The sequence below is a fragment of the Urocampus carinirostris genome, chromosome 2, assembly GCF_059441175.1.
Source record: "Urocampus carinirostris isolate Australia breed hairy pipefish chromosome 2, RoL_Ucar_1.0, whole genome shotgun sequence".
Classification (NCBI taxonomy): domain Eukaryota; kingdom Metazoa; phylum Chordata; class Actinopteri; order Syngnathiformes; family Syngnathidae; genus Urocampus; species Urocampus carinirostris.
Window position 1 is genome coordinate 37,989,910 of NC_142350.1, and position 144,179 is coordinate 38,134,088.

The following is a 144,179-nucleotide window of genomic DNA, read 5'->3' on the forward strand; positions in this document are numbered from 1 at the left end:
AGAACCCAGTGTCAGGAAACCATGTTCCCCCTCCTTGTATTTTGAGCAGATTATGTTGTGCTGTGATTGTTGGATGATACTTTACGCTTGACTTTAACCTATAATGCAATGTTCAGAGATGAGTCTACATTGCAGTGCTGACACTGGCCAATGTGGGGTGCGTGCCAAGATTATGTTTTGGCCAGGTCCCAAATTTGTAAAACTCCATAAGCTCTCAACTACGATTGTACCCTTACATCTTTTCAAAAATATGAATTAAGATTTTCAGGATTGTAGAGTTCCCTTGAATCCTTATCTCTGCTTAAACTGCGACTATGTATCAACATTTGCAATACAGTATTCAAAGAAGTGAAGACACCTTCTAGGTACTCGTTCACAATTTGGTCATTTGGAAGCTGTGTGGTGTCATGCATCCATGGTGCACACAATTAAAATTGAAACACAAGAAAGCTGCTGTTGAATTATATACTCATTGAGAAGGATTTGCTCCGTTGGTCACTTTTCAGCAATTGTGTTTCAATATGTAATGTATAAAACAGACTAAATGCTATTATCCTGATAGCATTGACATGGGCTGCTCTGTTGACTATAAATTTTGCTACACTAACAAAGTAAGTTTTGCTTAAAAATGTTTATGTTTTTTGTTGATGTAGTTCTTCTCGTTGTGTGTTAACCTTTACTCCAACTCAGGTTTCACCAAACAGCTTCTAGAACATGCAAAATGACACACAGTGGGTAGGAAAATGATACAGTGAATAATCAACACAGCCAAGATTTGCTGCCCACCTGGAGGACCTTTGTGAGGTTTCAAGCACGAGCAGAGGGTGCCAGGAGAATAAAACATGGTTAGGCATACCTGGCACTCATTAAATAGCTGCATTTAAGAACAACACGGACAGATCCCCAGCGTCAGATGATTTGCGTTTCTAGCCGTTCCGTGCCATCTCTCCAAACCATCCATGCCTAAGCTAACAACATTATAAAGGATTCCTCTTACCCCAGCCACCATCACTTTCAGGGCTATCAAACTCTGAGACAGTTTCTTCCACGGGGCCATAACGCAACAAGCAAAAGACACAGAAGTTCCCTACTGCCTAGCACGGCAGCGCAGTGGTTAGCGCGGGTGCGGCACTGTTCGGAGGTCATGAGATCGAACCATCCTGTGTGGAGCATGCACTCTTGTTTCCTCCCACATACAAAAAACATGCATGTCAGGTGAATTGGCTGGTCGAAATTGTCCCTAGTTGTGAATGAATGAGTGAGTTGTCTGTCTCTGTGTGCCCTGCGCCTGGCTGGCAACCAGTTCAAGATGTCCCCTGCCTACTGCCCGAGGATAGCTGAGCTGGGCTCCACGACCCCTGCGACCTTATTATTAATGTTGAAAAATTGAAATTTGAAATCAACTCTTCCGAAAAAGTAGTGTTAATAATAATTAATTTTATTTTTATTTGATGTACCAATAAAGTAATGATTCATTTGATAATAATTATGAATAAAAGAGAGAAAATAAGGCCTTGATGTTGTTCCGCCTCTGGCATGCGGCACTTTAGACATTGGCCTTTGTGCTGTTCTGCATCACTCAGCAAGCCTCGATTACTCATGCAAGTCACACACGTACCCATAGAGTGCAATCACCACCTGAGTATCACCCTGACACAAGCTACTACTGCTTAAAGGACCACCTCTCTGTTTTGTCATGCGGTGAAGGAACATCCAGAAAATACAAATAAAAATTTATATTGCCTTTGTCTATTATATTCATCCCCGAGTGTTATTGAAAATAACAGAATCACACTTCATGTTTTGGAAATCCCATGTTTGATATTTTTCACACGAAGTTGTGACACTATGTTTGCAATGTAACACAACAAGAAACCTTGTGGATTGTAGTGCACATGAGTGATGGGAATTCTTGCTATTTTTGTGTAACCGGCTCTATCCACTCGGCTCACTAAAAAGAGCTGGCTTTTTCAGGTGTCAAACGGCTCTTCACATTGTTTTTTTTTCATTTGATCCATATATTACCAACTATTATGTTACACTATGCACAGAATGGCAAACAGGAAAGAGAAAGCAAAAAATACAAAAATAAGAAATAAACATAGGAAGAAAATAAGTTAAAAAGGAGGAATAAAATGCAAGGAAATAAATAAAACGCTCAGAAAAAAACGAACCAAAAATGAAAAGGAAAAAAAAACAAGAGAAAACAAAAAGAAAAAGCAAGAAACAAGCAAAGAAAAAAGCTAGGAGAAAGACAGGTTTTTGGAGGTCCCTGGAGGACTGGAGTGTTGTATTACTAATAATATTGTTGTCTATGTATATAGCGCAGCCCTTCTCTCCCTCAGTGACTCTAGTTTATGTTTTGGTAGTGACTAAAAAGGCACACTTTTAGCACCTGTCCCTACCTGGCCTAATACTGCATCCTGCCTGCCAGGCAGATAAAAAGGCCGAATCTATGCGCCAATCGATTCCAGAAGCTCAAACGTTGTCACTTTGGCCAATTTTGTTGATCATAATCATTACTATTTCAAGGAGACGGGTTCAATTATTTGATGATCATGAAAGTTCTAAGTAAAAGAGTCCGTATCTGATCGTTGTTGATCGATACTACCCGTATTTACTTGATACCAGAAATCGTCCACCCTAGTCACTACTGCATATCAGTGTGCTCACCATACAAGCGAGGAAGCCAAATCATTTTTATCACAGAGGGTATCGCTTTCTCATTGTCTTTGTATCCAAACAAAAGTCAACATTGCGGTGGATATTTAAGACCCCAGTCATCTCTCTTTGTCTTTGCTCTTTTCACCGCCTGGCTATCTCTCACTGCTTCTTTCTGTCACCAGTCCCTCTAAACTAGGGTGTCATGACCGGTCCCCGGTTACTATGGTAACAGTCTCAGCGGTATGACAAAAAAGTGTCCATGGCACTGATGGTTATGAGCTCACTTGTAATGGTTTATTTGTGTGTCTGTACTCAGGAGTGGAAGTTGCCAAGTGGTAGTGGAATGTCTATTTCTGCAAAATGGAAGTGCGCGTTCACACTTTTGTACACGGGCGTGATGCGTTGTTGCCACATGCAGATGTTTTCTGCCCTCTGTGCCGCCTGCCAGCTGCTCCGCCCCCAGAAAACATGCAAGTGAGCACAAACACAAAAAAAAAAACTGCTCGTAATTGAGAGACCTCCAACACTTTGGTATTCAACAGAGGCGTGATGATATACACAAACCCGTGAGTCTGTGTGTAAGAGTGTATGATTGACAGCTCTGGTGGTGGAGGTATCGGATACACATTCTTAGACTGTTGAAAAAAATGGAATCATTGTAAAACTGCTCAAGTCAGGCGAATGGCCCTAAAGCCGGATAAAGACCTACATGTATTTGCTTATTCAAGTAGAAACCAACCCAAATAACTTTTCTCTGCCCTGTATTGTAAATTTTGAATTTTGAGGTTTTGAATGATATTATTTTGTTGGTGGAATAGGAATCAAGCAGCAAAAATTAGCCAATTGTATCCAACATTGCCAATCTCAAGTCTCAGGTAAGTACCAGTTGTGTTTCTGGAGGACTGAAGCAATTGAGATCATGTTCCAACCCTAGCCCATACTTTAGTTTTTATTTCATGCGCCTTATAGTTTAGAGTGTCCTTTATATGATAACAATACAATAAAAATTATGTCTAAGGGGTGCAACTATTTTATAATCGAGTTTGCCTTACAGTGCCGAAAATATTATAATTTAAAAAGTAATTCAAAACAAAAGTGAGGCGAGCTGTGCAAAGCTTTCTTTTCCTTTGAAGTAGTCTGAGTATGAGAAGGTAGAAAATGAACAACGCTGTCAAAGTTGGAGGTTTGCCAGCTTTCACCACTGATGTTTGCATGCTACTCTTTTGCTAACTACATTATATGGAGTTCTGCAATTTTAATTTGTATGCGTATTCTTTAGTCTTCGAAGTCGATTGGCATGCACTACACAATGTCTAGTTTACCATTATTATAAATGAGAATTTCCCTGCGGGGATGAATAAAGTATCTATTTATCTATATATCCCATCTCATCTCATTAGCCGTACCGCTTATCCTCATTAGGGTCGCGGGGGGGCTGGAGCCCATCCCAGCCATCTTCGGGCAGTGGGCAGGGGACACCCTGAACTGGTTGCCAGCCAGTCGCAGGGCACACGGGGACAAACAACTCATTCGCTCATTCACACCTAGGGACAATTTGGACCGGCCAATTCACCTGAAATGCATGTTTTTTGGAATGTGGGAGGAAACCGGAGTGCCCGGAGGAAACCCACGCAAGCACCGGGAGAACATACAAACTCCGCACAGAAAGTCTGGAGCTGGATTTGAACCCACGACAGGTTCCCATGACATGAACTGTGCCGCACAAGCGCTAACCACTGCCCCGCCGTGCTGCCCTATCTATATATCCATCAATCTATTATTATGATTACATTATTGCAAATATGCAACTGTGACTTGATGTGTTAGACTGCACCGACTACCACATCATCATCATCAGTTACCTCCTCCTCTTTTCTTGTCATTATTTACTATTCTTTCCATTGAAAGCTACATTGAACTTATAAGGGAATTAGACTATTCAGTGTACCAACTACAAACTACAACTTTTAGCATAATCAGACACTTTACTCAAAGTCCAGAATGAACTTGTTTGCATTACAGTATTTGTAGTTTCTCAGCAGTTTTAAATGCCAATCTGTGGTAGGAATATTTTAATGTCTATACTGTATATATACTGCGTATATAACCTGTTATTCAAAAACCGTGTAAGCATGTAAGCTGTTCTGCCTCTCCTCTTACCCTGGTCTGTCAGTTACTTTCGTCTTCTCCCCGACACTCTACGACAAGACAGAACACAACGGCTAGTTAATAAGTCCCTAATTTACACTCTTCACGGAGTGTAGAAATTGTCACAGATAACCTGATTTATCAGTCGACAATTAGAATGTGGAGCAGGGGTATTACTGGCTTGGACATTAATGTGCACATTGCTTAATCCACGCCAGGGGATGAATGGATTTCCCTATGAATTTGTCAACAGTTTTTCTAATGTCAGTGTAATGAAACTATTATGAACAAAGCAGTGGGAAAGAACACCAAAGGGAGCCATTAAATATAGATTAAATTTAATATACATCATGTTTAATATATCAGAGATACTACAATACTTAGACTGTATAATTAAACTGTCCATCTATGCGCTACTCTTATCATCCTCTTTTTTTAAATACTGAAATCAATTAATTGCATTGCTCAAAATTATTTTCGTTGAAAAGTGACCCCAATATTATTACATGAAAATGATTTAAGAATTTCTTACAAAAACATGTATTAAAGTCTTTATATCAATGCAGTTCAATATTTCTCATCTCATCTCATCTCATCAGCCGTACCGCTTATCCTCATTAGGGTCGCGGGGGGGGCTGGAGCCCATCCCAGCCATCTCCGGGCAGTGGGCAGGGGACACCCTGAACTGGTTGCCAGCCAATCGCAGGGCACACAGGGACAGACAACTCATTCGCTCATTCACACCTAGGGACAATTTGGACCGGCCAATTCACCTGAAATGCATGTTTTTGGAACGTGGGAGGAAACCGGAGTGCCCGGAGGAAACCCACGCAAGCACGGGGAGAACATACAAACTCCGCACAGGAAGTCTGGAGCTGGATTTGAACCCACGACAGGTTCCCATGACATGAACTGTGCCGCACAAATTTTAAGGAACAGTATCTATATGTTTACAAAGGTGTCTATGTAAGAATTAGTGTTGGAAATAACGCAGATATAAACAATGCCGTAAACACAAGTAAACCATAGTATACAGTTGCAATCATTAGGAGACACAACACACATGCTCAGTTTCAATGTAGGATAATGGGTAATGAAGATCTTTATGTCATTAAGCCCATAGCATCATATAGAGCAGGGGTGGCGAAGTTTGACACGACATTTTTAACTGTGAGAGTCAAAGAGCCACACCACGCACTGACCTGCCATGACAGACAGACACACACAAACACATCACAATTAAAAACATTATTTCCCATAACACACTTCTCTCCTTACAATACAACAAGTATTGTTCTTGTGTTGATTTCAAGGAAAGTTTCCACCCTCAATACACAGAAAAAAAACTAAACATGAAAGGAGGCAAAAAGCCACAGTATATAGAAAATATGATGAGGCAAAGAGCCACATTGTTATTGGCCAAGATCTAGAGCCACGTGATCGCCACCCCTGATATAGAGAGAGGGATTGCATATATCACTTCATATTCTTTTACTGTTGACTTTTGTTGTGAACAAAATAGTTAAAGTGCAGTTGCCTATTTCTCCTTGACCAGAGCCTCAAGTTGTGAGTTTGATTTATTTTTAACATAAACTTAAGTCTACCTGAGTCTGATGGCACAGGGATTTGCAGCATGGCTCCTTTAAGAAGGGAACATTTCCCTGGTGCCAGAAAAAAAAGAAACACCGTCTGCTTACTTTTAGCGATAAAAACTGCACTGACTTTGTCTTTGAATGTTTTTTGATTGAAATACAGAGCTTCAAAGTCAGGCGTCACACGTGAAGCACCAAAACATGTAGTGAAATGTGGGTGGTCAATAAATCATTTTAATCAAAACTTTATTGACCAATTGCATTAAAGAGCCAAATGTATTTGTATAAAATCTCGTGTCGCATTTTGGAGGACCACAAGTTTTGGATCATTATATTGGGTAAACGGATCAAGAACCTTTTTTAGTTAGTCTGAAAGGTGGCTACACACAACTTTGAGTGAATTATTCTTACTGGGTTTTGACAGTTCGATAATATTTAATCAAGAAACACACATTCTTAGATTAATGGTGTTTTCTTTTACTAACTAGCACTGTATGAACTTTAATAGATAGATAGATAGATAGATAGATAGATAGATAGATAGATAGATAGATAGATAGATAGATAGATAGATAGATAGATAGATAGATAGATAGATAGATAGATACTTTGTTCATCCCTGAAGGGAAATTCACATACAACAAAAAGATAAAACAAAACTAATACAATTAAAAAGAATAAAGAAAGATCAAAGTTGGAATCTTAACTGGCACCATTTAGATAGAAAACATTGGCTTGATAATTACGTTATTGTAACTTGATAGAATTCCTATTTAACTTCACACTAATACCAATTCCTTGCACCATGAGATGGACGGTGTTTTTGGTTCGATGAAGGTGAAGGCCGAGTCTGGATGTCCTCGGCAGTAAAGCCCTGAGGGACCCTCAAGCCTGGAGACCTGGTCTGGAAGAGAGACCACAGAATGCATTGTGTTGAAGCCGTGGATGGCTGAAGGCTTTTTTGAGGTTGCTGACTTGATCAGGCTTTGTCGCTGGCTCAGCAAGGTTCTCTGGTTGCTTGTTAAGCGGCCCCAGAGAACTCTTTTTGCCTCTTGTCAGGTCACTGTGCATAATTAAATTAATGCATAATATTCAATACTATGTTTTGACACTGCAAATTGTAATCCTGACCCACCATTGAAAGCGGTACACACTGCAGTGTTAAACACACATTACATTGTTGAACAGTTTACTTTTGCCATGTGAAAATACTTGGAGTGCAGTATTATATGTCTACCTAAGTAGTTGTCTGACTAGAGAGTGTGATTTCGAGTGAAACTCACTTCGTATTGTTTTGCAGCTGACTTTTGTTGTGAAAAAAATACTTGTGGTACAGTATCATATGTCTACTTGAGCAGTTGTCTTTTTATAGATTGTGATTTGGAGTGAAACTCACTTTTTATCGTTTTACAGTTGACATTTGTCATGACAAAATGCCTGAGTACAGTAGGCTATGTCTTCTTGACCAGCTGTCTCCAGTAGTGAGAGATATATTCAATTTCTTAAACACTCTTTATATTGTTAACTGCTTATTGTTATTTTATCAAATTGTTTTTGGTGCATACAAGTGTAGGATTTATCTGTTGCTGGTGAGATGCAATAAATATGACAAGATTCTATAACAAAACTACCTATGTGTTCTTCTTTATTTAACTGACTCAAATACTGCTCAAAAATTCCAAATTCTTTGACATACAGCAACTTATTTTCAAAGTAACGCAAATTGTTACTTTTCCCTAGTTGCTCTCTCTAGAGTAATTCTGTTACTAACGCAGTTAATCTTTGGAAGAAGGCCTGGAGATGGAGTAATGTGCCTAACACTAGTAACAATTACCGATATTCAAACGCATGTGAAGCAAATTTATGAAATTTCCAATAGTCACCTGCTGCAGTAGTGTTTTTCAACCTTTTTTGTGCCAAGGCACACATTTTTTCATCAAAATTCTTGAGGCACACTTAATTAGAAAAATTTAGAAAGAATATATGTCACCAATTACATGGTTTTGCCAAGCTTAAATGTAAGCACATGTTGCCTGACCTGACATTAAACTCGTTTTCAAAATGAGTGGTCACTGTTTTACTGTTATTTTCAACCCGTATTTCATGTTGTACAACACTTTTATTTAGTTTTTCTCGACAATTAACACAAATAATACTTAAACGACAAAAACTTACCGCCTGGTGGACAATTCTCCCTTCTACTATCTGCCTTCAGGTTTTTTTCAGTAAAATAAGGAAATCATTTTGTTCATTTTCGTTTTATATATATATATATATATATATATATATATATATATATATATATATATATATATATATATATATATATAGGTATATATTCCTTATTTGATTTGCTTTTTTATTATCTATTTGCAATATACCATCCATCGAAAATATTTAATTAATTCTTGGCACCAGTTTGTTTTATTTAAAGCTTAGATTGCCTTCATTAACGTAACATTTTTGTCATCACTTCAGGACTGTTTATTAATTTTGCTGAGTAACTTTGCTGTATTTTGGGATTTTACTAAAATTTGTAACCTGCTTCGGGATTTATTGTATTTTCATCCAGTTTTGTCCTAAAAAAACAACAACAACAAAAAAAAACAGTTAAATTGACCCAAAAAATATCTGCTAGACGAATCAATTTTTTTTAGGATAACAAGAAAATATTCTTTTATTCATTGATCTTGTTGTGCCATCTTAAACAATTTCATCAAACAGAATAAGTTATATAATATTTTACCAGGATACTTTCTTAGATAATCATTGTATAAAAAGAAATGAGAATGTCATGAACCTTGAAAACTTGAACCTCCCCTAACTGTAGTTAGTTGATAATAACGAAATTACGATAAACGGGGCCAAATATTTTAGGCATAAAAATATTCTGTTTTTTTTAAATAACAACAATCCAACATTTTTAATTTAAAAAAAATTGATTACAAGTAATTCATACCAAAAATTTAACAAATGTAACAACAATGACAATGAGACAAATACACCTTCCTTTCCACACTATTTTGAAAATAAAGTCAGGAATATAAATGAACACAATAGCATTGAATTATAATGATATACTTTATGTATTACCTTACAACCCACTTACAAAATTACACTTAGACGGTTAATGGATCCCTTAACCGCATGTGTTTGTAAGTTAGATAATGTTCCACATGTTTTTTTTTTATCAGGCTCTATGAGTATTCACACCAATTCTGGCTTTCCTGTCGCCTTACAGGATAATTATATCTTTTTTTGGTGCTTTGTCTATGATGTCTTGAACCTGGGCATAAAAGTCCTCAGTGTCTTCGTCATTGTGTTCTAAGGTTGGTGCATAGGCTCTCTGTTGGTTGATTTGTTGGATCCCTTAACCACTAGGGTCATCGGGGCACCATTTTTTGTGGTGTGTCTTGGGCAAGTACACCCTGGTAGTGACAGTTAAAATCAAAACACACTTTTAACAGTAAATTTTATCAGATCCAAGTTATCACTCAGTGTTGATAATATCAATATTTGGTCTGATCCACCCACTATTACTAATCACTGGAAAAAAACAAAGATACAGAACCCTGGCATCCTTTTCTGATAGCACACTGGTTGAAAAACATTGTGCTATACAATATTGTTGTATTTTTAGCAGTGCAAAAAAGTGACAGGGTCAAAGTTTTACTTGGGTGTAAACCTTTAAACTTGAACTCTATATCTGAAAGATCTCTGAGTCTCTCAATCCAGAGTTAAAACATTTTTGAAGCTCTAACTCCACAGTTTAAGCTTTAAATTTGCCTACACTCATTTTCAATAATTGACTCATTTGCCTGGCTGGTGCTTTAGCATGCAGATGAACTATTATTTAATAATTAGCTTAGTTTACGGCAAGGTAATTATAATGGTACATCCAGTACTCAATATCCTTTGGCACAGTGATATTAATATTAGAAGTGCTCTGAAAAACACAGCTGTTTTCCCTACTTTTGGTTGCCTTCGCCACATGCCAATCTGAGTTTGTGTCCTCGGCAGAAGCAGAGCTGGCCAATGGGCAGACGGGGCAGCAAAGCGTACTCGGGGATGCGAACAAGTGTAGCTTGAATACTAATGTGCCAATTTGGAAGTCAAACTCGACTCCATCTCTACACCTCCTGCTTGGTCCCTTCCCTCTCCTTGCCCTCCCATTCCCTCTACTTCTCTCCGATCCTCTCCTCCTCCATCATGTTTCCTCTGCCTTCTCACTTATGTTCCCTCTCCTTTTATTCTTTTTACCAAGGCTTTCTATTCCTTCTGCCCAGGAAAAAGACAGCTAATTACAAGTTACAAGTGTCCACTCCAGCATTTTTTAAAACCGGGCTATGGAGCTGATTAGCCAGACAGAAGTGCACGGCAAATAAATCTCCAGGAAACACGCCCTTCACAGTGCTTGCACACATTTTTCATTTTATGTTCACATATTGGAGCACAAATTAACCATGTACAAATTTCGTATTGAAACAGCATATGTGTTACATGCTTTATGTGGATCCTATAGGTGGTAGATGCTGTGTCTCGCCACATACTCAAATCAACATTTGGAGTTCCAGTAGATTTTTGAACAAAGGAACAAAAACTGAAAAGAACAGTTCTGTTGAGGACTTTTATTAAAATGAAACAAAAATAAAATATGAATAGAATAGTCTGACCTTGTCAACAGGAAAAGGTATTTCCCAAACAAACATCGACAGACTGGCTCAAAATATACATCTGAATTGAACAGTAGTGGAAGTTCAGAAAATATTCTGTTCTCTTTCCGTGTCATCAGTCATTGTCAGATCGCTGGAATTTCCTTTAATCCTCAAAAACGATAACAAACGAATTATATGATCAATTACCACGCAAATCACCAATTAAAACTACACAAAAAGCACATCTGTGTTGCAATCTGGCACTATTTTCCAAATTACAGTTGCCCTGGCGCTGTTGTCCTGAAAAAATAAGGCTCACATTTTAAGCGATGCAGCCCTCATCCGTGTTTTCTTTGGTGCTCATTTTCGTAATAGCTCCAGTAATATCCTATGGAATGGTCTCATGACCTAAAAATCCTTGACGAAAACAACTTGCAGTAAAGATGAAAAAAAAATTGGTTCTTACATTGTAACTAGGTGCGCTCTGTAGTCAAGAATGTATTGTCATCAGTTTTCAGTTATTTCAAACTGGAAAATTTTACTCGGGGTACGATCATTTCTAGATAAAAGTATGATCCAGGATTTGATCTCATATTTACCTGGTTATTTTTTTTCTACTCCCGGTAGGGATAAGGCCATAGGTTTGGGTGGAGTTGGGGCCCCCTTTCTCCAAAGAGCTGCTCAATTTCTCCGACGCAGCAAAGCAATGAGTCACCACCAGCCTAGGCCGGCCTCCGACACATCTTTGTGTCTGATTCGTGTGTGCGTTTGACCCCGAGGACGAGCGCGAATGCTGCGTGAGCATGGAGACAGCGTGCAGCTGCTTCCACCGAATGTTTCCACACATGCGGAGCGCCAACACACACTCGTGAACGCAATCGAGACTGGGTCAGCGAGGTTCAAAGCATTTGTATTCACAAAAGGTTTTGCATTGGCTTCACCACCTACAGTTCTGCATTCTTTCTGTGGGATGCGGATTACTACTTTTTTTGCACTTTGAAGAACTTGTAATGATTCATGATAGAGAAATCAGCAATTCACATATTTTTGGTCCATCACTTTTTGTTCTATGGTTTTCTCCAACCAAAATCGAATAATTAAATGTAGTTAACAGTATTTTAAGACCAATCAAAATTCTGATGATATATTAGAATAGTACACATCCAAAACAAGGAGCAAAGATATCGACAAAATTTTACCTTGCATGGAAAACAGGAGAGGACTGGACAAAAAACCTCTAAGATTCCCTTTTTTTTTATGAACTGCTAAGTTACAAAAAGCAGAGCCGCCTCAAAAGGTGTGGAAATCAAAGAACAGCAATTGGCCAATAGTGACAATGAAAAGTGAAATAACATTAAGCAATAATAGTCCAGACAATGAACAACCGTGGCATCCTATGCAATCTCTATTGCAGGTGTCCAATATTAAAACAGAAGCAAGCAGAAAAAACGTATCACATTGCATCAACCCGGTATAACTGTCGATTGTTTGTCAATATAAACAGGAGCCTGTCATTGTTGATGAAAAAATACATCCATATTGAAATGTTTATTGCAAGTCTTCTCATATTATAAGTTCAAACTTGTTGCATTTTTCATTTACATTAATCCGTTTAACCTTGAACATATTTTGCCAATGTACTTGGTGAGGAAATATTCTCCTGATTTCCTTCATATTTAAAGAGTATAAATTCCTGATAAAAAGGTAACAAATAAAATATCTGGATCTTAAAAAGGACCATATGGAGTGCAACAGGAAACAAGTGCTACAAAGTACAAGGAAGAACACAAATGATGGAAACTCCAAATGACCACACAGCATGATTTTTCTTTTACATAGAGCCTTTTTACCAGAATTTTCATTTTCGGGGAACCTGAGAAGCAAAATGGTGGATGATTATGTCAGCTCCCTTTCGGTGAGCCTCTTGGTATGTAAAATACACATTTCTCAACCTGTGGGTATTTAAGAAAAATGCACATTTACAGTATATGGTAGTTCATAAATTTTTGTCTATTATTCACAACAATAGTTTTTTTCACCACAATGACGCGTTACATATTACCCATTATTCTTTTAACAGAACGTTGTTTTAGAAATCAATTTTATAGTGTGTTTTAAAAAAGCGTCATTGCTAAAATTTTTAGCAAGTTTCAATGCGAGTAAGTGCCCTGGCAAACCAGGGGAAGAGCCTATGAGTGAAAAACGGGACTTATACAGCCTGGAACCTCTCTTTATATCAAAAAGCTTTTCAGAAAAATAACAATACTGTGGTTGTAGTGCATAACTGAGTCAGGATTTTGACAGTTGGATATGATTGATCGAACCGGTAATTCGACTCTTTTTCAAAAACACATGATTCAACCATTTGAATGGGTTTGGATAAATGACTAAACAAACAAACAAAAAAATAAGTAGATAAGTCAGAGTTGTCTCATGGAGGTCTGGGATTGAATGTGAATGGAATAATGGAATACTTAGTCATAACCTTAAAAGAAATGTTCAGCCTTATAAAAAACAGCTAATGCGTTTGTACGGGGATTTGAAAAGGAATCATTTGTGCACCTATTTCACGCAGAGGCATGAACAAGCAAAAATAAAAGCAATGTCCAAGTTAGAACTTTACAGTTATGATATGTGCCTAAGCAGACGTTACATGACTCACCTATTGATGTCTACCTGGAGTTAATTTTACACTTTTTTTTTTTCCATGTTAAGGAGCCTGATTATTTGAAAAAAATAATGCTGAGAACAACAAATGTAAACCTGTTTACCTGATTGCATCACCCAGGGGTCGGGAACCCATCGCTCGCGAGCCGTATAAGGCTCTTTTTATGGGTACGTGTGACTTGGAGACAAAATTGATTGCATGCCAATTTTCTCTGCATTGTTTCAAACTTCTATGGTTGAATCCTATTAAAATGTGTGTGAAGCCAAACAAACGCTAACAAATGGAATTTTACTGTCCAAACAAAGCGGCTGCTTAGGGCCCCGTGACTACTAGGGTGCCTCAAAGGGCGGTTAACGTTGTTGGTGCCAACCATGTCCTCATTGTCAGTTTTGTGTGTCTACAACAACAACAAAAAACGTATACAGAAATACTAAAAAAGCACTAACTATCTAACAGAGACCTCAAATAATATTTTGCTTTCATTCAGAAAAAATAGAATAGAAATACCACAAAAACTATATGATACAAAACACTACAGACGTATTATCCCAGAATTACTACAAAAACACAACTTCAGTAATATTACAAAAATGACAAAAACAATACCAGGGGAATTCTACAAAAGAATACAAAAATCTTACAAAAATACTGCTTTGGAAATACATCAAAAATACGTCTACAGAAATACTATTTCAGAATACTATAATACAAAACACTACCAGAAAAATATTACTACAATTAATTAACCATGCTTGGAAAAAATAATAATGTAATGAACAGTACCAAGAAATGGTTAAAGAGATCTTCGAGTGGTTTTGACTTCAATGGACAAAATGGATATGGAGTTTTTTATTTGAAAGTTCTCAAGATTGCACAAACCGAGTAATGACGGCTTCACTGCTTCCACAGGTTGGTGTACATGTTTTCTTCTATTTCTTTTATTTTGCAGGGATTTTAAAGCAGTCTTAGGAGTTCGGCTTCTATGCGAGTATATACAGTAAATTGTAACTACACAGTTACTTACGCAGCCACGCGCTACTTTTTTTGTGTCAGTCATTTGAGCTGGTTACTGACTTTTTAAATCACCTTATTTTTCTTTGCCTTATCCCATCTTACCAGGAGTCAGGTCCCATACACAGTCGTACGACTCTGCGCGGTAAATGATGCAATAGTTCTACCCAATACCTGTCTTCGGCACTCATTGTTGGGTAAACCCCACAGGCAACGGGTATCAATGTTGTAGGTCTTAGGCTGGGGCACAAACCAGCAATCTCCCAGTCTCTGGGCGGGCGCCCTACCCCTAGGCCACTGAGCTCGTTTAATTTTTTAAATGAAGTAACTACTAACTATAAATGTTCACTATTTTTAGTGACACATCCAACACTGTTTTTGGGCAACACAAATATACTTGAACATTAACTTGAACACACAAAAAAACTGAGAAAGCAGAAACATGCGTTCTTTCAACAGTGTAGGACAGGGATGTCAAACTCAGGTTGGCTCTTAGGCCGGATCCAGACTTTTTGTTCTGAGGTGGGCGGGATCAATAAAAGCTTTGCTTTATCATTCAGCCTACATTAGTAACCTACTTCACATATTATAATCACAGATGGCAAGGGAATTTTCCAAACACAACACATTCACAAACAAAATGGAAACTAGATTTTGGTGTTTGGCACCTAATGTGTTAACGTTTTTTTTTTTAACAGTTAATGTGTTAACCGGTTTATTTTAACAGTTGAGTGAATTCAGGTTTAAACCTAAACTACCTCACCTCGCTACAAGAACTCAATACTATCCGTTAGCAGCCGCCGAGAGCTTTTTGTTTGGAATTATTTAAATAATTAATAATTTTCATAAAAATGATTTAGGTGGTGGATTGTACACACCAACCTGTGGTAACAGTCCGCTGGGCCGTATATTTGACATGCCTGGTGCAGGATAAGACGACAAAAATGGTCACTGTGTTAAAAACACGTTATTTGCAGAGGACAGTCAAGTCCAAACTGGTGTGGCACTAACAGCATGACACGGCATGGCGAACTCGGATGAGGCTTCGTGCACCTGGGGCACAATCCTGCCTAAGCACAACACAATCAGTTCTTAACAGCAAATCCGACTGCAGGTTTCCATGACAACCCAAAGATGCTTGTACGCATGATTGAGAGGGGCGAGTGAGCAATGTGCAATGCCCTCCCGGGGCTCTCATTCCCTGCTCTCTCACAGAGACTGCGGAAACCGTAGCGGGGATGGCGAAGGGGAAGAAGGAAAGCAGACAAATGAAAGATGCATGGTAGATCTGGGGAGAATGGATTTGAGGGAAACGATGCAAGAAAAAAAATAAAGATAACACATTATACCAAAGCTTTTGTTGAGTCTCATCAATCAGTGCTGGATCACAAAAACATCTGGAATAAGTGGAGTTTAGCGACTGTTCCACCTATTCGAGTTATCTGCGGTGCATTTTCAATCAACACAAAAATATACATACATCTATGACAAAAAGAATCAGACTCATGGCCGGGAGCAAAATGTGGCACGCCACATGTTGTATTGCCCATAAGACAATGCAAAGAGAATCACTAGAGAAAAATAAGCTGGATCATGTCAAACAATAACTTGCAGTTTTGAATATATCCACTGGATGTCGCCAAACCCATGGGCCACTTACAAAGCACCAACTGTTGCTGTATTTGCAGACTATGATTAATAAACCAGAGAATATTGAGGAAACCCATCCCAAGGTTTTTAAGGCAAGACGCCTGGGTGTCTTTGCAGAAGTTTTTAAAAGCTGTCGTTCCCTTCTATAATAGATAAGGAATCTAACAGTGAAGTTCTCAAATTCAGGTAAACTTGAAATACAAAACAAAAAAAACACACAAAGATTTTTAAATCATTCATTTAAATTTGTGTTTTCATGTGATTATGGTCAATTTTCTGTCAGCATGAGTGTAATAAACTGTAGTTTATTATATTTCTGTTTGCTTTTTCCCTGCAAATTAGACCTATATATGGAATCTCATTTAACTATCTACCTTCATTGCTGAGACACTCTCTAATGAAAAGCCACAAAAAAGATGAATCCTGAACAAACATTTTACCCTGAATCTCTGGCAAAGCACATAGAGCAATTTGATTGAGTGAGCAGTAGGAATGGGCGGGGCTATATGCAGTTTTGTACTGAAGGTGACCATATGGGTACAAAATAATTTTGCTTGCAACTTGTTTCGAAACCATTAGTTAAGACAACAATGACAAATGAAAATAAAGGTCAAAATGAGCCTCAAAACTTTTAAGTTACTGCGGGGGCAGAGGCATATTTTAAGTGATATGTTTACATTGATGTGGTACAAAGGCTTTGGCAGAATCATTATTTAATTGATTTCATCAAAATTATCTAATGTAGTAAAGTGAAATAAAATGCTCAGAATGATTAGCCTTTGTCTGGAAAGCAGGTTTGGCGGTTTTGTTGAATTTTGTCTAAAAATATTTGGTGTGACTATGAAAAACTGTCATGATTACAGATTTGACTCACCTGTGCCCGCTCATTTTGGCGCCAACTGCCACGGGTTCTTATTGGCTGTCAGTATTTGAACCCAGTCCTGTTTGTCCCCTTTTGTCAGTCCGTCTGAGAACCTCAGTGAACACTAGGCAAGAATTTTTCGACCTTGACTCCCACCTGTCCCGTTTTTTGCTCTCGTCTGTCTCCGGCTCTGACTCGTTTTGATCCTGACCACGTCTGCTCTCCCGTCCCGGCTTACTACCCCGACTACGTCTTCTCTCCCGTTCTGGCTTACGACTCGCTTACGACCCCAACCGCGTCTTGCTCTCCCAGTTTCGGCAACCGACCCGTTTTTTCTGTCCCTGACACCGCCATCGCTCGCTACAGAAGATCCATTTCCGAGTTCGGACCACCATCGGAGTACAAGAGCAACTTGCTTCCCACGTCCAGCGAACACCGGATCGTGGGCGCAGCCCTTTCGCTTTCCTCTAATAAGATTTGTAAGAAACATAACGCAATTGGGTCCTATTTCCGTTCTGGTCTTGACAAAACAATCAAAAAGCAAATCGCAATATTTTTGCTTTAGCTTCCCGACCCATGCACTATATGGTGTTTTGTGTAATAACGGTTTTATTATTATTATGATTAGCATTAATGTGTATTTTTATACAGTATATAATCATCTTTGTCCCTGCATCCTCTCTCAAAACCGTTGGCACAGCCCATCTGCCTCACCTGCAGTGACCAGTTGAAAGCAGCATATGTGAAGTGGGTGTATGTTTGTTGTGTCATTTCGACTGCCAAATGCAGTTTGAGGTAAACAGTCCAACTTGTTCCTTCTCATAACAGATTGTCTGGCACAAAGAAATTTGAGGCAATATAAAGAGAAAGGCAAATATATTTGCACTTGAAGCTTTTGCTGCCAACTCATCTTTTCCCAGCTGTACAATTGATTTCTGCATAAAGCGTGCAAATATGTTTTACATGAGGATATCATATACACTGCATTACTTGTGTTCACACTTCTGTGTAACTTTCTGTAAATTCCCTGAATTCATTTAATTCATGGAAATCTGTTAATTCTAGTCAGTTATATGTGACATTCTGATGTGTTTATTTTTATTGTTTCTGTTTGCAATATTGGACCACAGCAGAGATAATACATATGATGGCATTATTATTATTCAATTATACTATTTGTCCTATGTTACAGTTCTGATTCTCTTCGGGGAAGATCTGTTTTTTTACAACTTGGAATATTTATTAATAAGAAAGGGCTCAAGAGGAGGACCTTAAGAACAGATTGAAAATGTCTAATCCTGAGAATTTTTGTAAATTCCCCTCCTGTTCTCCTTGCAAGTTCAAAATGCATTGTTGTTGCTGGAATGCAGTAAAATGTCACAACACGTATAGTCATAATAATATGAGTTTTCCATTTATATCCGTTTGACTATTTTAAATCATAAACCTATTCATTTGGTTGTTGCTATAAATGCACTTCATGATTATCTATGTATTTGAGAGAACCATTTACTTATGACTGATGTCAGGACCTCAGAACCCTCTCAAATTCTTATGAGTCAGCTTATCTCTTGCGCCGATGAACTTAAGTTCATTTCGGTAAACTTCAACTATACACAGAGGCTTATTTACAAGCAAAGAGGTTCATCTTTCAAACCACAACCATGTTTTACATATACCGGGCCGTGAGTTTCCCGTTCCCGGACGCACTTCTCAACTAGCCCAGAATATATAAAAGACAATCAGGAATAAACGGCAGAAAAAATATTTACACTGAGTGCTTAAAGACTGGCCCAAGTTATAATAAAAGTGCAATATTTGTGAATGAAAAATAATAATGCATCGTAACAATAGTAGAGTAAAAAGAAGTGCAATAACATTTAGCAGCAACAAAAAAATTAAAAAACCCACAAAATAAGTATGTTTTCACAGTTTTTTCACAGTTTCTGTATTATCACACTGAAACCACACTGAAGACTTCTGTGCAGGCCACAGCCATATTGTAATTTCCTCCCAATATTTGTATTTCTAAAAGCTGTTCTGCTGTCCTCTATATCAAAATAAATATAACATAGAAATGGCAAGAGGTTTTTGTCAACGCTTCACTTTTTCCACATTTTGTTATGTTACAGCCTCATTCCAAATTGTATTAATTTAATCTCTTATCTCAAAATTCTACACAAAATACTCCATTATGACAATGTGAAAAAGTTTTTTTTTACTTTTTTTGAACTTATTAAAAATAGAAAACTAAGAAATCACATTTACATAAGTATTCACAGCCTTTGCCATGAAGCTCAAAATTGAGCTCAGGTGCATCTTTTTTCCACTGATCATCCTTGAGATCTTTCTACAGCTTAATTGGAGTCCACCTGCAGTAAATTCAGTTGATTGGACATGATTTGGAAAGGCACACACCTGTCTATATAAGGTCCCACAGTTGAGTTTGCAAGTCAGAGCACAAACACCAAGCATGAAGTCAAAAGAACTGTCTGTAGACCTGCGAGACAGGATTGTCTTGAGCCACAAACCTGGGGAAGGATACAGAAAATTTTCTGCTGCTTTGAAGGTCCCAATGAGCACAGTGGCCTCCATTATTCGTAAATGGGAGACATTTGGAACCCCCAGGACTCTTCCTAGAGCTGGCCGGCCTTCTAAACTGAGCGATCGGGGAAGAAGGGCCTTAGTCAGGGAGGTGACCAAGAACCCGATGGTCACTCTGTCAGAGCTCCACCGTTCCTCTGTGGAGAGAGGAGAGACTTCCAGAAGGACAACCATCTCTGCAGCAATCCACCAATCAGGCCTGTATGGTAGAGTGGCCAGACGAAAGCCACTCCTTAGTAAAAGGAACATGGAAGCCCGTCTGGAATTTGCCAAAAAGCACCTGAATGACTCTCAGACCATGAGAAACAAAATTCTCTGGTCTGATGAGACAAAGATTGAACTCTTTGGTTTGAATGCCAGGCACCATGTTTGGAGGAAACCAGGCACCGCTCATCACCAGGCCAATACCATCCCTACAGTGAAGCATGGTGGTGGCAGCATCATGCTGTGGGGATGTTTTTCAGCAGCAGGAACTGGCAGACTAGTCAGGATAGAAGGACAAATGAATGCAGCAATATATAGAGATAACAGATAACACTAAACTGTGGAAATTTGGAGGCCTGTCTCACTGAGATAAAAGAGTGGATGTCACTCAATTTCTTGCGTCTTAACTCTGAAAAGACCGAAATGTTAGTCATTGGTCCTTCTAAATGCCGGGACTTATTCGCAAAAACTGCTGTGAACATTGACAAATGTCACATCACACAGAGTGACTCAGTTAAAAATTTAGGTGTCATATTTGACCCTGATCTATCCTTTGAGATGCATGTAAAGCAAATTACTAGAACTGCCTTCTTCCATCTTCGCAACATTGCTAAAATCCGTTCGATACTGTCTCAGTCTGATGCGGAAACAATAATTCATGCATTTGTTACCTCCCGTCTCGATTACTGCAATGCACTACTCTCCGGTCTCCCGAAGTCCAGAATCAAGTCTCTTCAGCTAGTACAAAATGCCGCAGCGAGGCTTTTAACTAGGACAAAAAAGTACGATCACATAACACCGATTTTGGCTAACCTGCATTGGCTCCCAGTTAGCCAAAGATGTGACTTCAAAGTTCTCTTAGTATTGTACAAAATCATACATGGACTTGCTCCCTCTTATCTTTCAGATCTGATTTGCCCCTATGTCCCGGTCCGAAGCCTACGATCTGAGAGTGCTGGTCTTCTGGTGATCCCGAGAGCAAAGAAGTCTTCTGCTGGTTCGAGAGCGTTCTCCATCCGGGCACCGGTGCTGTGGAATGCTCTTCCCCCTGAGATTCGATCTGCAACCTCAGTGGAAATGTTTAAATCTAAACTTAAAACTCACTTCTACTCCATTGCATACGAATAACCTACTCCTCTTGTCGGTTGAAAATAGTTTGTGTAATATAGTGTAACAATCTGTGAAGCCCTTTGAGACTCTTCGTGATTTAGGGCTATACAAATAAAAATGACTTGACTTGACATATCCTGGATGAAAACCTGCTCCAGAGCGCTCTTGACCTCAGGCTGGGGCGAAGGTTCATTTTTTAGCAGGACAACGACCCAAAGCACACAGCCAAGATCTCAAAAGATTGGCTTCAGAACCACTCCGTGAATGTCCTGGAGTGGCCCAGCCAGAGTCCAGACTTGAATCCGATCGAACATCTCTGGAGAGATCTGAAAATGGCTGTGCACAAACGTCTCCCATCCAACCTGATTTAGCTTGAGACTTATTGCAAAGAAGAATGGGCAAAACTGCCTAAAGATAGGTGTGCTAAACTTGTGGGATCATATTCAAAAAGACTTGAGGCTGTATTTGCTGCCAAAGGTGGATCAACAAAGTATTAAGCAAAGGCTGTGAATACTTATGTAAATGTGATTTCTTAGTTTTCTATTTTAAATAAACTCAAAAAAAGTAAAAAAAAAAAAACTTTTTCACATTGTCATAATGGAGTATTTTGTGTAGAATTTTGAGATAAGAGATTAAATTAATACAATTTGGAATGAGGCTGTAACAAAACAAAATGAGGAAAAAGTGAAGCGCTGTGAATACTTTTCGGATGCACTGTATGTCTCTGTGTGCCCTGGGACTGGCTGGCACCCAGTTCAGGATGTCCCCTGCCCATTGCCTGAAGACAGCTGAGATGGGCTCCAGCACCCCCACGACTCTACTGAGAATAAGTGGTGCAGATAATTAATGAATGAATGAAACTTGGTTCACCCTAAACTACGCACCACACAGTTAGTAAAAAGAAAAGGCTCAGAAAACAGCTTTTAGAACAGATGTGTATTTTGGTACTGGAAGGTCCTCTCCTTTTCTCCTTGCAAAATTAAAATTCATTGTTGTCTTCATTTTTCATGTTGAGTGTCTACTACCATACTCATCAACAGTACCGCTGTATGGGTTAGACCACTGCTTTTCCCCCTTAGGATTGCCTACTCATTAAAAAAAATAAATCTAAAATGTTCTCAATTTCAACAACAACAAAAAAACTTGACTTGAGACTAGTATTTTAGTCTACAGTCTAACATATACTCCTTTTTAATGTCAAATATTGGTGTAACATTACATTGGCATGTACATGGGCTTAATGTTGCATTATCAAGCATTTATCAGTAGTGCACACGAGTTATCTTTTATATTTGTCTCCTATATTTGTTAACTTATCATCATATTTAGTCTATTTGTGTTTGAACACAATTTTACTCACCGGGTAAAAATAGAAAACAGCTTTTGTCATCTGAAACTAGAGTAGTGAAGGTGCTAAGGGCGGAGCCTAATTAATTACATTTTTGCAGCATTAATCCAACACTATCATCAACTCTGCAACATACTGTAACACCTACACAGGATCTCATTTAACTAAATGACACATTGGCAGTTAAAATCAACTCCCTCAGGTTTAACATTTAAATTTTAATGCTCGGCACGGAGTAATTGTTTTATATTGTCTGGCATATTTCACTCCCTGTAAGGTTATAGAAATGATAGCAAATACCATATTTTCTGGACGATAAGGCACACTCAGAAGTTTGAACGTGCCTTATATGTAAACAAAATTGTAAATGCGTGACTATATTTCTGCAATTATTGATCAGTCAAAAGTCAATATATTTTATTAATGCTCACAGTTGCATATTAATGGTAACAATCGGTTTCAAACTGGTAATGATAAGAACGCCGAATCATGGTTATTCCCAATTGCATAACATAGAATGCAACGGGAATCAAACTGAAATTAGGGCGGGTAAAGTGCCAGATCCTGCCCACCAGTCAACTAGGGAAACAAACGACACATTTCTTATCTCATTATCGGACTATTTTATGTGATACATGTAAAAGAGATTTTTTTTTCACTTTTTCTCAGCTCAAACTAAGCATTGTAAGTGACAAATGTTTTGAATATGTGGGCCATGCATGCATTGATATGTTTCAGGACGACTGAATTACGCCCTACAATGCCTTTTCCATTTAGTTGAGAAAGAATGAATGACTTATGTCAAGTCATGTTTATTTGTTTAGCCCTTAAAAGTAGTCACAAAGGGCTGCACAGATCACAGATTATTGCAAACCACAGGCTGTTATTACACCATCCACTGATCTCAAACCTACATGAGGGCAAGGAAAAACTCAAAACCTTAACATGAGGAAAATAAAGACCCCTTGAGAAGGGACCGCACATGAGGTAATCACCCCTCCGGGATGACCAGGGTGCAATGGATGGAAGAATACACAGATATTGTCAAGATAAAATATAGGTTATTTATATGCTATATAATATAAGTCTTTTGTTTAGTATTATTTTGCTTTTCATGTTCATTCATTCATTCATTCATTCATTCATTCATTCATTCATTCATTCATTCATTCATCCATTCGTTCATTCATTCATTCGTTCATTAATTCTATGTTTCTCATAGTATGAGCCTTATATAAGAGAAAAATATCACTAAAGACTATTTTTTAAGGTGCGCCCTATAATCCGATGTGCCTTATAGTGCAGAACATATGGTACATTTTGTGTCCACGTGCATGTGACTCACGCTTTGTGTACTACCCGTAAAAAAATAAAAAAACATTCAACCTTTTCTTCCTTTGTCTCCTCGGCGTCTTTCAGCAATTTTGCAAGCCCATTTTTTTGCTCACGCTTCTTAACTCGCCAGCTGTCGTGTGGCCTCGGGCACGGTGTTTTGTGGTGGTATCAGCGCCGTCCACACCTCCTTGATGTTATAGATGGTACTAGAGGGCAGCTTTAATGCTCCAGCTGTCATGCCACAACGTCTCAGTCTCGGTAGCTTGGCTGTAAAATGGAGCGCCGGTCCCCTGGGCCAAGCAACTCCCAGGACATTACTGTTAAAGGCTTTGTTGTGACCTCTGCTACTGACTTAACGATATATCACCTCACCGGTATAGATCTGCAACATTCTGCTCATGTCTTCAGGAGCCTTACTCGCTTTTTCTAGCTCGGTTTGCTCTGTCTTTATCACACTGTCTCCTACCTTGTAAACACAGACTCACTTTTATTTATTTATTTATTTATTTGTTTGGGTTATGGCATCCATAGAATTGAGGTCTTTTAAAAAATAAGCCTGGGATGGCTTATTTTTGGTGCATATTTAGATTTCAAGAATAATCACTATTACTTGTTTTTTTTTCTTCTATAATACATCATTCCTTCATATCCTTCCTTTTTTTTGGCTTGTGCAAGCTTAAGGGCTTAGCCGAGACACTCCATATTAGTTTTGTCCTTGTCTTCAAAACACTCCAAGATTCTTTCTGGATACTGTCCATGAGCATGTATTTTCCCCTCTGGCCATGGTGTCCTGCGAAAAATATTTTTTGTAAATAAAACAAACATCAAAATTCAGCACACTTTCACTGTAAATTCTGCGCTTCCTTTTTTCCTATTGATTTCCCATTTGTTGTTCCCTTTCAAGCCACACCCTCCTACTCAGACACTGCCTACCCTTCACTAGAGGTGGCACACAACCAAACATGCACATATAAACTGATCCACTGATTCAATCTACCGTATTTTGACGACCAAAATGTGCACATAAAAGTATCAGATTTTACCTAAAACTTACAACATTTTGGAGTGAAATCCGATGGTTTCACAATTCCAACTAAACGTGACTTCTACGCAATCTCCTGTGACTTTTAAGCCTCTCCTCTTTAGATGCTACAAGCTTCCCACTTGTGCAGAAGAGGATACATGACGTCACATGAAATGCATTGTTGGCGCAAGTACTCATGAATGCTAACACCGTAGCAAAATTTGTTTTCCTTTCGAGTGAACGCATGCTCTGCTTCCGACGGAACGTGTCTCGCGATTGTAGTCCGTTTGATGTGTTTGCAAAGGAATATTGATTGGCGTCATTAAAACAAATTTTACAGAAGACTTACAGCATTTTGGGGTGAAATACTTTGTAACCTGAAACTTTGTATGTAGAGACTTTCATAAGTATAGTTACCACTGTGAATTAGATCTAAAGTACGAAGTGATGACAAGAACTAACTCTATTTTTCTCACCAAAGGTTATAGAAAAAAGCTGCAGTCTCAGTGATGTTTTTTTTTCTTGCGTTCATGTGAAGTATTTGTTTGATTTACCTTGTTTCAACTCATACAGACTGTACCCAATGGCATTTTTACTGTTACTTTTGCCTGGAAGCTCATCAATGACCTATAAGCCATGTTTTTTTCTTCTTTGGGCACCTGTAGTAGCAAGATGCCAGAAAAAACATGCGAGGTCTAGGTATGGATTGTACTATGTAAAAGAAAAACACATCTCCCAATGTTTGAGTCTCAAAAAAAATGAACTTTAGTATGATAGTCAGTATGTTTGTCTAATATTTAGTCAATGTTTTTAAAGGTTTTGTTGAATCATTAGAAAGCGCTAAATATTGCAAAATGAGACGATTTTAAGGAAAGAGTTTTAGCTCAGCTCAGGAGGTAAAGCGCTCGTCTTGGGATCAAGAGGTCGCAGGTTCGATTCCTGGCTCCTCTGTGTTATATGTCAAAGTGTCTTTAGGCAAGACACTAAATCCCTAATGTCCCCAATAAGCAGGTAGGTGCCTTGCATGGCTGACTCCCTATTGGTGTGTGAGTGTGTGTGTGAATGGGTAAGTGTAAAGTCCTTTGGGAGGTCTTCATTGACTTAAAAAGCGCTGTATAAATGCAGACCAATTACCATTTTTCTTGCAATGTGCGTTTAAGGTCTGCACTTTACTCACTGATTTTAATATTTTATCATTCTAAATGAGCTACGTGTTTCTGTTAGCGAGGAATGAAATCAGTCCAAGGAATTACTAAAAAACAGAAAACTCTATCCATGCCCAAAGTCAGAATACACTTTCCAATTGGTACCACTCAACATGCACTGGGCACGAAATTAGATTGTTTGCCTCTTGAACAAAACAATCACCCGTACTAGCATGATTCAGGGATTCAATGTGCCACCGTTAAGATTGTGTGCATTGGCATTGAAATTAGACTGGTTTGAGAAAGGTGAAAAAACTTGAGAAACATGAGAAGCATTTGTTGCAAAGATGCTAATCTGCTCATTGTCTGACATAAAGGTGCCCTGGAGAAAGATGCAGAATAAGACCGAATATTTATTAGTTACTTGTAGCTTCATTTAAAATTGATCAGTTCTCTATAATGTAGCTTTCATTGTCAACATTGTAATGAAATCTATTTTTATAGGATTTTCTCTTCGTGTTATTTTTATTTATTTTCCATTCATCCATCCATTATCTGCTCCGCTTAGCCTGAGTAGGGTCACGGGGATGCTGGAGCCCATCCCAACTATCTTCGGGCAGTGGGCAGGGGACACCCTGAACTGGTTGCCAGCCAGTCGTGGGGCACACAGTGACACGAAACTCATTCCTTCACACCTAGGGACAATTTGGACCAGTCAATTAACCTGACGTGCATGTTTTTGGAATGTGGGAGGAAACCGCAGTTCCCGGAGGACACCCACGCAAGCACGGGGAGAACATGCAAACGGCCTTCAGAGGGATTGGTGCCACCTTGCTGAACTTGCCCAAGACACACCACAAGACGTGGTACCCCAATGACCCTGGCCGTTAAGGGATCTGTGAACTGTAAACCAAACAATAAACGTACCAGTTTATTTCCTACTAAACCCAGAATAGTAACTGAATTCTTATGTTTTTAGTCTACCCTTCTATTTCGTTTTCTTATTTGCAATAGAGCCATGGTACAAATTCAATTGAGAAAAAATAAAGCGCTGAGCATGTTAATCAATATTAAATGAATATCTGCTCACCTCTCTTTCCTTTTCAGACATACAGCACGCATGTTAAACGAAAATAAAGAAAGACTTGAAGACAGCAAGGACTGCCTGGTCCCTTGACTCTGGTGTGTCATGATGTGATGTTACCTCTTTCTCCATCCTCACCTCTTCTTGATTAATCTCTAGGCAGTGAGCCAAGGACATGTAAGATGCCCCACACTGCTTGTAATCTTCTCTTAATGTGCTGCCTAAGTTAATCTATTTGGAGGGGTTGTGAGCACAAGGAGATTTTTCCCGTGTTATCATTTTTTTATAAGGGGCTTGATCAATTTGTCCAAGCCAAATGATGGAACACCTTGAACTTATTTTTTAATATAAAAAAAAAAAATCAATGTGAAACAGATGTTCTGTTTCACATTGATTTTTTTTTTGTCACAAGCCGAACAGACGGTAGACCCAAAAGCGTAACGTTTTCACACCAAGCTTTATTTACGGGATGGGGGCAGTCATCTGCGCGAACACAAACGCCAGCGATTCGGAAACCGCTGGGCAGAAGAAGCTGGGCAGAGAAGTCAGGTGCAGGAAAACAGGAAGCCAGGGGCAGACGAGCAGGATACCGGAAAGGATGGGACAGACGGGATCAATATTGGATACAGGCTACACAAGCAGGATACCAGACAGGAAGGAAGGGATCGATACTGGATATAGGATGCACGAGCAAAATACAAGTGAAGACGGGACGGACGGGATCGATACCTTATACAGGATACACGGGCAGGATACCGGACAGGACGTGACAGACAGGATTGATACCGGATGCAGGATACAGGTGAGGACGGGACAGGCGGGATCGATACCAGACACAAGATACACAAGCAAGATACAGGTGAGGACAGGACAGACGGGATCGATACTCGGATACAGGATACACAGGTAGGATACCGGACAGGACGGGAAAGACGGGATAGATACTCGATGCAGGATACACGAGCAAGATACCGGACCGGACGGGACAAATCAAAATTCTCAACCAGCAAGTGCAGAGGTTTGTTGACGGACTGACCAGGAGTGAATGAGAGCACTGAGTTTAAATAGGAGGGGAGCCAATCAGGCAACGAGCAGCAGCTGGCGCCAAACGAGTGGGCACAGGTGAGGGCAATGGGTAATCGTGACAACAAAAATCAAAGAAAGAGACATTCAGTAATATTTTACTACTATGTGTCACCTTGTAGTGCAACTGAAAAAGGTGCTACACAGCACAAAGAAGAATAAGAACTACAGAGACTCAAAGTGACCAAATTAGACGATTTTTCTTCTCATTGTTTGGTACTTTGGTCCTGATTTTCTTCATAAATACCGCTCTTGATTTGAACACCTCTACCTGCAGTTCCTGCCTACTCCACGTCCATCATCACCAAAACCAAATCATAACATACTGTATTATACATTAAAACCAAAGAATAAACAAACGCTTAAGAATTAGTTTAATAAACAGAAGTACTTCATTTTATAAACTTAACATCTGTACTGTAATTTAAAAAGTAATCTTGCTCCCATATTAAAGGTGGGTTGCGTAGCTTTAGGTATAATTTAAAATTTTAAAATGAAGTAATTTCTCTATTAAGTATGTGTTAACAATGTTCAACTGAGTTTAAAGAGCCTTTATAAATATTTTTGACTCAACTCGCTTATCTCCTCTTACCTTACTTTTATCATCAGGACGAAAAGAGGTGGGGGTGATACAGTGACTTCACATGTGTGCTGCTTGTTTTCATTTATTCCAAGATGAAAATGGTGAAAGTGAGAAAAGGACTGTTGGAGTCCAAATGCCAACCTAAACCTCATTTTTTTGCCCGGCCTTTCGCAAGGTGGTTTTGGAGGTTCGATAGGAGAACTGCATGAGACCTCGACAAGCGATACTGGGTTGGCGCATTTCCCTGTGGCCAATCAGTAGAAGTCGTATTAGCAGGCAACAGAAATTCAAAGGCAGCTGCAGCATCTGCAAATTTTTCCCCCGTTGGCAGTTATCTAAAAAAGATTGAGTAAAGACGCTCCTCTACTTAGTACAGGACATTACTGTTGTGCTTTTTTTCGCCTCGTGGAGCTGTGAGAGGTCACCCAGCATCATCCCGAACAAGAAATCCGGCTTATACTTCCTATTTCGTGTGTAAACATACAGTACTACATGTACTGTATCTTTGATGTTTTTATTGTTTAATATCTCATGCATCCATTCAATATGGTTGTTGAAAAGCTTAAATAAGAGCCATTTCTTTTGAAACGAAAGTGGAATAATAAAGCTAGATGCGGTTGAGAAAATGGTCGGAACGCTTTATTTTCCACCACTTTTTTTTTTTACCTCTTGAAGTGCATTTTCCAAAAGTAGATTAAACTCACCTTTATTTATCTTTATAGTGCATATTATTTTATGATTTTTTTTTTTTGTACAAAACAACACAGGTTACTCATATAAGCCTCAAACACACTTATATAAACCTTAAACATACAAAATATTGCACTGAAGCAACCTCTCGTCTCAATAAACTGGCTAGGAAAGCGAGCTCTGTTGTGGGCAAAGAGCTGGACAGCCTAACAACAGTAGCTGAGAGACGGGCACTGGAAAAGCTGCGGTCAATCATGGACAATCCATCGCATCCACTACACAGCATTATCTCCAGACAGAAGAGCAGTTTCAGCGACAGACTGCTGTCACTGTCTTGTAATACGGACAGACTGAAGAGATCTTTTCTTCCTCATGCCATGAGGCTCTTTAACTCTACCCGGCAGAGTAAAAGCCCACATTAAACCACACCACCTACATTGCATATTACCGAATTTTATTGCAATATGTATTCTGTATAGCACTATTTAGATATTCTATATAACACGCTACAGTGGGCATTTGCACGTCACACTGGGTATTTGTATATAGTATTCTTTTTGCTTTATTATTGTATTGTTCTCAGCTCAAGGATGCTGCTGGAAATGTGAATTTCCCTCCGGGGATGAATAAAGTATCTATCTATCTATCTATCTATCTATCTATCTATCTATCTATCTATCTATCTATCTATCTATCTATCTATCTATCTATCTATCTATCTATCTATCTATCTATCTATCTATCTATCTATCTATCTATCTATCTATCTATCTATCTATCTATCTATCTATCTATCTATCTATCTATCTATCTATCTATCTATCTATCTATCTATCTATCTATCTACGAACAAATTCAACTTGCGAACGATCGTTTTCGAAACTGGACTTTAAGAGGCCTTTAAGAGCAAACTACTGATACTTTATTTGAAGGAATGTCGCATGGCCTTTTATAAGCAGTGTTAGGATTAATGCAGTTAATTTTCTCCGTAACTAGTGCTGAAACATGATTTTAGTAAACTTTTGTAACCCTACTGTTGTTACTAATATGTGTGTTACTACGTTATTCTGCTACTTTATTAATGCAGATCTTACGCTTGCTTCACTCACATTCTCACATCCATCCCTCAATGTGCTGAGGCACTGTCTGAAGGCTGTTTACGTTTAACTGCAAATTCTAGCTAAATACAGTTATGTAGATATTCTTTGTACCTTATTATACTCGCATCCAAGCCGGATTTATAATTATAAAATGAAATCGTGAAATCAGGAGGTCAGGAGTGTCATCAGTGGGTAATGGAAGACAACGTTGCTTATACAGGAACAACAAATCAATGGGAAATCATTGGGGCAAGCGTGAGCAATTCATTTTAAAGTGTGCTGGATTTTGTTCTTTCTATTTGTAAAATTGTTTTGTAATACACCATGGAGGAAAAGGGAAACGTTTCTGCAACAGTACCCTGTAGTGTAGAAGGAGATCTTCAAGTGGTTTGAAACCCGGAGACAAAGTGGATAGGGAGTGTCTCGTCTAAGTTCTGTCAAGATTGTCCACACCGAGAAGGGTTCAATGCTTCCACAAGTTAGTATACACTCTACATCCTATTTATTTTGTGCCAATTCAAGTAGTTCTAGTGGTTGGCTTCTTTGACTGTACACACGGTAATACCTAGATAGGTAATTTCAGGGTTGCGTGCTATTTTTTGGTGTCAGTAATCTAGGGTGTGACAGAATATTATTTAAAGTTGAAGCAACTAGTAAGCGTAACTATTCACTGTTTTTCAGTATTTCGCCCAACTCTCTACATAAAGATAAGACAATACCATCAGATTATGTGTATTTGTTAAAATTTGTATATTGTTTTTGAATAAAACACCTAAATTGTTGCCGATAAAATGATAATAAGCTGTACACCATGCTTATTTAGTTGACTTATTTGTAATCTGACTTTTCCTCCCCCTCCTCATTTTTTCCCCATAAAGACATTCCACTCTCCCAGACTAGAAGGACATCCAATAGCAACACAATTCTATAGGCAGTGAACAAGGTTACCCTAGAAATCTTTCATTCTTTACCGTTCTTCCCCCTTCTCCCCATTTACTCCTGGATTGGCAATGGTTTGGCAGTCCCTCCCTTGAGCTGAACACTTTGTCCTTCTACTGCATTCCTCCCTACTACACCCCCTTTCCCCCGCCTCATCTTTTTGTTTTTTTCGCCCAATCCGAGTGTGAGTGATAAATTATTCGTAGGCATGCTCAGAGGGCCCTGGGCTGCTCATTCCAACACACAGTGGACTGGCATTGATCCGGCCTGTGGTTCAACTTAATTGGAAACCTAGTTACACTGCACCATGACACACACACATAGAGGCATGTACATGCATAAGCGTACACTTGAGGACATACCTTTCGACCGTAAAGACTCACAATTAAACACATATGTAATATGCTCTATACAGTATTATGCCTGGGAATGGGTGCATTTATGATAGCCTGATTAACATAATTACTTAACAGATGCAGGGAATCCCCATGAGTAAATCTGCATTAAATTGTTATGTCATTACCCTCTCCCTATGCATCAATTTAATGTATATGTTTGATATCTTAGCATTGGAGCAGTACTCAAAACGTGCTCAGTTACTTCATGTGCAGCGTTGTAATATGCACTTATTCCTTAATAGGAACAGGGAATTATTTGACCACTAGATGATGCTGTATTGTGTAGTGCCAGCGAGTTCGAAAAAGCAGAAGGAAAGATACAAACTATGGAATCTCAAATTGACCGAAAGGCATCCATTCTCTTCTCATTTTTCCCCAGGCTATTGTGAGAGAAAGAAAATAAATAAGACAAAGATGGTAAGGAATTGAGAGGGGAAGATAAACGAGATGTGTGATTGGGTCATGGAGGTATTGAGAAAATGGGAAGCAAAAGTAAGATCATATAGAAAAAGAGAAAAGGGAAAAAATTGAGAAAAAAAACTAAGACAAAGGAAAAAAGATGACTGGAAGGAAAGGGGGATAAAAAATGTTAAAAAAAGAGAAAAAGAAAAAAGGGAAAATGAGATGAAAAATAACAACAAAAGCAAACAAAAAGAAAAGAAAAAGGAGAAAAAAAATTGAAAAACTAAAAAAAGAAGAAAAGAAAAAAGAAAAAAGGGAAAACAATTTAAAAAGTATAGGAAAAAGGGAAAAGAAAGGGAAAAATTGTGAAAAGAAAAAAATCAAAACGAAGAAAAAAACAATAGGGAAGAGAAAAAAGGAGGGGAAAGTAAAGAAAAATATAGGGTGGGAACAAGAAAAAGGAAAAAAACAAAGGAAAAAAGCGAAAAAATCCAGAGTGGGAAAAAAAGGGAAATCAGAAAAAAGCAGGTTTTTGTTATCTGAGGCTACTCTTTGCAGCTAGATGGCGCCGGTCGTGTCAGCTCTCCCTAGATAAGCTTAATGCCAGGTCAAATGAATGCAAATTTAGCTCTTTGCTTTTTTGTTTATTCATTTAAACCACTCATTTCCTTTTTACCACTATGCAGTGCTAAATTATACACACTGTCCCTTTAACAAGGACAACTTAGCACAGGACCTGGACAAACATAAACAGCATCATACATGAACACACACTTGCATGCACTTTATAGCCACAAAGCCGGCAGTCTAAGCAGTACTAAAGTGGAATAACGGTCCACAGAGGAGCAATCCAGAGGCCTCGGGTTATCGATTGGACCGAGACACTGACTATCATGCGGCTAATAGATGACATCAGACACATTGAGGCGACCCAGTCAATGAGGCCTGATCCGATTAAGTGGGATTTGTAAACAGTTGTGTTCTGACTGTGATGGCTGCTGTGCTGCTTTGTGAGCATTGGCAAATGCATGCAGGCTGCAACCGTTTGAATGGGGCCCGAGCTACGACACGCTTCGTCCCTGCAGTCTATCTCCAGTTCCTGCCCAGTCATGCTGTCAACACCTGAGGCCACCGGTAGAGTGGGCAAAAAACGGACTGCATTAAAAGTACTGTTACTTCAGATTAATATGACTCAAGTAGAAGTAAAAATTAGTCATCCAAATAGTTACTTGAGTAGAAGTAGTCAAGTCATGTTTATTTGTATAGCCCCCAATCACAAGGAGTCTCAAAGGAATGCACAGACCACTGGTTATTGCAAACTACAGACTATTTTTCCACACTCCCTGATCTAAAACCTACATGAGGGCAAGGAAAAACTCAGAGGTAATCCCCCTTCCAGGACAACCAGGCTGCAATGGATGTTGTAATAACAATTAATACACAGACATCGTCAACAGGAAATATATGTCATTCACAAGCTATAGAATAGAAGTGTGTTATAAGCCTAAATTTAAACAGTTCCACTGAGGTTGCAGATCGTATCTCAGAAGGAAGAGCATTCCGCAGCACCGGGGCACGAATGGAGAACGCTCTCACAGCTGCGGATTTCTTCTTGGTTCTTGGGATCACTAGTAGTCTAAAATTTTCAGAACGAAGGCTCCGGACAGGAAATTAAATGTGAAAGAAATGAAGGAGTAAGTCCATGCATGATTTGGTATAATACCAACCTTAAAGTCACATCTTAAGCTGACAGGGAGCCAATGCAGGTTAGCTAAAATCTAAAAAAAAAAAAAAACTACTCAAGTACTGAGGAGCTGTAGCAATATCTTATTTATTGCTTTTTTAAAAACAACCATTCAATCGGGTCATCAAATCGTCATAGTATATTCAATCAACAATAAGTCACATTTAATTTACAAATAGATTAAAATAATCAAGGTAAATTTAAATACTGACACAAACAATAAAATAATAATGGTATAAATCAAAGAAATATACGAAGGATCAGTTGCACATTCAAAGCCCCTGAACTTTTTTAAAAACACACTCTGCAGGCAGAAACACAAGCTAACACAGGGTTAGGCAACCCAAAGTGTTGAAAGAGTCATAATGGACGCCAAAAAAACCCGATATAATAATTTGTTACGAGCTGCAAAAAATTGAAAGCCTTATGCTGTTTGTATCAATCTTAGCCTACTATCAAATGACAATTTGGATATAGCGCAACCTATGGAGAATCACGTGACTACCCTGTTGATTGAAACCGCCTCAAGGTTCACTTCGTTACTCTATTAAACAATGACGGACTGTTTTTACTGTTTTGATAAAATGAAAAAAATGCAGGTAAGAAATCCAGTTTTTGATGACATTTATTTTTATGAAGATTGGAAAAAACAACAATTAAGGTGCATACTCTGCCGGGTACCTGGGCAACAAAATAGTGCAATAAAACGCAGCATGCATGTATAAAAATCAAATAGTAAACTTTTGAAAAGTACATATAATCCCATTAATACTGTTTACGTTTGATTCCTGTGGAGTCATTTTTCTCTTTTTACCTTTGGGGTCTATGGCGGATCACGCACACACACACACACACAGTTTGTTACCTGCCTGGCTTGTGACGTGGCTCCTGTAAAAGGGGTTAGTGTTAGGCCGCACAGCTAGGCTCTCAGTGACAGCCTTTTACTCATGGGAAACGGGATGGTAGGAAACAAGTCAAGTAGAAAGTATGTATCTAAGTGGAGGGGATTTAAGTAATGGGTTCAATGTAGCCTAGTGCAGTGTGTAAGAGTACAGTTGCTTCTTCACAAATCTACTCAAGTAATTGTAAAAATTAAAGTAAATTTAAAACACTGCCAGAAGTACGAAATGTCCCAAAACTTACTCAAATAAATATAACCGAATAAATGTAATTACCCACCTCTGTTCAACACAACAAGATACGGGGCAGGTATCCTCTCATTATAACAATCTTGTTTCTCTTTTTTGTGAAAATTCAAAATTTAGGGCAGGGGTTTCAAATACCAATAAAAGGGTAAAACATACAAAGAGTAAGCAACACAGCCTACAAGATATTTGGCTTCTTTCTGCCCGGTCTGGAGGTTCATTGCAGGATTTCAGCTGAGGAGCACTACCTGCAGAAAAACAGAGAGAGGAGCACAAAACACAAACAAGAAGACAAAAATTATTGATTACTGACAGACCCTAAAGTAAACATTGCTTTATGTATCTGATTTTGGGATATACAGGATAAGTTTTCAGTTGGTTCAATCAGGTTCACCAGACTATAAGAGTCATTTAAAAAAATAAAAATAAAATCAACAATAAGTCCGGCCCTCGGCTTGTAGCTTTATTTTTTATCTGGCCTTTTCATTCATTTGGCTTGGACACCACTGGTCTTTGACATATTTCATGCACAACCATCCATCCATCTTTCATCCGCACCGCTTATCCTCTGTGGTGCCACAGGGGTGCTGGAGCTCATCCCAGCTATCGTCAGGCACTGGGCAGGGGACACCCTGAACTCGTTGCCAGCCAGTCGCAGGTCACACAGAGACAGACGACTTACTTGCTCATTCACACCCAGGGACATTTGGACCGGCAAATTAACCTGACATGCATGTTTTTGGAATGTGGGAGGAAACACACACAGGCACGGGGATAGCATGCAAACTCTGCACAGTAAGGCTGGTAGCTGGATTTGAACCCATGACCTCAGAACTCTGTCAAGTCAAGTCACATGTATTTGTATAACCCTTAATCATAAAATGTCTCAAAGGACTGCACCGGTTACAATTACACCATCGGCTGATCTCAAACCAACAGGCGGGCATTGAAAAACTCAAAACCTCAGCACAAGGAAAATAAGAAACCTTGAGAAGGGGACTCAAAAGTGATAATCCACCTTCCATGATGACCAGGGTGTAATAGATTTAGCATTGAGTAAGAGTACATAAAACATAGTGAACATCAATAAACACGCTAATCACTTAGCAGCCGTGCTGCATTTTGTACACAAAATAAAACACCCTTTTAGTAATAATAAAAATTAAGTTGATGAATTTGGGTTAATATACCATTTTTCTTTCCATTTATGTCAAAAGTGCTCATCTCAAAAGAGCAGGAGGACACAGACAACAGAGACCAGATAATGAAGATGTTGTATCTGAGTCAGATCAGTAGGCTTTCCCTGCTATGGGTATCCATGGAAACCACTACTATCAGTTCAAGTCAGGGAATAAACCCCTGCCCAAAAATCCGCTATAAAAGGGATGGCCTCCAGTGGGCTGTACTTACCCAAGACACACCACAGAGTGTGGAGCCCTGGCAACCCCTACATGACATCATCTGCTTGCATCACTAGTCAAATTTAAGGCAATTTTACATTCACAAACCTTTAACTAATAATCCACAACGTCTGCTTCGACCAGTAGGCTGACATGGGAAGCTGTGTCGTTGCTGTCATGGACTTTCTGGACAAATTTCAACATGTTACCTATTGTTCTCTTTTATTGACGTTCACGATGTTTGTGTACTGTTACCCAATGCTAAATCTATTTCACCCTGGTCATCCTGGTTGGGGGATTACCACTTGTGAGGTCCCTTCTCAAGGCTTCTTTTTTCCTCACGCTGAGGTTTAGAGTTTTTCCTTGGCTGCATGTTGGTTTCAGATCAGGCGATGGTGTCTTTGTAATCCTTTGGAGTCCTTTGAGACATCTTTTGATCAAGCGCTATACCAGTGGTTCCCAAAGTGGCCGCTAACACCCCTACCCAACCCCCCCTGGACGAAGGGGGCTGTAGGGGGCGGTAGGGGTGAGGGGTGGTGTCAGCCCGAAGTTGAAGTCAGAAGAATGAATGTTTGCTTGACGATTTGTACACAACACGTTAGGGCTGCACGATTATCATGTGACATCGTGCGGTTGTGAAACCGGAAAGCACTGCGGTTTTGTAGTGAGTGATGGAGTTTTGGCCAACCACAATTGTTACTGTTCGAGTTTTGAAAGCGCCGATCAATCAGAGGCAAGTTTTAATAATAGCACAAGCCAATAAACACGATTAAAAGTTTGAAGCACCCCATTATGTTACACCCACCGCGTGAGCTTATTGAGTGTCATGGCGGACTCCGTTAACATAGTCCCAGAGTCAACAAACGAGAAGGAAACAAAGCTTGCACCGAAGATGGGCGGTAGATCACTTGTATGGACCTATGGCTGCGCTAGGAAATCACCGGGGAGCCAAGGTGGTGCCAGCCTTCAAAAATTTGGGAACCATTGGACTATACAATTATATGTGACTTGAGTTGACAACCTATAATTGACCCCCACTACCCCCAAAAAGATAAGGAAAAACAAATCTTCAATAACAGCTGTGAATTTTGTCTTTTTCCTTTATTTAATTCAAAGAAGAAACAAAACGGAATTTATTGTTTTTGCTGATACAAATAGCCAGAGAGAAAACTCACACGTTCCGAGCACGGTCCCCTAAACAAGATTATTTCTGCCTAAGCAGCACAACATATTCCAGTCATGGTCTTCAGATTAATTCTGTGACCTTAACCCATTCATATGTCCCCCTGGGCCTTTGCAGCAAAGAGGAGTGAAACATAGATAACAAGAAACTGTCTTTTCCAATTGTGTGTTTTCAAACAACAAAACGGCTTTTCCAAAATAAATAGATCTACGTCGCCGACCGCTCGGAGGGAAAAAAGAAAGCCTTGGGTTCAATAATTAATTCCCGAGTCGAGTTTCGGAGAGACGCTGATTGGGTTGATATATTTTATCCCCCCCCCCTTTATTCTGTTATGATACAAAGGAGTTCGTTTGAAGTAATTTGTCCCAGAGAGAGTGGCTCGGAATATCGTACATGCTTTGATTTAGCAAAGCAAATTTAATTTTGTTTGCTTTATGCAAACCAGACGTATCTACGGGGCTTTCGGTGATTCCACAAGAGGGGCCGTTCAGGTGCCTGTTTCGGTTACGGTGGACGCAAAAGCTTCAGGCTTCGCGAAATACAATCGCGCTCCTGATCTTAATGTATAAAGTCGTTCTTACCAGCGCGTACTTGAGAATTAACAACATTCCAAACTCCTATTATTGTGCATTGCGTTTATTAATCCCTTTGAAATTCTTTCTCAAAATAATTGCCTTTGTACTTCATTATGCATAACAAGTCAAACAATATGTACTTGCTTTTTGTTCAGTTTAATTTCCCCCATGTTGGCAATGTGTATGGGTATATAGCTATATATATATATACTGCATTTTCTCTGTGATAAGATGCAACGGGTTATAACGCGCAAGAAATTGTCATTTGCCATCTTTTTTTTAAACATATAAGGCACACTGGAGTTATAGGCCCATAGAATTACAACTACAACAAGAGCTACCAGTACAAGATCGTTCGTAAGTTGAATTTGTTCGTAAGTTGCTATTTATTGTATGTTTAAGGTTTATATAAGTATGTGTAAGGCTTGTATAAGTAACCTGTATTGTTTTGTACTATGAAATAAAAAGTTGACAAAATAACATGCTCTATAAAGATAAATAAAGTTAAGTGTCACTTACTTTTGGAAGATAAGCTTCAAGAGGTCCTACTCTGTGTTAGTGAGTGGCTGAAAAAAACGATCCAACCGTTTTCTCCACCGCATCAAGCTTTCTTATTCCACTTTCATTTTAAAAGAGAGGGCTCGCCTCTTATTTTCACTTTGACACCAACGAGATATTAGACAATAAAAACGTCAAAGTTCTTTGCGCGCTAGAGCTACAGTACACAAGAACATACAAACTAGGAAGTAGAAGACGGATTTCTTCTTCGGGGTGGATGCTGGGTGACCTCTCACAGCGCCACTAGCGGCGGAAAGAAGCACTTCAGTAATGTCTTGTACTCGGATAAAGGTTTACATAATATAAAATGTAACTTACAGCAATATCCGGATATTTTTCGGCATCCCGAAAAAAATGTTCATATCGGCTTATCGTCTGTTTTTCATAAGTGTAATGGTAGGGGAGTGTCTGTATATGTTAATGCGATAATTGACCAGCTGAGAAATCTCACTAACCAAAATCACAAAACACTGAGCAACAGGAATAGGACCTGGATCACGGTGGTGCGAGCGCCATAACCTAACCACTGGACCACTACTAATAAAGATGATATATGAAAATGCATTCGATTTTATCTCATCATAATATTTTTACTCATGGTGCAAGAAACAAATGTTAGTAACTGAAAAAAACTAAAAACTTGTCCTGAAACATATAAATAAAAGCAAAAAAGCACGCAGAGGAAAACAACTCTCTTGCGTATTTGATGATGAATCAGATATTGTGTTTATTTGTGTCCAGTGGTATGTGTCGACTCTTTAACCGCAGCAACTCGGGTTCAATTCCAGTTGCATATAATCTTTGTAAGTATTGGTATTGCATCCATATAGATCGCTAAAATCATGCTTATTGCTACCAAAGTTCCCATTATGCCCCACCCCTATTGAGCATTCTAACAGATGTATATAGAGTACATATGATTGATATGTTCAAACTGATGCTTATTTCTTCTGCAGTTGACCAAATGTTTTTTTTTATGTTCATTCATCAATCCAGTGTTTTTTTATGGAATAATAATGAGCGGATAAACCCCAAAACCCAATTTCCTTCATGCTTTTTATAGTCTGAAAAAGCTCACAATGACATCCCTTTGGTCTTTTGTCATAGAAAACCCAGCTAATATCCTCCAGCGCTCGGCACGGTTTAAAGGTCTTAATTGGATTCCATTAGTATATTGCTTGACATGACACTCGGGTCTGCTCTATTAGAATCCCCCTGTCTAGGATAAGATGACTCTACCCAGTCTCCTTCGATAAGGTCTCCAATATTCTTTGTTGAATTCCCAGTTTTATTGACACCATTATTAAAACAGCAAGCTTGACTTAAACCGCTTCTTTTATTTCCACTGGACCTGTTGTAAAAGTATGACAGTATCTCATTGCAGTATTTTATGAATCAATAAACCTCTGCATTAATGTAGTGTGTTCTCCATCCAATAGAATGCTGGGAAATTCTCATAAAATGACCTTCTGCTTTTTTTTTTTTTTCTTCAGATGACCGCAGTAAGTTTGGGGAGCTCCCTGCTGATTTCTTCACAGAATATCACAACGTGTTTTGCCAGCTCGGAACAAAGGCCGTAAGAATCCATGTGAATGACAATTTAACTTTAGTACTAAGATGACATTAAAGATGCTTCAGAATAAAACAACTACCAAAGTTTACGGACTATGGAGGGGAAAAACAAAAGAATAGAAGTGTTGAAATAGATATATTTCGAAGCAATCTGGAATGTAAATGATCCATTTGAATTGAGACAACTTATTGCAAAAAAAACAAAAAAACAAAAAAAATCTTTTTTCATTGGCAGACGATTTGGGTTATTGTTAAGTGTAACTAGAATGGCCCAATTAGACCATCACCTATGTTGAGACACAAAACAATTTTGGGGCGGCATTTCCCTTTTTTAAGGGTCATTGGCACATGAGAATGGAAACGAGTAAGACAGAGTCTGGCCTGAGTGTTAGAACCCGAACAGATGGTGGACCCAGATGCGTAACGTTTTCACACAAAACAGGAAAACAGGAAGCCAGGGGTAGACGAGATCGAAACCAGACAGGATAGACGGGATCGATACCAGATACAGGATACACGAACAGATATGGGACAGGACGAGACAGACGGGATCGATCCCTGATACAGAATGCACGAGCAAGATACCGGACAGGACGGGACAGACGGGATCGATACCAGATACTGAATACACGAGCAGGATACTGGACGGACGGAATCAATACCGGATACCTGAGCAAGATACCGGACAGGACAGGACAGACGGGATCGATACCGGATACTGGATACAACAGCAAGATAACGGACAGGACAGACGGGATCAATACCGGATACTGGTTACACAAGCAAGGGACCGGACAGGACAGACGGGATCGATACCGGATACTGGATACTGGAGCAAGATACCGGACGGGACGGAACAGACGGGATCGCTTCTGGATACTGGATACACGAGCAGAATACCGGACAAGACGGGACAAACGGGATTGCTACCGGATACTGGATACTGGAGCAATATACCGGAGAGGACAGAACAGACAGGATCGATACCAGATACACGATACACGAGCAGGATACCGGGCAGAGTCAAAATGCAAGTCTTGCATGTGAAGGGGCTCATTGACGGACTGACAAGGAGTGAATGGGAGCACTGAGTTTAAATAGGAGGGGAGCCAATGAGGCAAAGAGCAGGAGATGGCGCCAAACGAGCCGGCCCAGGTGAGGGCAATGAGCAATCGTTACACTGAGAGAGAGTAGATTGTCTTTCTCGGAACACTGTTTAGTCAGAAACACCACAAATGCCAAGTCAGATTATTTGGCAGTTTTCACATTTAGTGTAACCTACCAGACTGCCTATAAAATATGGTGTTGATATTTAATTTTGTTCTGGTCTAGAAGAGTGGCATTTCTTTCTTGGGAGGATGCTGGTCATATATAAACCCCGTTCCCATTTTTTTGGGGGTTGACAGACACACAAATAAACAAAAACGTAGACCCCAAACAAAAACATTATAACTAACTAGGGTCTTCATTCTACTTTTAAAGTATCTTATCTTTTTATATAAGTAAAACTGGACAATACATGAGTTAAACCAAAGTGCTGATAGATTTCTTTGTTAATTTTAAGTATTTCCTATTTTAATGGCGAGTTAAAATATATATTTCTTAAAATTATCTAAGCTATCAATCAATTGCTTGTAAAGACAATTTAGCAAAATTTTGGGGTATATTTATTTGAAATAACATAAGCCTTACGTAGAGGGAGCAGACATGACTGTCCACCATCTTGCTTTTACTGGTACCCATAAAAACCAAAAACCATGTAAAGGCGGTTTGGTGCAGTTTGGTCACTTTAAATCTCTAATCTTGTGCTTTGTTGCACTTGATTTTGTTTGCACTACACGATAGAGCGACATCCATTGGTCGAATCGTACACAGTTTCCTTTTAAACCACTCTGCTGTTGGAGCTTGAGCTGCGGCCACTCGTAATCGGGGGTTAAAAATCCTGATTTATTTTGTTAGTTTGAATGTTTAAAGCAGTAATGTTAAATGTCTCCACTACTACACTGAAAACTCTGCCATAGGCAAACGAAAGAGTACGCAGTAAAAAAGAACGATTTATTTTAATTTTTAAAGTGATTACTCAAGTGTTGGAATTGAAATGACTCACTGGCGATAAATACTGAAAGTGGGCACACAAATCGTTGTTATGGTCAACATAAAAAAAACAAAGAAGCAATCTAGGACAGATAGTCACATTGGTGTTTCTTTCAAGTATATTTTAGCAGCTGTAAGTGCAATGACCGACAAAATGGAAAATCAAATGAATTTAGTCACAAAACCCTTTTAATAGTGTGCTAATGGGGACCGGCTGCAAAATAAGCAAATAAGCAAAGCAAAGCATCATACTGCCAGTCTCAAAAACCTGCCAATGCAATTGTGACAATAACACTGGCTGTAACGCTTAGCCCAAGGCTTAACTGTGAGCAGCTCTCCTTGATTCAATTCAAAGAAACATATTTTAAATATCTAAGCGTCAGCGCATCACAGATACACGAGATAAACTGTACATGAAGAGAAATAAATATGTGTCCAGTGACAACGCTGAGATGAATACAGTGTTACAAATAGTGGATTACAGTTATTATTTTATATGCTTCATAGCTGCAATAGTGTAATAATGTTAAATTGTGGGCGGCACGGCAGATGAGTGGTTAGCAGTTCTCTGGCACAGTTCTGAGGTCATGGAATCAAACCTTCCTGTGTGGAGTTTGCATGTTCTACCCTTACTTGCGTGGGTTTTCTCCGGTGACTCCGGTTTCCTCCCACATTCCAAAAACATGCATGTCAGGTTAATTTGCTGGTCCAAATGGTCCCGAGGTATGAAGAGTGAGTTGTGTGTCTCTGTGTGCCCTGTGATTGGCTGGCAACCAGTTCATGGTGTCCCTTGCTCACTGCCCAAGAACAGCTGAGATGGGCTGCAGCACCCCGCAACCCTACTGAGGATAAGCGGTGCAGATAATGGATGGATGGACGGATGTTAACGTATTTTGTGTTTGTGTGTTAGTGATGTCCAGTAAGAGGGGCAGCAAAGGCTGTGCCTCCCATGTCATCATCGAAATATTAAATAAAGACTGTCGCAGAGTCACCATCACTGTCTCTGTTTGAACTATACTGGATGAGCCAACTATTTAACAATAAAGCCACAGTGCTCTTGGAAAGTTAACCGATTGGATAACGTGGGAATGAATTTGGGTTGAAATGTGCAAAACGCTTCTGTTTATTTTGCTGCTTTAGTCGTCTAGCGATGACCATTCTGGCAGCAGTGGGCAGCATGGCCTACGAGGCATTCTCTGCTGGCCTAAAAAATATCTAAATCATGTGATGTTAATTGTATTTTCCCATGAATACTTATTAAGTAATTCCAAAATAGTCTAGTCGGACTCTTTTCTTGCTTTCCTCTAATTTCGCTGTTTTCAGGTGTGTGCTTTCATATTTAAGCATTTAGTAAATCACATTTCAGCTATTACTTGTTGCCAGGGTCGGAAATGTTAGATCCATTCTGAAGGCCCTGAAGTCCCGGGATTCGCCAATCCAAAATGTGGAAAGAGCTATATTGGACCAAAAGCTTTTTCTGGGGCCAATACAAATCAAAATCTTTATAAAAGGCTTATAATAAATTCAACATGTGCTTTGTGTATGTAAATTTGCTAAATTATTCTGCTATCAAAATAACTAAGTTAAATGCAGCGCATCTGGTGGAAAACAATGCACCACGTGACGACTCTGTTGTAGGATAGTTCCTCAAGTCTAATGTCATTATAATATTAATGAATTACAGTATGTTTCATGACCTTGATAAAATTCAGGAAACTCAATAAAGAAATCAACATTTTTACATCATTTTCATTTTGAAGATTTAAAACAACAAAAAACAAAACGGAACTTGCCTAACGTGCCTTTTTTCTGGGCAACAAAAAGAGTGCAATAAAACATGCATTTATAAAAATAAAACAGCAGTCTTTCGATACAGTAAAGTAAATAAAATCAAAATAATGCAGTTTATGTTTGATTTCTGTGTAAATGTCAATCAAGTCGGTCCATGTGTAAAACACAGCAGCATCTTTTTCTCACTCTCTTTTAATACTAAAAGCAGCCTTCCTCGGACCTAAACACCAAAACATAAATATTATCCTTAAGTGTCAATCAAAATATATACTGACAATAATCAGAAATCACTTACAAAAAACAGCTATTTTGTTAAAAAAAAGTGCTTTTACCCTTTTAATGTGACTTATGTGTTGAAAGGAGTTCAGCGTTAAATTGTGACTCTGCCACTTTAAACTGGGCGCAGCTGGCGCTCTGCTCGGCTTCAACAGGGAAGACGGGAAATAGGATACAAATGAAGGAGCTCATTTTCCTCTTATCTCACCCAGAGTTGAAATGTAATATTTAGTCTGCACTTTTTAACAGCATTTAAAAACATTAGTTTGAGTCATGTTTGTCCTCCTACAGAAACGATATTAAATGGATGATATGTTTGATTATTTGAAATATTCTTGATAAAAGAAAGGGATTTTGTGCAAAAATAAAAAAGAATTTTGATGAACAAAATGTGGCTATATTTCTAAATAATATTGGGCCTTTTTGAAGTACCGTATTTTCCACACTATAAGGCGCACCTAAAAGCCTTTATTTTTTTCAAAAGCTGACCATGCGCCTTATAATACAGTGCGCCTTATTTATGGATCAATATTAAGTCGCAAAGTCTTCCAACTAACTTGCAGCCGCCGACTAGATTTTCCCCCGAACGCCAAGTAGTCCGCGGTGTATGCTGGGATTTATTTACCGGCGTTTCATTGGCTAACCAATGTGTCAATCATCATTTGAATCGATCACTATTGGCTAAAGTTATTCCCCGAGTGTCTCTGTTTAGTTGATTCAATTTCACACGTGTTGCAGCTTTAAATGCAGTAAATGTTTTATAGCCATAAAATAGTTGTTTAGGGTTGGATTATTTCACACTACTGAAGGCTTGGATGTAAAATGCACGGCCCGCCGCTGCTATCTAGTGATGCATTTATCTCCCAAAAAAACTGATTTTGAATGTTTACGAAGAGCTATTTTGAAGATAAGCATCGCGATGGATCATTAGTTAGTCTGTTCGCTTTACATCTCAGAGGTCCAGGGTTCAATTCCAGCTACTCCCCTCTCGCAGTGATATCTGGAAGTGCTGCTGTGTTTTACACATGGACCGACTTGATTGTTATCCCCGGAGCTTTCATTATCGCTGGCGACTTTAATAATGCATGTTTAAGGACTGTTCTTCCAAAATTCTATCAACATGTGAACTGTGCAACAAGGGGTGAAAAAACTTTGGACCGCGTTTACAGCAACATCAAAAACGCATACAAAGCTTCCCCCCTCCCCCACCTAGTAAATTCGGATCACATATGCCTATCCCTTACCCCCTCATACACCCCCATCCGAAGGAAAACAAAACCTGTAACGAGGACAATACAAACGTGGCCTGAGGGAGCCCTCTCCAAGCTGCAGGACTGTTTTGATCAAACTTGCTGGGAGGTATTTGAACACCATGACCTCGAGAAATTCACTGACACTGTTTTATCCTACATCCGTTACTGCACGGATGAAGTCACAGTATATAAAAAAGTCAAAAACTACCCAAATCAAAAACCCTGGATGACCAGCGAGGTGCGCACCCTCCTCAAACACCGCAACACCGCCTTCAGGTCTGGAGACAAGGCTCTTTACGGGGTGGCCAGGGCTGACCTGAAGAGAGGCATCAAGGAAGCAAAATCAGCCTACACAAGGAGGATCGAGCACCTCTTCGCTGGAAATGACACGAGGAGGATGTGGCAGGGCCTCCAACACATCACCAACTTCAGAGGCCACAACCTGGCAACTGTTGAGGCTGAGGCTTCACTAGCTGAGGACCTTAATCAGTTCTTCGCTCGCTTTGAAGCTGGTAGGCCACATACAGCCACATCACACCCATCAACAACCAGCAGCAACTCCCTCACATTTCAGGAGCACGAAGTCAGGCGTGCGCTGAATACCATAAACCCCAGGAAGGCAACTGGCCCGGATGGAGTACCAGGGAGGGTACTCAGGGACTGTTCCAATCCGCTGGCTGGGGTCTTCACCACCATCTTCAACCGGTCCCTGTCACAGGCGACCGTCCCACCTTGCCTCAAAACCTCCACCATCATTCCCGTCCCCAAAAAGTCAGCAGTGGAAAGCCTCAACGACTACAGGCCTGTAGCTCTCACGCCTGTGGTCATGAAGTGCTTCGAGAGGTTAGTGTCCCGGCACATCAAAAACTCCCTGCCACTCACACTGGACCCCCACCAGTTTGCCTACAGGGCAAACCGCTCCACTGACGACGCCATAAACACAGCACTTCACACCGTGCTGAAACACCTGGACCACCGGGGGAGCTACGTCAGAATGCTCTTCCTGGACTTCAGCTCAGCCTTCAACACCATTATCCCGGAGATCCTGGTGGAGAAACTTGCACACCTAGGACTCTCTCCCTCCATCTGCCACTGGATAATGGACTTCCTCTCCAACCGCCCACAGTCGGTGAAACTCGGTACCCACGTCTCTCCCACCCTAACACTGAACACTGGCTCCCCCCAAGGTTGTGCACTGAGCCCCCTGCTTTTCACCCTCTACAGCTCCGACTGCTCACCGACCCACCCCACAAACACTATTATTAAGTTTGCTGACGATACCACCTTGATCGGCCTCATCTCTGAAGGGGACGAGGCGGCATACAGGGATGAGGTTGAGTCACTTTCATCGTGGTGCTCGGAAAACCACCTCATATTGAACACAACAAAAACAAAAGAACTGATTCTGGATTTCAGAAGGAATGGCAGGAATCCAGCACCACTCATCATAAAAGGAGACTGCGTAGAGAGAGTCCACTCGTTCAAATTTCTGGGCGTGCACATCTCCGACGACCTCTCCTGGTCTGCAAACACCAGAGCGGTGGTAGGGAAGGCCCAGCAGCGACTGCACTTCCTGAGATTGCTCAGGAAAAATAACCTAAAACAGCAGCTGCAGGTGTCTTTCTACAAAGCCACAGTGGAGAGCATCTTAACATACTGCATCACGGTGTGGTATGCGGGGTGCACAGCAGCAGACAGGAAAAAGCTCCAGAGGATCATAAAAACAGCCCAGAGAATCGTCGGCTGCTCTCTGCCCAGTCTGGAGGACATTGCCTGCTCTCGCTACCTCAGCAGAGCAGAAAACATCGTCAAGGACTTTTCTCACCCCGGCCACCATCTCTTCGACCTGCTGCCTTCCGGCAAGCGCTACAGGTCACACAAAGCAAAAACGAACAGACTCAGAGACAGTTTCTTCCCCACAGCCATTACCACCCTAAACAGACACCGCACAAACAACTGAAAACTGTTGCAAAAAAAAAATAAAAATAAAAATAAAAATACCTCACACGTATGTAAAATGGTACTCACGTACATGCTGTCTGCACTATGTTTGTTCACTGCTCAACAGACACCGCACAAAAACTGAAAACTCGTGCCAACACTACCTCATACGAATATAATGTTACTCAAGTCTTGTTCTTGCACATGTCGACTGCACTACGTTTAATGCTCAAATTGCACAATGTCTGACCATTTCCTTTTTTTGCACTATGATGTCTATGCTTGCACCAATGTATATGCGGACTATTTTTGCACCATGATGACTTTGCACCAAATGCAATATTGCACAACCGTTACGATACAACGTTATCACGACAACCCTGTATGTAACATCCCACATGCTGACATTGTTGTGTAAATACCATGTAAATTATAACTATAGCCTTATTCCCCTTGTTTTATAACATTATCTTCTCTGTTCCTTTATCTTCTTGCTCATACCCTCACTATGTGTAAAACTGGAGTGTCATGCCCAATTTCGTTGTCACAATATGTTAGCCCATTTGTAACAATGACAATAAAGGTATATTCTATTCTATTCTATTCTATGTCTGCGTTGTTTACCGGGCACTCTTGTTTTCTCTCACATTCCAAAAACATAAATTGCAAGTCGGTTGACGGGTCCAAATTGAGATTGAACATGTCAATTCTTATGTCTCTGCGTGCCCTGCGCCTGGTTGACAACAAGTCCTGGGTGTCCCTGACTACTGCCAGCAGGGATGGGGTCGAGTATCCCTGCTATTCTACTGAGAATAGCATACAATGCCTAGCAAAAGCATTTGTCAAATTTCAGGCTTCAAACTTGAAGCTAAAAACTGAAAATATTTTCTAAAAATCAACAATACGTGAGAGACAATTGTGAAGTAAAGGCAAATATTTTCAACATTTTATAATATATAACAAAAAACAAAATGAAATGTAGTTGTTGCACAAATATTAACCCCCTGTTCTCTCAGCACTACCAAGTGACTCGAGGGGTTTCCCAATGACTTGTGAATGAGCCAATGCTGACCTAAATGACTAACAATGAGAAACAGAGTGCACCTGTGTGTCATTAAGTCTTAGTTTAAATGCACCAGCATTATGGAGCTTTATGACAGCATTATGTAAACCAAAGAACACACCAGGCAGGTCCGGGATGAAGTTATGGAAAAAATCAGAGCAGGAATGGGGTACACGAAGATTTAGCAACATTTACACATCTTCCAGAGCACTGTGCGGGAAATAACAACAAAATGGAGACAGCATAAAATTCTACCGAGACCTGGAAGAATGGGCAAATACTGAATTGCTGTTTCAAGATTTGATTTGCAAAACGTATGGAGACTGTTAGATTATTAAAATAGGTCACTGTCACCATAAAATGACTTTTCCAGCCATTTTAAGTTTATTATTCAATCATCACATCATTACTTTGATGATCACATTATTCATTTTAGTTGTTGTAAATGCACATCATATTTACTTGCTGTATCCTTTTTTAGCAGCACTTTCCCAGCAATGGTCTACCGCCCTTATCTTATCATACGACCTTGACTTCTCAGCAATGTGCAGTACTAAATCTTGTAGAAGAAGTTATCCTTTCGTATCTTGTAATGTGAGTTATCAGGAGAGCCTGTTAGTTTCATTTTCCGTTTTGTAAAATCCATGCCTTTTTCCTATAAAACAGGGGGAGACACTGTATATAAGAGCTGCTTCTTTGTTTACAATATGTAAAGTATAACGTATTGTGTGAGTGTGTGACTGGGTTTGTGGGATGGCTTACTTGCTAAAATTGCCAGAGGTTCTACAAAAGGAATTTGTCCACGGTGTAGCACAAAAGGGTCAAAATACAAAACTGTTCGCGAGACACATTCTCCTCCCATAAAAAAAGGAAGGAAGCAAGTAGACATCTACTTTATGACAGTTGAGACAGGTGATCTTGTCCAGGGAGGAGTGACATTGTAATTCTCTAATGTTATTATCACACCCACTGGGTGTCTGAGTGCCTGTGCCCGCTCTGATTTACAGAAGCAGCCTGCAGCAAATGGATCATCTTCTGAAAGAGCAAAGAGTAGTATAAACGCCTTTACAATGCTTTTATAATAAAATACTTGCGATGACTTAGTTGTAATCATTTATAGTACTTGTAAGGTTTTTCCTGTGTCCTTCATCTCACTCACCTTAATGTTGGCAAGCTTTGTGTCTTTCCCCATCTTGCTTTCTTCTCACTTCCGCCCCCAGTTTCTCAGCATGTCGTGCAATAAAATAGATTGTAATTACTGTGTTGCTGCGAGAAGAATGGATTAATTAAAATATAATGATGCCGATCACACCAGCGGGCATCTGGTGAAATCTGTCCATTTAGAGGCTCCGGCAGAGGACTTCTAATGCTCTGATCATACTACGGGTGACACGGGTGAGAATGAATGAACGAGGGCGTACAGTGAACACTAAGTAGCTAACTATCTTTTCATTTTTGGAGGAGATTGTTTAGAATTAGTCAAAGTGGGGTATATAAGATCTAGATCAGAATATTTGATGCAACAGGACAGTGATCATAAAGACAAGAATACATCTATAATTGGATTGATTGAAAACTCATTAAATACAGGTTTAACAATGTCCTTCTGAGAGCCTGAACATCAACTTGATTTAATGTTATGAAACGATGTCAAGCTAGACATCGTAACAGTACGTGTTCCAAAAAATAACAATTAAAACATTTCAGTAATGAGGAATGGGCCAAAATTCACACTAACCGTTATGCTGGCCTTAAGTACAGTACCGCAAACACTTAGGGTTCATTTAGGGGTGGGGGACTCTTGGAATTGTGATATCAATCCGATCCAAGTAAATACAGGTTGGTATTCATCAATACCAATCTGATTGCTTGAAAATGTCACCTTTAGTAAATAATAGCAGCTCGTTGCTCTCTTTTATTTTTTTTATTTACCTAAATTGGTTGGGGTTGGCACCGAAGCAGACCACCTTACCACACAAATTCACCTGGCTTTGTCCTTTTCTGTTGTTGAAAAAACAAGTCCACAACACACTGTGCTTCATGTTTGCCTCTGTTACTTTTAGTTTCTGATAGGGGTGGGCGATAGATTTGGCCCTCTCTTCTGCCTGGCAGCCAGGATGCAGCAGCAGGTCAAGTAGGGCAAGGTTCTAGAAGTGGGCATTTCAGTCAGGTCTCAGGATCAAACTTAGAGTGGCCAAGAGTGTTAGGTGAGGGAAAAGAATGATGCTCCATCTACACAAAGAAGCAGTCCTTTGAGTAAAATGTTGGATGAGTGAAGTATCGATCCAAGTACTATAGTATCGATCTGATCCAATTACTTGCTCAGTATCCATAATATCACTATTTGGATAAATCTCTAACATTTAGCATTGGTATCTAACACCCTGCTCGATTACTCTATGTTCTATAGATCACACTGTACCTGTAGGTACTTTCTAGTAAGTACCTTGACCTATAGAGTGACCTACCTGATTGCTTGTACAAGATTTTGAACTGGCCAATTTTTTCTAGCGTGGGAGAGTATAATGTCTTTCTGTGAAAGCTGCGGAGTCAGCAAAACAAAACATGCCAGGTCAGCTTTTTGGGGCAGACTCCCTGATTGCCTGTGAAAGATGGTGTTGATATTCAATGTTGTTCCAGCCTGGGAGTGTGGAATGCTGACAAAAAATGCTGGGTCAAAAAAAAAAAAAAGTGCTAAGTCTGATTTTGGGGGGCATGTTCACATATAAGTCAACCTTTCTAACTGTCTGCAACCCCTCTCCCTTGCTTTGCTCAATGGTGACATTAAAATAATAATCTGGATCATCTAGTATATACAATATGATAGTTTACCTTGTATTATCTTTCATTTTATCATATACTTCTCTAAATGTAAGATGGTTGTTTTATCATTAAATAATTCACAACGTCCCTTAGAAGAGAAACCATTATCTATCACCAGTTTCTTGGATAAATAGACGTAATTGTATATGTTAAATAGTTTCTATGTTTGTTTTGTGTGTCAGTTTCCATCTGTTTGACCGCATCACAGAGAGAGTTTCAGAAACGGCAATGTTGGGTACCAAGCACCCCACTACCGCTGCTGCTGCTCCTGCCGCCTTTGCAACAATAAACATGTCAGTCGCCACACGCCAGCACCATCTGCAATCAGATTTACTGTGCATGAAATATGGCGCTGCTTTTATTGGCCCAAAGGCTTGTCACTCATAATTTATTGGTTGTTGCCAGGAGGCCTGTGATGTCAGTGAGCTCCCGCTACCCTCAGGAGAGTCGAGAAGAGCGGATGAAAGAGACAGGGGTGTGAGGTTTGGAGGATGGGGAAGGTGAGTATAAGGAGAGTAAAAATGTACGATTTCTGCACAGGCAAGAGAGAGCGAATAGTCAATGAGGGTGAAAAAGGTGCAGAAAATAAGTGAAAAGAGCAATTAAAATAATAGGCATCTATCCTGTTTCACTCCATGGTGAATTTAGAAGGTCCAATGAAAAAAATTGTAATTCTGTTTCTTTTGCCTTTCTTTCAGTCACCATCTCTGCACTCAGCTCCTTCTTGGTATCTGATTTGTTTATGTCATTTAGTCACATAAATGATGAAACGGGATAAAAATCACACCCCTAATTGTTTCTTACCCAAAAGGATTCCTTTCTATAAACTTAAAAAAAGGTTCACAAAATAAAAACAGTGAGTATAAAAAAAGGAAAACAAGTCACCTGCATTTGTATAGCCCTTGATCACAAAATGTTTTAAAGGACTGCACTGGCCACAATTTTAATGTCCCCTGATCTGAAACCTGCATGCGGACAATTCAACTCAACAACCTCAGCATCAGGAAAATAAGAAACCTTGAGCCGGGGCCACACAAGTTATAATTCCCGTTCCAGGATAACTAGGCTGCAATAAATGTTGGATTGCGTAACAATACACAAAATGCAGTCAACATCAATAATAAACATAGGTAACAAGTAAAATTATTCAGGAAGTTCACTAAGTCCAAGACAGCAACGATGCAGCTTTCCATCTCAGCTAGCTGATCAATGCAGACGATGCCATATCTCAAGCAATGGTTCTGGTCGGCTTATTCATCCAGGTTTGTCCGTCTCCCAAACTTCGCTAACAAAATAATGTGGTCAGCATCAATCATAATCTGCATTAGAGAAGTTTGTCTTTAGTCAATATTAAAACACTTCCACTGAGGTTACAGCTCTTATGTAATGGGGGCAGACCATTCCACAGCACCAGGGCCCAAATGGAAAACACTCTCGAGCCTGCAAATTTCTTCTTGGCACTTGGAGTCACAAGTAGACCAGCATTCCCTGAGTGGAGGCTTCAAGCAGAGACATTGTGAATTTCCCTGTGGGGATGATTAAAGTATCTATCTATCTATCTATCTATCTATCTATCTATCTATCTATCTATCTATCTATCTATCTATCTATCTATCTATCTATCTATCTATCTATCTATCTATCTATCTATCTATCTATCTATCTATCTATCTATCTATCTATCTATCTATCTATCTATCTATCTATCTATCTATCTATCTATCTATCTATCTATCTATCTATCTATCTATCTATCTATCTATCTATCTATCTATCTATCTATCTATATATCTATCTATCTATCTATCTAGCTAGCTATCTAGCTAGCTATTTAGCTAGCTAGCTATCTATCTATCTAGCTTTAAGGGAAAATCAAATCAGAGAGATAAGAAGGCGAAAGTCCATGCTCACTTTTGTATGTAGTAACAGACCATTAAAGCCACATATTAAATAGGCAAGGAGCCCGTGTAAGTTGGAGTGATATGCTCAAACTATTCCCCCCGTCAAAAGTCTCGCTGCGACATTTTGAACCAGCTGCAAACATTTGACGCTGGACATCGGGAGACCAGAGAGCAATACGGAACAGTAATTAGGGTTAGACGTAACAAACGCATGAATTATAATTTCAGCACCTGGTTTCGACAATTATCTAATCATCAAGACCATGCATCTGAGTTTAAATATGTAATTATTACAATTCTGAGTTTAATGTCTTTAATTTTCTGAACATTAACTTCTTTGAATATGGCTTCTTGCAAAATAATCTATCGTAACATGTGATTTATTTGATGTATTTATTTATAGAGCCAAATTGTGTTTTATAAGCATGGTCAAATGTTTAACACAATGGTCTCAAAGACAGAAGCCCAACAAAAGTTATTTGTGAGGAGCATCGGGTGTTCTTTAAGCTCCAGGTCAACTGCAATGACGATACCCTCCTTGGAAAGACAATTCATATTGAATCTTCAGATTAAACCTATATATTAACGGCCTCACAATATAATCCGGTGGGCAGCAACTGGAACCTCATGTCGCATGTTTAATAATCCAGTCTTAGACGATGTATTTTTTTTCACCGCCTCTTTGTTTTTAATAATAGAAATTATTGTCGATTCGATTCGGCCATGCAACTTTCGTGATGGAAGCCATTCGGGTGCTTGTTTTGTACGTATTGATAATCGCAAGCTCAATGGTTAAGTTGCATTTGTCCATCAGAATATAAATACATACAATACTATACTTTTCGTAGTGTAAGTCTTTACAAAGCATGCGAGATTCTAAACTGAAAGAGGACCAAGGCAATATGGGAGGTAGTTCAACCAATAGCATATCGGGATATTCATGAGACTATGCCGCAAACCAATAGCAGACTAGCATATTATATGACTTCGACCAACAGCTATAGGCATCAAACACCACCAAGTTTAAAGAACCTTTATTTTTTCACACAAATAAAAATATTATTATCAAAATCATAAAAATCAAACATAAACTAAATGTATTAAAACATAAGTAAAGAACATAAATATAAATTAAAATGCATGAACAACGATCAAACCAATCAGCCATATAATACTTTTTTACTAGGAAAAACAAGTTAGAATTTGCAATTTAATTAATTTTTCTAAGAGAAAACAAAAATATACAAAAGCAACATAAATACATACGGAAAAAGTATTTATTGAGACAAATTGTTTTCTGTATTATGACAATGTCAAACATCCTCAGTGAAGCATCAGCTACTTGGCCCCAAAAAAACATTTTGTTATGAAATTAATTCAAAGAGGTTGAGAAACACTGCACGGGTTGAAATTTGGCAACCAACAATCGTGTTTTACTTTTTGTTTTCTCAAGTTCTTTAAAGTCAGATTCTTTTTTTCTGTTCATTCTAACACTCTGTACATTTCACCAGAGTGCTGCCGATCAAATAATAAACATAATGTAAAATTTAACATATTCAATATCAAATGCTGAAATTCCTTGGATAGCTTTTTGTGCAAGCAAAGCAATATTCACATTGCGAGTAAATGAAAAGCAGCGATGTTCTCTGCCAAGAGAAAGTAAATATCTTAGAGAACGCAGGCAGCATTGTGGCATTAAAATATGAGATGAGATTGAATCCTTCTGTTGAAAAATGATCCGGCATTCCTAGAAAAACTATTAGGATGTTTACATTTCAGGCACATTGTACCATATCAAAATAATTAATTGCCTCCGTTTTCAAATTAAAATTACATTACAAGACAATTAACAACGCAAATGAGTCTGAGGCTTTCGAGAAGAGACAGAAAGTAAAGAACCGCCCGCATTGATGTATAAAACTTTGCTGGTGTGTGGCGTGTGTTTACTGTATTTGTATTGCACTCCATCTTTGTGCATCAGTGTGCTTATGTGTATCTGAATTAAACAGGCACCAGTACCTGGAGAAAATGGGAATATAGTCTTGCAACAATTAGTTCATGTTGTTGACAAAAATCGATATTAGAATGAATTCCATTAATCCATCCATTATCCGCACTGCTTGTCCTCAGTAGGGTAGCAGGGGTGCTGGAGCCTATCCGAGCTATCTTTGGGCAGTGGGCAGGGGACACTCTTAACTGGTTGCCAGCCAGTCGCAGAGCACACGAAGACACACAACTCACTTACTTCCGATGACCAGAATCAAGAGTCTTCAGCTGGTATAAAATGCCGCAGCGAAGCTTTTAACTAGGACAAAAAAGTCCGATCACATCACCCTGATTTTGGCTAACCTGCATTGGCTCCCTGTCAGCCTAAGATGTGATTTCAAGGTTCTCTTAGTATTATACAAAATCATACATGGACGTGCCCCCTCATATCTTTCAGATCTGATTTCCCCCTATGTTCCGGTCCGAAGCCTTTGTTCTGAGAGTGCCGGTCTTCTGGTGATCCCAAGAGCCAAGAAGTGTTCCGCTGGTTCGAGAGCGTTCTCCATCCGGGCACCGGTGCTGTGGAATGCCCTCCCCCTGAGATCTGATCTGCAACCTCAGTGGAAATGTTTAAATCTAAGCTTAAAACTCACTTCAACTCTATGGCATATGAATAACTAAACTTTTCGTGGATAATATCTCTGTATTATTTGCGATTGCAACATCCTCTGCCGTCTGGTAATCCTGGAAGGGGGATACCTCATGTGCAGTCCCTTCTCAAGGTTTCTCCATTTTCCTCATGTTGAAGTTTTTTGAGTTTTTCCTTGCCCTATTGTTGGTTCCAGATCAGGGTATGTTGTAATAATAGTCTGAAAAAATAGTCTGCGTAATCCTGTGAAGCTCTTTGAGACTCGTTGTGATTAAGGGCTATACAAATAAAAATGACTTGACTTGACTAGACTTACACCAAAGGTAAATTTTGGACCGGCCGATTGACCTGACATGCAAAATTTTTGGAATGTGGGAGGAAACCAAAATGCCCGGAGCAAAACCCAAACAGGCGCGGGGAGAACACGCAAACTACACACGGGAATGCAGTGGTAGCTGGACTTTAACCCTGAACCTCTGCACCGTGAGGCTGTGCTCTAAGCACCCAGCCAGCGTGCCGCCGGCGGGGCGGCAGTGGCTCAGGAGGTAGAGCGCTCGTCTTGGGATCAAGAGATCGCAGTTCGAATCCCGGCTCCTCCGTGTTACATGTCGAAGTGTCCTTGGGTAAGACACTGAACCCCTAATACCCCCAATAAGCAGGTTAGCGCCTTACATGGCTGCACGGCCGCTATTGGGAAATGTGAAGCACAATGTAAAGCGCTTTGGGAAGTCTTGACTTGAAAAGCGCTATATAAATGCAGATCATTTCATTTCATTTTACCATTTTCCACTATTGTCGCCAGGCAGGTTTTCCCGTGCTGAGAGTCACTCATGCGCAATAGTGTTGCTGTCTCCAGCGGTCCTATACAGAGATGACGGTACGCGTCCCAAAACTTGTAAAAATTGGGGGAATTTTAGCCAGCATACGGTAGATAAAACGAGTAATTGCAAAGTATAAAGCAGACCTTGCATATAATACCAGTACCTTGTTGCCGCACGTATGTTTAAAGAGGGAGCACGAAACGCCTCGGTAAGTTTCAAGTAACAATTAAGGTAATATAATTTTCATGACATGCATTGTACATTTTATACGCATCTATTTTCCTGTAGAAGAGCGCTTGAACATTTTTCCGATGTGTGTCTGACGAACGTATTTGAAGTGAAATGCATCCAGTCCGAGAAACAAATGTCATTTTAAACGAACAACATCAGTTGTTAAAAACAGTCGATTACAAACCTTTGGGAATCTTTAAATACTTTTGTTACAGATTTCACAGAAGACCACAGGACTTCCAATAACGCATGGAGTATTTGTTTTATTTACTGTTCTACTGCTGCTAATGAGCCTGTTCTTGGTTTAATGGGATTCAAGTAGGGTACATAATTTTAATCTATTATGTATTTGCATGTCCCGAAAAGAGTTTTATTCATGGATTTATGTCTCTTCTGACCAAGCACTGTGCCTGATTGATTTTAGGATTTTAGATAAGTATATTTGTATTTATTTTGTTTTTCAAATCCAGAGTATATACGATATTGTACCATTTTGTCTAGTGTTTATTATCATTTGCCACATAATTAGATCAACTCTATGTTAAATATAAGAAACAAATAATAATTATCCAATTAGATCTTTTCAGTAGTTGGTGACGGGTCAACTATTAAAACAGTAATTAATTGCAGCCTTAGAGGAATGTAGAACATTCTGTCGTATATTCAAATCAGCATATGTGGAATAATCAATGATAATCAACAAGCATTATTGAAATATTGCTCTTCACCTGAAAAGCACCGCTAACCCATTTTATTTTACCATCCTGGCAAGTGGTGGTGAATACTACGAATTTTAGCATCGATCCAATACTTTTTGCTTTTTGATTTTTTATTAAATAAACTAAAATTTAAACTTTAGCAGTAAAAAAAAGTTGAAATATTTGTTTCAAAATAAAAGACAAAAGATTCAAATAAAGCAGCAATGCAACAAAGATACAAATATAACAATTTCAACATGTAAACTATACCATCCATTGCACAATCTTTTGAAAATAAAGCAAGGAAGAGCAAATACAGTAAACAATTAAATATAAAAACTTTTAACAGTATACAAATAAATATTTCTACTACAAAAACTGTTGCAGAGCATAAGTCAAGAGAGTCAAACCCAAGTAATCAGAAATGTAACAAACACGCCCTAGTGACAACTGATTTACAGTGTGTTTTCAGGAACAGTAACATGTTTACATTTTTTGTTGCCGCTCGTTGCTCTTTGTAGGTTTTTTTTTCCACTTGTTTATATACATTTGCCACAGTAGCAGACCACTTTACCTCCCAAATGACACCTGGTTGTCCTTTTCTGTTGTTGACACAAGAAAGTCTACACCATGTTGTTCTCCTCGATTCCCTCTGCCATATTTAGCTTCCGATTAGGGCTTGCGCCTAGGTTTGGCCCTCTCTTCTTTATAGCAGGGAAGATGCAGCAGCCTGACCCCTGATGACTGTGTTCCTTTGCGTTGAAAACCGGGAACCCTAAAACATAAATTTTTCATAACCCCCCTCTCTTTGGAGGGAAAACATATATAAAAGTATATCGCCTGTGGTTAACTGCGAGTCCCCCTCACCCAGCGCAGCAGCAGCATGCAGGGCTGATGGATGCGGGGCGTCAGCCAACTTTTAATTGCTCGTAAATTCTTTGATCCGGAGAAAACGCCACATTCTCCTTGTCCCCCGTCGACATGAGTGACAGAGTGTCTCTTGGGGAATAACACCGTCTCAGTGAGAGCTACGCACTCAACGGGAGGAAGAAAAAGTGGGTTACGGGAAGGGCTGCAACCAACAATTATTTTAATAATCGATGTATCAGCCGATTATTTTTTCAATTAAAGAAAAGAATAAACACTTTTTTAATTTCCTTGTCTTTATTCAAATATTAAGTTTTGGATGGATAGAAAAAATAGTTAAGTAAACAACAGAAAATACTTTTTTTTAAAAACCACAACAAATATGCAAACATTAAGATACTTTGAAAAAAAAAAACAGTCACGGGGCGTTTTCTGCCGGACCAAAGTGATACTGCAAGTTCGTTGCTGGATTCGCACGAGAAAATGTGGTCTCGAGTCTCCCTCTGTTGGATCAAAGTGCTACTACAAGCATGTCCCCTCAACGTCAAGACAAAATTCAATGGATTCTGTTTTGCATTGAATTAAAGTGCTAAATGGCAAATTGATCGCACTGGCAACATATTGCTGATGATATTATTTGCAACCGTTTTAATAATCAATATTATCGATTTGCTGTAATAGTTACGGGGAAATGCTAGTGCGGAAAGGGTAACACTGGCCTGGATGCAAGGTGATTTAAGTACATAGAGAATAAAGAAAAACATTCAAACCAAATTTAATGTTGGTGCAACAGGAAATTGCAATTAATTTACTCGCAAATGGTGCCACAATTACAATGCATGCAGGATTAAAACAAAATATTAGGCTGCAAAAAACAGAGTACCGGTACCTTCGAGAGTGTGCTAAGTGTGGTATTTGAAAGTAAGTGTACTTGGATTGCTCCAATTAAAATCACAAGACAGAGTGAAATAGCCAGACACAACAAGAGAGAAATAGAGAGACAAATAGATAAAGACAGAGAGAGAAAAACGGACAGAAGGAAACAGAGAAAGACAGAAAGAGAAAGACAAATGAAAAAAGATAGAGGTAGACACACAGAGAGAAAGATAGATAGACAGAGAGAGATACATGTTTTCCATTCACTTCACACTGTATTTGGTTTTCTCAAGTCGTTCGTATGTTCCCTCTTATTATAGATGTCATTATTATTATTGTCTTATTACTCATTTATTTGTTTTCTCTTTAATTCTTAATACTTATTTTTATCTTAAGAACTCATTTTGTGTGAACATTCTTTTTAGAGAACAGTGAAATGTTTTTATCTTGTAGAAAACCTTATGTAGCCCCACTTCACCTGGAGCCTAACTGTGGCAGCCCGAAAGCCATGGCAAGTCATTTTTATTTGTACAGCCATTAATCACAAGGAGTCTCAAAGGGCTACACCGACCACAGAATATTGCAAACCACAGACTATTATTAGACCATCCCATTATCTAAAACCTACACGAGAGCAAGGAAAAACTCAAAAACCTTAACATGAGGAAAATGAAGAAACCTTGAGAAGTGGACAGCACATGAGGTAATCCCCCTTCCAGGATGACCAGGCTGCAATGGATGTTGCCATAACAAATAATACAAAGCTATTGTCAACATAAAATATAGGTTATTCGTATGGTATAGAGAAGAAGTGTGTTTTAAGCTTAGATTTAAACATTTCCACTGAGGTTGCAGATCGAATTTCAGGTGTAAGAGCATTCCACAGCACCGGGGCCCGAATGGAGAACGCTCTTGTACCTGCGGATCTCTTCTTGGCTCTTGGGGTCACTCGTAGACCAGCATTTTCAGAGCGAAGGCTCTGTACTGGAAAATGAGGGGAAATTAAATCTGAAAGATATGAGGGAGCAAGTTCATGCATGATTTTGTATAATACCAACAGAACCTTAAAATTACATCTTAAGCTAAGACAACTGGTTTAGTGCATATACCCCCCCAAAAAAACAACATTCTCAAATGAGCATGTCCACTTTCACATGTTTTAATATGGATCTTGAGCCATTGAGCAAATATAAGAAAACAAGAAAGTATTACTTTTACTCATAATAGTTTTAATAATAGTTTACTGTTTAACAATAATAGTTTTACTCTTATTAGCTACTGTAATTTGGAAGATTATACATATTTTATGTTACCATATTTTTTTCATAATTCTTATTTAGTATTTTGCTACATGTACTTGATAATTTAGTCTCTTATTGATATTGGACACCTGTAAAGGAGATTGCATAGATTCCCAGTTTGCTATACAGTATTGACTATTATTGTACACTGTTAGTTGCTTTAACTACTGTGAATTGTTAATATAATTTTCACTATCAAGCAATTATGTTGCTGTTCTTTAAACCACCGCCCCCGCCCCTCTTACCATATATCTGCTTTTGTGACCTATGAAATCTAATAACATAAAATGGCTCAGGGGAGGCCCCGCGGCCCTACTTAGGATAAGCGGTGCAGATGATGGATGGATGGATGGATGGATGGCTCAAAAGAGTGCCCTAAGAACAGGTCGAAATATTTAATCTGTGGGTTGGCTTTTTTCCTTGGTTTGCTTGCAAGTCCAAAATCAATGTGTGTCTTCTCTCCTTATTTTGAGTGTCTACAATACTTTAAACTTAAAAACCAGTAGTCAATATAATATATTGTACACAAGATCTCAGATTGATTAATTCATAATAGATCGATTGTCGTTTTCATATTGACTACTGGACTGTGGCAATGATTTCCAACGCATTTTCAAGTACTGACGTTGTCGTAAAAAGGGAATGTTTGTATCATTTGCATATCTTTCACCATGCTTACAGTGGAACCGTTTTTAAGTGCCTGTGTGCCATCGACACTAAAGTAGATAAGATTGAAAAAGGGGCTTTCAAAATGTCTGCACAGGCATGTCTGCATTGCCAAGCCCAACAGATGCACATCTGATCATTACTTTCCTCATTTGTCTTCTTTCAAAAGCTCACGTGGAATGATGTCTAATGAGTAAGCCAACTGTTTCTTATTTGATGCAAAAAAATATGTTGTTTTTCTTTCAACCCGTTTTTTTTTTTCCTCTACCTTAGGATTCACCAATGTCAGAATCCCCTTTTTACTGTGCTTTGTTATATGACAAGGTAACGTGCACACGCCAACACAAAGTATTCTCTATAAAAACGGTATGCAAAAAAAAAAAAAAACATTAAATAACATTAGTAATATATTTGGTTCATAATACCTATGCAAACTGCAACCCCTGTTAAAAGTGAGTTACAATTTATTAAGATTATTTATTGATATTTAGATAAAATATTAAAATTTGATCGGAAAAACTTTGTAGTAAATATTTCTCCATCTAAATCAAATATCAAATGAAATAAATTATCTTAAATAGCGAGCAATGATTTGTTATCTTCTGTTTCTGTAAAATTTTGTAAAAAAAAAAAAAGACATCAAAGACATCATCCACATCTTTCGTCATTGCTTGCTGCGGGCAGATGACGTAGGCCAGCGTAAACAACAGCCAGGACCTGAGATTAGCAATAGCAATCGTCAGCAAGACATTGCTTGAAAAAACAAATCTTTCCCTTTCTCCCTTTTGACTCCGCCCGATGTTAGTAGGATTCACAATGACATTTGTTATTTTTTACTCCAGAGAAAATTCCTTGATATCTTAGACTATTGGAAACATCCGTGACTAAGAATCCAACAAGGATCTGATTCATCATAGAGCTTGACATCAAGGTCACGGTAGGATTTGGAATATTATTTTGATCTGGACTGTGGACTGCTGTATTTGGAGAACTATTTTTTTACTCATGGATTTGTGACTCCCTGAACTAGAGAACATTGCAATTGTTTTTTGTTGCTTGTTTGATGAATATTTTTGTCATTGATTCGAATTGTCATTACATTTGTAGTGTATTCGTGTGTGATTTTAAAGTAAGACACAAAAACGGATTACAGTTGAATCCATAACCCTATAAATGCACATAAAAATACAAAATGTGCAACTGATAATAGGTGTACCAAGCAAAACTAAAGTAGATGACAGGTAATTGAACTGAAAGAGAAATAAAACAGGGTTAGTAAACCGAGATGAACCAAATCTCGGATTTCTCAACTAACACTCCAAACGAAATAACCAAATGAGTGTTGTTTTACTGTAATTTATGTTTAATTTTTTCAGTTGTATTGTCCATTTTTCATCAAGTCGATCACTTTTGTTGAAACTAATTTTGATTATGGTGGACCCTCCAAGAATTTTACCACTTTGTCCAGTAGCCTTTCTTTGCTCTGCGTAACAGCATTGGTGCCAAATTTTTATTCACAAGTCTAATCAATAGCTAAATAGCTGTCTGTAGTTTGGTTTAGAGCCATACCCCAACATTTTTTTAAATGTTAGTCAAAATTATGAATAGTTGCATAATTAACTAGCATCTTTGGATACTTAATTAATTGGCTGCTGTTGATGGCTATGGACGTGGGAGACACGTTTTTCCTGGTCTGACAGTTAATGAGTTAAAATGATCTACAGTGTAGAGAACATATTTTTACAACAAGAATTCTTGCATCTACTGCGGGTTAATGAAGAATGGTCGAAGGACTGTTAATGGCTCCTGGGCCGTAGTTTGGACACGCCCGGTCTATTTGTCAGTCTACTAGTGCAGTCTTAAGTTCATTTCCAGTGGGCATACATAAAGATTGGCAAGCATGCCAAGCTAGTCATTTATTCTCTTTACGAGCTATTAATAAAGCAGGGTTTGCCTGTAATTTACATTTCAGTTAACATGATGTGAAGATCATGTATCTATCTCTCTCTCTCTTTCTCTCTCTCTCTCTCTCTCTCCCATTTTTGCTCACTTTCATTCTTTCTGTCTTTCTTTCATGCGCTCTCTTTCTTTCTTTTTTTCTTTCTTTCTTTCTTTCTTTTGTTAGGAATTAAACTATAAAATGTAGCGTTTACCAAAATGTTCGGAATAGTTATCTGACTCCATTAACCAAACACAAACTTTATTCTCCTAACAAATGCATGCTCTTTTCTTAATTTAGGGAAACATATTGACAAGAGACAGGCATTTTCACACAGGGGCAGATTTATTTTCTTAAATTTTTTCTTAAGTGAATTCCATCGAGTTTTGCCGAATTATTTTTGAATTTGTCTAATTAGTCGTGTCGAGCCACCCATCTTTTTGTCTCTGCTCATGTCTGTGTGTCTTGTCTCTCTCTTCCGTGTTTCGTCCTTTTGATACGTCAGGGCATCAGCCCCTCCCTCTTGGGCGGGCTGACTCCTCCCCTGGGCGTGCCTCACGTGGATTCCACCCAGTCGCCGCCTTCTCGCCAAAAGACGCTGCCATGTCTGAACCACGCACAACAAGAAAGCTTATCAGAAACCTCGTCTCCTTTTCCCGCGTCACCCCTTGTCCTCGTTTTCGTTTTTATGTAAACATAATTCTTGTCCAGGCCACACTGACCCCAAGCCCTGAATCCCTGTGAAAAATCCCCACTGCATTCAGCAAAATTTAATTTGTATTATATTAAATCCCTTATAGTCAATTAAATAAAATAAAAAATCCTTAAAAAATTGGGGCCAGAATATCAATTTAGAAATCAAATTTGGGTCTAGGATTTTTTTATTACATTTCAAATGCAAGAAGACTTCTCAACAAGTGGCCTTGCCGTCATAAATTTGTCAGCTGCAATGTTGAGGCTGTATCATTTCTGACAAAATACAGTCACCGGAATCATTTGATTTTTCATATTATTTTTTTATTTGATAGACTCTAGTACAATTGTTCTTCCCATACAATTTTAACAAGGTGACAAGCAAACCAGCATGGGCTCTGGCCAGGTAAAATGTTTTTTCATTTGCATGGTCTTCCTTTTTGACCAATCCATCCAAATTATCTCAATTTTCCCTTATCAATGAGGTCCATGACCTGCATAAGCATATGTACCATTCATTCTTACCAAGCAAATTTGTGGCCCTTCTGTCTTCATCGTAGTCAGCACTGATGGTTAGGGTTAGGGTTAGGGTTAGGGTTAGGGTTAGGGTTAGGTTTTTGAAACAATATTACTTTCTCAAGGTCCCCCAAAAAAAATTTTTCTGGGGGTCCTTGGGAAACCAATTTTTTAGCACTCGCCATACAGGAAAATATAGCGTTTTTTTGTGTGTCTTACCTGCGTTCGTTTAGTCCATTAGGAAAGAGAGTGTTTAGTTTTTTTATCCAGTCTTTTTCTGCTAAGCGTCTTTCTTTTTGTGTCCAATTGCTATTTGTTTGAAGGCCCGATATTTCTAAAGCTTGTATCCCATGATGAATGAAGTGTGCAACAAGATGTGTATTAATTTGTCTAAGGTTCCTAATGTTGTAAATGTGTTGTGCTAGTCTACATCTGATAGAATTTCCTGTCTCTCCTATATATTTAATGTCACAGTGTTTACATTTTATGACATAAATACAGTTTTCTGTGGTAGGAGTGATTCTTTGTTTAATCAGGTAGTTTGTTTTTGTAATGGTGTTCCTAACTGTGGTGGCTTGTTTGTAAAATGTGGGCGCCTGTGTTTGTATTGTGTTAATTTCAGGTAGTTTGCATTTTACTAAGTAATCTTTGAGGTTTTTGTTCCTTTTAAAGGCTGAGATGATTTTGTAATCTTGAATTATGCCTGTGTTCTGTAGTGTCTGATTGATATTTTGTCTAATTTTTCTATTAGCAATTTGGCTAAATTCTGAGTACGGGTTAGGGTTAGGGTTAGGTTAGGAAGCAATCTTACTTTCTCAAGGTCCCCCCCAAAAAATTTTTGGGAGGTCCTTGGGAAACTAAGTTTCTGCACTCGCCATCCAGGAAGCTGGAGCGTTTCTCACCTGCGTTCGTTTAGTCCATCTGGGAAAAGATTTTCAGTTGTATTGTCCAGTGTCTTTCTGCCCTGCGTCTTTCCCTTTGATTCCAATTGCTATTTGTTTGCAGGCCCCATATTTCTAAAGCCTGTAGTCCATGTTGAATGAAGTGGGCGACAAGATGTGTATTATTTTGTCTAATATTCCTAATGTTGTAAATGTGTTGTGCTAATCTACATCTGATAGAATTTCCTGTCTCTCCTATATATTTAATGTCACAGTGTTTACACTTTATGACATATATACAGTTTTCCGTAGTAGGTGTGATTGTTTGTTTAATTAGGTAGTTTGTGTTGGTGACGGTGTTCCTAACTGTGGTGGCTTGTTTGTAGAATGTGGGGCCCTGCGTTTGTGTTATGTTGATTTCTGGTAATTTACTTTAGGGTTAGGGTTAGGGTTAGGGTTAGGGTTATGGCAAGTGTTGTTGGCTGCTGTAGTTGTATCTCTGTCTGTATCTTATAAAAGTTGTGTTATTGAAGTAGTAATTTTGTAGCATTACCGTAGTTTTATCTTTTCAATATTTTTTGTTTTAGTTTTTCTGTAGGATTCCTTTAGTCGTACTTTTGTATTGCAGTATAACTGTACCGGTATTTCTATAGCATTTTTTAAGAATTTAGATAGTAGTAGTTTTTATTATTGTATTTCTGCATTATTTTCAACTGCGGGGCACAGCATAAGTACATAATGATGTCTTTATTTCAATGGTCTTGTGAACTCTTAGCAATTTCAATACGTTATCCATAAATCAAAAGTCAATATAAGAAGTGTTGGTGAAGTAGTGTTACTTTAGTTTACCTTTACAGAATAGTCTTAGTACTTTTATGTTTTAGTTTTACTGTGCTAGTATTTTTGTAGTATTTTAAAGTATTTATGTAGTAGAATATTTATTACAATAATACTTAGCCATTGCATTTCTTCTTCCTTTGTGAGTAACTGTAAGTGAATGGCTGAATTAAGAGAAATTAAACCCGAGAGGCTTAACTTGGACCCAAGTGTGGAACAACTTATTTGATTATTTTGCTTACCTCTGTGCCCAGCATCTTCTCCCTGTAATATTATTTGTGTATGAATTCTGTCTTTTTTTCTTCTTTTTCTAAAGCAAAACAATATATTATGTCCATGTTTATTAGCATTCAATTAGATATTCATCCTTGCAATAATTTTATTTTATTTTTGTAGCATTTCTATGGTCTGCATTTATACAGCGCTTTTCAAGTCAATGAAGACCTCCAAAAGCACTCCATAATGTGCTTCACACTTACCCATTCACAGACACACACTCACGCACCAATAGAGGCCATGCAAGGCGCCGAACCTATTGGGGGCATTAGGGATTCAGTGTCTTGCCCAAGGACACCTCGACACACAACATGGAGGAGCGGGAATCAAGCCTGCGATCTTTTGATCCCAAGACCATTGCTCTACCTCCTGAGACAATGCCACCTGTTCGAAACCTTTTCCCCCCTTTTGGACAGAGGATTACCCAGTCCATCAAAATGAATCATGATGGAAATGTCAAAATTTGAAAATACATAAAAAATATCATTGTGGGTTGGGCACCCTCTGCCCCACGTCCCCTGCATTCTATCCTGGAAGTGGGCAATCAAAAAAAAAAACACATATTTATACAACAAGGTTATCACAACATTTTATCAAATACATATTTTCTAATCAATTCCCTCTTCAGAATTGTTAATCTATTTTGATTTCTAAATCTCAAATTTGGCTGATTTGCACGGTTCCCGTAACTGAATGGATCCACATTCTAAATAATCCCCTAGCCAAATCAAACATATGATTCACTCTTTGTTTTTTGTTTTTATTTCTTTTTTTTTAAGTCATAGCGATGCATTATCATTTTGGGCCAATCTTTAAGCACCACTTTTCTAAACCTTTCTTCTTGCTTGTTTATTTTTTATTCCCTTTTTAATCCTAATATCATTTTTACTCTAAAGTATTGTGTCTAATCTTGTTGCATGCAATGTTTCATTAAACATTTCAATGTAGACGTTTATTCAGTATTCTAAATTTCTTGATGCTAGGTTTTAATTGCACAATTTTACCAATGTAAATGCTTAGTGCTTTCGTCAACCTAAATGAAATCAAAGGTATTTTCCTGTTACCTGTTTTTCTTAAAAATCCCCCTGATGCTCCTGCAATGTCAACGTTTCATTGAGAGCATATTTAAAATACAATTTTAGCAGTATTCCAGTGTTGAAAATATAATCATTTACAATCCAAATTTATCAATCTTCCTCAGATTTGCAAACATTTTGTCAATTAAACAAGACCCTAATGAGACTTTAGGCAGACATGCCCCCGGCACCGCCACAAATTGTTGTTTGTTTTCAGGTTCCGTTGCCGGCCTTAGATGTCTGGCTCAGCTTTTCATTGTGACTTTGTCGTAATCCACCGCCTGAATGTTCCAAAATATTTTCCTTCACTGACCTTGTTGTTGTCAGTCCAGAATGCTCCCTGTTCACTGATCGAGGGCAGCCTGGATGTGCTCCAATGTCCCCACGACCCTGCTGTTGACAAGCGGCGCAGACAATAGATGAGTGAACGTCTTTGTTAGTTTGTTTTTTCCAGTTGCTCAGCTGTGTCCCCTTCACAGCAATCAGTATATTGTCCATTTTCAGTTCTTTTCAACAGTCCATTTGGCTTTCAAAGCATGTCTTTTCTTTTTAGTACGAATTAAAATCCTGTTAAATCAATCATGTTTACAAAATGGGATGCTGCTCTAGGTTCAATGACCATGCAGACATTATCTTAGGAATAATATTCTTAAATTTCATGATCTTTCTCAAGATCGATTCGACTGCTATTCTTAAGTTTTCTATGATCCCTCTCAGGATCGATTAATCTGCTCTTCATTGTCTTTTGAAAATGCTCTCTCCATAGACAAATTGTTTCTTTAATTTAACCACAACATTTAACACGCTCAAATTCAAATATTAAACTATCACACTGCTTGAACATAAAAAAAAAATCTAAAAAAAAATGCCTAATAGTACTCTTGTGTGTTTTTTTCTCGTTTCTTTTTTTTTGACAAAGAAAGCACATCTCATTCAGTGATTGGAACAGAACAGCTATGTCAATTATCAATCTCACTTGAAAGTTTTGGGTTATTTGAAATTATTCTGAACACTTACTCTTTTGCGTGCAAATTATTTTTGTTTTCCACATATTAACATTTTAATAACAATTTAATATCATTCCTCTTCTCCTTAATATCACTTACTAAATCCTGCTTTTTCACTTGCCGGTTCTCTCTTCTACCTCCTTTCTTAATTTTTTTTGTTTTCCTTGGATTTTAAACTGTCTCTCCTCTTCTCTTTTGCTCTCTCTTTTTATCTACTTTCGTCATTTTTCTTTACCCTTTTTTGCTTTTTTATACTCCTTGCCTCTCTGCTCAACATTCCGTTCTCAAAACAACATTCCTTCCTTATGCGTGCTCTCACACTGGCTCTTTATTCTCCTCCTATTGACCGCTAGCCTTCTGAGATTCTCATCAAACTCACCCTTCATTTTATTCATCTAGATATAACACAGTTCAATGTTTAACAATGCAATTATTTATCCGAGTTGACGCTATTAAAGTGGAACTCACCTAATTTTATTTTTTCCTTCAAACCAATTAATTCTACTATTTTAGCTTCACCTATTTAAAGTGAAAATGACGTACAGTGCATCCGGAAAGTATTCACAGCGCTTCACTTTTTCCACATTGTGTTATGTTACAGCCTCATTCCAAATTGTATTAATTTAATCTCTTATCTCAAAATTCTACACAAAATACTCCATTCTGACAATGTGAAAAAGTTTTTTTTATTACTTTTTTTAAATTTATTAAAAATAGAAAACTAAGAAATCACATTTACATAAGTATTCACAGCCTTTGCCATGAATCTCAAAATTGAGCTTAGGTGCATCTTTTTTCCACTGATCATCCTTGAGATCTTTCAACAGCTTAATTGGAGTCCACCTGCAGTAAATTTAGTTGATTGTACATGATTTGGAAAGGCACACACCTGTCTATATAAGGTCCCACAGTTGAGTGTGCATGTCAGAGCACAAACACCAAGCATGTAGTCAAAAGAACTGTCTGTAGACCTGCGAGACAGGATTGTCTTGAGGCACAAATCTGGGGAAGGATACAGAAAAATTTCTGCTGCTTTGAAGGTCCCAATGAGCACAGTGGCCTCCATTATTCGTAAATGAAAGACATTTCAGATTCAGATTCAGATTCAGATCTACTTTATTGTCATTCTAGTACACGTGTATACAGAACGAAATGTCGATGCATCTGGCCCCCACAGTTTCCTTGAATGTACAGGTATAAATAATGTTGTATTGTATTTTGGCTACGTATAGTATTTTACCATAGTGCCGATAGTGCAAGAAGAGTAGCTAACCAGTTGTGCAAAATGGGCAGTCAGGTTAACAAGTCAGGTACACAGTAACATTAACACTGTAACAATAACGCTGTAATTACAATAGTGCAGAGAGCAATGTGCAAGGAGTGGCAAGCTATAAAAAAAACTGCCAGTAGTGCAAAAAGTCAGATTAGCAGCCGTTTAGATTTAAGTTAACTATATGTTAGATTGACCATTTAACAGTCTAATGGCCAGGGGGACTAGACTATTGCGGAGCCTGGTGGTCCTGCACCGCACACTGCAGTACCTCTTCCCAGAGGCTAGCAGAGTGAACAGTCCATGATGGGGGTGAGAGGGGTCCCCGGTAATGTTTTTAGCATGGGATAGGCAGTGCTTCTGGCCAATGTCCTGAATGGAGGGAAGTGTAGTCCCGATTATTTTCTCTGCTGTCCTCGTTACCCTCCTCACACTACCCCAGTCGGTAGCGCTGCAGCCTCCACACCACACAGAGATACAGCTGGTCAGGATACTCTCTATGGTGCCCCTGTAGAATGTAATGAGGGAGGGTGGGGGCAGGTGGGCTCTCCTCATCCTCCACAGGAAGTACAGGCGCTGCTGTGCCCTCTTAACCAGTGATGCAGTGTTCACGGACCAGGTGAGTTTGTTTGTAATGTGCACCCCTAGGAACTTGATACTGCTGACAACCTCCACAGCCTTGTTGTTGATGCAAAGTGGGGCATGGTTGGGCTGGTTTTTCCTAAAGTCGACAATGATCTCTTTAGTTTTGTCGACATTCAGGACCAGGCTGTTGTCCCTGCACCAGCCCACCAACTGCTCCACCTCCTCTCTGTAGGCCAGGTCGTTGTCATCCCTGATGAGGCCCACCACTGTTGTGTCGTCAGCATACTTCACGATGTGGTTTGAGGCGGACCTAGGGACGCAGTCGTGTGTCATCAAGGTGAACAGCAAGGGGCTTAGGACGCAGCCTTGGGGGGAGCCCGTGCTGAGGTAGATGACATCTGAACTGTTCTGACCTATCCGCACTGATTGGGGTCTGTCACAGAGGAAGTCCAGCAGCCAGTTCCGCAGGGGGGTGTTGAAACCCAGGAGTCTCATTTTGTCTACCAGATGTTGTGGGATGATGGTGTTGAATGCTGAACTGAAGTCCAGGAACAGCATCCGCACATGGGTGTTCTTCTCCTCTAGATGTGTCAGGCTCAGGTGAAGCGCAGAGGAGATGGCATCCCTGGTGGAGCGGTTTGTCCTGTAGGCAAACTGAAAGGGGTCGAATGAGGAGGGGAGACTGGTGGTGATGTGCTCTTTAACCAGTCTCTCAAAGCACTTCATTATGATAGGAGTCAGTGCAACGGGCCGGTAATCGTTGAGTGATAAGATCTGGGGTTTCTTTGGCACTGGGATGATGTTGGCAAATTTGAAGCATGATGGTACTTTGGCTTGGTCTAGCGAGGTGTTGAAAATGTCTGTTAGTACACAAGCCAGCTGATCGGCGCACTCCCTAAGTACCCGCCCCGGAATGTTGTCCGGGCCTGGAGCCTTCCTTGTGTTGACCCTTCTCAGGGTCTTCCTCACGTCAGATGAGTCCAGGTGGAGTGCTCTTTCGTCCTGATTTGGAACCGCTTTCGCTGCAGGGGTGCCGTTTTGTGCCTCGAACCTTCCAAAGAATTTGTTGAGGTCATTCAGAAAGTCCATGCTAGTGTTCTGCACTGGGGCGGTGGTTGGCTTGTAACTGGTGATGGCCTGAATGCCTTTCCACATATCCCTGGTGTTGGTTGTGCTGAGGAAACGTTCCTGGATTTTTTGACTGTGCGTTCGCTTTGCTAGTCTGATAGCCCGGTTCAGGTTAGCCCTCGCTGATAACAGCGCCTCCTTGTCACCAGATCTAAAGGCAAGGTTCCGTACTTTTAGTTGTTTTCGTATTTCAGCAGTCATCCAGGGCTTCTGATTGGCACGGGTGCATATAGTTTTGTTATTGCTGACGTCTTCTGCGCATTTACTGATGTAGGCTGACACAGAAATGGCGTACTCATCTATATTTATTTTGTTGTTGTAAGTGGCAGCCGATTTAAACATGTCCCAATCAGTGCAATCAAAGCAGCCCTGTAGTGCCTCCGCTTCTATCAGCGCGGAAAGCAGTTAGCCCCACAATGCTAACAGCGTCATTCGGGATAGATGAGTTTAGCCATGTCTCCGTCAGAATTAAAGCACAACAGTTCGTCAATTCGCGGTTCGATGTAAATTCCACTTGTAAATGGTCCAGTTTGTTGTCCAGGGAGCGGACGTTGGATAGGAAAATGGATGGTAGAGGCGTTTTGAAGGGTTTAGCCTTCATCCGAGCCGTTAGCCCGGCCCGACAACCTCGTTTCCTTCCCCGGTCACAGCGCTTCCTCTTGCCACTTTTACTCGCTGCTTTGTAGGCCGCTGCGTTCTGTTGACGTAGCACTCCGAGGCTAAGTAAACACTCCAGAGTGATCGTCGAAATTTGCGCTGGATTTCTGGATGTTCGCATATCCAGCAAAAAACTGCGATCGTATATTAATCTACAGTTAGAGTTGTCTTTGTTCGCCCTCATAAACTGAGTCGAAGATTGGGGTTTTTGACTAGAATGTGAGAAACTGTCGGGAGCAGATCCAGCCGCCGCCATAGAGGGCGCCGCCATTTTATCCATTTGGAACCACCACGACTCTTCCTAGAGCTGGCCGGCCTTCTAAACTGAGCGATCGGGGAAGAAAGGCCTTAGTCAGGGAGGTGACCAAGAACCCGATGGTCACTCTGTAAGAGCTCCAGCGTTCCTCTGTGAAGAGAGGAGAGCCTTCCAGAAGGACAACCATCTCTGCAGCAATCCACCAATCAGGCCTGTATGGTAGAGTGGCCAGACGAAAGCCACTCCTTAGTAAAAGGAACATGGAAGCCCGTCTGGAAGTTGCCAAAAAGCACCTGAATGACTCTCAGACCATGAGAAACAAAATTCTCTGGTCTGATGAGACAAAGATTGAACTCTTTGGTGTGAATGTCAGGCGCCATGTTTGGAGGAAACCAGGCACCGCTCATTACCAGGCCAATACCATCCCTACAGTGAAGCATGGTGGTGGCAGAATCATGCTGTGGGGATGTTTTTCAGGAGCAGGAACTGGCAGACTAGTCAGGATAGAAGGAAAAATGAATGCAGCAATATATAGAGATATCCTAGATGAGAACCTGCTCCAGAGCGCTCTTGACCTCAGGCTGGAGCGATGGTTCATTTTTCAGCAGGACAACGACCCAAAGCACACAGCCAAGATCTCAAAAGATTGGCTTCAGAACCACTCCGTGAATGTCCTGGAGTGGCCCAGCCAGAGTCCAGACATGAATCCGATCGAACATCTCTGGAGAGATCTGAAAATGGCTGTGCACAAACTTCTCCCATCCAACCTGATTGAGCTTGAGACTTATTGCAAAGAAGAATGGGCAAAGCTGCCTAAAGATAGGTGTGCTAAACTTGTGGGATCATATTCAAAAAGACTTGAGGCTGTATTTGCTGCCAAAGGTGGATCAACTAAGTATTAAGCAAAGGCTGTGAATACTTATGTAAATGTGATTTCTTAGTTTTCTATTTTTAATAAATTCAAAAAAAGTAAAAAAAAACAAAACTTTTTCACATTGTCATAATGGAGTATTATGTGTAGGATTTTGAGATAAGAGATTAAATTAATACAATTTGGAATGAGGCTGTAACATAACAAAATGTGGACAAAGTGAAGCGCTGTGAATACTTTCCGGATGCACTGTATCTTGATCCACAACGAGTTATCTTACTCATTTGTATTCTAATCAATACATTTTTCCTCCATATTCATTGAAAAGTAACTATTTATCAACAATTTTTCAATATTTTTGTATAAAAATGCCTTTATCTCAAATTAATGTATTCCAATTCACTCAATTCGATTTTTCCTACTCTTTCTATTCCATAATTTGCCAATTCTGAAGTAAAAACAGGAATATTTGATCTTTTTTGGTATTAATCTGGCATTATCTTGAATTACCGCATCCAAAATCACTCACTCATATGTTCAAACTTCTCACTCCTTAATTTATCGATTTTCAACAAAAAAACCTAAAAAAAAATTCAGACCGCAAAAAAAAAAATAATCTCCGGAACCATCTGTGCCCGGTGCCCATTTTGAACACCCCTATGGTGAAAGCCAATCCTCAAAAAATCCACTATTTTCCGACTCCTTTTCATCTGTTCTATCAATTCTTCTTAAATATCACTTTTTCAACAATCTCAGCTCTTTTGAAAGCGTGCTTTTTGGCGTTTAAGAACACAATATTCTGAGCCATTTTTTTTTCCTTCCGAAGATGTATGTTATGGCAATCTGGGAGGAAACCGGAGCGCCCGGAGGAAACCCACGCAAGCATGAGAACATGCAAACTCCGCACATGAAGGCTTGTAGCTCGTTTCAAACCCATGACTTCAGAACTGTGCCACGGACTCGCTAACTGCCGATGTGCCATGCCGCTGTCGAGAAACAAAAGACAAAAAAATGGATAAAAAATAATTCGGTAGAAAAAAGAACCTTCAACAAAACTTTCCAATGGATCAAAACAGGATGATACAAACTAGAGTTACAAAGTGCACATTTGGTAAACTAGAACTCAACTACAGTGCAGTAAACCATGGTTTACTATGAACATTCCTTCACTGGAAATCAGAAAGAATGAACATTAATATTTACATAAAAGGTCCTACTTATTTTTTTTTAGCCGTACACTCACTTTGCCAATACGCTGTCAAACGGGCTGTTGTGTAAAGAAACTGTGACTTCTCGGTGCACATTCTGTGCAATGCAACACGCGTGTTCCCAAGGGAGCTGTCTGGCCGCATCGATCATGTTTTGTGCCCTGTACGTGTTCAGTGAAACCACTTTTTGTTCAATGTTCCACTCTCTGGCAACTTGCAAGAAATGCGCTGCAAAGGCGTCACTGAAGTGCCTCACACATTGTTACAAGCGGATCCTGAAGTTTCCCTAACGTTGCTGCTGGTGGCCACAGTTTATCGGCCTTTTTACGCGCCTAACTGTGGGCGGCACCATTGTACACAGCACCACCGGAAGGGATGTTCTTCACTTCCGGTTTCTTGGAAAGAAAACAGATCGTTTGGATAGCACATCGGCAATCTATATGCAAGTAAAATGGGACAGTTGTTTTAAATTGACTGGAAGTGGCGTGACAGTGTCGCACCCGTATACATTGTATGCATGGGAGGACAATATGTCGATCTGGCTGAGCGTAACGTACGGTAAGATTTGCGCTTCCTTTGTGGAGTCCATGGCGATATATGTAAAGTAGCCAGAGGTGTGTAGTACTGGAGTACATTTACTCCGTTACATGTACTTGAGTAAGTTTTGGGAAATGTTGTACTTCTAGGAGTATTTTGAAATCCCCATACTTTTACTTGGGTAAATTTACGAAGAAAAAATGTACTCTTATTTCGCTACATTAGACAACAGTGAAGTCGTTCCTGCGTTACTTAATAAATTCCTTTTACGTAAGTACGCGTCCGTCTTTATTATGACGGAGACTCTACCATGTTTCACCAGTCAAATGAAGCAGCCTAGTCAAGTAACCCATATTTGACTTTAGTAGGGAAAAAGTGATTTACGGATGAAACAGATTGAAATTGTCGCTTATCAATACTGACTATGAAAACACAGAAGAGGATGACCACCCCAAAAGCATGTTCTCCTTAAAAAGGGTGCAAAACAACAGCTACAATATGCAGTGTCTCCTTTGTTCGAGTTTATGGGCTAGCTTGTTGCTCTGCTTGCAGAGCCTGTTAAGATAAGTATTAGGGCTTTAAGTGTGCTGCTTGGTGTAATACACACTAAATGTATTTACACTATTTTTACTTGATTGTTTAGTAAGGCTTGCAGTCATTAGGTAGATTAGTTTAATCTACTTTGAAATTAAATGTATTTTTTTGTTTATTGGATGGACTTTGATAATTTGATGATCTGATTGGTTGTTTTGAAAAAGAAATCAATACATACAACGACAGTTACTCAGTACTTGAGAAATGAAATGAAATGATCTGCATTTATATAGCGCTTTTCAAGTCAATGACTTCCCAAAGCGCTTTACAGTGTGCTTCACATTTCCCAATAGTGGCCGTGTATTGTAGCCATGTAAGACGCTAACCTGCTTATTGGGGGTATTAGGGGTTCAGTGTCTTACCCAAGGACACTTCGACTTGTAACACGGACAAGCCGGGATTCGAACTGGGATCCCTTGATCCCAAGACCTCCTGAGCTACGGCTGCCCAAATCTTTTTACCAAGTACTTTTTTACTTTACTGTAGTAAGTATGTGGATGACTACATGTACTTTTACTTTAGGAATATTATTCTGAAGTAACAGTACTTTTACTTGAGTAAAATTGTTGGCTACTCTACCAACCTCTGACAGTAGCTAACAATTTGCACTCTGGTTTGTTGTATTGGGGACACTTTCTGGTCTAATATCATCTGATCACGACTATTTATGTGTTTCCAATATGTAGCGTACCAAATCATATTTTACTGTTTGGCAAACTGCTGCAACACTAAAACACAGATAGCATATTGCTAAACTTGCAAGGCTACGATGTTTATTGGAACAATATACTGGGCAACTACAGGTAGGTACAAAAATCTACCGACAGCTGCTATTTCTATACAGAGAGGAAGGGGGTTGCCTCTCGAGACAGCGTCTCGTTCTCGGGGAGAGCGATTTTATACCAGCCAGAGCTCTGGGGGGAAAAAATATTTTGTCGTGTTTTTCTCCACATAGAAGAACAAACATAAACATTTTGGGGTGGTTTCTTCAGGTTCAATACCCTCAGCCACATGATGAATGAAAACACATGATCACATGTACAACTCGGCTTCATGGCGAGCCGGTGGTCAGAACATCCCCGATCAACCCACTTGTTCAGATGCCTTTGTGAATTTTGGCATTCAATTGTGGCGCACGTCCTCCCCGAACTATATTTCTTTGGAGGTAAATCCATGATTGACTTTCTTCTATCCGGTTGTGTTTATCGAGACTGGCTATATAAAAACATATTTTATTTATATTTTCTTATTTTGCGCAATGTACATACAGTTTGAGCAAACCTACGTCCTCTGTCCTGTACATATTACCGATTGTTATTTTTCTTAATCTTCTTTTTTATCCTAGAGTGCCAACATCTAATCTCGATGTTAACAATGTGAACTACGTTGGAAAAAAGGATAATAAAGACTATTCTATCCTATTAAAAGAGATTGAACCTACACTTTTTGCAACTTATTGTGCATTACTTCCCTACAAATAAATCATTTGGTGTGGAAAAATGGTAAAAAAATAATGCAATGAGTGTGGCACAGTCTTGTTCAAGTGGCTTGGGTAGCTAGTGGAGATTTCAGATTCAGATTCAGATATACTTTATTGTCATTCTTGTACACGTGTATACAGAACGAAATGTCGATACATCAGACCCGCACAGTTTTCTTGAATGTACAGATATAACAAAATGTTGTACTGAGTTAGAGTATTGAAGTACTGATAAAATGCTAAATAATTTATAGCTATGTATAGTATTATACAGTAGTGCAAAGAGTGCAAGAGGAGCAGCTAACCAGATGTGCAAAATGGGCAGTCAGGTAAACAAGTCATTATACAATAACAATAAAACTGGAGTACGATAGTGTTGGTCAATTTCTATAATAAAACGTGATTTGTTGTTATACGCTATTTCTCTATTAAAACAAATTTAATGTCTTGGGTTCTTTGTCCGGCACTAACTCGGGTGTGTGAAAGATTGTTTAAAGAAGAGTAAAGTTTCTTTTTCAAATGTGTTTTCCTCGCAAAAGGAAACAGTCAAATTGCTTGAATGTTTATTTTAACAGTATACAAATTAATGCTCCCCTGGAGTTTTATCACCTCATCTTTCCATGTTTATGCATTAGGTTTTTCATCAAAAGTGCTGCTTTATGCACCGGTGTGCATTTTCAGTAAGGACAAAATAAGAAAGCGACATTTCGCCGCTCTTTATATGTCCACAGTCAGTGTTTACCTCATCCCCGGGCATCCACGAGTGTGCAGTGTGGACAAATTAAGTGTCTCATCATTCAGTCGGGACACGCAATTAGAGCTGTAGTCGTAACTTGCAGTAGACATGGCATGACTCATGTTATGTTGCTATATTTCTCAGCCAAACTGATGCCTGTCTTTTAAATGCTCTCAAGAGGGAGGTGTAAACACATCAAAGGACATGCATAGATAGTCCCTCAATGTCTATGTTGGTCAACTTAGAGGCAAAAAAGACACATCAGAAGTCATGTTGATTCATATGGCCATGTTTTATTGCTTGCTTTGCATAAAAGCATTGACCGAACGGCAGAATAAGATATCATGAATGGGTATTTACTTACCGTTTGCATAGTCTTAGAGGGAATAGGTGGCTATTCGAGGGTACTTTTAGATTTTTACGGGCACAGGTTCAACCCTAAATCTCTTAGTTGCCTAACAATCGCTTGGGTAAACTATACCACTCCCAATTTAATGAAATTAGTTCCTTGTTGAAGCAACTTTTAAATTAGTGGTCGTCAACTGGTCTGATTCGAGGAACCACCATCCCACCACTAACCGCGCGACAAATCAAGAAAAATATTTTCGGTTTGCAACATTTTTGAATGCAGTTTGAACCACAGATCGGAGAATATATTCAGCTTTTTTAAAGAACAAAATGACCAGAAAAAAATTAATTAATAATATTCCCCTAAAAGCTCAATTCGCTGCATTTTTAATGAAATCCAAAATGCTTCACTTCAGTGGGTTGTCTTCAAGATAATAACATCCATTTATCAAATATCATTTGCTGTATCTGTGTTTGGTTTTGCTCGACAAGCGTAAATAAACTACCATTTTGTTTTATTTTGGTGCAGAACGACAAATGTTTGTCAACAACTCACATTTGCAGGACATCATTGCCATCGACAGTTAAGAAGTATAATTTACCTTCAGTTATTTTCCCCTAGCATTTTGCCAAGTCTCGCAACCCACTGGTAATGGGTCTGGAACCCGCTTTAAGGTCGCGACCCACTCGTTTGAATGGAACTCAAGAGTAAAACTTGATGTTTCCTGACATCCTAACTTTTTCATTCCTGTTGTTGGTCAAATTGGATGTCAATAAAGCCCAAATGTGTAATATTTGAACACTTGACGGCACGGTGTTGTCTGGTACAAGCGAGGGTCATTGATACGCAGCAGAACGTGGGGGAAAATTCCGGAAAAGCATGGCACCGATCCAAGAAGAGATCTCACGGTGAAAAAGGAATAAAAATTTCTCGACCTATGATGTTTTTTTAAATAACATTGTTATGAGAGTTCATGTAGTTTTGCTCAATATTAAACCCTTGTTTATGCTGTTGTTACTTAGCCAGTGTCTGATAGACCTGTTGCATTTTAAGGCTTTTAATGATTCACAATTAAACACTTTATGTCAAAAGACTAAACTAAACTGTGGAAATTTGGAGGCCTGGCTCACTGAGATAAAAGAGTGGATGTCACTTAATTTCTTGTGACTTAACTCTGAAAAGACAGAAATGTTAATTATTGGTCCATCTAAATGACATGACTTGCTCTCAAAAACTGCTCTGAACATTGACAAATGTAATATCACCTAGAGTGACTCAGTTAAAAATTTAGGTGTCATATTTGACCCCGATCTGTCTTTTCAAACACACATGAAGAATATTAAATGCCATGACTTATTCTCAAAAACTGCTGTGAACATTGACAAATGTCACATCACACAGAGTGACTCAGTTAAAAATTTAGGTGTCATATTTGACCCTGATCTATCCTTTGAAACGCATGTAAAGAAAATTACTAGAACCGCTTTCTTTCATCTCCGTAACATTGCTAAAATTCGTCCTATACTTTCTCAGTCGGATGCGGAAATCATAATTCATGCGTTTGTTACCTCCCGTCTCGACTACTGTAATGCACTACTCTCTGGACTCCCGAAGTCTACAATCAAGTCTCTTCAGCTGGTACAAAATGCCGCAGCGAGGCTTTTAACTAGGACAAAAAAGTACGATCACATAACACCGATTTTGGCTAACCTGCATTGGCTCCCAGTTGGCCTTAGATGTGATTTCAAGGTTCTCTTAGTATTATACAAAATCATACATGGACTTGCTCCTTCTTATCTTTCAGATCTGATTTCCCCCTATGTCCCGGTCCGAAGCCTACGATCTGAGAGTGCCGGTCTTCTGGTGATCCCAAGAGCAAAGAAGTGTTCTGCTGGTTCGAGAGCGTTCTCCATCCGGGCACTGGTGCTGTGAAATGCTCTTCCCCCTGAGATCAGATCTGCAACCTCAGTGGAAATGTTTAAATCTAAGCTTAAAACTCACTTCTACTCCATAGCATATGAAGAAAAATAGTCTGTGTAATATAGTGTAATAATCTGTGAAGCCCTTTGAGACTCTTCGTGATTTAGGGCTATACAAATAAAAATGACTTGACTTGACTTAACTATTACTAGAACACCTTTCTTCCATCTTCGCAACATTGCTAAAATTTGCCCTATGCTGTCTCAGTCAGATGCGGAGATTATAATTCACGTGTTTGTTACTTCCCATCTCGATTACTGTAATGCACTACTCTCCGGTCTCTCGAAGTCCAAAATCAAGAGCCTTCAGCTGGTACAAAATGCTGCAGTGAGGCTTTTAACTAAGACAAGAAAGTTTGATCACATTACCCCGATTTTAGCTAACCTGCATTGGCTCCCTGTTAGCTTAAGATGTGAATTTAAGGTTCTCTTGGTATTATACAAAATCATGCATGGACTTGCTCCCTCATATCTTTCAGTTTTAGTTTCCCCCTACGTTCCAGTCCGGAGTCTTCGCTCTGAAAACGCTGGTCTACTGGTGAGCCCAAGAGCCAAGAAGAGATCCAAAGGTTCGAGAGCGTTCTCCATATGGGCCCCGGTGCTGTGGAATGCTCTTCCCCCTGATATTCGATCTGCAACCTCAGTGGAAATGTTTGAATCTAAGCTAAAACACACTTCTATTCTATAGCATATGAATAATCTATAATTGATGCTGATAATATGTGTATTATTTGCCCCTGGTGTAGGTTTTAGATGAGGGGATGGTGTCATAACGGTCTGTAATAATAGTTTGCAATAGTCTTTGATATGCGCAGCCCTTTGAGACTCTTTGTGATTAAGGGCTATACAAATAAACATAACTTGACTTGACTTGACACATGTAATCTTGTGTTGACTGAGTCCCTAGAACATATTGAGGACAACTCTCATTCCTTGGTTTTCCTCAGTGCTTCTCCTTCCTGTGTAGACTTGTAAGTTCTAAGCCTATGAGGACATGGCATCACTGGCAGCACACACCTTTATACCATACTTTGCATGTTTAGATTGTATATACTGCTGAAAGGGGCAGTGGCTTCTAAATGGCACCAGCTGTTCATCAATGGTGACATTTGGCCCAGGGTTGTACAGCGGCGCACCCACTTTTCCTACACTGTCTTGATGGCAGCTAGTTTGTCTCCCTGCCGTCAAGATGGTCTGTCATCTCGATTGTCAAAGCGGATTATACTGGAAGATATAGATTTCCAGAGACAATGTCTCTACTAGTTTCTGCATCCCAGAGGGATGGTGGAGATTCCCCTTTGGACTTGAAAACTCCAGCAAGGATGACAACTCCAAAGTAAGCATGTAATTGGGTTTGGTCCATTTTCATCCACCTTTCCCAAAAATACTTCTCCCTTCTAGATTAGTGCAGTCAGAAATCATTTCCTAAATGCAATCTTGGATGAAAAGCTCAAAAGAAAATTTGATGTCATAACTGCCATATGTGTTTGGCCTGGTTGGATCCTTATCAAGTCAAGTCACATTTATTTATATAGCCCTTAATCACAAAAATGTCTCAAAGGACTGCACAGGATTACAATTACAAAATTACACAATTACCTGATCTTAAACCAGCATGCGGGCAAGGAACAACTCAAAAACCTCAGTTCGAGGAGAAAAGAGAAACCTTGAGAAAGGACCTCACATGTGGTAATCCCCCTTCCAGGATTGACCAGGGTGAATTACAATTAGCATTACTCTACACATAATAATAAACATTAGGTAAGATGTTGAAAATGTCCGGAAAGTGCATGACATCAACGACGCCCCCAGCCTGCAAACCAGTCCAGAAAGTCTATGACGGCCACGACGCTGCCTCCCGTCTCTGCCAGCTGGTAAATGCAGGGGTTGACATGCTGCAGGTCAGACGCTGGTCCGCTGACCCATCCCAAATCATCCTTCTCCTTCGTATCAGCCAGGCAGGCGTCGGAAAAAGACAGGACAAAACAGAATATGAGGTGGGCATCAATCATATGCTTTGGAATAGAAGTGTGTCTTAGGCCTCGATTTAAAAACTTCCGTTGAGGTTGCAGATCTTATAAGAGAATCCAACATGGCGGCGCATGGATACATGCTTGCGGCTCGTCCAGCTAATCTTCTATTTATTGCCGTTCTCTTGTCTTTTTTGCTTTCACTTTTGGACACATGTGTGGCCAAAAACACTTACAGTAGGGACGAACTTATTCGGTTGGGTGGGCGTCTAAATTTCGATTTTTCGGGCACTTTTTATACCACCCATGATATACCGAGCGAACTTCAAAGAGACCCGGCATCCTTGTGGACAGCTATTCCTCTTAATAAACGACGGCGGCGGCCCCGTAAAGAAAGAAAACAGAAACGTGGTTGCCGTGCAGGTAGATGTGTGAAGCGTGTGAAGTCCAAGCAGCAAGATGGACGCGAGGATGGACGCGAGGATGTAACTAATTCCACCATTCATTCCTCGCCGGACAACCGACGCTTTAAACTCAGCGCTCACGAACGGCCACAACGCCGGGAGCTTTTGAAGATCTCGACAAAGACTACAAAGAGTTCAGCTAAGTCAAATGATTCAGCAAAACTGAAATTTGGTCTGTTAAATATTAGATCGCTTGCTCCAAAAGCTTTACTTGTTGATAACATTATTCGTGATTATAAACTTAACTGTATGGGTCTTTGTGAAACGTGGTTACGCCCGGATGAGCACTTAGCGCTAAATTATGCCTCTCCCCCAGACTACGAGAGTAGTCATATAGCACGCACGCTGAAAAGGGGTGGTGGTGTTGCGCTAATCTCTGAAAAATCGCTCAAATTTAATACACGTACCTCTAATAATTACAAAACGTTTGAGGCTCTTGTGATGCGGTCCCCTCAATTGTCAATTGATGTAATAACTATCTATCGTGCACCTGGGCCATACACAACTTTCTTAGACGAATTTGCTGAACTTTTGTCTGAACTAGTAACCTATGCAGACAAAATTATAATTATGGGAGACTTTAACATTCATATGAACTCCCCACACAGTTCACTTACTATTGCGTTTAGTTCTCTAATTGATGCATTTGGTTTTACTCAACTGGTTGACTTGCCAACCCATAAAAATGGGAACACGCTAGACTTGATTCTGACTCGAGGAGTTTTAACCTCAAACATTATGGTGCTACCGTGTACTACTGTTATCTCTGATCATTATTTAGTGACATTTGAGGTGCTAACTAAATGTAGAGTTAATAAAGATGAGGGATTTAGCGGACGCAATATAAGCACTGGCACAGTTTCTGAGCTCTTTGAACTCCTTCCTGGAGCAGTTGCGTCCTTTCCTAAATACAATGGCTCGATTGACTCACTCATGAATGAGTTCAATACCACCCTGACTAGTGTGCTGGATTCAATAGCGCCCATAAAACTAAAATCACGTCCTAAAAGACGCACACCTTGGTTTACTGATGAAACTAGAACCCTTAAAAAAGAATGCAGGAAATGGGAGAGAAAATGGCGCGCTACCAAGCTTGAGGTTTTCCATCAAACCTGGTGTGACAGCTTGTTAAAGTATAAAGCGGCCCTTGCCTCTGCAAAATCGGCCTACCTTTCGAAGGTGATTGCGTCTCAAAAGAACAACCCCAAAGCCCTTTTTGACACTGTAGCATCGCTTACAAGGCAACAGCCTATCGCAGACAGTTCGACACACTCTGCTCAGGAGTTAATGGTCTTCTTCACTAAGAAGATTCAATGCATACAGGAAGAAATTGCAAAAGATATTGTTAGTACCACACGTATTAAAGGACTGAAATTTACAGATGCACGACAGGGTGGCTGCCCTGGGAAAATGGCCGGTTTTAGTGAACTGTCACTTGATGATCTCAAACAAGTGGTGAATGCGGCCAAACCGACAACTTGCCAGTTCGACCCGCTCCCAGGTTCACTTATTAAAAGTCTTTTTAGCGTCCTTGGGCCTTCAGTTCTAAATATTATAAATACATCACTCTCCTCAGGTGTAGTTCCAGCAGCTTTTAAGTCCGCCGTTATTAAACCCACACTGAAACGACCCAACCTTGATCCAGAAATATTAAGTAATTACAGACCTGTGTCAAACCTACCTTTCCTCTCTAAAGTACTCGAAAGAGTAGTGGCACAGCAGCTGAATGCTTTCATATCCGAGAATAACCTTTTTGAATCCATGCAATCAGGATTCAGGGCTAACCACTCTACTGAGACAGCTCTGATCAAGGTAACAAATGATCTCCTAATGTCAATGGATTCTGGCGCTTCATCACTTTTGCTGCTGCTGGATCTTAGTGCTGCTTTTGACACAGTGCGCCACAATATCCTACTAGAACGGTTGGAAAAATGGATTGGTCTCTCAGGAGCTGTCCTCTCGTGGTTCAAATCCTACCTCTCAGATAGGACGCACTGTGTTAAATATGGTGAAACGACATCTGAGCCCTTTAATGTTACCTGCGGTGTTCCGCAGGGTTCAGTGCTCGGCCCCCTACTTTTCAACATTTACATGCTTCCATTAGGTGATATTATTCGCAAGTACAATATCAGCTTCCATTGCTATGCAGACGACACTCAACTATATCTTCCGTTGGAGGAATCTTCCACACTAAACTGTGGAAATTTGGAGGCCTGTCTCACTGAGATAAAAGAGTGGATGTCACTCAATTTCTTGCGTCTTAACTCTGAAAAGACTGAAATGTTAGTCATTGGTCCTTCTAAATGCCGGGACTTATTCTCAAAAACTGCTGTGAACATTGACAAATGTCACATCACACAGAGTGACTCAGTTAAAAATTTAGGTGTCATATTTGACCCTGATCTATCCTTTGAGATGCATGTAAAGCAAATTACTAGAACTGCCTTCTTCCATCTTCGCAACATTGCTAAAATCCGTTCAATACTGTCTCAGTCTGATGCGGAAACAATAATTCATGCATTTGTTACCTCCCGTCTCGATTACTGCAATGCACTACTCTCCGGTCTCCCGAAGTCCAGAATCAAGTCTCTTCAGCTAGTACAAAATGCCGCAGCGAGGCTCTTAACCAGGACAAAAAAGTACGATCACATAACACCGATTTTGGCTAACCTGCATTGGCTCCCAGTTAGCCAAAGATGTGACTTCAAAGTTCTCTTAGTATTGTACAAAATCATACATGGACTTGCTCCCTCTTATCTTTCAGATCTGATCTGCCACTATGTCCCGGTCCGAAGCCTACGATCTGAGAGTGCTGGTCTTCTGATGATCCCGAGAGCAAAAAAGTCTTCTGCTGGTTCGAGAGCGTTCTCCATCCGGGCACCGGTGCTGTGGAATGCTCTTCCCCCTGAGATTCGATCTGCAACCTCAGTGGAAATGTTTAAATCTAAACTTAAAACTCACTTCTACTCCATTGCATATGAATAACCTACTCCTCTTGTCGGTTGAAAATAGTTTGTGTAATATAGTGTAACAATCTGTGAAGCCCTTTGAGACTCTTCGTGATTTAGGGCTATACAAATAAAAATGACTTGACTTGACTTGATCTCCAGAGGCAGGGCGTTCCATAACACCGGGGCCCGGATGGAGAACGCTCTCGAGCCTGCAGACTTCTTGGCTCTCTGAGTCACAAGTAGACCGGCATTTTCCGAGCGCAGACTCCGTGCAGGAACATAGGGGGAAATCAAATCGGAGAGGGTGCAAGCCCATGCAACCATTTATATGTTAATAAGAGAACCTTAAAGTCACATCTTAAGTGGACTGGGAGCCAGTGCAAGTTGGCCAATACAGGAGTAATATGCTCAAACTTTTTGGTCTTAGTCAAAAGTCTAGCTGCCGCATTCTGAACCAGCTGCAAACTTTTAATAGAATAGAATAGAATAGAATATACCTTTATTGTCATTGTTACAAATGGGCTAACATATTGTGACAACGAAATTGGGCATGACACTCCAGTTTTACACATTCATAGTGAGGTATGAGCAAGAAGATAAAGGAACAGAGAAGATAATGTTATAAGACAAGGGGGATAAGGCTATAGTTATAATTTACATGGTATTTACACAAGAAATGTCGGCATGTGGGATGTTACATACAGGGTTGTCGTGATAACGTCGGTATCGTGCTGCTGGACATCGGGAGACCAGAAAGCAATACATTACAGTAATCAAGCCGAGAAGTAATAAACGCATGAATTAAAATCTCTGCATCTGATTGGGACAGCATCGAACGAATCTTCGCAATATTACGGAGGTGGTAGAAAGCTATTCTAGTAATATTTTTCACGTGTAACTGAAACGACAGGTTAGGATCAAATATAAAACCTAGATTTTTGACCAAGTCACTATGGGTGATATTACATTTGTCTAGGTTCAGGGTAGTGTTTGAAAACAACTGACGACAGTGAGCTGGACCAATAATCAACATTTCAGTTTTTTTCTGGGTTAAGGCGTAAAAAATTAAGTGACATCCATCTTTGAATCTCAGTAAGGCAAGCCTCCAGATTTCTACAACTTAAATGTCCATTTTTTTCCAGTGGCACATACAGTTGAGTGTCATCTGCATAGCAATGGAAACTAATATTATACTTGCGGATAATGTCACCAAGCGGGATCATATAAATACTAAAAAGAAGGGGGCCAAGTACAGAGCCTTGAGGAACACCACACTGGCATCCGCTCTTTTCTTGGGCGAGAAGGCCATTAAGTTTCAGAATTTTTGGACATCCAAATTTCCTCACTTGACTGACTGGTTCTGGGCCTCACTCAGGCTGTCAATGGCTTGGTCCTGGGGCGAGAGGCATACGGTCTGGTACTGTAGCTTGTATTTTTCTGGAACAGGCTTAAGCTCAATCTCATCATCTTCTTTAGAGTCCCTGTCAGACTCTGAATTTTCAGAAATGTCATCCTCAAATTCTGAAGCCTCTTCTTGTGAATCCCCGAACTCTAGATCATTATCATAAACTTTACTCTTCTAAAATCAATTCCAGGACCTTCTGGGCAGAGTACCTTTTGGCCATGTTAATTGGTTATGCTAAGAAACTACTTTGGCAAAGCTATAGTTATACCGTCCCACCTCCAACTATTTATTTTGCAAACAACGTTTGAGAAAATAAACACTCATAAGACAGAGGGTCAAATGTGCGAGAAATTTTTGGCAACTGCTCTTTTCTGTTTCTGCACCTGCGGTTCCCAAACAAAAATACAAAGTCTCATTTTCTCACACATATCTCCTTCATAAAAAAGAGCCAAAGCCAGTGAGTTTAACTTTGAATAACTATTAAATTGTGTAATTTTTATGAAAAATGCACCACACACGGGTAAAATGAAAGAACCCAGTCTGCCAGAAATGTGAACGTGTGCCTTATAACCAAGTCAGTCTTATGCACCGCAGAAATGGTCGGAAAAGATTGGAAATGCATATAGTAATTATATTTGAGCGTTACCATGCAAGGCTTTATGATAATACCATATATTTTACCATAACCCAGACGGTGTTGACGAACAGGTGAAGAAGTGGAGAGACTGTGAAACCTTTGAGAATGCACTCTGCAAATCAGTGTTGTAGAACTGTAAAAATTGTGTGATAATAGAATAAGCTCTAATGCCATTTTGTATGGTATTTGAACCCTGATGGTCTAGTCTTAATATGTTTGGCTCGCACTGCCACAAGTCAGGAGCGATTCCCATCGCATGCATTTTTTGTTACGACTTAGGTCAGGTTATGTGTGCACAGGCACATATTAATTACATGTATAAACTCTTATAGCCCACTCAATTGCATGCGCCTTATAGTCTGGTGCGCTTTATGTATGAAAACTGTAGAACAAAAGATTTTGGGTGGTGCGCCATATAACCCATCGCATTTTGTTGTACAGAAAATACAATGCTTCTATAATACCATGCTTCCATAATACTTCGCCTGAATTGTAACTTGAGTGAGTTTGGCAGTGCCACCCAAATCTTTTCCACCATTGTCAAGCGCCTTAGTTCAAAACTGTGAATTGCAGACAAAGTTAGATAATTGCCGCTCACACTAGGAGTTTGGCAAACGTCTTCCCCACGAGACAGCAGATGAAATGGTGCTTCAACCCCCAAAAGTGTCATTCCTAATGAAATGGTAATTACAAACCCAGCGGAACAGCTGAGGGGCCTGCTGAGGCCCAGAGAGCCAAACTACCAGAATAAACCCGCTACAACATCCCGCAGAGAGGAGAGAGAGCTCAGAGAGGCAGAGATGATGGAAGTGGGGGACGGGCCGGCTTGAAGGGTGAGCAGTTTTCAACAAGAAACAGGCAAGAGGTTCAGGTAGACCAAAAATCATGTGGGCTTCGAGTGATATGTAACGCACAGGTTGCTTCTGTAGTGCACTGGGACCCTCATCAATAACACCGACTGTGTGGAAGGCATAGGGGGCTGCGATGTGGGGAGGGGGTGCGGTGGCTGAAAGCGTGCTCGCAGCCCAGATAATTGATTGCTTTGTAAGTGAACGTGTCTTTAACCTTTGGGAGGTCAGGCCCAGTCGGACACCATCGCTCCTGCCCACGGTTGAACCGCTTCCAGCCGTTTGTCTTCGGCTGCTCCCTCTTCTCAGGGCCGATTTGTCAAGCATGAGATGTTTGGGGTGTTTAGATTAGAGGCGAGATGGGAAAACAAAGGCAAAATGCCACCCCAAACAAAAGGCCCAGGCCCCGAATCTCCCACTGATCTGCCGGCTGGGCGCAGGGCCAGATACCTGGGGTGCAGAAACTGCACGAGAGTGCCGGCTGCTGGGTGGTTAGGGTTTTGGGGGGAAATGGGAGGGTGTTTGTTATGGGTTGGGCTTTTCTGAAGCGCAGCCACAACGAAGCCCCTGAAACATATAAACTCTGGTGCTTGAACCAGAGCCAGGATGCAGGCTGAACTAGAGCCAGGGCAGAAATTGAATGGCAGCCAGAGAAGTGACATGAGATAGAGGCAACATATCGCCTTGAGACTCCGCCAAAATGGCAGCAATAGACTCGGGAGAGGTTGGGTAGGACGAAGCCTCGGGCTTCCAACTGTGCTCGTGGTTGTAATATTTCTCATCGCTGAAAAATTCAAAGCATTGCTCTGCTCCCCACCTTGGCACTTTGGTGGTCTGTTTGTCAGGATGTAAGTGATTCCAGGTCATTTATCTTGGGTCAATATCATTTGGGGAAAACAAACTCTTGGACGTAGATTAAAATAGAATTAAATTTAATAGAGGGCAGCACGGCAGAGCAGTGGTTAGTACATGTGTGGCACAGTTTTGAGGTCATGAGATTGAACCTCTTGTGTGGAGTTTGAATGTTCTCCCCGTGCTTTCGTGTGTTTCCTCCGGGCATTCCGGTTTCCTCCCACATTCCAAAAACATGTATGTCAGGTTAATTGGCCGGTCCAAATTGTCTCTAGGTGTGAATGAGCGGGCCAATTGTCTGTCCCCTGCCCACTGCCCGAAGATAGCTGGGATGGGCTCCAGCACCGCCGCGACCCTACTGAGGATAAGCGGTGCAGATAACGGATGGATGGATACATTTAATAGAATAGAGTCTTTACCATCATTGATTACAATGTAGTGAACATTGCGTGATGTTATCTGCAAAGATAATAATACTTTCTATTGCAATGCAGGTGATACTCAAGTGTATCTGCCACTTGAGGCGACCGCTCCGTTAAGTTGTGGATATTTAGTGGCCTGCCTTACCCAGATAAAAAGATAGATGACGCTTTTTTTTGCACTTTGACCCAGAAAAATTGAGACGTTGAATCTTAGTCCAGCTCATAGTCGTGACTTGTTCTCAAACACACTTCTGAACGTTGTAAAGTGTAATATCACCCAGAATGACTCAGTCAATAATCTAGGTGTCATATTTGATCCTAATCTGTCATTTTAGATATAGGTGAAAAATATTACGAAAATATAGTTTTTTTACACCTACGTTATTTTGCGAAGAATCACCCGATGCTGTTGAAATTAGACCCTGGGATTAAAATTCATTTGTTTATTGCGTTTCATTTTGATCAAGGTAATGTATCGCTAAGAGCCAAGAAGAAATCTGCAGGTACAAGAGCCTTTTTAATTTGGGCCCTGGTGCTGGCAGACGCTCTGGCCCCTAGGATTAGATTTGTAACCTCAGTTAAAGTGTATGTTTGAATTGAAGACAAACTTCTATTCTACAACTTGTGATTGATGCTGACCGCATACTTTTTTTTCCCGGTCTTTTCTGGCTGCCTGGCTAGTGGCGGAGTGAGAGAGTGGGATGAATCAGCTGGCCAGCAACTGGACCTGAGACATTTCATATTGTGCAATGACCAACTGACTGAGATGTTATTTGCTGATGTTGATTGTGTTTTGAGTATTGTTACCCAATGCAACATCTATCGCAGCCTGGTCATCCGAAAAGAAGGATTACCTTTTGTGTGGCTCCTTCTCAATGTTTCTTATTTTTATCATGCTGATATTTTTTAGTTCATCCTTGCCCTCATGCAAGTTTCAGATCAGGGGATGTTGTAATTGTGGCCTGTGTTGTCCTTTGAGACGTTTTGTGATTGAGGGCAATACAAATAAATACGACTCTACTTTATTTGACATTGTTTGCATCGAGGAGATGAGACATGGCACTCCAGGATAAACAAAATGCGCACATAATAAAAAAGTAACAAGACAGTACTACAGTAACAAGAATGACCCAAGTTCAAAGTGCAATTTCTTTTTATAACAATAGTGAGATGAATAGTAGTTCTAATTACATATATCAATAAACTCATTTTTCAATAAGACTCTCAGTATTACGTATTTGTTTAAGTTGGTAATGGCCCGGTGAAGAAAATGTCCCTAAGCCTGTTAGTACAGTGGAACCTCGGTTCTCGACCATAATCCGTTCCAGAACCCTGTTCGAAAACCGATTTGTTCGATCACCGAAATCATTTTTCCCATTAAAAATAATGTAAATCGTTTTAATCCGTTCCAACACCCTGAATGTTTACCTTGAATGTTTAACGGAAACATAAAGTTAACCCAGGCTAATCGTACGTCCGCGTTATCGTAATCTTCCGTACGAAAGATTACGCTTTCTCTCTAAATTTTTGGTCAGACTCCGATTGTTCGAACTGAGAGGCGTTCGAAAACCGAGGTTCCACTGTACTTGTTTTAAGGGACCTGTAGTGCCTACCAGAGGGCAACAGGTCAAAGAGGTGGTGCAAGGGGAAGGGGTCCCTTATGATAATATTGTCTCTGTTGCGTTACCTACTTGTAGGCAAGGTATATAAATTAGGAGTGGTTGTGTAAAACCAACTAGCACTTCTAAACGTTTCAAAGGGACCCTGTTTGATGTTTGCCCGCTAGACGTTGCTGGATTGATTCGAGTGATATGTAAGTGCAACCGAAAATGAATGCTATAAAGCACAAGGAAGATTACAAACTACAGGGACTCAAAATTATCAAAAAACAAATTTTATATTCTTTGCCCAGTCTTTTACAAGGCCTCTGATTTTTTACGAGTACCGGTAGCTGCAAAATGGTTGCCAATCATGTCAGCTCCCTCTATGTGAGCGTTGTGTTGTTTAAAATGAATGAGAATTTCTTGACCTAAGAGTGATTTTTAAAAAATAATATGTTTATATGATCTCTTATGTAATCTTGTAATGTTTATTCACCAAATACATGTTTTTAAATTATTGACAGTTTTATTTACAACTAGGGGTTGCTAAATATTACACACTGTCACTTTAAAGGAGACATGTCCAGCTGAATAATTTGTTTGCCTTTCTAAAACACCACTCTCCCACAAAAAAACACAGTCAAAATGTTGTTTTTCTACAACCACCCATCTGTGAGAATTTCAGTACTGAATCAGTAGAACCCAATGCATCTAAATAACGAATGCATTTGCATTTTTGTACAGGGATTTAGTTTTTTAGAATGTAAAAGTATGTCTGAACACATGCATGTAAGCAAAAGGTGATGCTTGCGCCTGACACTTCCATCTGCTCTTCTCTTTCCATCCAAGAAGTGTAGCTGCCATTTCTCTCCTGGGCTGACATTTGTTGGTGCTATATTTTCGCGTCTTGTTGTAAGGCTTGATGCAGGTAACAAGTGGGAAAAGGCTGATGGGGATGAGGAAGGGGATGTCAGTGATAGACGGCACACTGAATTGTCAAAACCTGTCTTGTAACCTTGTGGTTGGTTTTAATGTGGATATTTGTATTGAAGTCACACATGAAGTCTGAAATGATGTCATACACACTGGTCCAAAAATGGCAATTCCTCAAATTCCTTTATTTCCTAAAATGATGATGTGGGTCACTCAGTAACTTCCTTTTGTTTTCATCAAATTTTGAGGGACGTCTAAGGTCACTTGTGTTTAGTGGTTTCTAAACTTTCTAATGCCACTCTTAGCCTTTTTCCCTAACATACTTCAATATCTTGCAAATTGTTGTATACACTTTCTTTGACTGAGATCTTCAAGGGGATTATTTTGTTGCCGCCAAATGTCAATTTGTCTCTGTTGATTATGGCTAACGTGGTGAATCCTGACAGTAAACCGTCAAAAAAAGCACCAAGTTGGTGTAGCAAACGCAATTATTTATGCTCACAATTGGACGGAAGCCACAACCACCATCGTTATCCTTTTTTTGGAACGCCCAGTATAATCACTGAACCTAAATTCAGTCTAAGGCACTGTTTACTCCAAAAATGTAAGCCTGCAAGCACCACTCTGACATTACACGAATTCACTAAATGTTCATTGTTTACCTGATCATTACAAACTGGACCTTTATACACATACCAGAAAATCATTTTGTTTTGCTTCTGGAATGGAAATGGCCTCATTAAGGAGCAAATACGATGGCATACAATAGAAGTATAAGGACTTCTAATGCGGTTGAGGGTTTCAAACTTTTTTGTTTGTTTTTTCACATTGATGCTCTAATTTTGCAGATTCGGGTAAAATTTTGAGAGTTATGAAGCTAAACAAGATGTATGAACAAAAAGTATGCTCCAGGACGAATTCAAAATGTGTGTTTCCTGAAGAGTGCAAACCAGATGTATTTCATTTGTGAAAGTCCACTGTGCATGGTGCCACATGTTTCAGCGCTAAAACTGTCGACATGTGAGTTAAAGTGTTTGTTAGAACAATCAAGCATCATTGAAATTTGTAAGTGATTGGCTCATACATCAGTCCAAAGTGTCTTACACTGAGGGAATACAGAAACGTGTGCACAGAAGAGAAAAGTCTGTACTGGATATTATCAATACAATTAATATTTAATTTATTAATGTAAAGAATTTCTGTGGATGCAGAATAAGGCACACAAATCTATTGCCTACAGTGGGACCAAGGATTCTTATTTAGTGCACACTTCTTTACCAACAAAATAGTTTGTGACAGTATTCGCAAGCTAACAGTGGGTCAGTTCAACTGGTAATTTTTCTTGCCCGTTACATTGACTTTTAGTCAAAAATAATATAGGATTATATATGTGTTGATGCCTTTGTTCAAAAGAAGCAGCACATGGACTTCATTTTTAAGATATAGTAAAAAAAATAAAACTTGTTTTTATGCAACAGTTCATACATTGTTTTTTGCTCTGCCAATCAAATGATGAATGGCATGTTATTTGTAAATCTGACTGTGTCTGGTGTTTTGCAACAATATCCCAAACCCTTTTCTAGCACCAAGCCCTAACAGGTTTGCAAGCTGAAGTCAGTATAAAAAGTACATAGGGCTACAAATGTCCCTTAGGCTATAGTTTAAAGTTTTGCCAAATAACAAATCAGAGTCTTTTGGAGTGCATATTGGCGTGTCTGAATGCATGTGCACAAACATTTGATTGATGGGTCCAGGACAAGAGCCAAGTTGGATATTGGGAGAGTGTATTTGTGTATGACACACAGCATCTTGCCTAAGGAAGTGGGAAGCAAAGCTCTGCGTCTCCTGCAGAGGGTGCCGTGTCTCCCAGCAGGGGGTTTCGGCAAGTAAACAGAGGGGTGTCTGTACATGCCTGTTCCAAACCCCGACGCACCACCAACACGCTCCTCCCTACTGTGTTACAAGAGGGGCAAGTCTTTTGCCGGGAACTTGTGCTCCTCCAAACCACCAGTCATGCATTATTCATATGCAAATAGCAATTTTGATATTTTGCTGGAGGGGGGTGGAAAGGAAGACAGAAGAAAATCCCAAATACAGCTTAGAAACAAACTCTAGTTATTCAGATATGATTACGAGTACTATTTCACAAAAAAAATTGAGTAAGCCTGATGTACGTTTTCTTGTATCAATACAAATACAGTGATCCTTCAACGATTGCTGGGATCAGGTTTCAAAATGAACCCGTGAAAGGCAAAATCCGTCATAAAGAAATATATATGTATATTTTTTATCTTTATTAGACAATTAAATACTCTATTGTGCACCGAAACTAAAGAACAGCCATTTTTACAGGCTCAACCATGTTTAAAGGTGGGTTGCATAGTTTGAGGTGTCCTTAAGAATATTACATTTAAAATATTTTCTTTATAAAGTATGAGTTAACAAGGCCTAACAAAGTTCTAAGAACCTTTATGTTTTTTTTCCCACCACACCTATTTTCTTTTATCTTACTTTTATAAAGCTGTTCAGTGCGGAACACATTCGGTAGAACCGATGGGGATGGAAGGGCGTGGTGCAGGGTGACGTCATGCTTGTTTCTGTGCTTGTTTTTTGTTTGTCTTTGTTAGTGTAGCATGAAAATGGTGAAAGTAAGAAGACGCCTTCTTCAAGTACAGTCCAAATACCAATTCCAAGAAAGTTGAAAAAGAAGAGCTGATTTTAGAGCTTCTAAGAAATGCATATGCTTGGCACGCACATCATTAAAGACCTTGACAGAGGCTGCAATAATGACACAAGCCAGAGGTGGCTGGTGCGAGTAAAAAAGTTCCAAATCCTGTACAGCTCCTTTACCAAATAAGAATGTTTTAGAAATGTTTATTTATTTTTTTTAAAATCTACTGTTCCGCCGAATGATAATAATAAGCAGGGAGCCTTTTTAGCCAATCGGAATGCAGAACACAAAGCATGATACAAATTCCTGGAGTATCAAAACAGTGAACAGTAAACAGCATTATAACAAGGGGGCTCTTGCATTTAAATATTTCATACATCGGAGTCGGTAGGAAAAACAGTTATCATGTATCTCTGATGTGTATAATAAAATAAACAATGTAAGTTTTAGAAAATACAGGACTCGATATCTTTTTAATCTGAATTAAAAGACGTGTGATGTGTCCTGGAAAAGAACAAAAGCAATGCATGCAAAACACCAGATTAGAAATCATAATAATATTGCTGTTCTTTGATTTTCCTAACCTTTTAAGGTGGATCTGCTTTTGTAAACTATGAGAGTTATTCAAAAGAAAGGGCTCAGGTGAGGACTTTTAAAACAGGTTGGAATTCAGCATTGGAAGGGCTTTCTTTTAAAGTCATCCCCTTTTCTTCTTGCAAGTTTAAAATCAATTGATATTCTATCCTTAATTTGAGTGTCTATTAAATCATAAACATATCATTTGGTCTTTTGAAAATGGTCTGTAATACGCCTGAGGTTTCTGATCACAGAGATTGAAGTCCAATTTATCAGTATTCTGATAATCTGAATCATTATTTTAAAGAATTCAGAATTTTCCGCCTAGAAAAATATTGCTATTGACAGAGCTATAAAAAATATTGCTCATTTACTTGCTCCCGTTGTATTATATTTCTACACTTTTTAGTAGGTTCAATTCGGTTGAGAAGCTTTAAATGTTTTTTTTTTTTTACAAAATGTGAACATTACATCAGTGCGGCCCTTGGCTCGTAGCCCATTTTTTTTCTTATTTGGCCCCCTTTCCATTTGACTTTGACACCACTGACCTAAACAAAAATGGAACAAAACATTTCACGAGTACATCCAGGCAGATCCCAGTGGCACAATATAATTAGGACCTGTTCTTAACTAATTCATAAGACTATGAATGATAAGAATAGGATAGCTGTGGAGTCCATGTGCCTTTGCTAAACAGTATACAGCAGTGGTCTGCAAACGTTTTATGTACCACCGGTTTAATGTCCGACAATATTCCTGTGGCCTGGCCCACTAGTAACCTAAGTAATAATATCAATACCAATAACTATAACAATAGCAATACAATTTGGCCTCAATTCACTGTGTTATCACTGGACAACTAGGGATCTACATGGCATGGGAAAAGGTGTTCTATATGATCTCATCAGCAGTATATTTCTACTCATTATATCACGTTGTTTTGCCTTTTTTCTATCTTGAAGGCGCATGTGATAAGTCATTTATTTTACAACGTAGTTTAGGCTGAACTCATTCCAATATTTGTCAGTTACTGTCCCACGTTGTACAAAAAATCGTTGTACAACGTAGATTTGGCTGAACACATTCCCATAATGCTCCACCTCCAAAAACATGCCTTTAATTTTAACTGGTTGGTCCAAATTGTCCCTAGGTGTAAATGAGCGAGTGAGTTGTCTGTCTCTGTTTGCCCTGCGACTGGCTGGCAATCAGTACAGGTTGTCTCCTGCCCACTGCCCGAAGAAAGCTGGGATGGGTTCCAGCATCCCTGCGACCCTACTGAGGATAAGCGGTGCAGATAATGGATGGATTTAAATGTAGCCTAACATAGCGGAGTACGAGTGTAGTTTCTTCAGCGCAAATCTACTCAATCTATCGTGTTTTAAAAATACTCCCAGAGGTACAGTCATACCAAATTTACTCAAGTGTTACTTGTTAATACCCATCCCTGTTACGGTATGGCGTGATGACATCCAGCAAAGTGTGAGCTCACCGATACTGCAGCTACATTCCCGGTCACTTAATTAGAAGTTGTTGGTACCACAGAAGGTGTCACTAACCTTTTCAGGGGCTGAACAGATGGTGTCCCTTCTTTTTGAGGTCCTGCCAAAGCCCACTCTGTGGCTCCTGGGAAAATGACCTAACTCACAGGCAGCTGCTTAGTGCGGCTTGAGTGATTCTTTACAGCTACTTTTGTCGGGGGCGCATCAAGCAGCAAACAAAGCCCGAGCCGCTGTTGCTCGGTGCTCGCTACGTAGAGGGAAATGTGTTTAGTCTGCAGTCATAACTCTGGTTTATTACAAATATGCAGGAGAAGCAGTAAAACATTGATATCACAATGCTAGGAAAATAACGTGCTCCTCTTTCCTGCTGCTGGTGTGAATATCAGCAGAGAAAGGACCTGAGAGGGCAGGCAGAACAAAAAGTGAAAAGAGTTCCTTGACAGTTACAAAAAGGACCCATGGAGAGGTGGGGGGCGCGGCCTTTTCCCTAATGGATAAAAAGGAGGGAGTTTATCATGCATGGATGTTAGCCGTCGAGGAGTGAAAACCCAAGTTTGAAATGTATGGAGGCGTTGGATCAGCGCTTTAACATGCCCCGTGCAGAGCCGACGGAAGATGGCCTGTCGCTCGATCCCGACTTGGCTCAACCCCCTTTCAACCCCGCAGGAAGTTCAGCCTTGGCTGACGAGTTTCTCCATAAGTGTAAGGTTTCATGGGTTTGCACATTTCAACACCGTTCATATATAAGGTGCATGGGACAACGAGGAACATGGAATTAAAACGACTGTAAGGTCTATTGGTTACACATGATAACAAAGATGTATTGTTCTTGCACATTTAATGATCAGTCAGAATATATCGCCATTCAAAATTGCATACAATTGCATGTTTCAATACACTAGACCCAACTAGATGACACATGAAAAGGCATTAGGTCTTATCTCATCGTAACACTATTTTTAGTCACTTGTCAAATTGTTATTATTGTCGTGATTGCCTAAGGGAAGTCACCTGGGCAATCGTTTGGCGCGCTGGAGCGCACTTCCTGATTGGCTGACGTTCTCCTCTGAAGCGGTCTGCGTCCAGAGATGGACGTCGGATCGTACTTTTTGTATCCCTGTGTTTCTCCAGACTACAAAGTACCTACGACTCCTCTTGCCTGATTCATGCCTGCCTTCCGTTTTTGACCTGTTTCCGTTCCACGTTTTTCGACCTGCTCTCCCGCCCTGCCCATCGACTTAACTGCTAAGCTGGACCTTCCACTTACCTGTCACGGAGCTGCCATTCCGCCCAAAGAGGTTGATGACCGACAAGCGCCGGCATTACAAGCCAGCTTCAACAACTCTTTCCAATAAAAACTCCTTTGAAACAAACGCTATTGGATCCAAGAGTCCGTCCTGGTTCTTGACAATTATTGGGCTGCGAGAATATTGTCAGACATTAAACTCATCCGTGGTACAGCCAACTTGTAAAGTTTTTTTACCGGGCGCATGATATATTGAACTGGATGACAATAAGGGCATTGTGGGAATAAATTTGGCCGTCCTAAAAAATATAAACAAGTACATGGCTGCATGTATTCAAAGCTTTTATCATTTACAATTCTTAGTTTGATCTGAAAAATAAATGAAAAGACATTATCCTTACTCTGAAATATACAGTGAACAAAATAAGTATTCAAACACCCTGCTATTTTGATGTTTCTCCAACTTCTAAGAAAGGTGAGGAATCAGCCCGGAACTACACGACAGGAGTTGGTCAATAACCTGAAAAGAGCTGGGACTGCCGTTTTCAAGGTTAGTGTAGGTAATACACTAAGACGTTATGATTTGAAATAATGCATGGCACGAAAAGTTCCCCCCCTTAAACCAGCTCATGTCAAAGCCCGTATTGTGTTTGCATATGACCATTTGGATGATACAGAGGAGTCATGGGAGAAAGTTTTGTGGTCAGATGAGACCAAAAACTGAACTTTTTGGTCATAATTCCACTGAGCGTGTTTGGAGGAAGAAGAATTAAGAATACAATCCACAGAACACCATTCCAACTGTGAAGCATGGGGGTGGTTTGGCGGGTGGTTTTCTGCAATTGGGATAGGACGAGCGCACTGGTTTAAAGTTATATTTCATTGTTTATTTGTTAGCTCCCAGCCTCACGGTGCGGAGGTTTAGGGTTCAAGTCCAGCTACCGCAGCCTCCCCGTGTGGAGTTTGCATGTTCTCCCCGTGCCTGCGTAGATTTCCTTTGGGCACTCTGGTTTCCCCCCACAATCCCAAAAACATGCATGTCAGGTTAATTGGCCGGTCCAAATTGTCCCTAGGTGTGAATGAGTGAGTTAGTTGTCTGTCTCTGTGTGCCCTGCGGCTGACTGGCAAACAGTTCAGGGTGTCCCCTGCCCACTGCCTGAAGACAGCTGGGATTGGCTCAGGCATCCCCGCGACCCTGCTAAGGAAAGGTGGTGCATATAATGGATTGGACCATTTTATCCAATTGGTTTAAACACTAGAAATTCCTGAATAAAAACATACACATCACTAATTAAAATAAAGTCATATTCTTTTAAAGAGACAGTATGTATTCTTTGACCTGGATGTGTTTATATTGTGTTGTACAACAGAAAATGATTGCTGCAACGCAGAAAGAAGAATACAAATTATGGCTACTCAAAATTAAGAAACCACATCATTTTTATTCTCATTTTATTGGCGAGCTGTTCATAAATTTGTGGGCGTAACCTTAAAGGAAAGATGGCGGACAATCATGACTGCTCCCTCCTAACCAGCATCATGTTATGTAAAATACCTTTTTTTAAAATTGAGCAACAAAACACATGTTTACATGATAGTTCATTGTCAACTTTATAAATGTTTTAAATGAATGTTGCTTTTAAGGGATAATACCGCAAATGCCTAAAATGAAAATACTCCTTGTTGATCTTGAGCGCTTAAAGTCTAAATTCCACTCAACCTATCGTTTTCTGAAAACACGTTTTAAATACTGCTTGTTAAGAAATAATCTACGGCCTGCGATCTGTTTGAAGAAAGAAATACATGTTCAGTCTCCAGAAAAGGCCTCCGAGTCTTTCTGACCAGTGTGTAAGCACAGACGTGTTTCACTAACATGGCAGGGGACATAAAATGTGTCATTTTCATCATGTCCCTTTCACGGGTAAACCTGTTTCCTGCGGCTTACGCCATCAGATGGATGTCGACACAACTTTATGGCCGCCAAGCCGGAGCGACCCTATCGATCTTTCAAGAAATAAGACCTAACAGGGAGTCCGCTTTTGGCTGGATATATTCAATCACTAAAAAGGGAGTCACCTGAAAACACAGTTTGTATATTTTCACTAATATAAAAGTGATGGATATTAATTGTGTACACATGGATATCCAATCTCCTACCCTGCCTATCAAAAGATTTAAAAAAAATATATGCAGAGATGTGGCTGGTTATAATGATAATTTGTAACCGCCCCCAGGGGCACTCGAGCAAAAAAGGTAAGAGTGAGAAATGTGGTGTCCAGGAAAATGCAAATCAAAACCATGAACAAACAACAACAAAATACCAGTCCTATTGGCGCTGTGTTACTTGAGTTATTGTTGAGTCAACTTAACTTTGTATGAAGTATTGTGGAAAACATCATTTTGTGTAACCATTGGGGTCTTGGTGCTCCTACTGTCCATAAGTTGAAGCGCAGAGACTGGTATTGAGTTGGGGCTCATTACCAGTAGTGCTGTGAGCGCAATGGCTATGAGTTGGGCTGGCCACTGTACTAAAGGGCTGCAAACACTGTGGCTAAAAGCTACATGCTAACAAATTATGTTAACAGCTACATGCTAACAGCTACATGCTAACATCTACATGCCAACAGCTACATGCCAACAGCTACATGCTAATAGCTACATGGTAACGCCTCCATGCTTATGAGTCATGCTAACGGATACATGAAATGAAATGATCTGCATTTATATAGCGCTTTTCAAGTCAATGACTTCCCAAAGCGCTTTACAGTGTACTTCACATTTCCCAATAGCGGCCTTGTATTGCCGCCATGTAAGACACTAACCTGCTTATTGGGGGTATTAGGAGTTCAGTGTCTTACCCAAGGACACTTCGACATGTAACACGGACAAGCCGGGATTCGAACTGGGATCCCAAGACGAGAGCTCTACCTCCTGAGCTACTGCCGCCCCTAAACATGCTAACATGCTGACAAGTTGTGCCAACAGGCCAACAAATACATGTAAACAATTATGCTAACGGCTACATGCTAACAGCTACATGCTGACAAGTTATGGTAAGAGCCACATGCTAACGGCTACATGCTAACAACTACATGCAAACAATTATGCTAATGGAAACATGCTAATGGATGCATGCTAACAGCTATATAATAACAAGGTGTTTAGCAGCTGCATGCTGAAAAGATATGTAACAGCTACATTCTAACGAGTCATGCGAATAGCTATATGCTAACTGCTATTTACTAACAAATTATGCTAACAGCCACATGGTAATGGGTACATGCTAACAAATTATGCAAACAGTTACATGCTAACGAGTCATGCTAACACTTACATACTAATAAGTCATCCACTCGTTAGCATCCACATTTTACCCATGGTTACATTTCCACTGGGGCCCCCACTGGAAACTTTCCTGGCGCGCCGAGCATTTTCTCAACCGCATCAATCTTTGTTATTCCACTTTCGTTTCAAAAGAAACGACTGGCCTCTTCTTTACACTTTACACCAACCATATTCAATGGATGCACGAGATATTAAACAATAAAAACGTCAAAGTTCTTAGCGTGATAGGGATACAGTGTAGTGTGTATACACACAAATTGGGAAGAGAAAGCCGGATTTCTTCTTTGGGTTGGATGCTGGGTGAGCTCTCACGTCGCCACGTGGCAGAAAGAAGCACTACAGCACTGTCCTCTACTCTGAAAAAGGTGCACACAATACAAATTCTAACTTACAGCAATTCACGGATATTTTTGCGAAATCCCGAAAAAAATGTTCGTATCTACCGTTATACGTAAGTCGAATGGTCGTAAGTAGGGGAGCGTCTGTACTATATTGACTCGAGTCTCCTTAAGTGAAATTGGCTGGGCTCAGTTTTTTTTTTTTTTTCAAATGAATGAGATTTTGAAGCTAGCCGTAGTCCGTGGGGAATTTCAACTGCCTGTACTAAGCAGGTTAACTGATGATTAACATTCTCTGGTGACAGGCCAGTGCTCTGCCTGAAAAAACAGTGTTTTGAGTTAAGCTCTTGAAAGCATGTTTAATTGTATCTTCTGAGGCACAATGGAGAAAAAACAATTTTTATATTTTTATATATTTGCATCTTATGCGTGAGCCACCACATGCAAACGAAATAATTGTATTCGAAATTCGAAATCAGTCAAAAAGGTCCAGAGTAGATTTTGCGTTGGTAAAAAATATTTAACCATTATGCTAGTGGCCAACATTAAGGGGGCTGAGTGGATATTTCTGTATATGGTTTTAAATTCAATTTTATTTAGATATTAAAATATATTTAATTTCTAGCAATAAAACACTTCTGAAGTAGCCCTATTCCATTGAGTTTTTAGAGTCAATGTTCAAATTCGGTCCTTGAAAGGGGAGATATTACTGGGTTATTGTTCTTGGTGAGGCTTCAGTTTGTAAATGAACATATTTGTTTGTGTAATTTGTGTTTGGAACCAAGTAGATGAGTGGTTCCCTCTATATATAAATTGACAACTTGTGCAGGTAATTGCAAAGAAGAGGACTGGATTGGCTTATGTTATGTATTTTCCTCATGCATTGCAGATATATTGGAATTCAAGGCTATCAATGATCTATTATTTTCTCCAGCCCGCCCCTTGTGCAAATGTTTTCAACCCAATGCGGCCTGCGAGTCACATTTTCCAAACCCTGGTTTAAATGAAAATAATGGTGTTAGAATAGAAACATCCCAAAGAAATAAGATGATCCACAAGGGAGAAAAGAAGATGTCATAATTAAAATATTTAAGGAATATTTAAGGACGGTCCTATATTCATGGCAGTGAGAGACATCTTAGGAAAAGAAATATTCCGAACAAGACAGAATCTTGATGGAGAAATATTATAACTGTGGTCTGTTGCATTTCCTAAACTAATTTTTCTATTTCTTTTTCAGAAGCCTTAGACGAAAAGAAGCTTGGTTGGTTGGTTAGAATCAATGCAATCAGGATTCAGGGCTAACCACTCTACTGAGACAGCCCTTATGAAGGTAACCAATGATCTTCTACTGGCAATGGACTCCGGCGCTTCATCACTCTTGCTGCTGTGGACAATAATATCTTAATAGAACGGTTGGAAAAATGGATTGGTCTATCAGGAACCGTCCTCTTATGGTTCAGATCCCACCTCTCAGATAGGAAGCACTGTGTTTGATATGGTGAAATGACATCTGAGTCCTTTAGTGTTACCTGTGGTGTTGCGCAGGGTTCAGTACTTGGCCCCCTTTTTTTCAGCATTTACATGCTTCCTTTAGGTGAAAATATTCGCAGGTATAATATCAGTTTCCATTGCTACGCAGATGACACTCAACTATATCTTCCGATGGAGGAATCTGCCACATAAATTGTGGAAATTTGTAGGCCTGCCTCACTGAGATAAAAGAGTGGATGTCACACAACGTCTTGCTCCTTAACTCTGAAAATACCAAAATGTTAGTTATTGGTCCATCAAAATGCCGTGACTTGTTCTCAAAAACTGCACTGAACATTGACAACTGTAAGATCACCCAGGGTGACTCAGTTAAAAATGTAGGTGTCATATTTGACCCCGATCTGTCCTTTCAAACACACGTGAAGAATATTACTAGGACAGCTTTCTTCCATCTTCGCAACATTGCTAAAATCCGTCCTATGCTGTTTAAGTCAGATGCGGGGATTATAATTCATGCGTTCGTTATTTCCCGTCTCAATTACTGTAATGCACGACTCTCCGGTCTCCCGAAGTCCAAAATCAAGAGCCTTCAGCTGGTACAAAATGCTGCAGCGAGGCTTTTAACTAAGACAAGAAAGTTTAATCAAACTACCCCTATTTTAGCTAACCTGCATTGGCTCCCTGTTAGCTTAAGATGCAATTTTAAGGTTCTGTTGGTATTATACAAAATCATACATGGACTTGCTCCCTCATATCTTTCAGATTTAATTCCCCCCTATGTTCCGGTCCGTAGCCTTCGCTCTGAAAACACTGGTCTACTAGTGATCCCAAGGGCTAAGAAGAGATCTGCAGGTCCGAGAGCGTTCGCCCCGGTGCTGTGGAATGCTCTTTCCCCTGAGATTCGATCTGCAACCTCAGTGGAAATGTTTAAATCTAAGCTTAAAACACACTTCTACTCTATAGCATATGAATAGCCTATACTTTATGTTGATAATTTGTGTATCATTTGCCCTCATGTAGGTTAATAGTCTGTAATAATAGTTTGCATTAGTCTTTAATCTGTGCAGCCCTTTGAGACTCTGTGAAAAACAAATAAACATGACTTGACTAGTGAAGAACTGCCGATGTGTGTTTTTCTATTATTGATGGAAAATGGAAAAGTGAATTACGGCAAATAATCATTGATCAGTTTAGGATTGCTTCAATCATGATGGGAAAAACAAATGTAAAACTACAGAAAAAATAGGAAAAGGAAAATAATTGTTGGACAAATATTCACTATACCTGTAACTTGATTTGTGATCCCTAGAGTCAAATAAAAATGCTACAAAGGCAAGCTACGAGGTTGCGACGCTAATTGCCAAGCACTGCAAACCTTTCACTGAGGGGGAATTTATTAAGACTGTTTTAAAAATGACAGGCTGAATAGTCCGCCTGCACACATTTTCAGCTTACAAAATCTGTTCCACTTTCTGAAACTTTTGGACACCCCTGACATAAGGATGACAGCCTATGGCCATTTTGCATTGTGGGTTGAAAAATATTGATAAAAAAAATGCTGTGCAAGTATCCTTCGCACCATAGAAAGATGTGTGTGCATCAGCTGAAGACAGAAGACATGACACAAATCCCTGAAGTCACACGGGACACCAATCCCAAAATTCACAGAACCCACGTCTCTGCGGAATGGCCAGCATCCGCAATTACAAATTTCAGATCTCATACCATGCATGCCCAGCGAGCACATACTTGTCCCCATTAAACATGAAAAATGATTACAGTACAATGTGTTCTTCTAGTAACTAGAATTACCACTTCAATTCCCAGTGTGTATTATATAGTTCCCCTAAATGGTAGGAAAACAGTTTTTAAGTAATGCTAGAAAACACGTATCAAATAAACAAACCATTGTTTTCATTGTTTTAAATCGATGCATCTACAACAAACACCCACTGATCACTGAATAAAAAGTCATTATTTTAGTCAACGCACGAGTGTGACTCTCTAGCTGCGGGCCAAGACCCCCTAAGATCCTTGCTAAGGTCACAAGATGAATATTTATCATAAAATGTTGTATTTGTCAATTGCTTTGGCATTTATTCCAAGTGTGGAGGAAATAAAAGACTAGGTGGAGCCTCCTCATAGTTTCATTCCCCCAAAATTAATTTGATGAACAACATGGAACCAAATAACATATTTTACAGACTACCAGGCACTCCTAAAAACTTTGTAAACAGTGCATAATAGTCCAAACAATAAACAACAGTAGGGAATGATAGTCAAAATAAAAAACTATGCAAACTTTTGCAGGTATCCGATATTAAAAATATAATAAAATTATATGGTAACCATTTAGGAAATATTGTATTTTAGTGGTGAAACAAGATTTCATAACACATGTTTATGGTCTATAAAATAAGTTTCCATTATTTTCTGAGGTTTGTGTCAGGACCAGAACAGAAACAGGACCCAATTGCGTAACGTTTACCACAAGTTTTATTGAAAGATAGAGGAATGGCTGCGCCCACAATCCGGTGTTCGCTGGACGCGGGTAGCAAGTCGCTCTCGCACTCGGACTGTGATCCAAACACAGTAGTGGATCTTCCGTAGCGAGTGATGGCGGGTGTCAGGGATGGAAAAACAGGTCGGTAGCCGGGACTGGGGGAGGAAGCGTGGTCGGAAACGAGTCGTAAGCCAAGATGGGAGAGTAGACGTAGTCGGGATCAAAAATGGGTCGTGAGCCGGGACGGGAGAGCAGACGTGGTCGGGATCAAAACAGGTCGTAGCCGGAGACAAACGGAAGCAAAAAAGAGGCAGGCGGGAGTCAGGGTTGAAAAAGGCTTGCCTTGTATAAACAGAGGTTCGCAAACGGACTGACAACAGGGGATGGACGGGACTGAGTTTGAATAGGGACAGGGAGGACATCAGAGCCCGCAACCATTGGCGCCAAATGAGCGGGCACCGGTGATTCACATCGGTAATCATGACAGTTTGTTATGCAACCTTAGCCATAACACTAGTTTTAATGTAATGCACTTTATGGTCCAGTGCATCTCATATATATAAAAAAATCACAAAAGTCTTCTATAATTTCTGCACTATAAAGCGCACCATATTATAATGCGCACTTTCAAAGAGTATTTTGAATATTCTTTTCATATACATGGCACAGCAGACTATAAGCCACATGGAATTAAAACTACAGTAGGGGTTATGGTTGCAAACAAAACAAAAAATATACCATGTTTGTGCATCGATTAATCAGTCAGAAGTATTACTTATTACAATTTCATAACATTAGATATAACAGGAATCAAACCCGGATAGTGGTACTGAAATACGTTTCACCGACTCACAGTCTGTACAAAGTGCACGTGATTCTGAGGTGAATGAAGAGAAAGTCATTGTTGGAAGTAATCCGGTCATCCTGAAAGATATAAATGAACCCATGGCGGAAACTTCAATACCTTTGTCACTTACAATGCTTAGTTTAAGCAGAAAAAAAGTGAAACATTTTTTTAGAACGATTTTTATTCTATTTCTGTTTCCTCTAACATATTTGGCAACATGAGTAAAACAGAGTTATAATGAGATAAGACCTTATGCTTTTTCATGTGTCATCTGTGTCCCTACGGTTCGTAAGGATAGGTTCCGCAATCAGGGCTTGATTCAGTTTGCATCCAAAGTTATGCAAGGTATTCATGTTCCTGGTGGCCGGGTGGTTAGTATTTCGGTGTTCATACCATATCCTGTTCAATCCCAGATCGACTGATCAATTATCGCACATATATGTAAACACGCACACATTTTGTCTGCAAGTAAGGCGCATCAGATTATAAGGCGCACGTTTACATTTCTGGCAAACTACGTTTTTTCGGGTGTTCCCGATAGCCCGGAAAATACGGTATTTTTGAAGGAGCGCCTATATTCCAGGAAGTAATATGTCGTTGTTCATGCTCTACCAACTAACTGTTGTCCTTTTGTTATACTTTAGCAATGCACACAGTCCCACACAGACTCTTGCTAATGCTATTTCGCCAGGCGCTAGATGCTTAAAGTCAGTGGAAGTTATGGAGGCTGATTAGATTTTGTCCATCGATCGAACAACGTGCCGTTAAGACGCCGCAACTCCCGTCTCTCCTCCGAAGCCGTCCCTACAGTATGAAAGCGAGGAGACGGAGCCCCATGCGGGGCACGAGATTGAGTTATTGATCAGCTCTCTTCTTTCTCCTCTCGCTGTCTCTCTCCGAGGTGCTCCCAAAGACCCTTTCATCGGGATAATGAATTTCGCTTATTGCACATTAACGACGTAATGTCTCTATGGTAATAATGGCGGGAATTAGCTCGTTGTCACCCCCTTTGGATTTCTAAAGGAGGTCGGTAAAGGGGGCAGATGAAGGAAGTCTGCGTTTACAAATTAAGGACTGTGATTTTTGGGGAGAAATGTGAACTTCCTGTGATTCCAGGCCCTGTGAAGCATTTCGATGGAAGCGTTGCGTTTGATGTGAGTGAAGGAGCAAAAGAGCTGTGATTTGAAAAGGAAAGGTGAGTGAGAAGAGTGGGGCCGACTCAGGCGAGACAAAGACGCTGTGAGACAGTCGTGCTCAAGTGGGTGAAAGATGGAAGAGTGTTGCAAAAAATGACATTCGTACCACACTGGCAGAACATTTTGCTCATCTTAAGTCTAATCTTTCATGTTTTCTCCCAAATTAATAATAAAAAACATATCTAAAATAAGCAGTCATCACCCAAACAACTGCGCAAAACGGTGAAAATGTATATTGTGTGACTTACTTGGTAATTTTTGTTGCTGCTAAATGTTATCGCACTACTTTTCATTGCACTATTGTTACGATGCACTATTTTTTTCATTGCACTATTATCATAACCAGTTATTATTATTATATTATTTTATTGGGCCAAGTCTTTAAGCACTACATTGTAAATCTGTTTGTCTTTTTATGCTGGCAGTATTTAACACCCAAAGCAAGGGTGGTGATGATGTTTTTTTTTTGTGTGTGTATTTAAGTTTGTCTGGTTGTCTGTTTGTCTGTCTGGTTGAATGTTTGTCTGTCTGTTTGTCCGTCAGTCTTTTTGTCTGCTTGTCTGTTTGTCTGTTTGTCCGTCTGTCTTTTTGTCTGCTTGTCTGTATGTTTGTCTGTTTGTCTGTTTGTCTGTTTGTCAAACTGTCTGATTGTCTTTTTGTCTGTCTGTCTGCCTGTCTACCCAAGAAAAGGATGAAGGAGTTTAGATATGACCACTCTCTTTGACAGGAAGTCAGGTAGGTTACCTTAAATATGAAATATGCCCCCAAAAAGTCGACTCAGCCCTTTTCGTTTTGACTTTTCCAGGTTAGAAGGACACTGAAAGTGATTCTAATATTTTACAAGCAGTCAGGTAGGTTACCCTAAATGTGAAATCTGCCCAAAAAATCTGACTTGGCATTTTTGGTTTTGCTGACAAAGCAGCTTTCCCAGAATGATCAAAACAAATTTGGCCGGGATCACAACCAATTAGGTAGGTCGTTCTAGAGGTGAAAATGCCCCCCAAAAACAGACTCTGCTGTTTTGGTTTTCCCGACTCAGCATTTATTCCAAAAAGACATTATTTTTTTCCAGTACAAAACAACATTCAATTTCCACTCAATAATTTGCACACAGGAGAGTTGATCTACATGTGAAAAAGATCATGTGAAAATTGCCAGAACAAAATATTTGGCACTTGTGGCTTTACTGACTCAGCAGCTTTTCCAGAAAGACATTCTACTCTCCCAGATAACAACATTTTTTGTGTCTCAAAGATGATACTCACACAGCCATTTTAGATTATCTCATTTTTCTCTTTAAATTCTTTATTACGTGTTTTGCCATGTCTAATCTTGTTGCTTACAATGCTTCATGACATTGTCAATGATGATAAATACTATTCAATTAAAAACTTATCTTGCAGATGGCAGAAGTTGCTGGTCATTTAAAACGAAAGTGTATATTATTTGACCACTCTGTTGCTGTATTCTATCGCGCAACCAAAAACAAGTTCTAAGAACAACAAGGAAGAATAGAAACTACAGAGACTCAAAGTAACCTTTTTGCTCCGGTGGTGGTAGTGGGTCGCCATGGCCTGCATAGCCTTCTCTGTTGGCCTAATAAATATCTCAATCCTTTGAATTTAATTAAATTTTGTCTATCATTGTTCATTAAATATTTCTAAATTGTCTGTCAGCCTTCTTCCTTTGCTTCTCCACGGTTGCGCTGCTTCCATATATCATTTTTAACCATTTAACCAATTACGTTTCTGCCAATAGTCGTTGCTAGGCCCTAGATATCTACCCGGGGGATTTCACAAAAATTCCTGAAGGCTGTGTACCATCACATCAGTCTTTGTTAAAGCTGTTGGTTAAGCCAATCAGATTCAGAGTTGGCATCTGAGCGCCTACTAGTGGGCCTTGCGTAAGGTCATAGTTTTAAAAAAAATATTATTGGCTAGGGGGGTTGTAATCCGCCAAAGCGATTGTGCCAACAGCCGTTAAACTTGAACAAACGGGGTTGCACAAAGAAAAATATAGCTGTGTTTATTTACTAGCCAAATGTCCAAACATTCAGAAGCGAGCAAGCCTTTCGCAAGCAGGAAAGGGTTTTGTGTGCCACTTTCAACCTAGAGGTTAGATTTAAAGCCTTAGCCTAACCCTCACCATAACCGATGCAAATTTTGGGCTGACCTTCTCGCTCGATGACTTTTTTTTTTGGTTATCAACCCGTTACCGTCCTTTTTTGTCTCTGTTTATAGTCTTGTTAAACTTAGATTTTGTTACAAAATACAGCCATTACAAGTCGCACATCCACGCGGTGTAGGCTCTTTGCAGTCCTTGTTGGCGGATTTCAGAGTGGACCGTGCTCGGCGGTGGCATCTGGATGCATCCTACCAGGAGACCCAGGCAACCGCTGTGAGCCCGGATGAGCCCGAATCGCTTCTCCTTCACCTGAGTCCCCACAAATGAAATAGAAAATTTTGCTCACAAGAGCCAGTTCATAGACCCAGTTTGTCGAGAACAACACATTACTAATTCAGACTACAACTGAAGGCATAGGTGTAAATTGCACAGCCCGCCACTGCCCTTACCACACCGGTATATGCCGACAAACAAACTGACAGACACATTTTATCATTACAAAAACAAGAAAAACAGCAATAGGTTGATATAGGAGTCAATCATGTAGAGGAAGAGCAAAGACTTTACCGGGTAACAATAAATGATACGCGGCTGCGTGCACACCCTCCGACACCCAGTTACCACCTACCGTAAACATTGTTCTTTTCCCCGTTCATCACAAGCAGCACATCTGGTGTGACAATGGCACATGGCAGAAAAAGAGCCACTAAACTGCGAAAAGACTGACAGCCAGCTCCTGTTTACTTCCCGTCGCCACGGCAACACATCCGTCGATCACACTTCGGAGCAATGGGCGCAAAAATGATGCCGTTTCTCATTTACATGCATTACACTCGCACAGGCACACAATAATACACGCAAACCAAGTGTTAATTTATCATTATCGTACACGCTTTGATACTGATTACTCAAAAGTGCATTTACAGGCTCACACTTTATCATTTGATATAAGTTTGAGAAACCACCGTATTTATTCGCATATAACTAATATTTGATTATAAATCGGTAAAAAATGTTGTTAAAAAATGTCACTTCTCCTTATCTCAACCGAAGCATTGTAAGTGGCAAACGTTGTTGAATATGTGCGACCATGATTAAAAGTCCTGATACTGTAAACCAGGGGTCACCAACCTTTTTGAAACTGAGAGCTACTTCACGGTTACTGAATCATACGAAGGGCTACCAGTTTGATACGCTCTTCTGAAATAACAAATTTGCTCAGTTTGCCTTTAGTTATACATTATTTATAATGATTAGTAATACTCACCTATGTAAAGACACTGATCATGTTAATGATTTCTAACAATGATTATCAAAAATGACAACAAGGTGGGAAACAGATATCAATATTCAACACTTTATCTCTATTAATCACAGTATTTGTTACATTTTCAGATGATCACTTACATCACTACATTTTAGCAAAAAATATCCCATTTGCACAAGCCACTGACATGCCCTGTTAACAAATCATGAACTATGTTGCAACATGTTTCAAAAAGTTAACAATTATGTAATGTTAAACAAAATCAACTTACATATTTTTAAATATGTAATACATTTTTTATTTCACATTTTGAACTAATGGCCAAGTCTGTGTTATGTTTAACAAAATTATAACTTTTAAATGTCATGAACACACTTTTAAATTGAACACAATTCTTCAATATTTTAATTCAACTTTGCCATGGCACTACCATGTTGTCACTGACTACATCTGGTATCCGTCCTTGGTTAGTGGGAAGACTGGCATTGCATGCTGTTCACCAGTGTGTTGTAATCTGGTGTGTAACTTGACACTGCAACTGTGAGTGAGTCTCTCAGATGTGCATCAGTGAGGCGTGTTCTGTGTTTGTTTTTGATGAAGTTCATGTCAGAAAATGCTGATTCACAGAGATAGGTTGAGCCAAACAGGCTGGCAACCTTCATGGCTGCTGTGCATACTCCACTGTACTTCTCTGTGTCAACAAGGCGCCAAAAGTTTGGTGCAGCCTGGTAGGCTTTGAGATGGAGATCATTTTGCAATGTTATAATTTCAATCTCCACCTGTCCAGCATCCAAGTTGAACGTTGCACTTAACTGCTCAGCAAAGCATGTTGTGTCCCCATTCATGAAAGGGTTGGAAATGAAGAACACACATGGTTCAAGCTGATGAAGGTCACAAAACCTATTCTCAAACTCTTGCCCAAGTCTGTTTATTACTTCAATGTACTTTTCTGCCACTTTTTCAAATGTCTCAGATGCAGAAGCATTGTCTTTCAGCACTGACTGCACAGAGGGAAAGTGCAGAACTTTTTTTCTCTGTAAATCTGCAGAGAATGCATTCATTTTGGCTTTAAATGCATTTAAAGCACTTATCATATCGACAACAGTCTTACCTTTGCCTTGCAGCTGGCAGTTCAGGAGGTTTAATTTCCCAGTAATGTCCACCAAAAATGCAAGGTCAAGTGTCCACTCTGTGTCCTCTAGCAGTGAGACATCTTCGCCTTTGGACTGCATGAACTCTTTGATTTCACGCAAAAGAGACAAAAAACGATGCAAAACTCGTCCTCTGCTGAGCCATCTGATTTCTGTGTGTAGCAGTAGGTCCCCATATTCTGCTGACATCTCCTCTAATAGTACCTTGAAAATCCTGTGCTGCTTTGCTTTGGAGCGGATGTTGTTTATGATTTTCACAACGGGAGTCATCACGTGCCCAAAGCCGATCACTTTCGCACACAACGCCTGCTGGTGAATGATGCAATGGTAATGCAGAAATTTGGGGAAGTCTGGGTCACGTTTACAGTGAGCGATGAAACCTGTCTGTCGGCCGACCATAGCAGGAGCCCCGTCTGTTGTCACCGCTACCAGCTTTTCCAATGGCACCTTTTTCTGCACGAAAAACTCCTTCACCGTGTTATAAATGTCAACTCCTCTCGTAGTTGTCTTTAAGGGCAGTAGTGTCAGGAGTTCTTCTTTTGTGGAGAAATCATTAAACACCATCCGGATAAAAACCAATAACTGCGCTGTACTGCTGCTGTCCACGGACTCATCGCACTGGAGGCTAAACCACTTGCACTTCGCCAGATCCTGCTCCAACTGATCGACCAAGTTACTGGACATAGCTGATACTCGTCTTGCCATCGTAGATGCCCCCAGTTGGACGTCGGAAAGAGTGGAGATTAGGTCGCTTCCATTTTTCTCGTCTTTAAATACAGTGTTAGCAATTAATAACATCGCTTCTTTGACAACTTCTCCATCTGTAAATGCCTTTTTTTTCTTGATCAGAAAATGTGTAGCTCTAAACGAGGCTTCGGTTGCTTTTTGTGAGTTTTTGGCCGGCCTCGTAAAAAAAGACTGTTGCTTACCCAGAGCGGTCTTTAGCTCACGGGCTTTTTCTGCCCGTAGGGCGCTTGCAGGTGGATATTTATCATGGTAGCTTTTGTGACACGTATTGAAATGTCTCTCCACATTGTGCCGTTTTGCTGTCGCCACGGTCGTCCCGCAAATCAGACACACGCAGGTTTCTTTTACAGTCGTAAAAAAGAACTCCTCTTCCCATTCACTGTGAAAGAGATACGTTTTCTTTCTTTTTTCTGCCATGTTTTTGGGGTACGAAAGTGCATACAGCGCCCGCTAGCTTACTCTCCACATCCCACAAGCTCTACTTTACTGCCCATAGGTAAATATTGTGCGCGTTAACCTTAAAGTATTTTTAAGATAGTATTTTTTAAATCTATATACATACAAGTGTGATTAAAAAAATAATAGCAACAGAACAAAATTAATTTTTAGACGCAGCTCTCTATGAGATGTGTTATTTTTGGAACAGGCCCGCGGGCGACTCATGTGGTCCTTGCGGGCGACCGGGTGCCCGCGGGCACCGTGTTGGTGACACCTGCTGTAAACTATGAACACATTACAAACATAGAATGTACGATGTATATATCTAACAACGTTTAACGTCGGACACATCATTAAATAGATTAAATATTTGTATTCCTCCTCGTGCTTCATTTAGTTTATTTATATCTTTCAAATGTATTCGACTTGCTTCTGTTTTGTTTTTTTCGGACACCTGAAAAGGAGATTTCATAGGTCTTATTTTGACTTATTCCTCATTGTTGTTCATTATTTTAACTTGTATGCATTGTTGACGGGCAGCACGGCGCAGCAGTGGTTAGCGCGTGTGCGGCACAGTTCTAAGGTCATGAAATTGAACCTCCTGTGTGGAGTTTGCATGCCCATGTTGTAAAAAATAAACTAGCATTTGTAGAATAGATTTGCATACATTTAGAAAGAAATGTAGAAAGACTTGCTTACAGTTGGGAGAAATGTTGTTTACATCTCGCGAAGGTCTCTGCGGACGAATTAGTATAAACAATCCTCCTCAAGGGAGGACAAGAGATAACGGCAAAGGGCAAGGTGACATAAACTGGCGTAAACTTAAAAACACTTCCAAATAAGGACGGAACCCTGGGCATGTACGCCTTCAGGCGTGAAAAGGGACGGGGCCAAACCGGGTACACGTGCTATGTTGAAAACTATAAAGACACATGCATATCTTTGATTCGCTGAGTCTCTTGTTGAAATTGTGTATCAATAAAAAGAACTCCCTCTTATGTCCTTTTGATTTCTGCATTTCTTTGAACACGTATGAGACGATTCAACAAATTGGTTTTATCTTCAACACCCACTGCCCGAAGATGGCTGGGATGGGCTCCAGCACCCCCGTGACCCTACTGAGGATAAGCGGTGCAGATATTGGATGGATGGATGCATTGTTTACATCACTGTCACTATTGGCTAATAATGTTTGTGTTATTTGATATTCACTACCCTTTAGGGTGGATCTGCTTTTTGTAACCTACAATATTTAATACGAATAAAATGATTCGCATCCGTTCCGTGTGCCATACTACAATATATGTAATTGTATTCTTGAATCCGCCAATTGTCTCTTTTGTACACAAGCATGCTTACTTTTGCAAAGGATATTGCATAGGCATTGTTTTGACTATAATTCCTCACTGTGGTTCATAATTTTAAGTATGATGCATCGTTGTCACTACTGGCCTGTAATGAGCCTGTTCTTAGAGACGCATACCCTTTAGGGCTGTTTCACGTATTCTAACCTCGGACGTTTAATAAAAATAATGACTCAAGGGAGAACCTTTAGAACAGCGTGAAATGTTCTTATCTTGAGGTTTTTTTGTACAGTCCTCTCCTGTTCTCTTTGCGAGTTAACATATTATTATATCACTTTTCCCTTTAAGAATCGGAGCATGTATACAGTATAGATAATATCCCACTGTTTAGTAGCTCAGATAAAGCAGACATTCCCATCATAGACAGACATTATAATTTTAGTTAGTTTATTTAGCCATCTACTGTATCTTTACATTTATATTCCAACATTGACATGACAAGTATTCCACATTTGTCCTCACACAGAGCATCAATTACAGTATTTAACATACCATCTTTAATATAGAAATGACATGTTCAACAGTTCACACTGTCCTCCTCCATTAGCTGTGGCATATACAAGTTTAAATATAGCACAACTCATCTCAACTTGGTTCATTTCATTTTGCCAGAGCAATGTGAATCATCCTTTACTTTCATCTCCGAGTTTCAGCCAAGCATGGTAATCTTCATCTTTCCTCCAAACGCTCTTCCTTTCCTTTTTTTTCATCTAGAGATGCACTGATGTTGATACGAAGGAAGGCACTAAAATGGAAGGGAAATTAAGACTGGAAGGTTAAGTAACCTTGGCCGGGTTTGACAGACACAATACTGCCAGCATCTGATTAGAATCCATACTTGCAGACGGAAGCGCGCTAAGGTCATTTACTGTATAGGCATGTGGGTGGTAGAAGTAGAGGTGGGAGCTGCTTTACTCCGTGTGTGTGTGTGTGTGTGTGTGTAAATGGCAGCATTTCTTGTAAACAGTTGTGAGAGGAAAAAGTTGAAAAGATGAAAGACTCCCACCGTCTGTCCTGGCTCACCTAGCTCTCTCCCTGTAAAGTCGCAGAAATACACCCTTCCCTCGCTCTACTTCTCTCCCACGTCCTCGTGCAGATTTACTGTCCCCTCTGTGACCAATTACCAGGGCGCAGTGTGTCGCAAAGACGGGGAGGAAGCACTGAGAAGCTGGGCCTGGCTACAGTGCGACTGCTCATTATAGGGGGCTGGGACAAGTCAGTGCGATGCTCGCAACACAAATTAACACTTGCATCTGATGTGCCGCGTGCCTTGATACACAGCTAATCAGCGTACGCACTTGGAGTGGTTGCCCACAACTTGTCGGACTTGCAGAAGGTCACATACAGACGACAGTATGAGGCGATGGACATGGTTATCGCAACATTGCATTGCATTGATTAGTTATTGTAACAAAAGGCTAATTAAACCATTTGTGTTTATTCTTACTTGTGCTTTTTTGTTTACATATTTTGAGAAAACTGCCCTGCAACTGGCTCGCAACCAGTTCAGGGTGTCCCCTGCTCACTTACCGAAGATAGTTGGGATAGGCTCCAGCACCCCTGCAACCCTACTGAGGGTAAGCGGTGCAGATAATGGATGGATGGATGGATGGATTTTGAGAAAAAAAAAATATTCTTCTCACAATAAAAAGATTTGTTAAAGTAAAGTAAATAAAAATAGATTTTGATTTACATTTACTATTTTGTAGATATTATTAGTATTTTTATTTTAATTGTTATTTGCTTTTTGTGTGTGTTTTGTATTAAGTTACACAACACTAAGACCACCCAAAATGTTTTTGCTATTTTGTTTTTAAATTTAGATATGAACATGAAAAAAAGGCCCTCTTTTGTATGATTTACTTTTCGATAAGAATAATATTTTTAATATTGTGTAGGTTTCAGATCAGGGGTTTTGCAATTATGGTCTGTCCAGCACTGTTGGACTTTTTGTGATTAAGGACTATACAAATAAACATTCATTAGCCGTACCGCTTATCCTCATTAGGGTCGCGGGGGGCTGGAGCCCATCCCAGCCATCTCCGGGCAGTGGGCAGGTGACACCCTGAACTGGTTGCCAGCCAGTCGCAGGGCACACAGGGACAGACAGCTCATTCGCTCATTCACACCTAGGGACAATTTAGACCGGCCAATTCACCTGAAATGCATGTTTTTGGAATGTGGGAGGAAACCGGAGTGCCCGGAGGAAACCCACGCAAGCACGGGGAGAACATACAAACTCCGCACAGGAAGTCTGGAGCTGGATTTGAACCCACGACAGGTTCCCGAGACATGAACTGTGCCGCACAAGCGCTAACCACTGCGCTGCCGTGCTGCCCACAAATAAACATGACTTGACTAATTCAATATTAATATTTCTTGTTACTTGTTTTTTTCACTTGTATTTGTTTGTTTTGTGTTTTGTGTATAGTTATGGTGTGACCAACCAAAAATCAACTACCGCGTCGTTGCAATTATTTTTCTCACTTTATAATTTAAAAAAAATATTTCAAAGTAAAGTAAATGAATATAGATTTACATATAAATGTGTTATTTGTAAAAAATGTGATTTTTTTTAAGATTTTTAAATATTTGCTTTATTGTCACTTCTATTTTTGTTTATGCTGTGTGTTTTATTACACTATGACTACCCAAAATTAACTACTGTATTTTTGCTATTAGTTTTTTTATAATGCAATTAAACAATGGTTAAAGTAAATGAATATATAATTGGATGTATGTGTATCATTTGTAAATGATACTTTTATATTAATTTTGTTTAAATAATTGGGTTATTGTCTCATTTATTTGTTTGTTTGTTTGTTTTTTTGTGTCTAGTTTAACAATGACCACCCAAAATCATGTAGTCAAGTTAAGTAATGTTTATTTGGGACACCCTCAATCACAAGGGGTCTTGAAGGGCTGCACAGACCACAGATTATTGCAAACCACAGACTATTATTACACCCTCCCCTGATCTAAAACCTACATGTGGGCAAGGAAAATTTCAAAAACCTGAACATGAGGAAAATTAAGAAACCAATATTCTTAATTTGTATTTTAATTCAAAAACAAGCTACTGTCATAAAATGTAATTCTTGTAGGTAAAATGTATTTGACACAAAATAAGGCTCACCTAGAGGGAGCTGACATAAACCAATACATGAACTACCATATAAATATGATATATTTTTTAATACCTGTACGTCAAGAAATTTGTATTTATTTTACGTATCATGAGGCTTACCAAGACGGAGCTGTCATGATTGTTTGCCATCTCGCTGCTACCCCTAAACCAAAAACCTAGTAAAAGGCTGGGGAAAAATGGAAGGAAAAGTGGTGCGGTTTGGTCACATTGAGTCTCCAAAGTTTGTATCCTTTTTGTACTTTTAAGCACTCGTTTTCAGTTGCACTACACAATACAGCGACATTTAGTTATCAAATAATACACACTGTCCCTATAAGCGAGTCAATTTGGTAACCTCTTTGGTAATATGTTGGGAACATATAACTCGTGGTGCAAAGATTTTGCCTTCCTTGTCATTTCCTAACCACTCTTGTCTTAGCCTTTTTGTTATTCCATTGTTCTGAACTCTTGGCTGCTCTTTCAGATAACCAGTACTGCCTGATGAAATGATCTGCATTTATATAGCGCTTTTCAAGTCAAGACTTCCCAAAGCGCTTTACAGTGTGCTTCACATTTCCCAATAGCGGCCGTGCAGCCATGAAAGGCGCTAACCTGCATATTGGGGGTCTTAGGGGTTCAGTGTCTTACCCAAGGACACTTCGACATGTAACACGGAGGAGCCGGGATTCGAACTGGGATCCCTTGATCCCAAGACGAGCGCTCTACCTCCTGAGCCACTGCCGCCCCAATTCTTTGACTTCACTGATCGAGTTTGCTGGAACATCGACCCTTTGCCTGCGTCTTGTACCACAATTGTTGCCTCTCTACCTGACTTCACATGTCCCATACCCTGTCCAAATGAAGAACTCCGTTACCACACCAATTTATGCTCCTGCACTGTCCTTTTGTACCACTGGAGTGGGTCTGATACCTTATTAAAATGTGTCACTGAGTAGTGTAACTATTGTATGAGTTTTTTCAGCAATATTAGTTTTATTATTTAATCACATTATCAACTTAGTTGTAATAAATGGTCATTATACACATATGTGAATGAAGTATATTCTTTCTGTATTCATTCAATGTTTCAAAGTTTTTATATCAGCCCTTTCCCAGCAGTGGTCAGTCCTTATCTTGTTATCCATCCCTCCGTTGTCTGCACCGTCTATCCTCAGTAGGGTCGCGGGGGTGCTGGACCCCATCCCTGCTAACTTTGGGCAGTGGGCAGGAGACACCCTGAACTGGTTGCCAGCCAGTTACACGGCAAACAGAGACATACAACCATGTGTACACTCATTCACACCTAGGGACGATTTGGACCGTCCAATTTACCTGACATGCATGTTTTTGGAATGTGGGAGGAAACCGGAGTGTCCCAAAGAAACTCACTCAAGCACGGGGAGAACATGCAAACTCCACACAATAATGCTGGTAGCTGGATTTGATCCCATGACCTCAAAACTCTGTCGCAGACGCGCTCACCACTCAGCTGCCATGCCTCCCTTATCAGTCAACCTTCAAATCAAAGGGCTTTTGTGAACATGTCCGCAAGATCTCATCCCAATAGTTTCATTTTCCATTTTGTCATATCCCAGGCTTACTTATGAGAGAGGGAAGGGATATTCTGTCGATGATTTTTTGAGGGAGACCTTTTCCTTGCTCTTTGGTGGAAGAACGCTCTCCTGATCAATTGGTCCGGTGTGCACTCTGTTTTAATTTATTTTGTAACTTCTTGATAAATGTCTTCAACTGAACTGCTTCTCTTTAGCCTATTTATTTCTGTCCAAAAACTTGATCTGATCCCCAGCATATCGTGACATTATCAGCCAAAATGGTGTCCATTGTTAATGGATCTAAAGACATCCTTTGATCACTGTTAAACTCCATGTGGGAATGTCAAATCCCAACCCCCAACTTCACCCCATGGTGTTTTAGTGTCTGTAATCTCTCCTAATTCCGAAGGGTGAAGAGTGATTCAACAGTAAATTTTAACATGAGTAATGGATTTGTGTTAAATTGTTAGGAATTGCGCAGACCATTTTGTGAGAGCTGGCATACATATTTTGGAATACAGACAACAGAACGATCTATCAAATAAAAAAAAACACTGAATTGATGTCAACTATATAAAATACAGTTTATCACAACAGTGCTCGCATCACGATCCATTTTTTGAAAAATCTCAAGGGCATCTCAGAGAACTGCAGAGAGCCTGTGGAGAGTTTATATTGATTTGTCATGAAACGTTTGTCAAAGTGCTGTGTTGCAGCTGAAGCAAGCCTGATGTGAGAAGAGAATTAGCGTTGGGTGTTTTGAGGCTCCCCTGACCTTCCACAGCCGCAAAAGAGAGGGGACCACCGAGCTAGCAGCGAACCTTCAGTCACTCTCTTCTCCGTTTAAGTTTTTCCCATTGAGAAGATTCATCAAACTATTTCAAAGGCGCTTCACTGGAAGGATTCTAACTTTGTTCACATAACGCGTACTTGAGTATAATGCACACCCCTATATTTTATTCAAAAATTGGTGTATAATTTCTTTCACTTTTTCTTAGCTCAAATTAATTAATTTTAAGTCACAAACGTGATTTTGTACTCAGTAAGTACATTACCATATTTGAGCAATGATTGACCAGTTAACAAATAATGGCGACCACATTTGCCTAACATTGGATGAAACGGAAATCAAACCCAGGATGCTGCAGTGAAATCGACGTAAATTAACCACTGGACTACCAAGGATATAGACGAGAAAGGCATTTGTTTTTAATTCATTATTACACTATGTTAACTCATTGTACATGGAAGTACAACCTTGATTTGGCTGAACACTTTCCCATAAGGGGGCGGCAGTAGCTCAGGAGGTAGAGCGCTCGTCTTGGGATCAAGGGATCCCAGTTCGAATCCTGGCTTGTCCGTGTTACATGTCGAAGTGTCCTTGGGTGAGATACTGAACCCCTGATACCCTCAATAAGCAGGTTAGCGTCTTACATGGCTGCAATATAAGGCCGCTATTGGGAAATGTGAAGCACACTGCAAATCGCTTTGGGAAGTCATTGACTTGAAAAGCGCTATATAAATGCAGATCATTTCATTTCATTTCATAATGCTCCATTACATCATTGTACAACGTGGCACCGTGAGTAAAAATAATGTGATAATGAAATAATATCTAAACCTTTTTCCCATGTCATCGAAAACCCCAGGGGTCTTGTGGTAAAAGATTTAACAATAGTTAACAAATCATCAATCATTGTTCAAATATGGTAATGGAGTACCATAAAACCTTGTGTATAACACGCACCCAGATTTATTTTTGGAGAAAAAGTTCTGCATTTCACACTAATAAGTGCGTTTTTTTATATTTGTCATATCATGTCACGCAAACTTTATAAGTCCACTAGCAGGCGCCAGCATTATCACTGTTTGATGCAAACACTGTCAAAGGATCAGCGGTTGTTCAGCAGAAACACTCGCACTCTGCCACCCGTAGACTTTCACCCTCAACTGAACACACTAACACTCCGGCCCAAGGTGCATTTGTAGAGGTGCATATATTTGCATATATATGCATTCTTAATGAGCTGCGGGAGATCAAGTGATCCAAGCATCCCTTTGTGTATTTTCTTCCCTTCTTTTGTCAGCGGGTGTCAGTTGGGCTTCGAGTAAACATCATCCGATGTGTGTTGGCACCCATCACAGATGGTACCAGGCGAGGGTATGCTCTGGGCTCAGGTTTCTTATTTTGGTTTATTTTATTTCTTTTATTTTTTTCATGTTCATTTACAATACATTTGTTAATGGCTCTTAAAGTGTGTGTGTTCTCTCTAGCGAATGCTTGTCTCCCAGCATGCAGTGTGGCTATGATGGCCCTCTTTTGTATGATTGATGTGCTGGAGGGAGAAGAGGGGAACTAAGGTTGGGCCAAACACTATGCTGCCCCCCTGCCAGTTTACATATGTAGCCGCAGCAAGCCATCACCCCATTTCCCTTCTAGCACAGCATCCTTCCCAAAATCCACCAGCATTCGTGCTTCATCTGCTCTGCCATCTAGTATGTGTAGGGAACAGTGTTGAGACGAACACATAACAAAGGGATGCGTTCCTGTAATGCAATTACTTTCCTTGTTAACAAGTATTGTAACGCGTTATTAATATAATGTTGGAACTTTAATGCCGCTTTTACATGTATTTTTAGAGTAGCTATTTATTTGGTGCAGACCATGAAGTACAGTACGATTGCTGAACATCCCTGCATCATTCAGATTGTCACATACAACCCTCGATCCGCTAGGAACATCCATTTAAGGGTGGGCTTGTCTATATTTACTTACAAAGTACAACTAAATACAGTTATGGTGGTGTCTTCTCAAACACAAAGTACAAGATTGCTGAATTTCTCCTGATGGAGATATTCCCCCTACTGTATATACTCGTACTTGAGCTGAATTTTCAACTTTAAAATTATCTTATATATACATTTGTATAACAGACCACATATTATTGCAAACCACAAACTATTATTACACCATCCCCTGATCAAAAACATACACGAAGGCAAGGAAAAACTCAAAAACCTCAACATGAGGATGTCATGGTCGCCGTGGCGACCGGTCTGCCCCGCCCCCTGGGCACCAGCTGAAGCAGATCAGCTAATTGCGTGGCTGCTATCTAAGGTTGGGTTGTAGGTATTGCGGGGGTTGGCTCATTACACCTTTTCTGTTCTGTTATACCTTGTCCTGTTTAGTTTAAGTCGGAGGAAACCTGTACCTGACCATTCTGAGTGTAAGAATGTTTTTGTTCTGTTTTGTCCCGGAGTTTTTGGACAACTTTTATTTTGGTAAATAAAAGCTTTGATCGTACGCAATTGAGTTCTCCCTTCCTGCCTCATGCCTCCGTTCTGGTCCGGTCACCCCTTCCACCTCGTGACAGAGGAAAATGAAGAAACCTTGAGAAGGGACTGCACATGAGGTAATTGTTAGCACAGCATTTACGATAGAAGTGTGCTGAATTTTGGTCTTTTTCGTTGTAATTTTTTTTTGCAATACACCATGGCTGGAGAATAATATGAAAATCATCTGTCCTCTAATGCTAATCTAAAAGTGATGGAGGTGGCTGAAGAAACAAGCAAACTGGAGTCAGCAAAAATGTTTGGTTTGGATTGAAAAAGGATACATCCAGGCCAAACGTTCGAACAGAGGATCAAAATATGAACAGTACCAGAGACAAAATGTATATAGAATATATTGGTTAAGTGTTCATTTGCAAGCGCTCAAGGTTGCCAGGGCCTAGAAATATGAAGGCTTCACTGCCTTCATAAGTTGGTGTACACATTTTTAATTTTTTTTTTGTTATGTGGTTATTTTAGAGCAGTTTTAAGGGGTCAGCTTTAATGCAAATATATACAGTGATTTGTCACCTGATACGTATTTCCAAGTAAAGCACTCCTCTTTTATGTCAGCAATCTCGGGAATAACTGTATTACTATTTAAACTAGTAACTGTAAATAATTACTGTTTTACACCAACATGCCTATTATTGGTCGGGAAATATAAATGGCTGTTTTCTTTTAGTATTGTGGCATGATTTTTTCTCTGTGTGAACTCCGGCTCTTTTCTTTCTTGGTAATGCTCACGCATTTCACTATCCTGTCATCTCCCGCTCATCGTTAATCCTCCTCACTTATCTTTGTTCCTCTGAAATCCTTTCCCTGCTAATCCTCCCCTGTCTTTGTCTCTCTTTTGTCCAAAATTCCATTATAGCTCTCATACCTGTACAGCTTGTTGTAGTTTCGTTTAGAGTTGTTTAAAATCAATCTGATTCATAACCTGTGTTGGGGGCGTTACTGAATAACAGTAATTAGTTACAGGTTATAGTTGCTTCTTTCAAAAAGTACTTCAGTTACCCCCTGGTTTGAAGTGCAAGGCTCGCGGATCCTTTAACCGCCTGGGTGCTTCTGGGCACCACTGAGGACACAACAGAGGACCCAACTTTGGACAGCTCCCTACACTGGTCATAGTTCCTGGTCTGTTTTCGGATCCTTGCAAAGTTGGCACCAGTCCATTCCTTGATGTTGTCACCCCATTTTCTTTCTCCTTGGACTCTGCCCTGAGGAATATTCTTGGCCAGTCCTTATGATCTTGTGACATGACCATACCACCGCAGTTTTTGATTGCGCACAATTGACAACAGTTCTTTGTAGGGTCCAATGTTCCCCCTGTAATATTTGACTGCTAGATGTCGCTGTCAGCACGGTGGTGCAGTGGTTAGCACGTGTGCGACACAGGTCTGAGGTCATGAGATCGAGCCTCCTGTGTGGAGTTTGCATGTTCTCCCCGTGCTTGCCTGGGTTTCCTCCGGGCACTCCGGTTTCCTCCCACATTCCAAAAACATGCATGTTAGGTTAATTGGCCGGTCCAAATTGTCCCTGGGTGTGAATAAGCGAGCGAATTGTCTGTCCCTGTGTGCCCTGCGACTGGCTGGCAACTAGTTCAGGGTGTCCCCTGCCCACTGCCTGGTAATAGCTTTGATGGGCTTCAGCACCCCGCGACCCTACTGAGGATAAGTGGTGCAGATATTGAATGGATGGATGGATAGATGTCTCTGTATTGTGAAGTGGTCTCACTTTTGCCCTCTCCAATGAGGCTACAGAATTGCATGCCTCACTCTGTATCTGCAGAATAACAGTAATACGGTACATACTGTACTTATTTTATCAATATAATTCTTAATTCAATGTGAAAATTCAGCTATTTCATGGAACGAAAATAAAAAAAATTGTGAAGTTAAATGAGAACTATCTTAAACACTGACTAAACATAACCATTTAATATAATTGTAATTTTACATATCCATGATGACGGGTGATGCACAAAAACCTTTAAAATTTTGTCCTGAGTATTTCCAAAACTGCCCATACGGAAATCAGACAGCGTTCTGCAATAATGGAATAATAATAAAGTAGGTTAACACATTATTTTTGTTTTTTTTTCCACACCTGCTGTGTTCCCTTTGTATGTCTTAAATTCCTCCAACATGGCAAAACCATACAAATCAGCCTTATTACACACCATATAAAACTGCAATAAACTGTTAATCAGCAATCAGACCTGACAAAACTCACTTCTTGAAGTGTGGTTGTAGGACGAAATATTACATGCTTTTAGACTGTTCTTGTAATTAATTCATATTTTATGTCAAATATTACTGCAGCATGAAAAATCTTTGTCAGGACTGCTCGATGAATTTTCCCTCAATTAAGATTCCCAAAAATATTCCAAGGTTTTTATGCAGGTCATAAGTTGCAGCGGGAGCATGTCAGTCTAGTATCAAGGCCTGCTGAGAGGCATGCGAGGCTTATTGATTCAACTCTAACATCCAGCTGTTTGTTTACCAACAACAAATCAATGAGGGCTCGGCCGGGGGGCTACAATGCCTCACCTCGGTCAGCTCAGAACATTCGCACTCTTGGAACATGATCCGAGCAAAGACGCCAGCAAGTGTGGTTGAATTCTTGCGTACAATAATGCCTCGTTTTTTGCAGGGTTGTGCTCACAGAAAGTCCCACGATAGTCACCACCCCAAAGTAAAAATATGTATTTATTTATTTATTAAATACAGAGGTACCTTTTCATACGAACTTAGTTCGTTCCAGGATCGTGCTCGTAGTTCGAATTGCACGTATATCGAGGACATTTTGCTAATAGGCAGACATGGGGACTTGAGACTTAGTGACTTGGACTCGAGTCGACTCGAGTCGCTGTTTTTATGACTTGTGACTTGACTTGGACTTGGCAATCTAAGACTCGGGACTTGACTTGTGACTTGACTTGCCCAAGAAAAAAATACTTGGGACTTACTTGGGACTTGAAGGTGAAGACTTGAGACTTACTTGAGACTTGCACATGTGTGACTTGGTCCCATGTCTGCTAATAGGTAATATTAAAAACACTCCTGTCCTCCCGAAAGCATCTACGTGACCCCCTAAATAGGTATTACACTCTGATCCCCCCAAAAAAATAGTAATTAAAGATAAAAATCTATACAATGACGAGATAAATAAGATGATATTAATGAAATAAAGTTTAGTATAAGCACTGTATAAGTTTAGTGCAGGGATGTGAAACTCAATTGCACAAGGGGCCAAAATTCAAAACACACTTAAGGTCGCGGGCCAACCAGGATAAACATTTATTGAACAAACTTAAACTGAATGTTTTTGGCAAATAAATATGAATAAAAACAGACAAGAATATTAAATTTAAACCTTAAATCCCTTATACAGTATTTATTATTTTGCTCTAAATAAAAATATATTGTTAAATTATACAACTTAGAACTTAACTTAAAAAACTTAACATCAAAATAACATTCAAATTCCCTTGCTCCTATGTCAATGTATATTAAAAAAAAAAAAAAAATATCCCGAAAGATTTTGCTCTCCTTAATATATCTCCTGTCAAACGTAGAAATATGAAAATGCTACACAAATAATTTTGTCAAAACGTCACAACATTCTGAGAACAGGGAGCCTGATGTGCTTACCTTTGGCGCAGAGGGATTGGGGCGAGAGATGGGAGGGAGTGCTTGCACTTTTTGCATAGCTCCAACCATCCCTCCCAATCACCCAATCAAATAACTTTAAGTTCTCTTCCGGTTTTTTGAGGTATTTACAGTTTGTTCTGTGGATTTCATCATAAGGTATCTGAACACTGAACACAAATTATATAGTGAGCTTTTATATAAAGGATTCTTTAGGGTTGTACAGCCAAGACAAGTTTTTTTTGTGTGACACCTTGACTGTAAATCGTAGTGAAAACGTGCCCTATATATTCTGAAAAGTACTGCTCTGCAATTCAGCTTTGGTTTGGCTTTGTGTGTATCTGAACAAAATTAATGGCTCAAGTTTTGAACGAGATGGAGAAAATTTGCATGCAATTGAATTTGTCTCCGAGCCATAGAAAGAGCCACACTCGTGAGTCATAGGTTCGCGACCCCTGGTATACAGGACTGTCTCAGAAAATTAGAATATTGTGATAAAGTTCTTTATTTTCTGTAATGCAATTAAAAAAACAAAAATGTCATACATTCTGGATTCATTACACATCAACTGAACTATTTCAAGCCTTTTATTATTTGAATATTGCTGATTTTGGCTTACAGCTGAAAAAAACTCAAAAATCCTATCTCAAAATATTAGAATACTTCCTCAGACCAAGTAAAAAAATAATTTTATAACAGCAAAACTAAATCAAACATTTGAAAATGTCCATTGATGCACTCAGTACTTGGTTGGGAATCCTTTTGCACGGATTACTGCATCAATCCGGCGTGGCATGGAGGCAATCAGCCTGTGGCATTGCTGAGGTGTTATTGATGCCCAGGATGCTTCGATAGCGGACTTTAGCTCATTTGCATTTGTAGGTCTGGTGTCTTTTATCTTCTTCTTAACTATACCCCAAAAATTCTCGATGGGGTTCAGGTCAGGGGAATTAGCAGGCCAATCAAGGACAGTGATGCCATGGTCAGTGCACCAGTTACTGGTGGTTTTGGCACTGTGGGCAGGTGCCAGATCATGCTGGAAAATGAAATCCTCATCTCCATAGAGCTTTTCAGCAGATGGAAGCATGTAGTGCTCTAAAATCACTTGGTACACAGTTGCATTTACTCTGGACTTGATGAAACACAGTGGACCAACACCAGCAGCTGACATGGCTCCCCAAACCATTGCTGACTGTGGGAACTTCACACTGGATTTCAAGCAACTTGGATTTTGCTCCTCTCCAGCCTTTCTCCAGACTCTGGCGCCTTGACTTCCAAATGAAATGCAAAACTTGCTTTCGTCTGAAAAGAGGACTTTGGACCATTCTGCAACTGTCCAGTGCTTCTTCTCCATAGCCCAAGTCAGACGCTTCTTCCGTTGTCTTGAGTTCAGAAGTGGCTTGACCATGGGAATACGGCTATTGTAGCCCATTTCCCGGACACGTCTGTTAACTGTGAGCTTTTGATACCTGGACTCCAGCTTCAGCCCACTGTCTTTGAAGCTCCCCCAAATTCTGGAAGCGGCTCTTCTTCACAATTTTGTTGAGGCTGCGGTCATCTCTCTTGGTTGTGCAGCGTTTCCGGCCACATTTTTCCCTTCCAACAGACTTTTTGTGGATATGCTTTGAAACTGCACTCTGTGAACAGCCTGCTCTTTGAGAAATTTCTTTTTGTGTCTTACCCTCCTGATGGAGGGTATCAATGATGGTCCTCTGGACAGCAGTCAGATCAGCAGTGATTTAGTTTACTGAACCAAGCTGAGTGTTTTTAAGGCTCAGGAAACCCTCGCAAGGTGTTTCGAGTTAATTAGATGATTCAGGTGATTAGTTGAATAGCCTACTTGCATACTTTTTCATGATATTCTAATATTTTGAGATAGGATTTTTGAGTTTTCTTAAGCTGTAAGCCAAATTCAGCAATATTAAAATAATAAAAGGCTTGAAATAGTTCAGTTGATGTGTAATGAATCCAGAATGTATGACATTTTTGTTTTTTTAATTGCATTACAGAAAATAAAGAACTTTATCACAATATTCTAATTTTCTGAGACAGTCCTGTATAGTATAGTATACGTCATATATGAAGGAATATGTACAGTGACTAAAACGTCAGAATATGATGTCCAGGGATGAGACGGCCTTGTTCATATTGACGGGCCATTAATAACAATAATGTAAAATGGTCTTGCGTGCCAGATATGCTTACACGGCGGGCCGGACATGGCCCGCGGGCCGGGAGTTTGACACATGTAGTTTAGTGTATGCCCCGGTGCACGGAGGGGGCATTGAGATCACATACCTCTCAATTTATATGTCAAGTCAAGTCATGTTTATTTGTAATCACAAGGAGTCTCAAAGGGCTGCAGACCACAGAGTATTGCAAACTACAGACTATTATTACAACATCCCCTGATCTGAAACCTACATGAGGGCAAGGTAAAACTCAAAAAGCGTTTTCCCTGTATTTGACATGTTTTTGATGATTCCAAATTGTATACTCTGTATAACAATTTTTGTGCCGCAAAAAAATGAAAACGTCAGACCTAATCTTGCCCATTTTGGCTCGGATTCGGATTGTCTCGGTCACTCGTAGCAGAAGACAGCGCTATCGGAGATTGCTGTATGGTTGCTGTGTGGTTTGTCTTGCTGTGAGTCAATAGGTGTGTTGTATTTTTTAGGTACATTATTGCTTAAAATGGAGGATTTGCAATCATTAATAGGGGGAGCGATTGGCAGGGTTGATAGATATGAGATCGAGAGACTGTTGTTAAATTATTAAATTAAATTATTGTAATTTTTAAACAAATGTGTTGTGGTTGTTGTGGTTGCATCCCTTACCCTCTAGGATTGGAGGGGCACCTAGTTTGCATGAGCAAACTGGACAAGCTTGGCAAAGGCTGGCAAAGGGCAGTCACGAGGAATCAGCGGTCTCAAGGGGTCTCTAGTGGAAGCCTTTGGGACTAATTGTGAACTTGGTTCTCTTGCGTGTAGATTTTTGTTGCAAATTAAACTCTTACACCATAATGTTCATGATTAGAGGTGCTTGTAAAAAGAAGTATCATTGTACTCTTTCATACATTCAAACCAAATAACGAACCAATTTTACAGGCGCAAGCATTTGCTTAACAATTATAAGTTGTGTACTAAAGATTTTTTTTAATTACTTTTGTACTGTCGAATTGTTAGTAAGAAAATGATTTTATTACTATACTACTATATATCTATTAGCTCTTTGAATTATGAACAGTTGACTGACTTGGGTAATAGCGCAGGTAAAGCAGCTTTCGGGGCAAAATTCTAAATTTGGCCCAAACAACACTTATGTTATTAATGTTCTTAGCATTATATTATTGCAATTTTTGTCTTTATTTCAGATAATATTTTGTCGGCATCATGTGGACATTATTGAGAAACAAAAAATGTGGTATAGAAAGGTTTTTACCTCCCTTTAGCATGTGGACTAGGCCGAATTTGTAGGCGATGGAAAGCATCATTTTTCCTTTTGTTGGTCCAGAACGTTTTGTAGACATGATGGCTTTCAGAGTAACTTGACATTGAAAAAGTGTTGCGCTTACCTAATGTAGGTTGGTCTAGCCGTTTTGAGTTGGTGTACTTATACCGCAACATTTTTGACACACAACACGGGCAGAGAAGGGGCAGGGCGACTGTTTAGCCAATCAAAATGTAGAACACGATGCACAATGAAAATCTGAGAAGTAGCAAAATCACTATAAGTAAACTCTGATACATCGAGAGACAACTGCAATGGAGGGAAAAGTTCAAACAATCAGGCCTACAAAATTGATGCCACTATTTATTAATAATACGCCAATTCAAAGATCGTAGTGGTCCTAATCACTAAATGATTTTGTGTTCCAGGCAGAAATTTAAGTGGCAGGAAAATTGCACACGGTTTATGTTTTGTTTTGGAATCTTTTTTCCTCATTTTAAACTCACAATAGTCTCAAATACCCTCAAGCAAATGAACGAGTGATGGCTTTCCTAAATACTTCTCGTCGTAAAGAATTGAGATCCTCAAGAAAAAAATAACACTCTGGCACTCTGAAAGAATCAACACACTTCTCATTCCGTGCAGGAAATTGTCAGGTTTTTAATGTAAATCTCTTGATTTTATGTCTCAAGGTAATCAACTTGTTTTTATATTACTAATTATAAAAACAATGTTTCTCATACAAACACACATAAAGTAACGTCTTAACAATGAGTGTAATATCTTTTGTACTTTTATCAAGCTTGTATTTTATTTTGAAGTCGTTCTGGCTCTGTACTGGTTCCTCTGACGTCACGAATAAACTTCCTGGCTCTCTCTCTCTTTCCGGAAACTCAACAAGAGGTCGCGTGAGTTTTTTGCCCCCACCATAATGTCGAATTAAACCATATACATGTATTTTATCTGTGCAAATATGGCCACGAAATAGTCATAATAATGATTGACTTTGACAAATGGTGCCGATTACCCGGTTGTTCCGCGTTTTTTATTCGATTCGGATGGATTGGGGATGTAACAACACAAAGGACCAGACGGTTAGCATACCGAGGTTAGCATCCAAAGTCCTTTGGAATCGAGTAGGAACGGGCTTCAACGAACCGGAGTGGTGTACTTGCAGGGGTAAAATGCGTGTATTTAAATACAAATTTGGAATAATTTTAAGAAAAGCCATAAAATGAAAGAAGAAGTTGATAATTGGGGATTCATTAGCGAATTATTAAATTGGTTCGAGGGTTGTGCCTCACCGAGTCAAATATGATTGTGTATGTCCATATATATATATGATACATATATTTATATGTGTGTATGTGTGATTCATAAATTGACGAGCCGATTACTGGATTCGAGGATTCGCCTCATCGCTAACAGTGTCGGTAGCCCTGAAACTAGAGGAATGGCCTCGTTTCAGTTGCTGTTAACGGAAAGTTAGACGGCAGTCTTATGATATTGGAATTTGCCACGTATATCATAGAGAGGAAGAGGGCTTAAAGTGGTTCGCTATTGTGAATATATTAAATCTCTACAGTTGGTAGAGTCCCCGATTTGAAATCGTTTTAAAATGAAAAGATAACAAAATACCCTAAGTAGACTACATGGCTTCACGGTGCACCGTCTAAAACTATCTAAACAAAGCCAATTTTGGTGGGCCTTTGTCTTGTCAAATGTTTTATGTTTGTTCAATGTTTTAAATGTTTGTATACTTTCCTGTATTCTTATTTTTCTTGTCTTATGTTTGTCTTGCGCTGGCTTTAATCGGCCCACGTAACTGAAAAGAAAAAAATAGAAAAATACGAGGGAAAATTGCCGCAAACGAGAGAGCGCGTGCATTTTTTTTAAAAAAAAAAAAGAGGAAAAAAAGGAAGCGAATTTAAGTGCACATTGCAACGACAGAAACGTTTTGTTTTTAACAGTAAGACCGTTTGAAAATGTTGTTTTTGGGTGGAACCGAGAGCACATCGCGTTAGGAATCGAAAACGTTCGTTTTTTGGGAAATCGGCGTTTGACGCTAAGGGTGTACAACATAACGCCTGCGGGCCTAAGGGGTTCCAATAAATATTTTTTTCGGTCCAAATTTTTTTTAGTTTTTTTCAATTGGAAAACGATAAATTTAGGAGTGGTAAGTTCAGAAAACTTATGTTTGAGTTATTTTAGATGCGTTAAATGAAGTTAATGCCAGAATAACACTTACTAAAGATACAATAATAAAAATAATGATAGAATATTCCGGTTTTCAGTTCAAAATTAGAAAATTAAGGACTGTAAAGACAGGGGAAGTATCAAATTGAGCAAATTGGAATGGATTTTGAGGTAAAAGGATTTTTATACAAAATTACCAAAAAAGAGTGAATGAATACTTTATTTTCAATGAATATGGACAGAAAATTCATTGAGTGGAATAAAAATGTTAAAATGACTCGTAGATCAATACACGTCATTTTTACATTTAAACTGGTAAGCTAAAAAAGAGTGTTAAAAGGGAAAAGATACTTAAATAAAACAATTTGCTGGAATTTGGGTATGGAAAACTTGCGAAGAAAAGTGAAAAACAACACATTATGTGAGGTTTTTGGAGTTACTCATGGTTTTGAAAAACACTATATAAATGCAAACCATTTATGATAGAATAGAATATACATTTACTGACATAGTTACAAAATGGGTTACAGAAATATTGTTAGGGAACTACCGTGAAAACACTACAAAGGAACTGAAGTAAAGTTTGATTTTACAGCAAAAGTGTTGCACTAACGATGTTTTGAGTTCTAGAATTTTGGTTCTTGTGTCATTTGGACTCAACAACCCGATGAGGAGAAAATAGGATCAGCGAAAGGTAGCACTAATAACATGATGAAGATATTATATGTGCTGAACAATGGTAAGTGAAAACCCAATTTTTATGATATTAAAGGAATATATCAACAATAAGGGCGTTACAGGTGAGATGCAGAAAAGTTTTGAGTTCATATTCGGCCGGTATGAACCATAACTATGATAAGTAATAATAATAATAATAATAATTTCCTTGTATTGTCATTCTGTGTAACAATGTACACAGAACGAAATGTCGATTGCACCTGACCCGTTGTGGCGAGCCGATGCAGCCGCAGCCAACAGAGGGCGCCGCCGACCACTTTTTGGGTCTTGGGAATGACTCGGCCGGGGCGCGAACCGCCGACCTCCCAGTCTCAAAGCGGGCGCCTTACCATCTAGGCTACTGAGCTGGTATAGATCTCATCTTATCAGCTATACTGCTTGTCTTCAATGGGGTGCATGAATGCTGGAGTCCATCACAGCGATCATCGAGCAGCGATTGGAGGACACCCTGAACTGGTTGCAAGCCAATTGCAGGGCACACAAAGATAGACAATTCACTAGCTCATTCACACGTAGGGACAATTTGGACCAGCCAGTCCACCTGAAATGCATGTTTTTGAAAGAGGTAAGTGATCCGGATAGCCGGAGGAAACTAACGGAAACAATGAGCATGCAAGCTCCGCACAGGAGCCCAGTGGCTGGCTTGGAACACACACACCTGTTCCCAGGTCCTTAGTAATGCCGCACACGTGCTGGCCAATGCGCCACCGTGCTGCACACACATATATAATATATATATGAAACAATTTTAATACTGAACTATCAATAATGATAATATGATAGGGATTTTAAATTCCCTGTCAGTTTTGATCATCAAATTATTAATTTATTTTCTGCATTTGTTGATGGTAATTGCAAATAACAGGCTTGTCTTTTTTCCACTTTTCTACTTTCTGTACTTCTCTCTTTAACATCTTAGTACAACATAATTCGTGATATCATCAAAGCAAATGAGCCGTAAAAGCAAGCTCTCTTTGATGAATTGAACGAGGAAAAAAGCAGTTTGTCTAATAAAAAGACTGACCTTCGCTCGACAAGAATTACCAACAACAATGACGTAATCTCGAAGCGACGAGATCTCGTTAGCTAAGATCGGCGTGCAGGAAAATAAAACTCAAAATAACGATTAGGCTTGTAATGTGTTAAATCTTTGTTAAAGAGTAACTAAATGATAATGACAACTTAAAGGGAAACCGAACTAATCATTTCTTGTTGAATATGCGAATAGCAAAAGGGTAATAACTAAGACATGTAGTTTTGCTCCTGATAAAGCAGGGACGAAAAAAGCAATGAAGATGACTGGAAAACCGTCCATAATTTTAGTGTTCATCTTCTTGTTCGTAAATGGACAAATTCAAAAGAGGCGTAATATGTAAAGGTTATTTCCCTAGTTGTTCTCGTATTCAATAATAGATTACTCTCAATAGGTCATTTGAACCATTTCAAATAATCAAAATTTTGAAAGAAGTTTGAAAATGACGACAAATTAACACAAAAAAGAATTGGAGACTAGAAATCATAACGTAGCTGAAGCTATTTCAGTCACTGAATCTATTTTTTTCTTTTAAACAGGAAAAAAAAGAAACAAGTATTAAGTCGGACCAGATCGTTAATTTGTTTAGCTTTAATCACAAGGGATCTCGAAAGGATGCTTAGAACGAAGACTAGTGCGTAGAAACAAAGATTGTTGCGCAGAATAAAAGATAATTCATAAGTGACATGTATGTATGGCTCTATATTGAATCAATAACAAAAGATTGATTATGGTTACAGAGAGAAGAAAATACAATTAGAGAAGTTATGACATTAAGTTCGATTTGGCATTTTTTGAGAAATTTTTGTTGATCTTTTGAGATTTTTGATGTTTAGTGTGAGGGTTTGGAATTTTGACAAATTTAGCCCAAAGGAAATTGGGAGGACAATTGATTACACACTGAATTTTTTTAGAATGAGTGTTACGATTGACAAGTGATAAACAAATGTATAACAAATACTGACTTATGGTTTGGTTAAGTTAAAAGGAAACGGTTTCTATGGAAGAGCATTTTTAGAAGACAATGAGAAACTGATCAATCTTGAAAAGGGTCATAGGAAATAAAAGTAAAGGACTAGTTGATTTCGAGACATATCATGCTAATTTAAAAATAATTGCATGGGAAATAAATGGATAGAAATTGATTAAACAAAGATAATGTCTACTAGTACTTAAATTTAGAGAAAAATTTAAGACATGGAATAATCCGGCCAATTTACTAAAAAAATCCCACTACATAAGCACAATGGAATTAACGAGACTCTTAAGTGCCAGTGAATTCCACAAAAAGACTCTTTCCTTTCTTTTTGAAAGTCCATTTACTCTTCAAAGGACATACCACCCTGTCAAAAAGAAATCATGGACAAAAATAATTTGCTGAAAGAGCCAAAGACATCAGTCATCCATTATCTGCGCCGCTTATCAACAGCGAGGCCAAGGGAGTGAGATGGAGCACATCCCAGCTACGCTCATCAACAACGACATCAAGGGAGTGATGGGGCACATCCCAGCTGCTTTTCAGACAGCTAACAGGAGATTCCTGCAGTCGTTACCAGTGAAATTGACAAAAAAGTCAATAAAGTCATTTTGTGTTTGACATGGACACATTTTTGAAAAACTATTTTTGATGGGCCAAAAGCAACATTCAAATGGTGAATGAAATGTGGAATAAGCAAATCAAAAGACTGAAAGACAACAACATTCAAGAATACGTCTGCTTGAAGTTATATAGAGTCTTGTTAATACAAAGTGTAAATGTATTTGAGGAAGATTGATAAATTCATCTTGCAAATTTATAAATGTGTCTGATTTCACTCCTATTCATAGATTGTGAACTTAGGTTTTAACTCAGGGGGGAAGTTGAGACATTCCGTAAAATATAAGTTAAAACCTAGTTTTTTCCGCAATTGATGAAAAATTGTCTTCTGAATAAGCTCTCCATATAACTGTTTTTTGAGATTCAAATTACGAAATTTGGACGAATAGAAAAATTTTACACAGAAGAAATGTAATATAACATAATTTACAATGTTTATCAAATTGATTAACAAAAATCAATTAAAATAACCGTTTACCATTAGATTATCGCCCACATTGAGAACATTTTTGGATGGTATTTTTCATTTTTGGCAAAATCATTCACTTTGAGCGTGAATTACCTGCTTTCTTTGCAAAATACTGTTATTTTGAACAAATTTACTTACTGAAAAGATAATATATAGGTTATGATTTTTACAAAAGGCAAAACAAAGAGTGAATCATAACAATAAAAACGTCTTTTCTTGGGTTAAATTGACAATTTAACAATCTATCTTGGTCATCTACCTCGAGGGGAATGGCCAGCAGCAAGATAAAACATTGAAAATCAAAAGAAAATGCAAATAAAAAGTGCATACAATTTTTTTCCGAATATGATCAATCCACAAAAAAGAAAACACTCAATCACTCAAATCAGGGTAAATGATTCTGACAAGGATAATGGTTAAACTGATTCAGTGACTAGATTTAGTGAAAAAGCAAAATTTGAAATTTAGAACTGACAATTTAAAAAATAAATTGTTTATCTTCGAGTTGGAATTCTGGGATAAAATGCTCAAAATGGATAGGGAAACTTATAGTGGGGATTTTGATTTTCACTTATAATAAATATAAAGACAACTTAAGAAAATATACAAATCTATAAATGAATTTGTTGTTTTTTTTAATTTGTTTTGAGCCATAAAGTCTCAATAGGGGGGAAGAAAGGCATAGAATAAACTACTACAAAAAATTTTTTTAAGTCTAGTCTTTTTTCCATCTATAGCTTTCCCTGAATATTCAGTTCTATGGTATTGATTTATGCTTCTCATCCATACAGGAGAAGGTGACCCTTGCTGATCAGATGATGGAGTTCTGTCAGCCCAGGGAGCGTCAAACTTAACTTCTTCCCAAGGCCAGAGGTCAGGACTCTGGGGAGTGTGCCAGCACCTTCGCCATCAGCTATGTCTACACACGTCCGAGGCCATTATCATCCACAAGCAACATGTCATCACGCCAGGAGGCGTGGGGATCCTAACGGTGGCCATGCTCATGAAGAACGGCATCAAAGCTTCCAATAGTGACCTAATCTATTCTTCCAAAAGAATAGGTATCGGACTCTTCAATATCTAGAGAGATGGTGGTCGTAAAAGTACCAAAATAAGATGGTTTTGTTGAAAACTTAGGATTTTGCGGACTGCTTTGATACATTGGTATCAGCAACCACACATCACACAATTTCACTGATAATAACCAGATATTCCACAACTATAAACATAGTTACTGGGTTAATCGAAACTAACACTGATTAATTGATTAATTCTTTGAAATTTTTGTTTATTCTCTAACAAATACTTGCTAGGTCAAAGAACTTGACAATTGAGCTAACATAAGAGAATGACGTTTTTTCACATGAATCAGATCATAGAATGAACGTATGATAAGAAATATCAAGGTTTTTCTGATGCGTTTCAACATTAGGTCACAAACTTGATGAAGAACCCATCAGGGTGACAGGATATAATGTTTTTGATTTTGGGTTTTATTCCTATAGTGAGACATCCACACATCTTAACGATGCTGGTTGTCATATTGCTATAAAATAAAACAATATTTTTCCTAAGGGTTTTAGAGGTTTGTTTATGCATACAATTTTTTGATAAATTGGCACCATGCATTCTAACCTCTTGCCTAACTAGTGATGCTACAGTTTCGAAAATGATTTTGGGGATCTTTTCATTCTGTTTATCTTAATTCTCGCGGTTTCCATTAATAACCTTGGAGTTAGCGATTGCTTAACTGGAGATTTTTTCACGTTTAAACTTTTTCACCTTTTTGTTTTTGTTCGTTTTAGTTGGCCAACTTTTTTTATGCTTTTGTCTGTGTTTGTTTTATCCTGTTTTTCCCAGCAAGAGACATTCCTTGGAGGCGAGAAAGTTTTTCTTTTGTTGAAGGTTTTTTTACTTCTCCGTGTGATTACCAATCTATTTTTTTAAAATTCTTCGAGATTAACAACAGGGGGGAAATGTCAGGTTTTTAATGTAAATCTCTTGATTTTATGTCTCAAGGTAATCAACTTGTTTTTATATTACTAATTATAAAAACAATGTTTCTCATACAAACACACATAAAGTAACGTCTTAACAATGAGTGTAATATCTTTTGTACTTTTATCAAGCTTGTATTTTATTTTGAAGTCGTTCTGGCTCTGTACTGGTTCCTCTGACGTCACGAATAAACTTCCTGGCTCTCTCTCTCTTTCCGGAAACTCAACAAGAGGTCGCGTGAGTTTTTTGCCCCCACCATAATGTCGAATTAAACCATATACATGTATTTTATCTGTGCAAATATGGCCACGAAATAGTCATAATAATGATTGACTTTGACAGAAATACATTCTGAGGTTCAGCACAAGTTAATGTGAATCTTTTAGTGCGAAAATCTCATTTTTGCGTGGCGCTCGCTGCTCTGACTAGAAAAGTAAGAGAAGAATTTCTCACTAGAGTATATGGATGACGAGAAACCTATAATATGTCTTGGACGACTGCTCTAGTGTTCATTTCAATGGAAAGGGCTGAGCACGAGCTGTTCCATTGCTTGTGAAACTGAAGATAGGATTTATTTATTTTCCATGCATTTTTATTTAAAATCTGGTCTTTAGGGCCCCACTATAGCAAGCAGACCACTTCACCACCCAACCAAGGCTGCCTCCTCCCTGATAAACTTTTGTAAAACAGTAATTAACAGTCATTTAGCATTCTCTTTGTTAGTGTTATTGTACAAAATAATAAAAATGGGATCTACCTAGAGGTGTATCAAATAATCCACTACTTGACACGTGCAAAAAAAAATAAAATTGATGAAGCAGTTTAATTCTTGTTGATGAAAAATCCTACAAGTTAATTGTGTTCATATTTTTAACAGAGATTATTTGACTGTCAGAACCCAGAACAGGATCAAGACCCAATCGCGTGACGTTCTCACACAAGCCTTTATTTTGCGGGGAATGGGGACTCATGCACGTTAGGTTAGCGGTCTGGCGTGGAAAGACCGGCAAGCCAGAGACCGAGAAGACCGATTCCAATTGCCCGAGTTGATATCGGACAGATGAGGTCAATACAGGACAGGAAGTGACAGACAGGTTAGATAACGGATCAGGATATCGAAAATTAACAGGAGAAACTGGAGAAAAGAATGAATAGGACAAAAACAGACGGAAACTAAACTGGAACCCGAAATTAAACAGGACAAAAATAAACGGGAACAATACTGGACTTGAAATACCAAGTTCCCTTGCTGACACTCAAGCAAGAGAGCGCTGAGCTTTATATAAACAGAAAGTCAATTTCTCATCGAGCCGTAGCTGGCACCACACGGGCGGGGCCAATTGGGCACCATGGCAACCGTGACACACATGGGCGTGGCCAATTGGACGCCATGGCAACCATGATATTGGCGATTTTGTTTTTTGATTTGAAAACAATCCTACATTAGGACCACTTAATTAGAAACTTTGGTCAAATTTCATTTTTTGTGTATTATGTTATTTGTGGTGGATCATTGATTAGTGTGTCAGCCCGACAGTTCAGAGGTCCTTGGTTTAAATCCAGGTACCAGTCTTCTGGGGTTTGCAAGAGCTCCCTGTGCTCGCATGGGTTTCCTCAATGCACTCCGGTGTCCTCCCACATACTAAAGTGATGCATGGCAGGTTGATTGATGTTTCAGAATTGTATGAATGCGCGTTTGAGAGGTTGTATGTCTTTGTGTGCCCTGCAACTAGCTGGCAACCAGTCAAAGGGACCTACCCACTGCCTGAAGAGGGCTTGGATTGGCTCCAGCACCTCCCGACCCTACTGAGGATAAGCGGTGCAGAAAATGGATAGATGGATGGATGAATGGATGGATGGATGGATAATTGACTAATTTATAGTGTGAACATGCAATTGCAACATTTCAATAAAAATACAGTCTGGCGTCTCATTGAAATTTATTGTTTGGTAGAAGAGTTTAATAGGATTATGATCATGGATAATGATTTTGTTTGTGAAAAAAAAAACTTCAATACAAACATTGGAGTCGAGCAGTTCGGTTGAAGTGTTTATTAAAAGGAAAACAAATAGAAGCAAATAAAACTGAATAATCTGTACCTCTGAGTACAGAACAGGCTGTAATGGTTTCACAATGGCTGACAATCATTAATATACCAGAGGGGCGGATCACAATGAGCTATGACAAAAATGAAACATAAATCAGTATAATTGCATCTTTTTCCAAATGACTGCAAACACCAGGCAAAGTGAGCCTGGAAACCAAATGAAGTTGATGGAGTTGGAGCCTGGCAGAGTGTAGCACCTTGTACTCTGCAACTCTTACCAACCACCCACACAGGAAACGTGCATGTCGGGCTTGTATTACTTTGAATACTCACACACAGAGGTGAACATCGCAACGCACAGAGAAAAACACAACTTCAGTTGTGTTCTGTTGTGAATTAAAGCCACCATGTATGAACAGTAAAACTTCTTTATTATGGGTGGGCGATACTGTAATTTTTGGTATTGATCCGATCTAAGTAAACTCAGGGTAGTGTGGATCGACGGCGATCCGTTACCGATACTTGTGTTTGGTATCGATAGTAAGACAATAGTATTCATCAAATCAATATAATATAAGATAAGATAATCCTTTATTTGTCCCACAATGGGGATATTTCTTTTGTTATAGCTGTAAAACAAAAAATAATGAATAACAGCTAAGAATATCAACAACATAAAGAAGTATTTAGAAATATAGAAAATAAAAAAAATAGAATCCATCCATAATATGGATATTTGGATCAATTCACCGACTCTTACCCTGCATCACCTGTCTTTAAATTTATCCCACAGGATTGTATCCTTGTCCGTGCATCGGCTCTCTTGACGGCCATGACCTCCAAACTTATGACCTATTACCACACCTTCATCCCACCTCATCCCTACTGTCAGGGGGGTTGGGCATGTAAAAAAAAATGATGCATGCTGGGAAAGAGACATAAAGGCTGACTTTTCTGCTGATCTTTGTCAACACGGGCTCTTACCGGTCATTGAAGTCTTGCGCTATCAGGGAGTCGAGTGGTTACGCCTCATTTACAGTACTTGGAAACCTTTTCAGCCCTTACACCTGAATACAACTTAACCTTGCCTTGTGAGAATATAGATAGAAAATACTTCAACTTGTGTGTGCGTGTGTGCGCGTTCAGTTTTATCCCCTTTGTCATGTTGTTGATCTCTCTGTTCTAAAAAAAAAAATCAATGATACCCCCAAAGAGCCTCTCTCTCCATCCGTCTATGTATCACCTTTCTCTGCTACTGTATCTGAACCAAGATCAAGCTGTTAGTCAATTTGCTATCCACACAAAAATCGTCTTGGGAAGTTATGCATATTAGCTTACATGGAACTTGTTACCACCCTTTACCTCAAACATTTGTTTATATAGTATCAAACGGAATATTCATACATGTAAGTGTGTTTTTCTTGTCACAGTCCACTTATTTAATTTGATCAGCCATTTTTTTACATTTATAAGGATTTTATGGTACACTAAACATTTGCCATTAATCTTGCTATGTTTTCTTGTTTAGACATTTTTAATAATTAAGTCACCCTTGTTTGTTTGTTACATTTTTCGTTGCATCTGCTTTTTTTTTTCTGGTCTGAAGTTTATGTCCGCGCACAGTTGACAACAGCTCTTCCTACGGGCCAATTTGCCCTCTGATGGTGTGCACTATTTAATTTGTCACATTGGCTAAGTAGCTGATGCCTAAACATTTCCTGTATCGTCAAATATCCATGACCTGGATATGTTTTCCAATTTTCCTGTGAGAGTCCATGTCTCATTAGCGTAGAAGAAGATGGAAGTAACCATTATGTTAGTAATCACAATTTAAAGGGTTCAGACTTAACCCATGCAAGAATTTGGATGTTACATTTCAAAAACTTGTGACTCCAAGAACCAAGAGGAAATCTGCAGGCTTAAGAGTGTTCTCCATTCAGGCCTCAGTGCTCTTGAATGTTCTGTCCCCTTAGATAAGAGCTGCAACCTCAGTGGAAGTTTTTAAATCTTGACTTAAAACACACTTATATTCTATTTGATGCCAACCTCTTACTTTTCTTTTCCCGTTTTTCCCGCTGCATGGCTGGTGGCGGACTGAGGGAGAGGGAAGAACCCAGATGAGTCAGCGGACCAGCACCTGGACCTGAGACAAGTCATCATCTGCATTGACCATCTGGCTGAGATGGGAAGCTGCATCATCGCTGTCCTGGACTTCATGAACAATTTTACTTATTAACTATATTTATTGTTGATGTTGACAATGTTTTGTGTATTGTTGCCCAATGCAGCATTTATGGCAGCCTGGTCATGGAAGAGGGACTATAACTTGTGCGGCCCTTTGTTAAGGTTTCATGTTTTCGAGTTCACCCCTGCTAGGATGCAGGTTTCTGAGCAGGGGATGGTCGAATTGTGGCCTGTGCAGTCCTTTGAGACAATTATGATTGAAGCCTATATAAACAAATGTGCCTCGACTTGAAAAACCTTTGATTGTCCTCAATTCTAGGTGATGCTAGCTACCAATTTGTCGTGTTCGAATAGTATTTATTGAGTTCCATGTCCCGCTCACATTTCCAGTGTAACCTGCCAACGGCCGAGTGTCTACGAGAGCAGCAAACATTGACAATACTAACACCGACAGCGAGTTTGTCCCATTTTTCCCCAGCTGGCTGAGTATTTATCAAACCAAATGCCTTGTCTCTTTTATCTGTTTGTCTCATGTGTAAAACAATTAAAGTGTAACGTTGGCACCGTTCCCCATCTGGTTTACGCTACATTCTAAAAATAACTTGTGCAGTAAGCTAGCCTGTTTAATTGGCTCATCACTTGGATCGCTATGACAGCTGTGTAATTGACACACTCATGGCCCAAACAATTGGTTTTCTGGCGGGTCTAGAAAAAAAAACCTGCGTGAGTACCTGTATGAAAAGGGAACAAAGTCATAGGGAAACCCTAAAACATTTGAGACACAAAGCTGTATTGGTTACATTCTAGAACGGTTGGAAAAATGGATTGGTCTCTCAGGAACCATCCTTTTATGGTTCAGATCCTACCTCTAAGATTGGACGCTCTGTGTTAAATATGGCGAAATGACATCTGAGCCCTTTAGTGTTACCTGTGGTGTTCCGCAGGGCTCAGTACTTGGCCCCCTTCTTTTCAGCATTTACATGCTTCCATTAGGTATAATATCAGTTTCCATTGCTACGCAGATGACACTCAACTATATCTTCCAATGGAGGAATCTGCCACACTAAACTGTGGAAATTTGGAGGCCTGCCTCACTGAGATAAAAGAATGGATGTCACCCAACTTCTTGCACCTTAACTCTGAAAAGACCAAAATGTTATAGTTATTATAATGTAATTATTGGTCCATCTAAATGCAGTGACTTTTTCACAAAAAAACGGCTCTGAACATTGACAGATGTAATATCACCCAGAGTGACTAAGTCAAAAATCTATGTGTCATATTTGACCCGGATCCGTCCTTTCAAACACACGTTAATATTACTAT

The 144,179-nt window shown here is 39.5% G+C and overlaps 1 protein-coding gene across 2 annotated transcripts; it reads right to left on the reverse strand.

Moving 5' to 3' along the window:
- Nucleotides 1–111,634: 111,634 nt before the first annotated feature.
- On the reverse strand, nt 111,635–114,293 carry LOC148371807 (general transcription factor II-I repeat domain-containing protein 2A-like). 2 transcript variants are annotated; one of them, XM_088326442.1, is made up of 2 exons: nt 113,858–114,293; nt 111,635–113,695 (listed from the first exon to the last, which is right to left on the reverse strand). In XM_088326442.1, the coding sequence occupies exons 1-2, from the start codon at nt 114,090–114,092 to the stop codon at nt 112,245–112,247; spliced, it is 1,686 nt and encodes a 561-aa protein (XP_088182568.1). In that variant the 5' UTR covers nt 114,093–114,293; the 3' UTR covers nt 111,635–112,244. The 2 variants fall into 2 exon arrangements, with proteins under 2 accessions (XP_088182568.1, XP_088182567.1); XM_088326441.1 differs by having other exon boundaries at nt 111,635–112,819; nt 112,889–114,292.
- Nucleotides 114,294–144,179: the final 29,886 nt, after the last annotated feature.

Coding starts and splice junctions, on each gene's coding strand:
- LOC148371807 (XM_088326441.1), bottom strand. CDS start 114,092: ATGGCAGAAAAAAGAAAGAAAACGTATCTCTTTCACAGTGAATGGGAA. Junction 112,820..112,888: donor CTGCCAGCTGCAAGGCAAAG/GTAAGACTGTTG, acceptor CATTCTCTGCAG/ATTTACAGAGAAAAAAAGTT.